The following is a 144,179-nucleotide window of genomic DNA, read 5'->3' on the forward strand; positions in this document are numbered from 1 at the left end:
TTCTTGGACCTTCTCTATTGGTTTAGTGTTTTAATTAGATAAAGTATATAACAAAGTTAACCTAAAATCTTTTTGATCCCTGTTATATTCTCAGCACCTAGAACAGTATTCAAAACATCCTTATTTTTAGTGATTGAAAGAATGCATGATGAGCCCACCTAAATGATTGTGCTTTGTATTAATTTTGAGGTCAACCAAGGGAAAGTGAGAAGGACATCAAGCAGACCACGAAAATTCTCTGATGCCCTTTGCGGCTGCTTGGATTCTCAAGACAAGGGTCCCTAGATGTCTCCATTTTTATGATCTGTAGCTTGATTCCTGTTTTGGAAGCTGGGATCCTAGATTCCCTTACCCCTATATAAGGTGTGTCAGGCAAAGGAGTATGATTTAAAGAAACAGATTCTATAAGTCATTGAAGAAATATTTCCTGAGAACTGTATGATCCCATGCTGATAATAAAGGGGACAAGGGAGAGGCAAAATCTAAATGGGCCTACTTCTTTTTCTTATTATTTGTCTTCCCAAGGTGCAGAAGTAGGGAAACTGAATTTTAGTTTACGGTGTCTTCATTACCTATGCTAGAAGGTCTCAATCTTTGGTGTTCATAAAAACCACCTTGGGGAATTGTTTAAAAATTCAACTAAGTCTTGTCCCCAGAGTCCCTGATATTATAGATGTGAGTGGACCCAGGAATCTGCACCCCAGGTGATTCTGATGCTGGTGGTCTAGCCACCATGCTGTAAGAAACACTGTCCTTACACAAACTTGAGTAGATCAAGAAATCTGAATTGCAATCAAGTCTTTTTTTCTGCCATCCTCACCATGGCTTAGGACAACTGCCCTATTCTTAAATTTGCCCTTCTCCCCCAAACACTGACAGCCCTTAAGCTGAACAGCACTCTGTTGGATCTTAGCTTAAATTGTCTACCCAAACCAATTTACACCAAAGTGTGAATAAGGTTTAAATTCTCTTTCAGGGAATTTTCATTAAAAAAAAAATGTATCTTAAGGTACTAGAATGCCTTCATTACACTCTAGTTATCATTCTTTTGCTGGGGGTGGAGGAGGGGCAGATTAACCTGGCAGTACCTTTTAGTCTAATTCAGTTGCTGGAAGAATTAAGTCCACTTCCCTCATCCTCCTATTGAGTCATTCATTCTAGACTAATCCTGTATCTCTGTGAAGCCTTCCTCCGTAAACTTACTCACAGGAGATCCTTTACTTCATCGTCACCACGTTTCAGTTATAGCACCCATCATCTTATACCTAATTTATTTTTGTACTTCAGCTCTCCGTACAGTGCCTGGCAAATAGCAGGCGTTCAATAACTGTGGAGCGAACGAATGTCAAAGACTAGGCCAAGAGTTTCTAAAATCAACGTTGACTAAGAAACAAAACACGGAAATGTCAAGGGCTGAATGCCAGACAGTGCGGGCCGAGAAGGAATAAAAATAACCCCTAACAGCACAGAATCCTCCTGAAGGGATCGCCTGTCTGATTTTCTCACTTTGCTTTTTGTCCTCTCCTGACACCCCAATTTCCCGCTCTCTAACTCATTTTCTTCGCTTCTGGGGACAGGTTAGGCAGGTATCCCAGCTCAGCTGCTCTGATTGGTCGGCGATGATTTCATTGTTAGGGAGCATCCGGGCCTTTCCCCTCCCCGCAACACCTCCCCCAGAGCCCTGCCTGCCGAGGTTCCCTCTCCCGCGTGCGCCCCACCCTCTGGCTAAAGCAAAACAACCGCCTCTCCCTAGATCGCTTCTTGTCCTCGCCTGCGCCTTCCCTTCCCGTCTCGACGTCTAAGAGAGGCGTTTATATCCTCCAATGAGGGCCTAGTAGGACTTTGTTTGCCAATCAGCAGCCAACCCCCTGCAATTCCGGGTGGGACTAGCCCTCCACACCTATAATTGGATAGCCCGCTGGCTCCTTTATGGCGTTTGCTTTACGCGAGGCTTAGAGGTCAAAAATAAAGGGACATGGTCCTCACAGAACGAGAAGGCTCCGCATAGACTCTGGGTTTGACCGTTTCCGAAGACTAGCCAATCGCTTTTCGAATACTTCCCCGCCTTTTGCGCGTTCATTTAAAAAAAAGCCGGTGTGACGGACTTGGAAATTGGTTCGGTGACGGACATGTAGAGAAAGCCAATGATTGAGAGTTCGGGCCACCCTTTATACCAATAAGAAAAGACTATCGCTAGGACTCGGGCTTTGAGAGGCGGAGCGCAGGTGGGCGTTATTTGATTGACGACGGTCTCTACGTATGGTTGTTAGGGTGGGTTGGTCCCTGACGTCCGGAGGTATAGCAGAGGCGGGGCTGAATGAAGTAAAGGGTAATGAAGGGTTGGGTCTCACTCAGTGGGCGGTGTTTGATGGATAGTTGACCTTGCCAATTGAAGGTGGTCACTGATGCCCAATGGGAAATTAGGAACCCAGAGGCGGGGCATTGTGGGCGGGGAAAACTAAGGACGGCGGCACAGGGGCTGCGGGACTGGGAGGGAGGGCGGTGATTGATGGGCCGTCCAGCAAACCGGGTACAGCGAGATACCGCGCGGCGTCCCAATGGGTGGGAGCTGGGGGCGGGGCTCGCCGAGGGGCGGGGAAGGACAGGGTGCGGGGAGGGGGGTTGCAGAAGGAGCAGAGCGGCTGCTGCTCAATGGCGGAAAAGCAGCCGGTGCTCTGACCGCTTCGTCCCCCTAGCAGTTGCGGGGGAGTTTCCTGCCGGCGCGGCTGGAGTCTCTGTTTCTCAGGGTTCGGTGGCTGGAAGATGCTCCAGAGAGACGAGGCTGCGGCGGAGGAGGTGGCGGCGGCCGAATCGGCAACGGCGCTAGGGTGGAGAGAAGGCGGCAGCGGCGGCGGCGGCGGCGTGCGGGGCCCAACGGTGTAAACAGCCCCGGAGGCGGCGGAGGCGGTGGCCAAGACCCCGAGGGGGAAGCGGCGGCTGAGCCAGGGTCGCGCCTCCGTTGGAAGCCTGGGCTGAGTGCAGCAGGGGGATTCTGCGGCGGGCGCGAGCGGACGCCCTAGACCTCGCCTCCCTCCCTCGCCCCAGGTAAGGCCGCTGGGCGCCCCGCCGCAGGGGAAACGGCTCGCGGGCACCGCCGAGGCCCCGGACCGTTTTCGGGGTGCCGCCGAGCTGCGGCCGGGACCTCTCCCCGCCTAATCCTCGCCTCTTTCCCTCGGCCGCGGAGCCCAGAGGAGCGGAACGCCGGGCCTGGCTCCTGGCTAGGCCCCTTCCCCAGCCGCCGCCTCCGCGCTCGGCCGAGGCTGGGAGAGGCTCGGGGCAGGGAATTTTAGTTTGCTCCAAAGCCTGGAAGTAAACTGCTTGTCCCTGTTCTCTGCGAGCATCTCTTTCACCTGAAAGCACTGGGGCTACTCCAGGCCGTAACTCGTCCCTTCCTGGTGCATGCCTGTTTGAAAACACTACCTTTTCCCATTTGTTTCCTCATTAGCTTCTGCCCTCCTCTGCGCTCCATTTCACTTCCTCGTTAAATCTTTCTCGCTCTTCTGTCTACGCGTCTCACCACCTCCTTCCTCCTTAGCGACTTTATTTAAATCGTTTCTCTTTCTCTTAGGAGACTCCGGTCTTCTCTTCCCTGCCTTCCCCAGCAGTCCTTTTCGGATGTCATTCTTTTTACTAGTGAAGTTCTTAAATGAAACTGCTATCGTCAGTATCCCAAATCTACCAGAGGCCCATTAAGAATAGACTCACCAGCTTTAAGTGGCAGATCAGTTTTTGATTTCAGCGAGCCTAACATCCTTTATAAGAAATTGTATTATTAAATGTAGAGTGTGGAAATAGCCCTGAAGTTATTTTTAAAATGAAGGGCTCAATGAGTGTTGGAAATAGTTATTTCATTTTTCAAGTTGCATGACCTCTAATGTCAGATTGAGCAGATCTAGAACATTTGCCCATCTTGTTTGGCAGAATGCTTCTTAAGCGTTTTGATAGCGGCTCACATTCATCACTATTCAAGTTGGCTTAAAAACAACTTGAAAACTTTAGAAAAAAGACATTATGAGAACAACTAGGAAGCTGTTTTGATGAAGTCACTGTTAAATACCTTTTAAAATAGCCTCCACGTTTAATGTATCAAAATAAAGTTGGCGGGAGTCTTGTAAAAAGGATTATTTAGGAATTTGAGTAGTCTTAAGAGTTATGTAGCTATTTTGGGAAAAACATTCTTTTTCTGTTAACAAACGTTTACAACTCCTGTGATGTGAGAATTACCGAGGTTTACTGTGGGATTAACACAGGAACTCATTTTATTTGAGCTACTGCATGGATGTAGAAGTGGTAAATTGTTCAGGTTAGCGTAAATCAGTATGTTCTAGGAGATGGAGAAACATGCTATCAACACTGAATGTTAATAGACATTATTTCATTTACTTTCTCTGTTGTGCAATAGCAAAGTTCCTATTGTTGGCCTACTTTTAAATAGAGCATTTCTAAATAAATGGTGAGGCAAGTTATTCTAATTATTATAGTAGTCTTTTCCAAGTGTATAGCCTTTTAAAAAGATATAGTTGCAGTTGTACTATTAAAATGGTAATTTCTTTTTTTTAAAATTTATTTCTTTAATTTATTTATTTTTGGCTGCGTTGGGTCTTTGTTGCTGCCCATGGGCTTTCTCTAGTTGCGGCGAGCGGGGGCTACACTTCGTTGCGGTGTGCAGGCTTCTCATTGCAGTGGCTTCTCTTGTTGCGGAGCAGGGGCTCTAGGCACGTGGGCTCAGTAGTTGTGGCTCGCGGGCTCTAGAGCTCAGGCTCAGTAGTTGTGGCACACGGGCTTAGTTGCTCCGCGGCATGTGGGATCCTCCCAGACCAGGGATCGAACCCGTGTCCCCTGCATTGGCAGGTGGATTCTTAACCACTGTGCCACCAGGGAAGCCCTGAAATGGTAATTTCTTAAAGGAATAATTTTGTAGGCTTCTTGAATGGACAATGGGTTGTTTCAATAGAACTTTTATTTAGTATTTAGAACATTTTGTTAGTCAACAGATTTTCTTTCAGGGATAATCCTGATTTTTACTGTGCTTCTTACCTTCTCTCAGTGTCTTCCTTATCTTTTTTTTTTTTTTAATGGTTGTTTGTGTTTCCTCCTTTTCATTTATTTTTGCTCTCATAAAAAGTCTTACTACAGTTTCTGCAGTGTTTATGTTGCACTGTCAGCATGGAATAGTATTTTTATTTGATCTTTCATACCCATTAGTTAAGATTTCCCCAGTTTCTTGGACATTACCCTTTGGATTTGTTCATGTTGTGATTATTCTCTGAGATGTGACCATCAGAGCTTTCAACACCTGTTTTCTTATACTGGGTGTGATTTCTATAGACTCCAGGAACAGGTGAAAGCCTTTTCAGTTTATCTGATAGGTCAGTAAATATTAGCTTATGTTAGTAATTCACATGTAATTACCAAATCCCTTAAGATTACATCATTTGAAGGAATGGTATAGTGTCTAAAATATCTGTGCTTCTAAGAACGCCTCATTCACAGGTTGACGAGGTCAGAAAAAGTGGCTGTCGTTGAAAGTTTATTTTCTTATAACGTACTTTTTTTATGGAGTTTTTTGATTTAAAATGTGACGCCGATACACTATCTCTTGATGTGACGCTGATACACTATCTCTTGGCATTCGTGGAAGAGTAGAGTTTGCCATAGTATTGTTTAGCGATTGTGGAGTTTCATTGAAAACTGGCTGAGCCAGTGGTGGAAAGATTGCAAACATGTCCTTGTAGATGGATTGGTAAACGTTTCTTTTATTGCACGTGCTACTGGGAGTGAATGTCCCCCCCCCATACTCAGTGGTGGGAGTTACACATATTATCTACATTTTATGAATATTTGTATATTATATGTAATTATTTAAAGGTATTTTTTGACATTATCTAGCATAGAAAGTAACTAAAATAGAACTCTACAGTAGTCCTTCATAAGATATTAATAAGGTGAATAAAATTAACTTATTAAAATATACATGGCATTTTACTTTTTTGTGAAATATGCCTTTCACAGTTCACTGATTTTAAGCAAAAATTAGTAGGGAAACAACTGAAGTATCAGAGTCCTAAGAGTTAAAATTTTTTTAAGTTCCAAAATTCTAATAGGAAAATTTATTTAAGTAATACTTAGGTTAAAATTACAATGAGTGGTAAGAGAATTTTGGGGAATATGGATTTTTGATGATTTTTTCACACTGTGTGAATTAGGAGGATTGATTAATTGGGGATATGAGTAAGATTCCTAGAAATTGAGAAAACTCCAAAAGTGTAATCTGGATTACTACCCATCTCACTATCCTGTACTCAAACTGAACAGTGAAGGTGAAATAGTGTTGATTTGGGGAATATTGATTTTTATAGTTTTTGCTTGACTGTCATAAAATTTATAAAATAACAGAGCTTGTCATCAGCTTCTAGCAGCTGATCTAACAAGTATAGGTGAAGAAAAAGATACATGGGGTTCATAATCTGTTTTTTATTCTTGTCTTTGTTGGTATACTTTACATCAAAACATTGATTTAAAATAAAATAACTTTTGATCTTTCAAACTAATTTAAGTATGCATATATCTCTGATTAGCCATTTTGGAATCTTTTTTTCAAATGAAACATTTGTAAGGTGATTTAACCTCCTTGTTTAGATTTGACTTGAGTTACACTTTTCAGCATTCTGTCTCTCTGGTTTGTCCCCAGACCAGACCACCACCATTTAGACTAACTTGAGTGATTTGATTAGGTAGTTGAATCAGTGTTATAAAAAATAAGTCTTCACTGAATTCTTGATAAAGGTATAAAGCTTTCCAAAAGTGTAGTCTATCTACTGTAGTTTCATTTCTCAGATGTTATGAAGATTTTGAGATTTAGTTTCTAGTATCATCTAGCAACCTAGGAAACAAATACCATGTTGTAGTTCATACCTTTTTTTTTATTTTTAAGTTTTCAAGTGTTTTATTTTTCCTCTTAAGTTTAATGTTAATGACAGGCGTAAACATTTTGCTCTGAATTATGGTAAGCCATGACACAGAATTTCTCAAGTAAATTTGTTTTTTCTCTTACTACAGCTAACTTCTGACCACATCTACAATGTCTTAACATATGATACCCTTTGTAATAACTTATTGAAGAACCCAGTAGTTTAACAATCAATTGTAGTAGTTTAACTTGTTCATATATTTAGACATTTAACATGATTTGTAACATTTAAAGCATAGTTTGCCAATTTAATGCTTTTATGACTTAATAAGTAGTTTAATAGTAACTTGCTAAAAATGGATTCATAGTTTTCTTTTGGAGTATGTTAAAATATCAAGATTATATTTATTGGCTTTAAATTGATTTATTTCTTGAAAATTAAAGATCTTAAAGTTTAGAAACATAATGCTAGTTGGAAAACTTGTTTTGCATCCTTTTGAATAAAAGAAGATCTAAAACATGGTCTGAAGTTTAGATGAGAGAGGAACATTGCAAGACTTGTATTTAATACTAAGGAACTTGTTTTACTTTTAGAGATGGGACCAATTACTGGTAGTGATATAGGGAGGGTAAGACCTGTGTCTGGTATTGCTGGTGCTTTTTGTCTATGTAGAATAATCTCCACTTCAAAATAGGCTGTGAATGAAAATGCATTTGTATGAAAGAAACATGAAAAACCTTTTCTTTCATGGAAAACTGTTGTCAAATGTGGTTATGTTATTAGGTATAATCAAGTTTGTTATATAAGAAAAAAGCTAAGTGTATAGAGTTTGTTTGATAGATAGTACATACCTGAGAAGAAGTAGGTTTGATAAATTTGTGAAGTTCTGAAAGATTTCAAAGAACTTTTAAAAGCTTGAGGGTAATGTCACTGATTCCTAAGTATAATTGCATTTTCTTGGTGTAGGTATGTATAAGTGCACTCCTAACTTTGAAAAGGGATGGTTAATAGATGTTCTTATGAATAGGAGAATCTAGGAGTGTCCATATTACTCATGGGTGCTTAAGCTATTTTGGCAAAGAGTTTTTCTTTTTCCCTCTTCTGATTAAAGCAATCAACTCTGAGTTAAGGAACTGGTGCTATCTATTGAACACAGGTGGCCCTTCCTAGTCTCTTACAAAGAGGAAATAATTAAACTCAAAGCAACTCTAAATGATAGAATGTGTGGGAGATCAAGTTTAGATATGAGAGGCTTCTTGTTACTTTTACTTTTCTAGGCTACCAACCCACTGAGAAGTAAAAAATTCAGTAGAGCTTAATAGTATTTAGTCTGTGGGCTACCCTGCTTTTACCCCCCAATTATTCTTGCGTTCACTGAGTGCCTTCTAATATGCAAGGTTCCATTCCAGGCAGGAGGCCCAACAAAATAGACAAAATCCCTGCCCTCGGAGATCTTCTGTTCCGATAACAAACTCTTCCTTAATTTACATTACAACTCTGCTCCCTTTGTGGATGACTTAATTATGAGTGGGATTTGGCATGTATGGTGTTTTCTACACTTTGCTGAGAAGCTATGATTAGAGCTTTACTATTTTTGACAGAGAGGGAAGAAGAGTTTTTCTGTAACTGGACAAAAACTGGAATATGAAAAGAGGAAGTAGGAAGGGGGAAATATTGTTGTACCTAAGATTAAAATGTGAGCCAAAGGTAAAAAAAGAAATCCCTACATTAGGCATGAGGGAAGCTGGGGGAAACACCATGTACTGTCCAACCTTGGATAGAGGAATCCTTGGCCAGGAGAATGGGAGAAAAGATGGGATAATGGGAGGAGGGTAAACAGGACTTTTAACAAGTCTGGTTTAAATAACTTGGGATGTACCTATAAAATATATGTTATTATTTGTGTTTGGAAAAGACCCTGTTGTTTCTCTTCTTTTGCGAATACAGCTGAAAGATTAATGGTTGGCCAGTAGTGTCTGAAATACTGTCACTGATTTGTGACTGCTATTCTGTCTCTAGTTATAAGACGATTCTCTTGAAGATAGCTGATGGAGTCAATCTGTCTCTTAGGTTTATTGTGCTCATAGTGATCTGTATATAGCCACTGCTTCCCTTAATTCCGTAGTTGCGGTATATTACTTGAAGTTGTGTCTTTGTCTTCCTGCATTGTAAGTTTCTGCATGAGGATGTCCTCTTGCACTTAGAGATGAAGTAGGTGCTTAGTTTTCTACTTTCTGTTCTTTAGCTGTACTAGTGATGATCCAGTTTGGTAAAGATGGCTCTTCTTGAGTTTACACAAACATTGCACACTTTTAAGATAAGCATGAGAGATCTTTGATGTTTGTTTTTGTTTTAATGCATAATGGTCTTTTGCTTTCATTAGTGAGTCATTGAGTCAGAGTTTCATGTGATCTTGCTGCAGTGAATTGAGATTGATTTTTTTATTTTAAAGCAAATCAACTTGTGTTTATTTCAGTGCCCCAATATAAAAATGAACACTAGTTCCATTCATGACCTAAGAGACCTCCTTTATAGCACTCAAATAAGCCTTCAAATTTCTAGTTTCACTTTTAATGTATTTATCACTTTTATCAAAACTCTGATGTGCAAAAGAACTTGAACTTTTGAATATATTAAATTTAGTACTGTAATTCAGACCAGGTTCATTAAGCTGTTCAACATTTGGGCATCTTTGAGTGCCTGTATTTTAGATGGAAAAACAAAACAAAAACAACCTTACTTGATTTCTTAAATTATCTCTTATAATTGGGTTTGTTTATATGATTCAGAATTTAATTAACGCTTTGGTGGTTCTAGGTCCTAAATGTAAGGAAACTGAGTTTAACTTCTTTATGTTCAGCTGTTCTGGAGTGTTTTGAATCAAAATGTGAAAGTGAAATGGTAACTTTTAGCTCAATACATAATAGAGTTCAGTTATACTTTCATTTTGTTTTTGTTTTAGAAAATCTAACTCTAGTTCATAAGGGAAGTAGAGGCTTATAAGGATTAAGTGATGATTTAGGATGTTATTGCTCTTATCTTACATCTTGAGTCTTTTTCTCAGAGATAGGTTTGTATTTTAGTTCAGGTTATTTGCTGTTGTACTTTTGATTTGTGTTGCTTTTTCTGCCTCTGTCTTTGCTTACTTGATTTTTATTTAAGTACAGGGTGGCTACCAGGTCTGGAAACACAGATGCATACACAATAAATGGTTTATTGGTGTTATAGAATATGTTAAAATAATATCTATGTTTTCAGACTTTATGACAATCCTACAAAGTGGAATTCATGCAGGTGGGTCTTTTGTTTTGGTTCGGATATATATTACATGGCCAAGTTATGGAGTCAGGGATAAGGTATATTTTGAATATAAAGGAGTAGAGATGCATAGTTAATTATAGAGAGCTGGCTGGAATAACCCTGACCCTGGATTTTAAGAGGACTGAAAACGATCTAACAAGGTAAAAATAAGTGTGATGGTTAACTGGTTGTGTGATATTTTGTCTAACAAAGTTTGGGAGATGCTAGATAGCAGTAGCTTCAGGATTATACTTGAACGATGGTCAGAGGTGCTGGCCAAACAGTGACGACATTAAAAGAGTATGTTTTTAGGCCTTAACTCTGTTATTTGTAATTCTTCTTAGTCACCTAAGAATGAAAACTGGTCTACATCCACAGACCTAGGTGAGAATTACTGTTTCACAAATGTGCATGAGGCGTCTTTTCCAAAGATTTAGATACATATTTCTGAATGTTTGCTAGCTTATGCTTTTAGGTAATGCTGTAGGATGCTTGGCACTGTTTTGTTGCGTATGTTTGTGTGTGTATATTAAGTGTAAGACAGCTTTGTACTAGGAGTGGGTTATGTTTCTGGAAAAAGTTCCAAAAGGAGGAAGGTGATTGGAAGCATAGACTCTAAAGTCAGACTACCTGGATTTGAATCCCTCTTCCACCACTCTGTAGATGGGTAATTTAAAGCAAGTTACGTAATGTTTCTCAGCCTCAGTGTTCTTGTTTGTTAAGTGAGGATATTTCATAAAATTGTTGGGTTGGGGTATTCCAGGTAAAGTCATTACTATAGAGCCTTGGAATGTTTGAGTGCTTTCTCTTATTGCTATACTAAATGATATATAGTAAACCAGGAGGCAGAAGACCCTGTTTGAGGTTCCCACTGAGCCTTTTAATGATCCTGTGACTTTGTGAGTCACTTATTCTTTCTCCAATTTAGTGGCTTTAATCTGTAATGTAATATTTTTGCATTAAGGCAGAGGGCTGGACCATCTGATGTCTTGAGGTCCTTTTGACTCTTAAATTAAGAGTTCTGTTTTAAGATTGTCATTTTCTACCAAAGTGTAAGCAACATAAGGACAACAACTGTGTTAGTTTTGTGTGCAGATTTATCCATGTATCTATATTATATTCTACAAATAGTTGCTGAATAAATTTTCCCATAAAGACAGTATCTTTTAGGGGGAGGAGAATGGAGAGTAAGAAGAGGGGAGGGAGGTTTGCATTCCTTCTCAAGGACTTGATGCTTAACGTGTTAAAGGTATGAACACAAATTTCCTGCTATTCAGTTTTTATTTAGTAAGTAAATATTGTCTGCTAGTGTTAGATACTGTGGGGAACAAAGATTATCTGAGTCTGCCATGTGTGGTATGAGGAAAGGAGTAAACGTGTATATGAATTATTATACAAGGTGAAAAGTAAAAATGCTAAAAGGAATTGTAAGTATGTTTTATATATTAAGAATCTTTATAAAATGTGTAAAAGTCAAATGGCAGTATAATTAGATTGTCTTACCTTGTAATTGCCTTGTTCTCACTTTTAGAAATCAGATGCTTAAAAGGAAAAACATCAGGGTTGTGAACTTTAGGAAAGTTTAGGACCTTGAGAGCTTTTAGGGAAACTTAAGACTAATATTTGTGGAGGAGATTGATGAAAAAAATTTAATAAGTATATAATCTCATTGCATTCTGTATATAATCTCAACGCATTCTGGCGATTTTATTATGAAAATTTTTAATCCTATGGAATATTGTAACAGTACATTGAGTTCATATATGCCACCACCTAAATTCCATGGTATTTTATATTTTTGCCCCATATGCTTCATCCATAATCTTGCCGAACCATTTAACAATAAATTATAGACATCATGTCACTTCACCCCTAAATACTTAAGTATCAATCTCCAGAAAATGACATTTTCCTCAATACTTAAAATATTACCGTACGTAGCACAGTTATCTAATCCCCAGAAGTCATGTAATCCCCAATCCAGATGTCCTATATAGTTTTTTCCCCTCCATACCAAGGTCCAGTGAGGATCTTGCATTACATTGCATTTGCTGTTGTGTCTCAATTCTCTTTTAAATTTAAACAGCAGTTTTAAAAAATGACTTTCTCAAGAGACCAATTATTTTGTAAAATGTCCTGTATTCAGAATTTGTCTGATTGTTTGTTGAAACTTGTTTAAAACTTAACTAAAGACTGCGTTGAATTCAGGTTAAACATTTGGCCAGGATACTTCATAGGTGATGCTGCTTCGTATTACATCACATCAGGAGGTACAAAATGATTGCGTCGCACTATTCGCGGTACTAAGTTTGATCGCTGGGTTAAGGTGGTGATTGCTAGATGTCTCCGTGGACAAGAAACGTTTCTCTTTTGTGATTACCGGGTAATTCATGGCATACTTTGTTACTATAGAAACCCATTTCTCCTTCAGACTTTGACTTAATGGATTTATTGATTTCTTTTTAAATTTTATTTATTTTATTTTTATTTTATGCTATTTTTTGGCTGTGTTGGGTCTTGTTGCTGCACACGGGCTTTCTCTAGTTGTGGTGAGTGGGGGCTACTCTTCGTTGCGGTGCGCGGGCTTCTCATTGCGGTGGCTTCCCTTGTTGCGGAGCACGGGCTCCAGGCGCGCGGGCTTCGGTAGTTGTGGCATGCGGGCTCAGTAGTTGTGGTGCACAGGCTTAGTTGCTCTGCGGCATGTGGGATCTTCCCGTACCAGGGCTTGAACCCGTGTCCCCTGCATTGGCAGACTGATTCTTAACCACTGCGCCACCAGGGAAGCCCTTGATTTCTTTTTTAAAGACGGATCTTGACAGGGGTTACCAAACCATAGCTCACTGGCCAAATTTGGTCTGCTGCCTGTTTTTGTAAATAAAGTTTTATTGGAACACAGCCATGCTCATTTGTTTGCATACTGTCTGGCTGCTTTCCCACTACTATGGCAGGGTTGAGTGGCTGTGACAGAAACCATATGGCCCTGCAAAGCCCCGAATATTTACTATTTGGTTCTTTAAAGAATAAGTTTGCTGACCCCTGATTTGTAGTCTTCCCTTTTTCTCATTTTGTTGATAGTAGTGGTATAAAATTGGTGTTTATATAATTGGTGTTTCAATGCTGCCTCTCCTGCATCCTGATGTTATTCAAGGTATAAAGGTTGCTCTTTACATGATTAAAATTGTGAAGTTTTTGCTTATGTCCCCCAAACCATAAAGTATACCCAGTTATAGTGCTATACATGGTATACTACATCATATGTTAAAAACAAATATTTCAGGCATAAAAAGAATAAGGAACATGAAGTACCCACTACCCAGCTTATTTTAGGGTATAGAACACTATCGGTATGGTAGAAGCCCTTCTGTAATCTTCCTGGATACCATCGTTTCTTTCCCACTGTCTTGAATTTTGTGCCTACCCTCACATATACAATCTCCATGTATGTATCTATGTGTAAATAGCGTGTAGGACTGTTTTAAGATAGTTTATAGTTTCTGAGCATGATTATATATGGAATTTTTTTTTTTACAATTAGCTTTTTTTACTTAACATTTCTGCAGAGTTTTTCCTTGTTGATCTATTCCTCTTTTTAAATAGTATTGCATAGTATCCCATTGTGTGATTATAACACATTTTGTCTAGTGTCTTTGGATGAACATTTGGATTATTTTTGTATTTATATACAATCGTGCTGAAACATTTACATCTTTTTGTATATATGTGTGAGAGTTTCTCTAGAGCACAAAGTTAGGAGTATAACTGCTAAATTGTAGGTTATTCTTATCCTACAACCTACCTAAATATTTTGAAATTCTCTCCGAAGTGGCTGTACCAATTTATACTCTGGCCAGTGGTATATAAAAGTGCCTGTTGCTCTATATCAATATCAGTGCTGTCCTATATAAATATAATGTTGGTCGTACATGTAACTTAAAATTTTCGTGTAGTTACATTAACAAAAAAGGTGAAGTTAATTTTAGTGATGTATTTAGTATATCAAAAATGTCATTTTGGTATGTAAACAGTAGCAGTGAGATTTTTGCATTCTCTTTTTTCTATTAAATCTTCAAAATATGGCATGTATTTTATATTTAACAGCAAGTCTCAATTTGCATTAGCCACATTTCAGATTCTTACTAGTCACAAGTGGCTAGTAGCTACTGTATCAGACAGCACAGCTCTATATCCTTGTCTCCATTTGGTACTGAGAATCTTTTCCCCCCCCCCCCTCAATGTAATGAGAGAGAATTGATGTTTCATTGTGACCTTAATTTTGCATTTTCCTATTACTAGTGAGGATGAACATTCTCATATGTTTATTGGCCATTTAAATTTCCCCTTTTGTGTATTTGCTATTATCATTTCCCCTATTTTCTATTTTCCTGTTTGTTTTTTTCTTTTTTTTTAAATTTTATTTATTTATTTTTGGCTGCTTCGGGGCACGTGGGTTCTTCGTTGAGGCAGGTGGGATCGTTCGTTTCGGGCGTGCGGGTTTTCTCTTCTCTAGTGGTGGTGCACAGGCTCCAGGGCATGTGGGCTCTGGAGTTGAGGCACCGCGTGGGCTTAGTTGCCTCGCGGCATGTGGGATCTTAGTTTGCTGACCAGCGATAGAACCGGTGTCCCCTGCATTGTAAGGCAGATTCTTTACCACTGGACCACCAGGGAAGTCCCTGTTTTTTTCTTCATGACAAAATCTTATAGGCATAGATATGGATTTACTTTGCCATTAGAATGCTGGTGTTTTTGTTAATCGTGTTTAAGAGTTTTTACGGATTAATTAGACAGTGTCTCTATAAAATGACACATTAAACATTTTAACCTAAAGCCAGTTTTAAAATGACTCCAAAAGTATTTGGATTGAAGTGAATGCTTGGAAGAATAATGCTTGAATGGTTATATGAGGGAGAGAAGGGGGACACAGTGATTGCTTTATACTTAAACAATCCTTTGTGTATATTTGTTTTCCTTCCCTTTGCTCAGGGCTTAGTCTTGCTTCTTCTTTCCTTAACTCTAATCTCAAGGACCTGTAGGAAGAGCTAGGCGGAGTGGATTCTGGCCTAGAGCCAAAGATGTTTTCAAAAAGGGCTGTAGGGCTCCACTGAGGTAGGCAGTTGGGGATGCTTTATGCTGCATCTGGAAACAAACCAGGTGACAAATTCATTAGTGTGTCCTCTGTCTGCAGTTAAGTAGGTATAATTGTCTGGGTGCTTTAAATGTGAAACGCAAAAAGTAAAATTCCTGGAAATCCAGAACTGCCTGTACTTAATAAATGTTACAGTGGACCAATATAATATTTTTGTGAATGTTGGAATGGCTGACAGGATATCTTTTCTTGAAGAAGTATTTTTTAACTTAATGTGTATTTTACTCAATACTTGCTAGGTGCCAAGGTCACAGGTTAGGATGTGAGGGGATAAGGAAGGTGAAAACGTTAAAAGGAATATGAATGATTGTATAAGAGTGGTGAGAGGGTGGGGTGAAAGGTTGGAGAAGGTATCAAGGAGGAGATGTTATTTCATAGGCATGTTGAATGATTTGGTTAGCTTAATTAAAGAGATAGGGCAAATTGTGAGGTGGGAGTGAGCATGATGTACTTGGCCTGTGTAAGTCCTCGGCTGGGCAGGTTAGAGAAGAAGGTTCCAGACTGGATATTTTGTACTCAATTTTAGTTGGGGAGTGGGAAGCAACTTTATCTTTTGGAGACAGGTAAGGTATGTTTTAGGGAAATCAAGTTGGTGGTAATCTGTAAGGTGGATTGAAGGAAGGGGAGATTGAAGTCAGGGAGTCCAATTAGGAGGCTGTTAGATAATCCAGAGAATAGATCATAAGGCTCAAGATTATGATGGAGGATAAGTGAGATACTTAAACGGAAGATGTGTTGGGACATGGTGTGTAGTGGTTGGATTTATATAAAAGATTTATGGTTTCTAGCCCAAGTTACTGAAAGAGAGATTACAAATAGGTTGATTAACAGGTAGTTAATACAAATAGTAGTTAGATTGGGATATGAAGGTGGTTGGGGGGCAGAGATGAAGATTTTGGTTATGTTATGTTTGAAGAGCTATGTACAGCAGCCAAGCTTAATGATTAAAATCTTAGACTAAAATTCATCTGAGAAGTCAATCTAGAAGTGGTGGTTGAAGCAATGAGATTGGATCAGAGGGCAGATACAATGTTTTGGGTTGAAGGCTAATTACTGTTTTGGGGGGCCCACTTCCCTCTTGAATTTAGGAGGCTGAAGGAAAAAGTATGAACATGAATGATTGTAAGTGTTTTGAATTCGAGTGTTTTGAAAGTCAGCAGAAGTGTCAAGAGTTTCAGGAAGGGAGGAATTATCAGTAGTGTGAAGTGCCACAAAGTATCTTGTCTTGAGAAGCCTCCTTTTTAGGACCAGACTGATATATGAGCTAATTTTTTTAAGCAGGAGCCGATTCTACCAAGCAAAACATCAGTGTTTGAGTTGTTTTGCCAGGAATATTGGGGATTTTTGTACTGATATGGTTATATATTATATCTTTTTCTTATAAATTTATTTATTATTTTTGACTGTTTTGGGTCTTCGTTGCTGTGCGTGGGCTTTCTCTAGTGGTGAGCGGAGGCTACTCTTCGTTGCGGTGCGCAGGCTTCTCATTGCAGTGGCTCCTCTTGTTGCGGAACACGGGCTCTAGGCACGCGGGCTCAGTAGTTGTGGCATGCGGGCTCTAGAGCTCAGGCTCAGTAGTTGTGGCACATGGGCTTAGTTGGTCTGCAGCATGTGGGATCTTCCTGGACCAGAGCTCGAACCTGTGTCCCCTGCATTGGCAGGCGGATTCTTAACCACTGCGTCACCAGGGAAGCCCTGATAATGGTTATATATTATATCTTGAGAAAATATTCTCTATATGAAACATTCTAGATAAGTTGTTCATACTATGACCATGTTCCAGGGTAAAGTAAATTCACTTTGGTGAATATTAGGATTATGACTGTACTTTAGAGTCATGTTCTGTTCCACTTCACTAACTTCTTATAAACATAGCACTAAAATGATTAGATAATCAAACCTGCAAATAAAATTTTCTCCAAAAGCTTCATGAAACCTTTGCTCTCTGATTTTTTTTTTTTTTTTTTTTACTTGCTTTTTGTAGTCAAATACAGGTAGGACATGAACTCCCTCTGATTTCAGCAGCTTGAGCTGAAAAATACAGTGTTAGGGTCAAGGGGGAAAATGCTTTTACCTTATAATATCAAGCTTTTAATGGACACATGCAGGTAGCTGGTGATGTGTTCTTTACACCAGCCTAAACTACTTTCTTTGGGCTTTGCCTCAGCCTTCTTCCAAATCTGTGAGGGCCCGAAATTTTCAAAAGCCATGGAAGCAATAAAAAGGAACAAGCTAGTGATAAACACAACATGGATGTATCTCTGAAACATTATGCTAAGTGAAAAAAGCCAGACACAAAGGAGTACATACTGTATGATTCTATGTACATGAAATTTTAGAAAAGGCAAAACTACTCTGACAGCAGATGAGTGTTTGCCTAAGTCTAGAGGTGATGGGGAGATTATCCTCAAAGGGGCACAGAGGAACTTTTTGGAGTGATAGAAATGTTCTGTATATTGTGGTGGTGGTGGTTACACAAGTGTATACGTTTGTTATATAGCTCATCAAACTGTATATGTAAAATGGGTACATTTTATCATACGTAAAACAACAGCAGCCGGGGTCTTCAGCAACAAGGACAAGTTGGGCAGCAGAATGGAACTTTATGGATTGGACTCTAATCCGAGATTTTCGTAGTGAAGTGACCTGTTTTTTGACAGTAAAGCTGTCTAACACTGGTGTTACCTCTTCATGTGTCCTAATAGGGAGTTATACATATGAGAAGGTAATTCAGACAGATGCAGTGGTTTTACTATATTGGGAATATAAGTAAACATGTATATATATAAAATCAACTAAAATGATCTGATAATATCTAGTTTATTAAAAACTTTTTTCTGGTTTGCTGGTTTCAGAAGTCATTGAAAGGATTTCAGAAATGAAAAAAGCTATTAAAGAGTATTTAAATAGTATAGTTTTGCCTAGTTGGAAAAACTTGAGAGTTCATTATCCATAGGACAATCATTCTCTTAAACATCAGATATTTTCTAATGTCAGTTTATATATGAATAGTTGATCTGGGACATAAAGTGTACTTTTTTTTTTTGCTATTTGAATATATCTGATTTTTATGTATTATTATGTTGCTTATGATAGACTAAGGTATGATTTGTGGATTATAATGATAATAATAGGTAATACTTTTAAAGCACTTACTTTATGCCGGACACTGACCTATGCAGTAAACCTGCACTGTCTTGTTCAGTTACTACAACTGCTCTGTGATATAGATGCTTTTATTACTCTTACCTCTTAGATGAATACATCATGGCTTTGAGGAAATTAAATAATTAGGTCAGGGTGACACAGTAAGTGGTTGAGCTGGCATTTGAATTCAAGTTTACTTCGTTTTAACGCCCATACCTTTTTATTTTTATTTTTTTTAATGTAAAAAAAGAAGTCTTGAGGGGGGAGTGGTAATTTAAAAGAGAGGGCATGACTTGGGGTTTCTGCAGATCCTGTGACTCATAAGTGTACCTTTGATACCAAAGAATCTGGCATTTCTAGCTTTTGATAGCTCATGATGGCAGGCAGTGCTTCATGGATCTGGTCATGATGGCCGTTGGGAATGAGGTTTCTGTCATTCCTAAGGTCTTTCATGCAACAGTCTGGTTCTGTGCCTTCAGGAGACCCTTTCTCCTCTTTCTCTTCCTCATCCTCACGTGCTTATGTCATTGTCTCAAATCAGGTTCCCCTGGAAGGCCTCACGGGAACAATATTTCCTGAGTTCTTGCATGTTCATAAGAGTTTGTTTATACTCTTGTACTTGAAAATCAGTTTTGCTGTATGTAAAATCTATGAGAACATTTCTTTCTTTGCATATCTTAAAGTATCATTGTTTTCTGGCATAGAGCATTGCTGTCACTTTGATGAAAATCTGACAAAGCCTGAATGCATATTCTTCACAGTTCAGATATGCATGTAGTCTAATTTTTAGAGTACACTATACATATCCAAACAGTGATAGGTTTTTGTTTTCTCATTAAATTGGCAGCTAAAACGAAATGCCACTGTTACCAAACCTGTTTCTATTTTATGACCTACTTTTTCCTTACTGAAGGACTATGGGAGGGATTAAGAACTGGTACTGTTGCCCCAAATTTGAAATTTCTAGCTATGCTTTTGAGAAATTTCTAGCTATGCTTTTGAGAAATTTCTAGCTATGCTTTTGAGTTAGAACAAGAAATCTAAGTTATTCTCATATATGGTGAACTTCACTTATTATAAATTAATTTCACAAAATTTGACTTACTGAATTGTTTTCATAATCTAATCTAGAGCTGTAGTTTCCAAATTTGGGGAGATTCTTAAAACTACGCAGCATATTCTCATCAGTAACATCTCTTTATTACTGGAGCTGGGTGTAGTCAATGCCTAGTTACCCAACTATAATGAAAACTGTTAAAACTATCAATTTAACAATTATTCAGACCCTTTTGAACTTTCCATATCTACTATTATTTCAAAAATCTTAAACAAATGCCACTCATATAACAATTCACCAGAGTTGATTTGGAGGCAGAGAGAACTTTTGATTTAATTCTGAAAGCATTAAGAATTGGAAGGAAGGATGAGAGCCAAATATTGCGTTTAGTGAGGGGGGAAAAGTATTCTTCCTTTGCTTCTTATTCAGAGACTAGCGTTTAGGATTTGATGCAGATATTTGTGGAAGAATATGTTTTTTAAGGCTCTGGATTGGTATTAATACTGTGTGACTCACAAGTCCCAGGCAATAAGCTTTGTGGGTTTTTTTATTTTTATTTTTTTAACATCTTTATTGGAGTATAATTGCTTTACAATGGTGTGTTAGTTTCTGCTTTATAACAAAGTGAATCAGCTATACATATACATATATCCCATTACCCCCTCCCTCTTCTGTCTCCCTCCCACCCTCCCTACCCCACCCCTCTAGGTGGTCACAAAGCACCGAGCTGATCTCCCTGTGCTATGCAGCTGCTTCCCACTAGCTATCTATTTTACATTTGGTAGTATATGTAAGTCCATGCCACTCTCTCACTACATCTCAGCTTACCCTTCCCCCTCCCTGTCTCCTCAAGTCCATTCTCTACATCTGCATCTTTATTCCTGTCCTGCCCCTAGGTTCTTCATAACCTTTTTTTTTTTTTTTTTTAGATTCGATATATGTGTGCTAGCATACGGTATTTGTTTTTCTCTTTCTGACTTACTTCACTCTGTATGACAGACTCTAGGTCCATCCACCTCTCTACAAATAACTCAATTTCGTTTATTTTCTTTTATGGCTGAGTAATATTCCATTGTATATATGTGCCACATCTTCTTTATCCATTCATCTGTTGATGGACGCTTAGGTTGCTTCCATGTCCTGGCTATTGTAAATAGAGCTGCAGTGAACGTTGCAGTACATGACTCTCTTTGAATTACAGTTTTCTCAGGGTATATGCCCAGTAGTGGGGTTGCTGGGTCGTATGGTAGTTCTATTTTTATTTTTTTAAGGCACCTCCATACTGTTCTCCATAGTGGCTGTATCAATGTACATTTCCACCAACAGTGCAAGAGGGTTCCCTTTTCCCCACACCCTCTCCAGCATTTATTGATCGTAGATTTTTTGATGATGTCTATTCTGACTGGTGTGAGGTGATACCTCATTGTAGTTTTGATTTGCATTTCTCTAATGATTAGTGATGTTGAGCATTCTTTCATGTGTTTGTTTACAATCTGTATATCTTCTTTGGAGAAATGTCTATTTAGGTCTTCTGACCGTTTTTGGATTGGGTTGTTTGTTTTTTTGATATTGAGCTGCATGAGCTCCTTGTAAAGTTTGGAAATTAGTCCTTTGTCAGTTGCTTCATTTGCAAATATTTTCTCCCTTTCTGAGGGCTGTCTTTTCATCTTGTTTATGGTTCCCTTTTCTGTGCAAAAGCTTTTAAGTTTCATTAGGTCCCGTTTGTTTATTTTTGTTTTTATTTCCATTTCTCTAGGAGGTGGGTCAAAAAGGATCTTGCTGTGATTTATGTCATAGAGTGTTCTGCCTATGTTTGCCTCTAAGAGTTTTATAGTGTCTGGCCTTACATTTAGGTCTTTAATCCATTTTGAGTTTATTTTTGTGTATGGTGTTAGGGAGTGTTCTAATTTCATTCTTTTACATGTAGCTGTCCAGTTTTCCCAGCACCACTTATTGAAGAGGCTGTCTTTTCTCCATTGTATATCCTTGCCTCCCTTGTCATAGATTAGTTGACCATATGTGCGTGGGTTTATCTCTGGGCTTTCTATCCTGTTCCATTGATCTATATTTCTGTTTTTGTGCCAGTACCATACTGTCTTGATTACAGTATCTTTGTAGTATAGTCTGAAGTCCAGGAGCCTGATTCCTCTGCTCCGTTTTTCTTTCTCCAGATTGCTTTGGCTATTCGGGGTCTTTTGTGTTTCCGTACAAATTGTGCCATTGTTTGTTCTAGTTCTGTGAATAATGCCATTGGTAGTTTGATAGGGATTGCATTGAATCTATAGATTGCTTTGGGTAGTATAGTCATTTTCACAATGTTGATTCTTCCAATCCAAGAACATGGTATATCTCTCCATCTGTTTGTATCATCTTTAATTTCTTTCATCATTGTCTTATAGTTTTCTGCATACACGTCTTTTGTCTCCTTAGGTAGGTTTATTCCTAGGTATTTTATTCTTTTTGTTGCAGTGGTAAATGGGACTGTTTCCTTAATTGCTCTTTCAGATTTTTCATCATCAGTATATAGGAATGCAAGAGATTTCTGTGCATTAATTTTGTATCCTGCTACTTTACCAAATTCGTTGATTAGCTCTAGTAGTTTTTGGGTAGCATCTTTAGGATTCTTTATGTATAGTATCGTGTCATCTGCAAACAGTGACAGCTTTACTTCTTCTTTTCCGATTTGGATTCCTTTTATTTCTTTTTCTTCTCTGATTGCTGTGGCTAAAACTTCCAAAACTATGTTGAATAATAGTGGTGAGAGTGGGCAACCGTGTCTTGTTCCTGATCTTAGTGGAAATAGTTTCAGTTTTTCACCATTGGGAAGGATGTTGGCTGTGGGTTTGTCATATATGGCCTTTATTATGTTGAGGTAAGTTCCCTCTATGCCTACTTTCTGGAGAGTTTTTATCATAAACGGGTGTTGAATTTTGTCAAAAGCTTTTTCTCCATCTATTGAGATGATCATATGGTTTTCCTTCTTCAATTTGTTTATGTGGTGTATCACATTGATTGATTTGCGTATATTGAAGAATCCTTACATCCCTGGGATAAATCCCATTTGATCATGGTGTATGATCCTTTTAATGTGTTGTTGGTTTCTGTTTGCTAGTATTTTGTTGAGGATTTTTGCATTTATGTTCATCAGTGATATTGGCCTGTAGTTTTCTTTTCTTTCTTTCTTTGTCTGGTTTTGGTGTCAGGGTGATGGTGGCATCGTAGAATGAGTTTGGGAGTGTTCCTCCCTCTGCTATATTTTGGAAGAGGTTGAGAAGGATAGGTGTTAGCTCTTCTCTAAATGTTTGATAGAATTCGCCTGTAAAGCCATCTGGTCCTGGGCTTTTGTTTGTTGAAAGATTTTTAATCACAGTTTCAATTTCAGTGCTTGTGATTGGTCTGTTTATACTTTCTGTTTCTTCCTGGTTCAGTCTCGGAAGGTTGTGCTTTTCTAAGAATTTGTCCATTTCTTCCAGGTTGTCCATTTTATTGGCATATAGTTGCTTGTAATCTCTCATGATCCTTTGTATTTCTGCAGTGTTAGTTGTTACTTCTCCTTTTTCATTTCTAATTACTGATTTGAGTCTTCTCCCTTTTTTCCTTGATGAGTTGGGCTAATGGTTTATCAATTTTGTTTATCTTAAAGAACCAGCTTTTACTTTTATTGATTTTTGCTACCGTTTCCTTCATTTCTTTTTCATTTATTTCTGATCTGATCTTTATGATTTCTTTCCTTCTGCTAACTTTGGGGTTTTTTTGTTCTTCTTTGTCTAATTGCTTTAGGTGTAAGTTTAGGTTGTTTTTTTGAGATGTTTCTTGTTTCTTGAGGTAGGATTGTATTGCTATAAACTTCCCTCTTGGAACTACTTTTGCTGCATCCCGTAGGTTTTGGGTTGTCGTGTTTTCATTGTCATTTGTTTCTAGGTATTTTTTGATTTCCTCTTTGATTTCTTCAGTGATTTCTTGGTTATTAAGTAGTGTGTTGTTTAGCCTCCATGTGTTTTTATTTTTTTACAGATTTTTTTCCTGTAATTGATATCTAGTTTCATAGCATTGTGGTCGGAAAAGATACTTGATACGATTTCAATTTTCTTAAATTTACCAAAGTTTGATTTGTGACCCAAGATATGGTCTATCCTGGAGAATGTTCCATGAGCACTTGAGAAGAAAGTGTATTCTGTTGTTTTTGGATGGAATGTCCTATAAATATCAGTTAAGTCCATCTTGTTTAATGTGTCATTTAAAGCTTGTGTTTCCTTATTTATTTTCATTTTGGATGATCTGTCCATTAGTGAAAGTGGGGTGTTAAAGTCCCTTACTATGATTGTGTTATTGTCGATTTCCCCTTTTATGGCTGTTAGCATTTGCCTTATGTATTGAGGTGTTCCTTTGTTGGGTGTATAAATATTTACAATTGTTATATCTTCTTCTTGGATTGATCCCTTGATCATGATGTAGTGTCCTTCTTTGTCTCTTGTAATAGTCTTTATTTTAAAGTCTATTTTGTCTGATCTGAGAATTGCTACTCCAGCTTTCTTTTGATTTCCATTTGCATGGAATATCTTTTTCCATCCCCTCACTTTCAGTCTGTATGTGTACCTAGGTCTGAAGTGGCTCTCTTGTAGACAACATATATACATGGGTCTTGTTTTTGTATCCATTCAGGCAGTCTTTGTCTTTCGGTGGGAGCATTTAATCCATTTATATTTAAGGTAATTATCGATATGTATGTTCCTATTATCATTTTCTTAATTGTTTTGGGTTTGTTATCGTAGTTCTTTTCCTTCTCTTGTGTTTCCTGCCTAGAGAAGTTCCTTTAGCATTTGTTCCAAAGCTGGTTTGGTGGTGCTGAATTCTCTTAGCTTTTGCTTGTCTGTGAAGGTTTTAATTTCTCTGTCGAATCTGAATGAGATCCTTGCCATGTAGAGTAATCTTGGTTGTAGGTTTTTCCCTTTCATCACTTTAAATATGTCCTGCCACTCCCTTCTGGCTTGCAGAGTTTCTGCTGAAAGATCAGCTGTTAACCTTGTGGGGATTCCCTTGTATGTTATTTGTTGTTTTTCCCTTGTTGCTTTTAGTATTTTTTCTTTGTATTTAATTTTTGATAGTTTGATTAATATTTGTCTTGGTGTGTTTCTTCTTGGGTTTATCCTGTATGGGACTCTCTGCGCTTCTTGGACTTGATTAACTATTTCTTTTCCTATATTAGGGAAGTTTACAACTATAATTTCTTCAAATATTTTCTCAGTCCCTTTCTTTTTCTCTTCTTCTTCTGGGATCTCTATAAGTCGAATGTTGGTGTCTTTAATGCTGTCCCAGAAGTCTCTGAGACTGTCCTCAATTCTTTTCATTCTTTTTTCTTTATTCTGCTCTGCAGTAGTTATTTCCACTATTTTATCTTTCAGGTCACTTTTCCATTCTTTTGCCTGTTATTCTGCTATTGATTCCTTCTAGAGAATTTTTAATTTCATTTATTGTGTTCGTCATTGTTTGTTTGCTCTTTAGTTCTTCTAGGTCCTTGTTAAACGTTTCTTGTATTTTCTCCCTTCTATTTCCAAGATTTTGGATCATCTTTACTATCATTACTCTGAATTCTTTTTAAGGTAGACTGCCTATTTCCTCTTCATTTGTTTGGTCTGGTGGGTTTTTACCTTGCTCCTTCATCTGCTGTGTGTTTCTCTGTCTTCTCATTTTGCTTAACTTACTGTGTTTGGGGTCTCCTTTTCGCAGGCTGCAGCTTCGTAGTTCCCGTTGTTTGTGGTGTCTGCCCCCAGTGGCTAAGGTTGTTTCAGTTGGTTGTGGAGGCTTCCTGGCCGAGGGGACTAGTGCCTGTGTTCTGGTGGATGAGGCTGGATCTTGTCTTTCTGGTGGGCAGGACTGTGTCCTGTGGTGTGTTTTGGGGTGTCTGTGACCTTATTATGATTTTAGACAGCCTCTCTGCTAATGGGTGGGGTTGTGTTCCTGTCTTGCTAGTTGTTTGGCATAGGGTGTCCAGCCTTGTAGCTTGCTGGTCGTTGAGTGGAGCTGTGTCTTAGCGTTGAGATGGAGATCTCTGGGAGAGCTTTTGCTGTTTGATATTACATGGAGCCGGGAGGTCTCTGGGGGACCAGTGTCCTGAACTCGGCTCTCCCACCTCAGAGGCACAGGCCTGACACCTGGCCGCAGCACCAAGACCCTGTCAGCCACACGGCTCTCTCTGAGCTTCTATTTCGACAGCAACAACGTGACTCTGGACAGTGTGGACCACTTTTTTCACCAGTTGGCCGAGGAGAAGTATGAGGGCGCCCAGCGTCTCTTGAAAATGCAAAACCAGTGCTGCGGCTGCGCCCTTTTCTAGGATGTGTGGAAGCCTTCTCAAGATGAGTCGGGTAAAACCCAGGACGCTATGGAAGCCACCATTCTTAGGGAGAAGAACCTGAACCAGGCACTATTGGATCTGTGTGCCCTGGGTTCTGCCAGCGCAGACTCCCACCTCTGTGACTTCTCTAAGCAATAAGCTTTGAGTATTTGTATCTTACCTCAGCTTTGAGAAATTGTTTTTCTTGTATTCCTTCTTTGTTAATTAATTCTCTTGTTCTGTTTGTGGAATACTTATTTCGTCTGTTGTTGTACTTCCTAGATTGAACCACTATGATGTTCACTTCTTTTTGTTTTTGTATTTGTTATACAATCTGGGAGGTTGCTTTGACTTATTTAAACTCCCAAACACTCTCCAGAGAAGGTTTTTTTGGTGTGGGGGTGGGAGTGGGGGAGTGGTAGAGGTAATCATATATTTAAATCTTAAGATCTATTTCTCATCCTGTGTTCCATTTTCATACCATCCTGTTCTTGTTTTATGGACGCAAGAACCAGTATCTTTTTCAGTTTCTAAGGATTCTGATTTCTGATTTTTTTAAAATCCCCTTTTGTTGTTGAAATTCCCTTTACAGTGGTGTCTTTGTCCCCTCCCCCACTGTTTATCATGGTCTTTGCATTTCATGCTGCTGGGTTTCCTTATATGTCTAATTATCCTTGGCTGTCTGTTCATTCTTACTCTTAAATATGAGTAGAAAATTCATCTTAAATTTCTGATTTTTGTTTGGGGGTAAAAGTCTGACAGAAGCTTTTCTGGATATGGACTAGGTGTGAACAGAGGGTGAGGTTAATGGTTCTCTATAACTTTCACTAGCTCCCCCTGTTTTCATTCATGTACAGTCTCCCATTTTACTGTGTCCACGCGCAGCCTGTGTCTGAGTTCTGTCCATGAGTCTCTCCGCACTTCTAATTTGTTACTTGCATATTCTAACTGCCAATCCTTCCATTCTGTTTTTTTAATCACCATGCTTCCATCTGCTTTATACCTTCCAAAGATTTTTAATATCTCTACCCATGGATGGTGCACCTCTTACTTCCCTCTTCTCCCTCCTAAGTTGTCATTGTTTATTTTCTACTTTAAAAAATTCTTTTACTATCATTTTGATGGCGTATTGGGAGCGATTAGAGAAAATGGCTGTGTTCCATGTCTTGAACTAGAAAATCGTTTATCACTTGGGTTAATATATCAGTATGAATCATTATTTTCGTTACAAAAATATTTCACTAAAGATTAAGCTACCATAGGGCATTTGTTTGTGCACAGATCATTATTGGATAATAATAGTATAGAGAAATTTAAAAATACTGGATTTTGAGAAAATATTGAAACTTTTAAGTCTCATGTCTTCTTTCCTATAGCATTTTTGAAGCTTTTCTCCCATTTACTTGTTCCCATTTTTTAAAAGATTTTTTCTTTTCTTTTGAAAATAATTTTAAAGAACTCTCAAAATTTAGTAGGCTGATGAAGTTAAATGAGTTAATCTCTTATTTATAAGTGTTAGACTAGGCGTCTGTTAAAACAGAAGTGACATTTATTTTGGCTAAACAGTTTCTGTTCTACATATGTGTTTACATAGCATTTTCACACTCCATAAATTGAACAGAGCAAGTGGGTTGACTAAATTTTACTGTAACATTTGTCAAGGAAATGGGTATTGATGACCATTTAATAATAAGAGAAATTATTGCACAATTATTCTGTTGAAATTTTACAGCGGCGTGCAGCTTTTTGAACAGCATGAAAATTTTCTTGCAGCATGAAAATTCAAATTGATTCTTGACATAAGGATTTATGTGCCCATCATCAAGATTTAATGCACATTAAATTTTGCTGTTTGCATCAAACTGCTCTCATAAAGAATGAAAATGTTACCAGCTTTATCTGAGTATTATCTCACCCCATCTCCTCTTTCCTGGAAGTTAACTATTATCAAGTTGGTCTTGATAGTAGTTTTAGTTTTTATACTGCTTAAGCATGTTTTTTAAATACCTTTGCTGTTTATTCACGCATCTAAACTAATCTATTTATTGGTTTGTAAGTTTTATAATTTTACATAAATAGCGTCACACTGTATGTATTTTTTTCCAGCTAGCTTTGTTTTTGAGATTTATTCATGGTGATACATGTGCATGTAACCCATACTTTTAATTTCTGTACATGTTACATTGCATCAGCATCACTGGCTGCTTCTCCTTGCGTAGAGATGAGAATTTCTCTAGGGTGAATAGTCTGTAAACCAACAATTCCATGGGAAGTTATGTGCATCTTAACTTTACCAGATATTACTCTGAGATTTCTGATGCTGTCTGGTTCCTGATTCTCTATGTGTGACCTGTTCTTTTCCCTCTGGGAATTTTCAGGGTTTTTATCTCACCAGTGTTTTGAAATTTCAGTTACCTTTTTTGTTGTTCTTGTGGTTGTACTTTCATCAGTTACTAGGCACGTTCAGTCTTGACATTTATACTTTTTAGTGCTGGGAAACTTTTCTGAATCATTTCTTTGATAAAGTTCTTCTCTTTGTTTTTCTTGTTCTTTCTATTAGTTGGACTGATCTGAAAATTTTCTTAGTTTTATTCTCTCCTATTTTAAGTCTCTCTGTTGTTGTTTTTGGCTGGGTGTGGGGGTAAGGTGCAGAGAATCTTTTTGGGGTTGTTTTTCCAACTTGATTTTGTGACCTTTTATTGAAAAACATCTGTCCTCATTTTAGTTCCTAAGAGTACTTTATTTTTCTCTGAAAAAAAATTTTTATAACATCTCATTCTTGTTTCATGAATACAATACTCTTATTTCTCTTGATGATTTTTTTTTCTACTCTCTTTTCTCTCTGATTCCTTTTTGTTTCTTTCTTTGATTCTGTTTTTCATGTTGTATGTTTTCCTTCTATGTCTGGTAATCTTTGGATGCCTATTCATATTTAAGTTTTGAAGCCTTGTGTGAATGGATGGGGACTGTCATTTGGTAGGCCTCCCTGTAGGGTGACCTGACGATTTTGTAGAGTGTTCCTATAAGTAATCTGTAAGGGATTACTGAATTTTCCTCAGAGAGCAGTAGAACTGTTGCCTGCCTGAGGTTTATAAGATTTCTGGAAGTCGAGTTGAGAAAGAAGGCTGAGGGTTTCACTAAGGCTTTTTTACTCTGACTGTCAACTCAATCTGTCTCTGAATCCAGAGCCTTTGTAGTTCAGCCTTTTCAAAGTAAACCTCCAGTCTTTTTCCGTGTGTAGTAGTTTTTTTAAAAAAAATATTTATTTATTTATTTATTTATTTATTTGGCCGTGCCAGCTCTTAGTTGCGGCATGTGCGATCTTTAGTTGCAGCATGCAGGGTCTAGTTCCCTGACCAGGGATCAAACCTGGTCCCCTGCATTGGGAGCATGGAGTCTTAGCCACTGGACCACCAGGGAAGTCCCCCATGTGTAGTAGTCTTAATACATGTCTGCAAATTGATTTTTAATCCTCCTATGTAAGAGGTGTGTCTGTGTCCCTCTGCACTGGCCTTAGTAACTTGCTTGTAACCTACAGCATGTAGCTCTCTTGACACTCAGAAGAGGCCATGCAGCTTCTGCTTGGTTCTCTTGGGACATTCCCTCTGGGGAAAGCCAGGTGCCATGTAAGAAGTCTGACTACCCTGAGCTAGTCAAACTGGAGAGACCACTTACAAGCACTCCCGGGGACAAGTCCCACCTGAATTCCTAGCCAACAGCTTCTAGCAGCTGCTAATCATTAAATGAGATTTCAGGTGACTACCGTCATCCCTTGGTATTGGGGGGGGGGGAGGTGTCGGAATTGTTTCCAGGACCGCTGACAGTTAACCAAAATCCACAGATGCTCAAGCCCCTTCTATAAAATGGTGAAGTATTGGCATATAACCTATGCATATCCTCCCGTATATTTTAAATCATTTCTAGATTACTTATAATACCCACTACAATGTAAATACTATGTAAATAGCTGCCAGAGCATGGCAAATTCAAGTTTTGCTTTTTGGAACCTTCTGGAATTTTTTTTCCCCAGTTATTTTCAATCTGCAGTTGGTTGAATCCACAGATCCAGAACCTGTGGACATGGGGGACTGCCTGTGTCTCCCCAGCCATTGTCTGTGTGCTATAATATGAGAAACCCCAAGTGAGAACTGCCCAGTTGAGCCCTTACAATTAATGAGCCAATATTGGTTATAAGAATAACTAAAACTCATACTTATTCAGGGTCCCATTTAAGATATACCACATTACATTTAATCATCATATCTCCTTAGGCCCCTCTTGGGTATGTGGGTTGCTCAGACTTTTCTTGTTTTTTATGACCTTGACAATTTTAAGGAGTACTGGTCAGGTATTTTGTAGAATGTCTCTATTGGGATTTGTCTAATGCTTTCTCATGATTAGACTGGAGTAATGGGGTTTGGGGAAGAAGACCATAGAGATTAAGTGCTATCTTCATCACACTGTATCAAGAGAACATACAGTGAACATGATTATGACTGTTGATGTTGACCTTGATCACCTGGCTGAAATAGTGTGTCAGATTTCTCCACTGTAATTACTCTTTTTGCCCCCTTTTCATTTCGTACTCTTTGAAAAGGAAGTCCCCAAGCCCAATCTACACTTAAAGGGCGGGACGTTAAATAGTCCATCTATTTGAGTGTGGAGTATCTACATAAATTACCTGGCATTTGTCTGCACTGGAGATTTGTCTGTTCTGTTATTTATTCATTTATTCAACCATTTATTTTTATCAGTATGGACTCATGAATATTTATACTTTGGGTTATAATCCAATACTACTTTATTTTGTTGCTCAGATTATTCTAGCTTTGTACAAAAAAAAATTTTTTTTTTTTTTTTTGTTTGATCTACCATAGGCCAGGAGTGGTGAATTAATTCTGTTCTGTTTTTTCTGGTTCTTTACCCTTGTGTTACTGGTAGTTTTTACTTACGTACTTTGGTGTAGTGTTATTCCACTTAATGGAAAACCAGAGGACTTTTAGGAAAGACAAATAGGTCTTTAGGAAAGTAGATGGGAGTTACGATAGTCTTTGACAGTGTTTGATTTCTCATCTCAGGTGATAGGAGTCAATGTCCTCTATTATTGGAAACCTCCCTTGAAAGTGGCATTTTTGTCTAGTTAAATTCTTTTGGAAGACTCTGCTTTTTAGGTAGATAAGGGGAGTGGGGTTTAGACAAAACCTCTTTCTGCATCTATTGATTTTCAGATGTCTTGAAATAATTTTTATGCCACTGGGAGATAATTTGCATCCCTTCACATGTTTGAAAGAACAACAGTTGAGTTAGAGTTAAAACACTCTGTCATGCTTTGCTTCCTTGAAGTCTGACACTGTGCCACTTTCCTGTGCATAGCACTTTGGAAGACTGAAACTAGCCTGATTTATCTATTCCTCTCCTGCTTTAAGTGGCTTTATTTAGAAGGGTGTGGGAGAGTGAGGAATTGAATTCTCATGGCATTCTTTAATTGCCTTTAAAATCAAATAGCTTAAATATAGCGGCTGTTTTTTCCTTAAATTGTAAATACGTTTCCCCCAAATCCTTTGTAGACATGGCTGTATGATATTTCATCCTGTAGATGAGGATTTATTAGCCTCAGCACTGTTGACATTTGAACTATTCTTTGCTGCAGGCCTGTCCTTTGCAGGGTAGGACGTTTTACAGCCTTCCTGGCCTCTTATTAACTAGGTGCTAGTGCTATTCCCTCCCTACATCAGTTGTGACAATCGAAAATGTCTCTAGACATTGCCAGATGTATTCTGGGGGCCAGAATCTCTCCTGGTTGAGAACCACTGCTATAGATTTATTCCATTCCTCTGTTGTTAGAAATGCAAGTTATTTTTTTTTAAAGAAATTCACGTTCATTCATTCATTCACTCATTCATTCATTTATTTATTTATGACTGTGTTGGGTCTTTGTTTCTGTGCGAGGGCTTTCTCTAGTTGTGGCAAGTGGGGGGCCACTCTTCATCGCTGTGCGCGGGCCTCTCACCATCGCGGCCTCTCTTGTTGCGGAGCACAGGCTCCAGACGCGCAGGTTCAGTAATTGTGGCTCACGGGTCCAGTCGCTCCGTGGCATGTGGGATCTTCCCAGATCAGGGCTCGAACCCGTGTCCCCTGCATTGGCAGGCAGACTCCCAACCACTGCGCCACCAAGGAAGCCCGCAAGTTATTTTTATATTCAGTATAAATAACACTGTACTGAACATCATTATACACAAAGATTTTTCCCTTTTGATCTGTTATTAATGGTGAATTACATTAATTTCCAAATATACAACTATTTTTCTATTCCTATTATAGAGGATTTTTTCACATGCTGATAGATTCTATTTGCTAGTATTTTTAATCTTTTAAAACAATAACACAATATTTATGTACAATTGGGGTTGTTTCTTTAGGTACCTTCTCAGAAACAGAACCACTGAGTCAGAGTTTCCAATTATATAATCTTGGTATTTTTAGGATGCATTTCTAAGCCACCCTAGCATGATTGGCAAAATCACAGGTAGAAAGATTTTTCCATAGCCAATTTATAATCCTTGTTTTATCCACACTTTAAATTTTGAAATAATTTTAGATTTACAGAAAAGTTACAAAGATAGTAGAGAGAGTTCCTGCATATCCCCTAACCACTTTCGTCTGTGTCAACTTCTTACATTACTGTGGTGTATTTGTCTAGACTAAAAAACCAACATTGGTACTATTCTATTAACTGGACTCCAGACTTTATCTGGATTTCACCAGTTTTTCTGGTAATTCCCTTTTTCTGGGCCAGGATCCAATCTGGGTACCACATTACATTTAGTACCTTTGCCTTTTGGGTCCCCATACATTTGTATAACTATCTTTGATTTTTAAAAAAGAAGGAAAAGTTTGTAATGCATCAACTACTTAAGCCTTGAGTTTAAGAAGATGAATTCTAGGCTAGGCTAGTCTGCTTTGGTTTGAATCCTGACTTGCCACCTAAGTTGTATTGTCTGGGTACACTAGGTATCTCACTTTTCTCAATTGTAAAATAATAATATGAATAGTGCTAACTGTACGAAGTTGTTACTCGATTTAAATGATATAATGCACATCAATCTCTTAATATAAAGCCTGGCATGAAGAGCTAACAAAAAAACAAAGCATTTTTATTATTGCTGTTTATATTAGTTTTTTAGTCAAAAGAACAACATACTAATCTTTAGAAACCCTTGGGGAAAATCTTCTCCATGGGCCTGAGGCATCCCTGACACTACCTCTTCTGTTTGATAGGAAGCAGATGGGATTGACAGATTGTGTTATTCTTGTGCAGGGCTTGCCAATGTCCATGTGCCCCCTCTAAGAAATAGTGTGCCAAATGCAGAAAGGAGAGGGGGAATTTTGCAGTATCTGAATGTCCTTTGTTGAAATTTTATGATTTGCTTTGTTTAAAGATTTTTGGTTAAAGGTCTCTTTGAGAATTGTTTGCTTTTTTGATATTTGTTTTTTTAAAGGGTAGAATTTAAATCAGTTAATGTTTGTGAAGCATTTAAAACAGTGCCTGCCACAGAATGAGTGCTGTGGAAGTATTTACTTATTCTTCAGTGCTTCAAATAAGATAAAAGCATATTATGATTACTCGTTATAATGAGCCTCTGGAGCAAAAATTAACTGAAATAAGAGGTGAGAGGACCATTAACCCTCTCAGGTTAGTCACCTGGTTGTCCTTGAAAGGGTTTGGTTTCTGACCAAAGCTCTCTGCAGTCCGCCCCCTCATGCTGTTGAGACTGCAAAAGATTCTTACCTTTGGCCAAGAGCCTGATAAAAGTGTGAGAAGTATCTGGCATTTGTAATTATGAGGGAATAAAGGCAGAATGAAGTGGTTCAGGCATTTTTTTTCTCTACATGTCCTGCAATTTAAATATCATTACAATTAAAAGTATCTAAGTGTGGTTGCTCAGGAATAAGTGGTCTTAATTTTGGTAGAACCTAGAGAGACAGCATTAAATTAGTTTTAAAACATTTTGGTTATGGAAAATTTCAGACGTACATAAAGGTTGAAATAACAATGTAAATTGAGCCCCCATCTACCTATCACCCTACTTCAACAGTTATTAACATAGAGCCAATTAAAGATAGTATTTTTAAATTGCTGTGAACTCTCATAACATCATCAGTCTAACAGCAATCATATTCATTTTTTGTATATTTTCCTTTATATGTACAAATTTTACATTATTACATGAGTACAATTTTTGTATTATTTATGTTTCTAAGTAGTATTAGCAATAATCATTTTAGTGGGGATCACAATTTTTATTTTATGCCCCTCAACTCCCCCGTCTTTATTAGCTCCTCTTTCCATATTCTATTTTGACTTTAGCTTAGAAAGGGCACTCATATTTTTATGTTGCAGTAGATGCCAAGATGATGCATCTTGGTTTCTATGTATTTATAAACAATAGACATCTTCTAATATAGAGGTGTCTTTTTCTCTTTAATCTTTGGTGGGGGTAGGTGAGGAGTGCATGTAAATTTTTAAAAGTTAAATGATTGAAGGACAACTGTACTCCAGTTTTTAACTTAATTGCATCCTTTCAGCATCCCTAATAAATAGCAGTCTTTTAAGAAATGTCTTAATGTTAACCAGACACCTGCTAGATCTGCCCTCTGGAATAAATGAATATGCCATTTCTTCTTTTACAAGGACACAGGGACTTATTACCTCCTCTCTAGTCTAAGCAGTCCCAGGTTCTTCAGATGTTTGTTATATGATGTGTTTTTTGAGCTGCCTGCTGTTCTCATTCTTCTGCTTGGGATATATTTTAGTTTTGTCAATGTTCCTCTTAAAATGTGGTACTTTAGAACAGAATGTGTTGTTTTATATGTTTGGTAAGTCAGAGTACTGAACCTTATAGCTTTAATGAGCTTGACTTGGGAACCATGGTTCAGCCTCCCATAATGTGAGCATTGTCAAATGCAGATTATTTCTAGTAAGCCAGCTACTTCATTTGGTGCTCACTTGCTCATTCAATCATTCCATAAGTATTTATGGAGTGCTTACCATGTGCCACGTGTAGTTTTAATCATTTTGTCAGTGAGCAAGACAGATGTTTCTCTTCTCTTGGAGCTCACATTCTGGTTGGTATCAGAAAAGTAAAGAATTTAATGAGAAACTTTCAGCAAGCTATGAGTAAAAGAAAACTGGAAAATGAGCTGTGAAGTTATTAGGAGACTGTTTTAGATTGGGTAGTCAGGAAAGGTCTCTTTGAGTTGACAGCTGGGCTGAGATCTAAATGTCAAGAAGGAGCCAGCCATGCAAGTACGGGGGTGGAGAGGTAAGGGTGATTCCAAGAAGAGAAAACAGTAAAAACAGAAGTCCAGAGGTAAGGGAACAAGCTTGACATGTTGAGTGAACAGAAAAGTCCACAGTGGCTAGAGAGTGTAAGTGATGATGGAAGAGTTATAGGAAGTAAGGTTGAAGAACTAAACAGGGGTCAGATCATAGAGGGCTGTAAGTAAGTTTGGGTTTTCTTTTAAATTCAATGGGAAGTCAAGAGTGACATGATTTCATTACATTGAAGAAAGGTCACTCTGGTGAATGAGTTACAGAGAGGCAGAAGTGGAAGCAGGACCACTAGTTACAGTAGTATTCTAGGCAAGAGACGATGGTCACTTTGACTGGGATGGTGCAGCTACAGATGAGAGATGTGGACTGATTCTGATTCGGGATATATTTGGAGATATAACTGATAGGATTTGCTAATGAAATAAATGGTGTGTTTGAGAGAATGCAGAGTCAATGTTCTGACATACAGATATTTTTGTTCATGTGAGGAAACAGATTTGTTTCAACTCTGGAGAAAAAACCTGGCATATTTTAAATATTTACTATGGTGTGTGTTGTTGATGGTTAAGAGAATGGACTCTGGAGGCAGACAGCTTGGTTACAATAGCTCTGCTGCCTACCTTGGACAAGTTACTCAGCCATTCTTTGGCTCAGCACCCTCATCTATAAAATGAGGACAATAATAATATCTACCTTGTAAGGTTGTTGCAAAGATTAAATGAGTTGATTGATATAGGTGTAGTAGGCTTCAGTGGCTGCTAATATTAAAGAGCCTATGTAAATGTTAACTTTTATTATTTTAAAGGTTTTTGCAAGGGTAATTTTGAGTCTACATAATGTTAGCCATATGCTGACTTTATACACCAATCCCTATGTAAGATACAGTTCTCTTTAATTGGAGCTTCGTATTTTTTGTTTTTCCTCAGGGACATCTGTAATTTTTTGTTTACTGCCATTGTGAAAGTATGAAAAAATTATTTTTTGTTTTCCTGTAGCTCTGTGTTGCTAGCTAAAATCTGCTTAATACTGCATTTGTATCAAGTCTCTTTCAGAGTGTGCTTATACTACAGTATCTTACACTGAAGAAATGTCTTGCAAGAGGTACCAGAAATATTGGGTTTTTGCTAACATGCCTCGTAATACAGATTTTATATTCCTGTTTAGAAAAGTATCTGTTAATCCTATTTCTATAAAATTATAAAATACACCATGAGAATTTTGTTTTCACCTTGTCTCTTACAGAAGTGCAGTTCATTTAAGTAGAATTTGATACTTTTATTTATATCATAGCAGTACTAAATATTTAGTCTTGTTCTAAATTCTTTTCAGAAAGGGGCTTTTCTGTCTGTTAGTGGTATATACATCTCTTTATGAATTTATGATATGCTTTGCCCTAGTTTGATGCTAACTTATAGAGACCATTAATTACGTCTCAGTTTTTATCTTGCATTGAGTGTAGAATTCATGCTTTTTATTTATTCTTTTTAATAGCAGGATTCACCAGTGGGTTTACTACTTCAAGGAAATGACAGTATATTAAAATGAGCAGGATGTATCTGCTAGGTGTTAATGGCTCACTCACCATGTCAGTATGAGTGATTGTTTCTTTGATTTGTTTGCAGGGGAAAAAGAAACCTTTGGGTATCAATATATTGATATTTATAATGGTTTACATTTTTATAGATTATAGCTTTTGATTGCTAAAGAAGGATTCACTATAAAGGAATTTTCCTAGTTGAAATAACATTCATTAAATGGCATTAAATTTGTTATTTAATTTTTATTACATTTACATGGTTTAAAATGGAAAAGGTACAACATGGTGTATAATGGAGAGTATATCTTTCATTCCTGTCTTCCAGCCTCTTGATTTTTCTTTCCCAAAGGTATCAGTTCTGTGTATGCTTCCAGAAAATGAATATATACATTTATGCATGAATATATACAGCTATGCATGTGCACACATGCACACACGTGTGTATATATTCTTTTTTAAAAAACTGTAGGGTATTATGATTTATGTTTTATCATTAAGTATGTATCATAATTCATCCCTATTAAATAAAATTATCAGTTCCCAAATGAGTGATACTAAGATTTTTTTGTGTGTTTTACTTCTGCCTACATATCATTTTGTACGTGTAGGAGTAAACCTGTAGGTAAATTTTTAGAATTTGGCTGAAGACTATGTGCAACTGTAATTTCTGGTACACTTTATTAAATTGACTTCCACTGAGATTGTACCAGTCTGTTGGTGCCAGCAGTGTATGTTTCTGCATCATCTCGTCAAGAGAATGATTACCAAACCTTTGATAATCTGACACATGAAAAATGTTACCTTAGTGTAGTCTTAATTTTCATTTCTTTTCTGAGTGTGAAGTTGGGTGTAGTTTAAGATCCATTTGTGGGTTTTTTTGGTCCATTTTTCTATCATGTTGGTCATTTTCTTACTGATTTATGGGACCTTTTTTATATTAGGGAAATGAGCTCATGATATGCAATACAGTTTTTTATTTCTTATCCATGTAGTGTGCTTTTGTTTTACTTTATGCTTCCTTAATTTAGTGTGTTTTCTTTTTTAATTAAAATAAACATTTACACAGTTTAAAGAACCAAATAGTCCTATAAACTCCTCTTCTTGGAGAAGATTCCCCAGAACCATTTTGAACTCTTGCAGCTGATTCCTTTGGAATTTATCTTCAAATTTCTAAACAACTGTGCTTATTGATTTTTTTTAGGTCTAGGAATTATCTATCCCATTATGGAAGGTGAGATTTAATCACTCCATTACCCCAAACACACACACATGCACATATACTCCACATACCCCTCTCGCCCCCGCCCCCAAACCCCCCCGTTCTTCCTCATGTTTTCCAGATAGGATTACTTTTTATTTCCTGCACAATTTCTTGTTTTCCTTGGAGTTAATAAGTTTTGTTTGGTGTACTAATCATTAATTTAACCCCCAGTTGAGATCAGTGTCATTCTGATTCTTGAGCTTTTGTATGAAACCTTTTTCTTTCTCTCTGAAAGCATATAGGCTCTACCTACCTCCAGTGTTCTGAAATTTTTGATAATGTGCCTTTGTAAGTATCTGTTTTCATCCATTGTGCTTGGCACAGAGTGGGCCCTCTCAGTCTTGAAATTGATGCCCTTCAGTTTGGAAATTTTTTTAGATTATTTAAAAAAATTATTTCTTCTCCAGTTTTCTGTGTTCTCTTACTCCTGTTATTTGGCTCTTGAACCTCCGGGACTGATCCTCTGCTGTTTTACCATGTCTGCCTTGTGCTCTAATTTCTGGGAGTTTCCTTCAATTTTTATCTTCCCAGCTTTCTCTTCTATGATTATGTTTTTACTTTACAGGAGCTCTTTTGTTCCTCTGAATGTTCTGTTTTTCCTTTTAATAACATCCTGTATTCAAAATCTTATCTTTCTGAAAGGAGTTTGCTCCCTTGCTTCTTTCCTCCCTTCTTTCCTTAAATTTTCTTTTCCTAACCTCATCCCTTTCTCTTCCAAATTGCCCTTTTCTGCTTGTTTTGGCCCCCCTCTCTTCTTCTAGGGAACTTCTTCTATGTTTGACCATGGACTGTCTGCTTATATTTTAAAGTGGGCATTGAATAGCTGATTGGAAGCTCTGTGCTTGTCCGTGGGATTTGTTGGCTGTGGGTTTCACTGTAGGGTGATTTGGCTGAACTATTTGAGTAACCTCCAATGTTAGCACCTTTTGATCTTCCTTTTGGGCTAGTGAGATTCTAAAGAGTAGAAAAACTCTTCTCATCTTTTTTAGAGGGTATACATTTGATTGCCATCATTTTGAAAATCAAGTGTCTGAAAAAGGTTAGTATGTCAAATAATAAGGATAAACTTTCACTTATGTTTTTTAAGTGTAGCTTCCAGCCCTCATCTCTGCCTGGTATTCTTCAGTTCCCAAAGTCCTGTTTTACCTTCTTCAGAAATAAGCCTTCTCTTTGGGGAGTGAGCGTTGTATTCATTCATTCTGCTACACTGAACGGGAGAGGAGAATTCTGGGGAGTCCAACTACTTCTTCAGTACACTTTCAGTCAGTGCTCCAGTTTGTAGCCCCAGCTTCACTTCCACTTCCAGAGGAGTTTAAGCTAGTTTGCTTTTTTCTTTCCTCGCAGCTGGCTTAGTTTGTAACTTAGCATTCCACTAAGGGTCTTGGTTCTTCTGCTTCCCAGGCTTCACGGTGTACTTGTTGCTGTCTCCACTCCCATTAACTTTATCTTTATGGATATAAAAGGTCCCTTATGAAGTGTAGCAGAATTTTAGAACAGAAGAGAAACAAATGTTTATGTTCAGTCCTTCATCTTTAACTGGAAGTCCTTTACGTGAGTCATTAAATATTTTAGCTCATTCAGAGATAAGCTTGGATCAGGTAAAACTAAATGTCTCAGCCTTTTTGTGGCTGTTGTTTTTCATCTGTTTGTGCTATTAGAAAGTTCTTTGAGAATCTGATGAATGTTTCGAACTTCCTCTGAGAAAAAATATTTAAAATAAATACACAGTATTTTGTATACATTTTATTTTTTAGAATTTACATTCTATCAGTTAGGGGTATTCTGTACTGAAATGGTAGTCCCTTCTTTTGTCAAACAGTGCCCAGCAACATGGAGAAGCGTTGACTTCCTTTATGTAGAATGTAAAACTAAAATTCCCCCAAAGATAGCTGTGCCAAATTAGTGACTCCTTTAAAAAAAAAAAAAGAAAATCCAAATTGGGTAAATAAGAAAAATATAATAACAAGCAAGCATAATTCTGTGAAAAGGTAAATTTCAGCAAGAAGACTGCTTTTGGTTTGAATAAAATGTTGATATTGAAACTTGGTTCCGCATGACCTGAGCACATTTAGAGTGGTGTAAATGTTAATATTTAATATAAGGCTTATCATAAAACAGTATATAGTTAATTGCCTTGTGTGTGAGAGACGCTACTTCCAAGAGTTCAGAAGGATGATAAATACTTTTGATTGGAGTGTTTTATAAAATTTCATATAAGAGGATGTGCTTGACTTGGAGGTTTTGTTTTGTTTTTTTTTTTAAGTTGGAGTAGAGGATATGGTTGCTATCATTTTGGAAGCTTTGGGGAACAAGCCCACATAACTTTTAACTTTCATTTAGAAATTGCGAAATCTGGTTCAAGTTCTTGTCCTTTTTTATTCTTTTTTTACATTAATCAGGTATTACATATGAGATATGAACTTGGCCAGTGGTACTGTTCTATCTATTATGAGTTGTATTTTGGTCTTACAGTGTCATATATAATCTTTTACCTGTTGGTAGCTGGTAATTCACTTACTAATCAGACTCCCAAAACATAGAATTTCAGAACAGTAGATGTTCAATATTGTTGTGTATAGCTTTTTTCCTAAGGAAACAGATACTTGGTAGAGCAAGGAATCAAACCCAATGTTTAGGCATTCTTTTTCTTGTTTCCTACAGTTCACTGTCTTAAGATTATATGTTTATTGTATGTGTATGTATTTTGGGTACAAGTTGGTACTCTTTTATTTATTATCAGAAAATGTTTAATTTTTTAGGTGCTATAGGTTTCTTGGTTCTTTTGAAGTCTAGATCGATGTGTGTACTCAAACGCATAGTTTTCTAGGGTTTCTATTGCATGAAGGTTTCCCAGATCATTTCAGTAAAATATGGCACTTGGTCCTAATAATCTCTTCTAATAGATACTTTTGTAATTCATATGAGAAAGTTTTCATGGCCAAACCTTATAGGTGATTCTATGAAGCGAAACTGTTAATAGTTAAAATGACTTTATGAGTATGTGAGAGTAAACTATTACTTCTTAAAAAAAAAAAAAAAATCCAGGTCCAAGCAGGTAGTGGTCAGTCCTCTCATTCCCAGCTCTTTTTCTTAAGCCAAAATTTTTCTCCCCTTCGGGAGACTCTGTCCCTTTTTACTATTGCCCCGCAGTATTGACTGAGGCAGAGAGCATTCAATTTACCTTCAGTGCCCTCTCTAGAACATGGACATGAGACTTTTCCTACTTAATTTGACATGAGATAATTGAGATAAGAACTTTTAAACTTTATTAAAGGTAGAGGAAATCCAAGGGGAAATAAACATAGAGCACAATAGCCAAATACATAATCTAGTCTATGCCTAGCCTGCGTACAGCGTCATTCGTATGCTATAATTCTTGGATTGCCTTCATGTGGTGGACACCATTTAAGCATCCGTTATTCCAGATTCCACTCCTGGATGCTGTCCTCCCTGGAAGTCTTCCTTTGAGAGAATGAGAGTCTTCTGTAACACAGGAGTGATGAGTTCAGGGATTTTTTTTTTTTTTTTTTTTTGGCTTGAGTCCTTTCTCTTTTCGGTAATGTAAGGAATGTCTGTTTTCTTTATGGAATCTACTCCAGTTCTAGGGGGTGTATGGACTTAGGGTAAAGGCCACATAAGAAATTTATCACATTTATTGGGGATGGAAATGTTGCTTTGTTAAACCACTTCTGTCAAACTAATTAAAAAAAAAAATCTTCCAACACTTATTTAGTATTTGTTTTGGCAGGAAAATAAAGAAACAAATTACTATTTTGGGAAATAGGTATACACAGAAGGACCATTAATTATGCAGAGTAGCATGTGCTAAGTGGATGGTAAAGAACTAAGTGTTAATGAAGTTTAGTAGAGCACCATGGAGGAAAGGATTTCTGGGAAAGATAGGACCCAAATCTGACATTTCAGGAAGGATGTAACTGTGCAAGGATGGGAGGAAGTTAAGGAAGGAGGGCACAATTTTAAAAATAATTCATTGTCTAAATTATGGTAGACAAAACAGCCCTGCTTTTGATTTTAGACTATATTAGAATCAGTTAGTACAAATGTTCAGTACAATAAGTGTTTTTTCCTTCACCTTTATATTTCTAAGTTACTTGTTATTTGAAAAAATGAAGCTATATTCTTTGAGGACCTATTATTGTTTCCTACTGTGCTGTCAGTTTTGTTTATAAATATGTAATATAGGTGGCTAGATTGTAAACTGAGGACAGCTTTGAAGTAAGTTGGTCCCTCTTACTTGATTGATGAGAACAAATCAGCCAATCTGCCAGCAAAGGCAAGGGAACTAGAACTTTAAATTCAAAAGAATTTTTAAAACGCAATGCTTCAGATAATTTTTCTTGTTCTTTGTCAGAGTTTATCATCAAAATAAATTATTAGCCAAGTGCACTATGTTTAATGTTTTTAGGCATAGTAGAGAGTTTTATCCAGGAAATCGGGTGTTTTGTAAGTTGAGATTAGCTTTTGTTCTTCTCCAGCAACTATGAATCCACTTCTTTAGATGAAGTTCTATTCCCTAGATATGTTTAGGGGGAAAGGGAGAAAAAAGCCTCTGTTATATGGATCATTTGATTCAAGGAGTAGAGATGACTTTGAGTGAGCTAAAGAGGGGTTTAGAAAACGGGAACCTAATACTCAGTTTTGAAAATGTTTTATTTGGTGATGAGTAGTGTTAGTATCTTAGTATGTGCTTTTGCATGTATTTGACCTTATTTTGAACATTATAGTAATATTTCAATTTGAGTATTTAAACAGCCCTTTAAGTTTCGTTTAACCAAATTTTGGCTTGTTATGTGTAAAGATTGCCCACCCTCTTCCCTCACCCCCTTTCAGAGTTGGTTTGTAAGCAAACTCAAAGGTATCAGAGTTTTTTGTTTTTTTTGGTTTTTTTTTTATATTTATTTTTGGCTGTGTTGGGTCTCCGTTTCTGTGCGAGGGCTTTCTCTAGTTGCGGCGAGCGGGGGCCACTCTTCATCGCGGTGCGCGGGCCTCTCACTATCGCGGCCTCTCGTTGCAGAGCACAGGCTCCAGACGCGCAGGCTCAGTAGTTGTGGCTCACGGGCCCAGCCGCTCCGTGGCATGTGGGATCTTCCCAGACCAGGGCTCGAACCCGTGTCCCCTGCATTGGCAGGCAGATTCTCAACCACTGCGCCACCAGGGAAGCCCGGTATCAGAGTTTTTTAATGTGGAGGCTTGTTCCAGAAAAAAATGTCAACTCTAAATCTACCCATCTAAATTTTAAGGCCTCTAGAACTTTTTTCCAGATTTGTTCTTCTCAATGAAAAGCAGTTATTATCAGTTTGGTTTGCTACTCGCTTAGGCCAGAAGGGCATGACACATCTTTGAGTTCCCAAGTCTGTGATTCTAAGATAAGTAGACAGTGGACATCTCAGTAGGAAATAATGTTATTAGAATTTCAGTGCTTCTGCTTTGCTCCTTGAAATGCTCATGTGTACACACACACACACACACACACACACACACACACACACACACACACACACACACACACACACACACACACACACACACACACACACAACCATACCAAATTAATTGTGCCTCTTACTCTTCTTCTGGTCTTTGTATATGCTGGCTATTTCCTTCTCCCACTTCCACCTTTTAGGTCCCAGCTTAGGCTTCTTCCTTTGGAAAAAGTTTAACTACCTAAGACTTTTTTGATACCTCTTCTTGGCATACCTGTATTTATCCCATTATAGCCCCTGTATCACAGTGTGCCTTCAAAACCTGTGCACTGGTCTTTATCTTCCACCAGGCTATACATTCCTTTAGGGATAGGGGCATCTTATTCCTAGTACTAAATACAGTGCCTGGCAGGTAGTAGGCAGTCAGAAAATTCTTGAGTGAGTTTCTAATGTACTGTGGTTAAAGTACGTTTAAGGTATTCCTGTGGCAAATACAAGTATGTATGATTTATTGTTGTATTTTATGCACTGATTATGAATGAAAAATTTTAGAATCAGCCCAGAATTGAATGCTGTATAATATATACACACATGTGAAACCTTTTAAGTGATTATTAAAAATGTGATTACTTAAAGTGATTATAGCAAATTACTTAAATAAAAAAGACAGCCAGTAGTCCCCAGTCTTCCGTGTATAACTCCTTTAAAAATACCATTTCTCAGGTGCTTACTTTATAGTACAATTACTGTGTTCCATTGATTAAGCAAATAAATAATAACATTATGCTGCTCTGAGTTCAGTAATGTATTTATCTCAAAGAAGGCAATGGAAAAAGACAGATGTGCAGAGAATATTGCTCATTCAGTCTTTAGACAATGCTTGCTATGCATATATTCTCTCTCAGTCTTGTAAAACCTCTTAGGCCCACAGAGTTGTATAGATCAAGTGGTCTCTACAGGGAGTATGCAGGACCATCCATCAGTATTATTTTTTTAAAGATTAGAACCTTTGTTTATTGTCTTTCATCTTGAAAAAGGCAAATTACATTTAATATAGTGATTGACACTGGCTTCCCCACACTGTTAGTATGTCAAATGGGCTGGTGAGAGATCCTAAGGAACGGTAGAAGTTTTACTTCCTCACTTGTATTCATTGCTGTATCACACTGAAGTTTACTTGTGATTACATTGATTTCCATGTGATCTAGTTTTTTGTTTTTGTTTTTTTAATTTGTCTTTTGGCTGCATTGGGTCTTTGTTGCTGCGCACGGGCTTTCTCTAGTTGCGGTGAGCTGGGGCTACTCTTTGTTGCGGTGCGCGGGCTTCTCATTGTGGTGGCTTCTCTTGCTGTGGAGCACAGGCTCCAGGGGCGCAGGCTTCAGTAGTTGCAGCACCCGGGCTCAGTAGTTGTGGCTCGCGGGCTCTAGAGCGCAGGCTCAGTAGTTGTGGCACACGGGCTTAGCAGCTCCACGGCATGTGGGATCTTCCCAGACCAGGGCTCGAACCTGTGTCCCCTGCGTTGGCAGGTGGACTCCCAACCACTGAGCCACCAGGAAAGTCCCTCCATGTGATCTAGTTTTAACTAAACAGTCTTCAAAAAATGAGCAAGTGACTGTAAAAGATGCCTATCAAAACATTAGATTGATTTTAATTATAATAGAGCACATACAAGCACACAGCGTAAAAAATGTTAGAACTCCTAATCCCAGTATGGGCTCTTATTATGGGGCAAAACCTATAATATAATCAGATCTCAAATATCAACCTCTCAAAATTTGAGATTGTGAAAGATTATTTGAAATGTGGATCTCTATTTACTGTTGTTGAAACCATAGCTTGGCTAAGTGTATAGTGTGCTTGACATATGGCTAAACCATAGCATAAAATCATAGCAAATTAGCAAGACATTTAAAAAATTGCATTCTGAGGGTAAAAACTAACCTTTATGAGTTTCCCCCCCCACCCCGAGGTGTTTGATAGAGCCATACAATATTCAATACAGTAACTACAAAATTTCACTAAATTTAATTATAAATGTTTACAAGGCCCTTTGAGGTTTCTTGTTGAGTAGTAAAAGACAAAGCATACCACTGGGGAAACACTAGTTTTTCCTGCCTTGGTCAAATGACTGAAATAATACGTAGAATATATGGCCAAAAATTAAAATACATTCCTTTGTCATCACATGCCTTTGAAACATGTAGTAATCATTGCCAAGTTGAAGAAACCAGTATGAGAACAATTACACATGGGAGATTTAAGATTGACTAAAATATAGGTGTTTGTAACATACTTTCCTCTTAGTATTTGCTAAGTTTTGTTTCAGTAGTAAAGTCTGTTTTTGGGGGGGAGTGAAGAGTAAAAGCAAAGAGATGCTAGACAAATGTATATTCTCAACAGTAAATGCTTCTTTAATAAAGATAACCTTTTTTGGAAGAAAAATCATAGTCACTTAAGGTGAAAATCGTTCACTGCAACATTCATAGGAAAATTACTGCAGCAAAGAAATTGAACCAGGAGTTCAGAGCTATTAGGGTGTCATCAGTGTAGTTAATTTTATAAAAACAAGACCTTTAACTTTAAAATTCAGTGAGCTCTTTACAGTGGTGATGCCAAAATATGCAGACGCTCAAGTCCCCTATATAAAATGGTGTAGTATTTGCATATAACCTATGCACAACCTCCCCATATACTTTAAATCATCTCTAGATTACCTAATACAATATAAATCCCATGTACAAGTTGCTGGTGCAAGGCAAATTCAAGTTTTGCTTTTTGGAACTTTCTGGAATTTTTTTCCCCTGGGTATTTTCGACTTGTGGTTGGTTGAATCTGAGGATGTGGAACCAGCTGATACTGAGGGCTTACTATGAGTGAAATGAGAAATGACCAAGAAGGTACAGTCTGCCACATAGAGTTTTGATGAATATCTCATAGCAAAGTTTTTTGCTTTTGAAGAGTTAGAGAACTTAAAATAGTAATTGCTAATTCCTATGCAGATATTTTTGGATAAAAGAAAATACACTCTTAATCATGCCATTCAAGATGAAGCTTACTTACTAAGAAAGTAATTGTTTTAAAGAAAGTAGTGTTAGCAAAAGAACAGTTGAGAAACAAATGTTTGGAGATGGTTTGTTTTGTGATTTTTGTTGGGGGAAAAAAGATCATCTATATAAACTTTAAGCACTTGGGAATTTAGGTATATGTTCTAGGAAAACTCACACATGTGCACCACGATTGTTCAAAACAGCACTGTTTTATACTTTAAAAAAATGAGAAATAACTCATTGATAGTGGAATGGATAAAAATTGTGGTACAAACATACAGTGGCATATAGTGAATGAACTACAGCTCTGTGCATCAATGTAAATGAAATACAGTGTTGAGCTGGAAAAAAAAAGTACTAGAGTAAAACATACTGTATTTTACATCAGTGTAAGGTGTCAAACATATAAAACTAAACAACCACACATGAATATGGTTAAACTAGAAGAAATACTAATTATAAAATTCAGTATAATAGGAGGCTTCAGTGGTCTTGATAATGTTCTATTTCTTAAACTGTATGGTAGTTTTAGTACTCTTTAGCTGTGTGTATACATTATATAAAATATGTATGATATTTCATGATGTTTAAAGAATTAAATCATTATGGGACAACCCTAACTTTAAAATGAGATCAATATTGAACGTAAAAAAAATTTTACTAATTTGTGAAAGAATGCATTCCTAGTTACAGCCAATAGGTGTGCTGGTGACCGAAGCTCAGTTAATTAGACACTTAGATACCTGTTTCGCAAACTTTGAATCTTGAGCAAGTGACTTTCAGAAGGGAATTAGACGGAAGGTAGAGATCACTGCAGCAGCAGGCAAGGCTGTTCTTCGTGTAACTTTCACAGTGTTTGGCTGCCCAGCCTCAGGGCTCCTCTGTTTCCTGATGGTTTTCCAAGCTGGCGTTCCAGGCTCCCTTTGATTCTTAGGGTCTCCTATAGCTTTCTATTGAAGACCCCTCCTTCCTTCTCTCTTTATCCCTAAATTAAAAACAAATTTGGAAATAGGAATTTCCAAACTATTTTTAAAACTCTTCTAAATGAGGAACTCTTGTGAATTTTGAGCCCATTTCTTGAAATGTGAAACAGCAGAACCTTAATTTGAAGAACATCAAGATAAGGGAAATGACAACAAATTTTTTTTATAATTGGTAGTTGGGATTGAAGAGTGGGTGATAAATACAGTCAACAATTCAGTTTCATTTGCGTTTAGGTATCTTTATAAGGGTTTTTTTTTTTTTTCAGGTGAAATAAGCATTAAAAACAATCTAAATTAAAATGTGCTTAGAACTAGGCTTTCAAATCATTGTATCAAAATATCAAACCAATGTGCTAACAAATAAGCATATTCTATTACATTGTTCTCAGTACAAAATATAATTTTTTATCGTACTTGAATGAAATTAATTTTTAGGTCTGAGTAAAATCTTGTCCTTCCAAAATTCCTTTTTATAAATATTTGTGTTTGTAATTTATTAGTACAGTATTATATATAACTCATGAAAATTTATAAAATTACTGTAATTTATAAGTATTATATATGGTGGTTCATTGGGTTTTTAGGAATAGGAATATTTAGTTTTATTGTAAAGTTAGGTAATGGTTACAGCTGAAAAAGATATCTCACAAAGATACCTAGATCCAAATGAAAGTCAGTTGATCTAGACTAGTGTGTCTCAAAATGTGATTCTTTAGTCACCAACATGCTTTTTTGAAGATCCCATCCAAGATCTACTGGAAAAAAAAAAAATTGGTGTGGGGATAGGGCCATGGAATTTGCATTTTGAGCAAATAATAACAGCAAACATTTTATGGTGTTTACTGTGTCTCAGAAACTATTCTAAGCACTATATGTTAACTCATTCTTCACTGCAACCCTGTCAGGTGTAGGTACTATTGTTATTATTCCCATTTGACAGAGAAGGAATTTGAGGTACCAGTGACTAGGAAACTCAAGGTCACACAGCTGGCAAGTGTTAGGGCCAGGATTGTATGTGGAAAACGTACCAGGCATTCTCATCCCCACTGTTCCAGTCCAAGTCATTTGAAATTGGAAAAGCTTTATTCTAAAGTAATAGTAAAGCTGAGAGGGAGGGTGATGCATAGTGGTACTTTACAGTTCTCTCTATGGGCTTTAAGTCTTTGTCAGCCAGCACTGAGTGAAAGCTGTCTTAATGCTACTTCATGGATTGTGAAACACGGCAATATTAAGTAGTATGTTCTTTAGCACATCATTAAAGTTATATTTGTTTTTATGGGTTAATGGGCTTCAGTCAATCGAAGTAAAGTTTTTTATTTGACGTGCAGTAAAACCTAAGTAAAATCACATGTTTATAAGACTGAGATTTTATGTTTTAATTAATTTGGGGGGTTGTCTTCAGGATTACTGGGGGGAAAATACTTGATTACAACACTTGCTTTTGGAAGTTTTTCTAAAATATGTTAGCATACTTTTCTACCTTAGTAGATTGAACAAGATGTTGCATCGTTCTGAATATTCTCACTCCTGCGTCTTATATATTGAACCCTAGAGTTATCTTATAAATGGAATTTAAAAAAAAAAACAAAACTTAACCAGGTTTTGTTTCTTGGTTTCCTTTCTCCTAGAATGGTGGTTCTCAACTTGCTGCACGGACAAATCACCAGAGAGGCATTTTTAAAAAGATATTGATATCTGGGTCCCATCCCCAGAGACTCTAATGTGCTAGGATTGAGAAACTACTATTCTAGAAGAAGGGTATACGGGGAAATTTTCTTGGTTTCTTTTTTGTTGTTGTTCCAGTAAATTTTGATAATACTGAAAAATACACTTGATCAGGAGTTACTAGAAAATAGATGAAATATTGTAGATAAATGCTCTATCAAATTTAAACATGTAACACCTACAATTTTTTTTCTTCCTTTCAGATTCATTACTAAACATGGGTGCATTTTTGGATAAACCCAAAACTGAGAAACATAATGCTCATGGTGCTGGGAATGGTTTACGTTACGGCCTGAGTAGCATGCAAGGATGGAGAGTGGAAATGGAAGATGCACACACAGCTGTTGTAGGTATTCCTCACGGCTTGGAAGACTGGTCGTTTTTTGCAGTTTATGATGGTCACGCTGGATCCCGAGTAGCAAATTACTGCTCAACACACTTATTAGAACACATCACTAATAATGAAGACTTTAGGGCAGCTGGAAAATCAGGATCTGCTCTTGAGCCTTCAGTGGAAAACGTCAAGAATGGTATCAGAACTGGCTTTTTGAAAATTGATGAATACATGCGTAACTTTTCAGATCTCAGAAATGGCATGGACAGGAGCGGTTCAACTGCAGTGGGAGTTATGATTTCACCTAAGCATATCTACTTCATCAACTGTGGTGATTCACGGGCTGTTCTGTATAGGAATGGACAAGTCTGCTTTTCTACCCAAGATCACAAACCTTGCAACCCAAGGGAGAAAGAGCGAATCCAAAATGCAGGAGGCAGCGTAATGATACAGCGTGTTAATGGTTCATTAGCAGTGTCTCGTGCTCTGGGGGACTATGATTACAAGTGTGTTGATGGCAAGGGCCCAACAGAACAACTTGTTTCTCCAGAGCCTGAGGTTTATGAAATTTTAAGAGCAGAAGAGGATGAATTTATCATCTTGGCTTGTGATGGGATCTGGGATGTTATGAGTAATGAGGAGCTCTGTGAATTTGTTAAATCTAGGCTTGAGGTGTCTGATGACCTGGAAAATGTGTGCAATTGGGTAGTGGACACTTGTTTGCATAAGGTATGTAAGTCTTTTTTGTTATAATTAAAATGCCCTATTAATTTTGAAAAGACACGGTAAGTAAAATTAAGCAAATTTAGTTTTAAAGCTTTTAGTATTTTCTTTAGGGAAGACCTATATATTTAAAAATTATTTTCTTCACCAGAAATGAAACCTTTTTTTTTTTTTGGTTGCCATCCTCATTTGTCTTAATCTTCTAATTTGCAAATTAAGTTTAATAAATTTGTGGCATGTTGTCATTTAAATAATTTATGACTTTTTGTTGTGGCAGAGGCATCTATACACAATTGTGACTTTTGATTAAAATTCTCAACATTAGCAGTAGCCATCTTTTTTTTTTTTTTTTTTTTTTTTTTTGGGTGGGGGGGCTGCGCCGTGCGGCTTGTGGGATCTCAGTTCCCCGACCAGGAATTGAACCCAGGCCCCGGTAGTGAAAGCCCAGAATCCTAACCACTAGGCCACCAGGGAACTCCTGGCAATAGCTGTCTAATGCCTGACTATGCAGCAGTTTCATAAAAAAACATGTAGAGAGGGTATGATTCTATATTAGATATACAAAAGATCAAGAGCCACATAGTATTGGAAGATACATCAGAAGCCTAGACTAAGTAAAGTTTTGTAATTTAGTTCTGAGCCCACTAGCAGCTAAGACAAAAACTGAAGTAAGAGTTGTATATTTCTTATTCTGTAGTAAAAGAAGCTTTTTCCTAGCATAAAATCTAAAAGGAATTTACATGTGACTCTATATAAATAATATATGACGTGGTAGATAATATTTTTAGAGGAGATAATCAAAATTCTTTTCATATAGATGTTTTTGTCATTACTGATTAAAAACCGAAGACTAATATAAAGTGCAGTCTTGTTAAGAATTGCTTTGGAACACAAAAGTTTAATTTACATTTGCAATATTTTATGAATCTTAACTTGATACAATAATAGGGAGGAAAATCCAGACTAACAGATAATTAGCAGTTTCCTTGGATGTCTTTAAAATGTTCAGTAGTTTCAAGTGGGTTTTTGACAGCGTCTACATAGCAGTCAATTAAAATTTGAGTTATCTGGCCAGTGCCTAAAATATGTAAGTATTCTATGACTCTGAAAAGCTATCAAGACAAAACCAACCTTTGGTTATGTGATACAGAGGTTTTGCCTTACTTACTCTGTCTAGATTAAAGCCACTCTGTTTCCTCACCATGTAAGATGCTGTGGAAGATACAGGCATAGCCAAAAAGTTTTTCAAAGGCTCTCTGAGTCTATGGAAATGCCCAGGTTTTGTTGAAGTATCTACTTCTTTTCCATAGAATGGGAAGAGACAACTTCAAAAAGAGAAAATATAAGGGCTGGTGTTTCCAGCTTTTTTCTGAAAGGATTTTAATGATGGTATCTCTAGCTCTTCTGTTTTTTGTTTGTTTGTTTTTGTATTGTATCCTTTTTGCTTCTCTAGATGAATTAAGTACAGAAATATTGATGGTTGTCAGTGCTGGAATAGTAAGTGGTTCTAAAGATGTCTATCTCCTCGGACTCTGTATGGAGAGAGTCTGACCTGCAGCTTTTTGAGACAAAAGCAAGCATATGTTTTTGCCTAACTAGGAAGTGAAAACAGCATTTTCCCGATTATTAAAAAAAAAAAAAAAGTTATTGAAAAGCAAGCCAGATAATACAGAATATATATATATATATTTTTTTTAAATTTATATAATACAGAATATGTAAAGAAACACTCAAAAATTTTGCCACCCACCTAAGTGGGCTATCTTCATAATTGCGGTATTTATTTTTTCAGTCTTTTTTGCCTGCCTCTGAATGTGTATATTTTTATAAAAATGAGATCATTATATTTGTTATTCTGTAGTCTACTTTTTCATTCAACAATATATTGTAGAAAGATCTCCATGTCTGTATGTATCTATCAAAATCATTTTTCATGGTTGCATAGCAGAGTGTCATGTAGTTTTGAGGGAATAGCCAGAAATCTATTAGATCTGTAACTTGGAGTAAAGAAAGAAGTTTATATTGTGGATAAACTGCACTCTCCCTTCCATTGAAAGGATGCTAGTTTTCAGGAATTTTGACCCAACCCTTCTGAATGGGGTTTGAGTGATTCTGGTGGTATATCTTCATTTGATAGGTTTCGTCAGTTTAAATTGATTAAATTTTTTGTTGATGGTGTTAAAAGATTCTAGGCAGAATCCCAGAATCTCAGAAATGGTAAATGGTAGTCATAGAGGGACAAGGGGTTGGAACACCAACCTCTTCATTTAATTTAGTTGAATGAAGTTGACCATCATAGTTCCTTTGAATGAAGTTGCATTTAAATTGAAATCAGTTTTGAGAAGCTTGGTTAGCTGTTTTGTGTTGAAACACACAGACATGAATTTTTTGAACTGCCACATGCTACTTATGGAATTAGATAAGCTTCTTATCCATTCCTGTTTTTCTGACTCCATAATTTTGTCATTCCACTTGTTTGTATTGTAAAACCAAGGGTTAGCAATATTATAAAACAATAGGATTAAAATAGAACATATGATTGCTTTGAATTTAGTCTGAAAGATTGAATTTAAATTTTGAAATCCATGGAAAGTAGGTAGACCAGTGCTAGCCCTTAGCAATTGCTCAGTAGGTGTTAGCTGCTTTTTTTTTTTTAATGGTGGAATAAATTTATTTTTTTAAAAAAATTTTTAATTTTTTTATTGGAGTATAGTTGATTTAACAGTGTTGTTAGTTTCTGCTGTACAGCAGAGTGAATCAGTTATATATATATATATATATATATATATATATATCCACTCTTTTTTAGATTCTTTTCCCATATAGATCATTATAGAGTATTAAGAAGAGTTCCCTGTGCTATACAGTAGGTCCTTATTAGTTATCTATTTTATATATAGTAGTGTGTATATGTCAGTCCCAATCTCCCAATTTATCCCTCCATTCCACCTTTCCCCCTTGGTAACCGTAAGTTTGTTTTCTACATCTGTGCCTCAATTTCTGTTTTGTAAATAGGTTCATTTGTACCATTTATTAAGATTCCACATATAAGTGCTATCATATGATATCTGTCTTTCTCTGTCTGACTCACTTCACTTAGTATGACAATCTCTAGGTCCAGGTGTTAGCTGCTTTAAGAGAAAAGATAGAGTAGATCCGGTTTTTAAGTAGATGTTTTAAGTAGGTGTTTTTAAGATATTTTCCTGATAATAGATTTAAATTAAGTGTTGGGAATTCCCTGGCGGTCCAGTGGTTATGACTTGGCACTTTAACTGCCAGGCCCCGGGTTCGATCCCTGGTTGGGGAACTAAGATCCCGCAAGCTGCATGGCGCAACCAAAAAATGAATAAATAAAATAAAATAAAAAATAAATAAATTAATTAAGTGTTAAAATTTTCTAGCACTTCTAACGTTTGTCATTCCCTAATAGTTTACAGAGACGTTTATATGTTAACTCATGAACTCTTGGGAAATTATGATAACCATCAAAATCACAATAGTATCAAAAAATTGCTTTTTATGAGCCAAATGCAGTATACTTTAAGCACTTTACACATATTTTAATTTATTTAATTTTCACAACAACCATAAAAGGTAGTTAGCATTATTATTGTTAAAGATAGTCATTTTTCAGAGTTGCTGTTTAACAGTATGAAGCTACAAGTGTTGCATGACTCTGGTCAGGTATTACCCTATTTAGATGATTAACTCTAGGGAAGAATGGTCCCTAAGAAAGCAGCTTTCCCATTTTACTGCCAGTGCTGCTAGCATTTGTGGTGTTTATGCTAACTAATTTCAGGTCACATAGAATATGTGACAGCTGTTTGCATAGCCTTTCATAACTTATAGATCACACTCATTTTATTTATCCTCATAGTAACCTCAGGTGAACAAAATAAAAATTTTAATTTCCAGTTTGCAAGTAAGGAAATGGAGGTTTGTCATTAAAAGACTTTAAGAAAAAAAAGAAAGGAAGAAAGAAAAGCTGTAAGTCAGATATTTGGTGAGTTTTGAAGCAGAGTCTAGAATCCAAGTTTTCTGACTTAAGTTTTGTATATATGTCGCCAAACTTTCCCAGGGGATTTGATGAAAAATTTTTTCCTAAGGGAAACATTAAGACTTTCCTTTTCTTTTTTCAATAATTATAAGATTAAAATTTTTTAAACAAATGCAATGATGTTTGAAGTAAAGTTATTAATCTTTATGTCCCTCCTTGTCAGTCTCATTCCCCTTAGGTAACCACTGTTTACAGATTGCTATATATCCTTCCAAATAATTCTCTGTGTTTATTCATACAAATAGAAGTATAAAAACATGGTTTTCTTTCCTTTTTTTTTTAAATCTTTCAATTTTATTTTATTTATTTTTTTATAAAGCAGGTCCTTATTAGTCATCAGTTTTATACACATCAGTGTATACCTGTCAATCCCAATCGCCCAGTTCATCACACCCCCACCCCACCCCCGCTGCTTCCCCCCTTGGTGTCCATACGTTTGTTCTCTACATCTGTGTCTCAATTTCTACCCTGCAAACTGGTTCATCTGTACCATTTTTCTAGGTTCCACATATATGCGTTAATATACGATATTTGTTTTTCTCTTTCTGGCGTATTTCACTCTGTATGACAGTCTCTAGATCCATCCACGTCTCAACAAATGACCCAATTTCGTTCCTTTTTATGGCTGAGTAATATTCCATTGTATATATGTACCACATCTGCTTTATCCATTCGTCTGTCGATGGGCATTTAGGTTGCTTCCATGAGCTGGCTATTGTACATAGAGCTGTAATGAACGCTGGGGTACATGTTGTCTTTTTGAATGATGGTTTTCTCTGGGTATATGCCCAGTAGTGGGATTGCTGGGTCATATGGTAATTCTATTTTTAGTTTTTTAAGGAACCTCCATACTGTTCTCCATAGTGGCTGTATCAATTTACATTCCCACCAACAGTGCTGGAGGGTTCCCTTTTCTCCACACCCTCTCCAGCATTTGTTGTTTGTAGATTTTCTGATGATGCCCATTCTAACTAGTGTGAGGTGATACCTCACTGTAGTTTTGATTTGCATTTCTCTAATAATTAGTGATGTTGAGCAGCTTTTCATGTGCTTCTTGGCCATCTGTATGTCTTCTTTGGAGAAATGTCTGTTTAGGTCTTCTGCCCATTTTTGGATTGGGTTGTTTGTTTTTTTAATATTGACTGCATGAGCTGTTTATATATTTTGGAGGTTAATCCTTTGTCCGTTGATTCGTTTGCAAATATTTTCTCCCATTCTGCGGTTATCTTTTCGTCTTGTTTATGGTTTCCTTTGCTGTGCAAAAGCTTTGAAGTTTCATTAGGTCCCATTTGTTTATTTTTGTTTTTATTTCCATTACTCTAGGAGGTGGATCAAAAAAGATCTTGCTGTGATTTATGTCAAAGAGTGTTCTTACTACGTTTTCCTCTAAGAGTTTTATAGTGTCTGGTCTTACATTTAGGTCTCAAATCCATTTTGAGTTTATTTTTGTGTATGGTGTTAGGGAGTGTTCTAATTTCATTCTTTTACATGTAGCTGTCCAGTTTACCCAGCACAACTTATTGAAGAGACTGTCTTTTCTCCATTGTATATCCTTGCCTCCTTTGTAATAGATTAGTTGACCATAGGTGCGTGGGTTTATCTCTGGGCTTTCTATCTTGTTCCATTGATATATGTTTCTGTTTTTGTGCCAGTACCATATTGTCTTGATTACTGTAGCTTTGTAGTATAGTCTGAAGTCAGGGAGTCTGATTCCTCCAGCTCCGTTTTTTTCCCTCAAGGCTGCTTTGGCTATTCGGGGTCTTTTGTGTCTCCATACAAATTTTAAGATTTTTTGTTCTAGTTCCGTAAAAAGTGCCATTGGTAATTTGATAGGGATTGCATTGAATCTGTAGATTGCTTTGGGTAGTATAGTCATTTTCACAATGTTGATTCTTCCAATCCAAGAACATGGTATATCTCTCCATCTGTTGTTATCATCTTTAATTTCTTTCATCATTGTCTTATAGTTTTCTGCATACAGGTCTTTTGTCTCCCTAGCTAGGTTTATTCCTAGGTATTTTATTCTTTTTGTTGCAATGGTAAATGAGAGTGTTTCCTTAATTTCTCTTTCAGGTTTTTCATCATTAGTGTATAGGAATGCAAGAGATTTCTGTGCATTAATTTTGTATCCTGCAACGTTACCAAATTCATTGATTAGCTCTAGTAGTTTTCTGGTGGCATCTTTAAGATTCTCTATGTATAGTATCATGTCATCTGCAAACAGTGACCGTTTTACTTCTTCTTTTCCAATTTGGATTCCTTTTATTTCTTTTTCTTCTCTGATTGCCATGGCCAGGACTTCCAAAACTATGTTGAATAATAGTGGTGAGAGTGGACATCCTTGTCTTGTTCCTGATCTTAGAGGAAGTGCTTTCAGTTTTTCACCATTGAGAATGATGTTTGCTGTGGGTTTGTCATATATGGCCTTTATTTTGTTGAGGTAGGTTCCCTCTATGCCCACTTTCTGTAGAGTTTTTATCATAAATGGGTGTTGAATTTTGTCAAAAGCTTTTCCTCCATCTATTGGATGATCATATGGTTTTTCTTCAGTTTGTTAATATGGTGTATCACATTGATTGATTTGCGTATATTGAAGAATCCTTGCATCCCTGGGATCAATCCCACTTGATCATGGTGTATGATTCTTTTAATGTGTTGTTGGATTCTGTTTGCTAGTATTTTGTTGAGGATTTTTGCATCTATGTTCATCAGTGATATTGGTCTGTAATTTTCTTTTTTTGTAGTATCTCTGTCTGGTTTTGGTGTCAGGGTGATGGTGTCCTCATAGAATGAGTTTGCGAGTGTTCCTTCCTCTGCAATTTTTTGGAAGAGTTTGAGTAGGATGGGTGTTAGCTCTTCTCTAAATGTTTGATAGAATTCACCTGTGAAGCCATCTGGTCCTGGATTTTTGTTTGTTGGAAGATTTTTAATCACAGTTTCAATTTCAGTGCTTGTGATTGGTCTGTTCATATTTTCTGTTTCTTCCTGGTTCAGTCTTGGAAGGTTATACCTTTCTAAGAATTTGTCCATTTCTTCCAGGTTGTCTTATTTTATTGACATACAGTTGCTTGTAGTAGTCTCTTAGGATGCTTTGTATTTCTGCGGTGTCTGTTGTAACTTCTCTTTTTTCATTTCTAATTTTATTGATTTGAGTCCTCTCCCTCTTTTTCTTGATGAGTCTGGCTAATGGCTTATCAATTTGGTTTATCTTCTCAAAGAACCAGCTTTTAGTTTTATTGATCTTTGCTATTGTTTTCTTTGTTTCTATTTCCTTTATTTCTGTTCTGATCTTTATGATTTCTTTCCTTCTGCTAACTTTGGGTTTTGTTTGTTCTTCTTTCTCTAGTTCCTTTAGGTGTAAAGTTAGATTGTTTATTTGTGATTATTCTTGTTTCTTTAGGTAGGCTTGTATAGCTATAAACTTCCCTCTTAGAACTGGTTTTGCTGCATCCCATAGGTTTTGGGTCGTCGTGTTTTCATTGTCATTTGTCTCTAGGTTTTTTTGATTTCCTCTTTGATTTCTTCAGTGCCCTCTTGGTTATTTAGTAAAGTATTGTTTAGCCTCCATGTGTTTGTGTTTTTTACGTTTTTTTCCCCTGTAATTCATTTCTAGTATCATAGCGTGTGGTCGGAAAAGATGCTTGATAATGATTTCAATTTTCTTAAATTTACTGAGGCTTTATTTGTGACCCAAGATGTGATCTATCCTGGAGAATGTTCCGTGCGCACTTGAGAAGAAAGTGTAATCTGCTGTTTCTGGATGGAATGTCCTATAAATATCAATTAAACCTATCTGGTCTGTTGTGTCATTTAAAGCTTCTGTTTCCTTATTTATTTTCATTTTGGATGATCTGTCCATTGGTGTAAGTGAGGTGCTAAAGTCCCCTGCTATTATTGTGTTACTGTCGATTTCCTCTTTCAGAGCTGTTAGCAGTTGCCTTATGTATTGAGTTGCTCCTATGTTGGGTGCATATACATTTATAATTGTTATATCTTCTTCTTGGATTGATCCCTTGATCATTATGTAGTGTCCTTCCTTGTGTCTTGTAACATTCTTTATTTTAAAGTCTATCTTATCTGATCTGAGTATTGCTACTCTAGCTTTCTTTTGATTTCCATTTGTATGGAATATCTTTTTCCATCCCCTCAGTCTGAAGTGGGTCTCTTGTAGACAGCGTATATATGGGTCTTGTTTTTGTATCCATTCAGGAAGCCTGTGTCTTTTGGTTGGAGCATTTAATCCATTCACGTTTAAGGTAATTATCGATATGTATGTTCCTATGACCATTTTCTGAATTGTTTTGGGTTTGTTTTTGTAGGTCCTTTTCTTCTCTTGTGTTTCCCACTTAGAGAAGTTCCTTTAGCATTTGTTGTAGAGCTGGTTTGGTGGTGCTGAATTCTCTTAGCTTTTGCTAGTCTGTAAAGCTTTTGATTTCTCCATCGAATCTGAATGAGATCCTTGCTGGGTAGAGTAATCTTGGTTGTAGGTTCTTTTCTTTCATCACTTTAAGTATACCATGCCACTCCCTTCTGGCTTGTAGAGTTTCTGCTGAGAAATCAGCTGTTAACCTTATGGGAGTTCCCTTGTATGTTATTTGTCGTTTTTCCCTTGCTGCTTTCCATAATTTTTCTTTGTCTTTAATTTTTTCCCGTTTGATTACTATGTGTCTCGGCGTGTTTCTCCTTGGATTTATCCTGTACGGGGCTCTGCACTTCGTAGACTTGGGTGGCTATTTCCTTTCCCAAGTTAGGGAAGTTTTCGATTATAATCTCTTCAAATATTTTCTCTGGTCCTTTCTCTCTCTCTTCTTCTGGGACCCCCATGATGCAAATGTTGTTGTGTTTAATGTTGACCCAGAGGTCTCTTAGGCTGTCTTCATTTCTTTTCATTCCTTTTTCTTTAGTCTGTTCCGCAGCAGTGAATTCCGCCATTCTGTCTTCCAGGTCACTGATCTGTTCTTCTGCCTCAGTTATTCTGCTATTGATTCCTTCTAGTGTAGTTTTCATTTCAGTTATTGTATTGTTCATCTCTGTTTGTTTGTTCTTTAAGTCTTTGTTAAACATTTCTTGCATCTTCTCGATCTTTGCCTCCATTCTTTTTCCGAGGTCCTGGATCATCTTCACTCTCATTATTCTGAATTCTTTTTCTAGAAGGATGCCTATCTCCACTTCATTTAGTTCTTTTTCTGGGGGTTTATCTTCATCTGGTACATAGCCCTCTGCGTTTTCATCTTGTCTATCTTTCTGTGAATGTGGTTTTTGTTCCACAGGCTGCAGGATTGTAGTTCTTCTTGGTTCTGCTGTCTGCCCTCTGGTGGATGAGGCTATCTAAGAGGCTTGTGCAAGTTTCCTGATGGGAGGGACTGGTGGTGGGTAGAGCTGACGGTTGTCTGGTGGGCAGAGCTCAGTAAAACTTTAATCTGTTTGACTGCTGATGGGTGGGGCTGGGTTGCCTCCCTGTTGGTTGTTTGGCTAGAGGCAACCAAACACTGGAGCCTACCTGGGCTGTTTGGTGGGGCTAATGGCAGACTCTGGGAGGGCTCACACCAAGGAGTACTTCCCAGAACTTCTGCTCCCAGTGTCCTTGTCCCCACGGTGAGCCACAGCCACCCCCGCCTTTGCAGGAGACCCGCCAACACTAGCAGGTAGGTCTGGTTCAGTCTCCCATGGGGTCACTGCTCCTTCGCCTGGGTCCCCATGCACAAACTACTTTGTGTGTGCCCTCCAAGAGTGGAGTCTCTGTTTCCTACAGTCCTGTGGAAGTCCTGCAATCAAATCCCTCTAGCCTTCAAAGTCTGATTCTCTAGGAATTCCTCCTTCCGTTGCCAGACCCCCAGGTTGGGAAGCCTGACATGGAGCTCAGAACCTTCACTCCAGTGAGTGGACTTCTGTGGTATAAGTGTTCTCCAGTCTGTGAGTCACCCACCCAGCGGTTACGGGATTTGATTTTGCTGTGATTGCGCCCCTCCTACCATCTCATTGTGGCTTCTCCTTTGTCTTTGGATGTGGGGTATCTTTTTTGGTGAATTCCAGTGTCTTCCTGTTGATGATTGTCCAGCAGCTAGTTGTGATTCTGGTGCTCTCGCAAGAGGGAGTGAGAGCACGTCCTTCTACTCCACCATCTTGTTTCAGGGCCTCTTCTTTCCTTTTTTTTGTTTTTTGCTTTTTACAGAAATGGATCATGCTATGCATGTTACTTTGCCACCTGCTTTGTTTTTCTTAAATCATAAAAGTCAATATTCCTTTAAGTTGTTTTTTTAAAATACAATTTGATTTCCCTTAATTCAATTTATATATCACCTATTAGAAGCTTATTTATTTTAAAACATGAGATATAATACCTGATAGTTGGATTAAGTTAGGGGAAATTAATAACATTTTCCAAAGGCAATATCAATCCAAATTATTGATAAAACATGGAAAATGTACTTAAATTGTGTACCCCCCAAAATAATTGTTTAGCCCTGAATTCAGGAGTTTTTCCACTATAGTTTTCAGAAAATATGATCATAAATAATGCTACTTTAAAAGTAGACATAGATAATATTAGAGTGGGGTGTGGCTGGGTTTTTTGAAGAGAAGGATGTAAAAATACAGTATATGTAGTGTAGAAGTCCCCCAACTTTTTTTTTTTTAAAAAAAGGAATTCCTTTATTTTTATTATTTATTTATTTATTTATTCACTTTTAGCTGTGTTGGGTCCTCGTTTCCGTGCAAGGGCTCTCTCCAGTTGCGGCAAGCGGGGGCCACTCACCATCACGGCCTCTCTTGCTGCGGAGCACAGGCTCCAGATGCACAGGCTCAGTAGTTGTGGCTCACGGGCCCAGTTGCTCCGCGGCATGTGGGATCCTCCCAGACCAGGGCTCGAACCCGCGTCCCCTGCACTGGCAGGCAGACTCTCAACCACTGCGCCACCAGGGAAGCTCCCCCCCCCAACTTTCTTTGTTGATGGTGTCTTGAGTATCTCAGTAAGTTTTTTTACAGTGCTACTTAGCCATATTAATACCTAATAGTTACGAGTATTAAGTAGTTAGAGCCAAACTTAATGAGTATACAAAATAATAAATAATACACATACATTGAAAAAACGTTTTATTTCATTCTTTTAAAAACTACAGTTACATACTGATGAGATGTGTGCACCTATTGGACACTGCACAACTTCTCAAACCTTGGAATCATTAGGCACTGTCACACTTGTTTCCTGTATCACATTGATTTTTATGAGGACTTGCTTTTTAATCACAGTAAGTCCCAGAACCCCAGCTTTGGAAAAATAGGATGTCATTGAGAGGAATATAGTGCTGTCTAATGTTAAAAGTGTGAACTACCTTGAGCTAGTTTGTGGGGTGTCCACAGATGTTGAGTATCACTGTGTCATCCCCCTCCCCCCTCCATTTAAAATATCTCTGTGAGTGCACTGTGGCATCCTGGGGCTTCTTGGCACACTGTTTAGAACCATGGGTTTGGTATTAGAACATAGGCTTTGGAACCAGACAACTGGGTTTTGAATTATGCTCTGCCACTTAGTGCAAAGCCTGGATTTGTTCATCTTATAAAATAGAGGTAATAATATCTTCTTCATGGAGTTGCTGAGAGTAAAGCTTTTGGCAAGTGCATGAACAGTATCTGGTTTACAGGCTTCAATAAATTTTAGTTCTATTGATGATGGTTATGAAACAGAGGTAGATTTGTATGAAGGGAAATATAGGTTCAAGCAATAAAGAAATGGTGGGAGAATTGAGTATTCTTGAAAGGAAGTAATGATAGGCTTCATGTTTCATGGATGGCTGAAAATTTGGGCTATTCCTTAAGTTTGGCTGGTTTTTGAGCTCTGTGTAAATGAGATAACTACAGTGAGCTACAGGTTAAAAAATGAGGAATATTTATGGTTCACTTATCAGATACTCATTTACTAACTTTGGTAGTGTTAGAGATTCTGTTCACAACCTATTTCATGTGCTGTGTTAAGACTTGATCCAGAACACTTCTTTGTAACCATGCAGCATTCAACTTTAAAGCTAACAGCATCAAATTATTTAATGATTAATTTTAGATACCCTTGCTTATAGCAGGGGCACTGGCTACTTTGATCTATAACTGTCTATTAAAGCTCTGATTCCTTAGAGTACTACTGCTGTGCTACTGTCAAAATTAAAAAATGAAAAGGGGCTGAAATAATCAGTTTTAAACATCTGGCTAATTGCCTTAGTTGTTCAACTTGATTCAGTTTTTTTTGAATCATATTTCATTTCTGGAATTTACAGAAAATTTATACTGAATATGCAAGGATGATTTATCTCTAGAAAACTGAAGAGGCATAAAGGGAAGGATCTTTTTCAATTGCTGTGTAAAAATTACTGAAACACACTCATACTTTGTGTTTAGGGGAAAATCATCTTTATGTAGAAATAGAAACACCATCATTGAAATCACACGTGCCAAGATGTTAATCTAAATTATTTCCTTTAAATATCTTTGGGTACTTAAACTTCTTGAAACTATCTTTTAGTTAATTTTCCAAATGATAAGATGTATGTTTTATAACTTATAAAAATCTAATGGAAATTATATAGATAGATAGATAGATTGATTAGGAATGGCTAAACAATGCTCATGCTGTTGTTATCAAAATAGAGAATGGTTAGAAGAAACTGGATTTCTAAAAATGTAAGGTGTGAATTCTGTTTATTCATAAAATTGCTTGAAAAAAAATCATTGGCATTCAAGTGATGCTTGATTCTTGAATATCTGTGGTATAAAGATTTTGCCTGACCTGAATTTATATGGTAAATCCTGATTCCTGTGGAATGTTTTGCTGTTTGGAACCATAGGGTGTATATGTGGGATATGTGTGTGTATATCTTCATATATATATATATTTTTTCACGTAGGCAATGTAGTATTTCTAATATTAAGTCATTATGCAAGTTTTGGTGGGTTTCATTAAGGAGTAAAATCCTTTGGGCCAATTTGGAAATCCTAATTCTTTTTCCAGATATTGAGAACTGGGTTATATACTCATCATGATTCTTTCTACTAAAGCATAAGAATTCTGTGCAGAGAGTTACTCTTTTTGAAGCCTTCTTAAGACCCAGCCTTTAGTGCCTTCAAACTTTGCTCCACTGAGTTTTAGGAGATTGTGGCAGAAGTTTTTCAAGACCTGCCTATCTTTGGCTATGTCACGTGGGTCCCAAAAAGGTGACGAGTCTTAACCAAACAATGCCTGCCTAGATTCTGGCCATGATGACTGAAAAGACTAGACTAGCATGGGTGTGGCCTTGGCTCTTTTCACTTGGGTTGGCAAATCCCACTGCCATTGACTTAGTTTTTTAGAGTGGTGAATAAAATTTTAAAAAGGGAGTTAAAAAAATCACTATTCCAAGAACAGTTTCATTCTTTTCTAAAAAAACTCAATAAAAGTAATATACCGATAAGAAAAGTAGTGAGAAAATGTTTTAAATTTATTGCTTGTAGTCTCATGGTAATAGAGTAGTATATATTCTGTTTCCTTTTCCTTTTGTGATGGTGTGATTAAAAAGGCAGCCGTAAAATTTGTTCTTAAATTAGCAGTTTTAGCTGCTCTCTACAAATCCTGACACTGTAATTCTGTGTAACAGTCTGATGTCATTTCTTCAAAAGTTATTACATCTGACTACAGTGTATCTCAGTTTGATTGTTTGATACTGTACCCTCAGAAGAGTTTCCAGTTTAACTTTTCTTCTCTGCTTGTTCATTTTAGTGTCTTGGGTATCCTAATGATCAACAATTTTCAGCCACGTCAGTTCAATAGAGTTTCAGTAGCACGGCTCTGATGCAGGTTAATTAGCTAGGAAAAAAATGTATATTTCTTTGGGAGGATGCATTTTGGGCTTAAGTCACTTTGGGAATATGCAATCTTGAGTGGGAAACAAAGTTTTTAGAAGATTTAATATATGTGAAGATATCTTCATTTCTCAGGTTGTGGAATGGTGGTGGATAAGAAAAGGTACACGGAATCAAAAGTCATAAAATAATTATGATCTGTGCATACCTGGAGTCCTTGTTTCTTCAGGGTGTGCTTCAAATAGTTCTTTGGAATGAAAATGAATGTGTTGAAGGTGTACATTCTAGATGATTAAATAAGTAATTGCTTAATGTAATTAAATCTGTTTTGAAGTAAATAATAGAAAGTTGGTAGACTATTGAAGTATAATTTTTCTTTTTCTTTTTTTAATATACAGGGAAGTCGAGATAACATGAGTATTGTACTAGTTTGCTTTTCAAATGCCCCCAAGGTCTCAGATGAAGCAATGAGAAAAGACTCAGAGTTGGATAAGTACTTGGAATCACGGGTGGAAGGTAAGAAAGATGCTTTTTTTTTTTTTTATTTAGAAGGAAAGGAAAATTATTATTCCTTGTTTATCAAATAGTTCTTTTAAAATTTCCTGCAGCTTTTGGACTAAAAATCCATTATTATTCAGGAATGAGGGAGAGGAAAACCTAGTCTCTTTGTCTTCAACATAATTTGCTAATTTGTTTGGGTTTAAATCTGTTATCTTACTTGTTTACATATGTTCCATCTGTTCTTTTCCCTTTTTTCTCCTTCCTTCCCTTTTGGGTTAATCGGTATTTTTTATTCCATTTCATCCCTGCATTTGCTTATCAGTTATGCATTCTTTTAAATATTCATTTAGTGGTTACCCTGATAGAGAATACATGTTAGAGTCTATGACAGGATCTCCAACTTAATACTTCATTTTGATTTTATATGTGCTGCTTTTTAGATATAAAATTACTTTTTATGAAGTTATATTATGTCAGTCTTATTTATTTATTTATTTTGCCTTGATGTCATTCTTAACAAAGTTCTTTCCTCAATTCACGGTTACATTTTTTTTTTTTTTGAACAAAATGTAAAATTTTGTTTCATATATTTTTAACTTTTTATTTTATATTGGAGTATAGTTGATTAACAATGTCGTGATAGTTTCAGGCGTACAGCAAAGTGATTCAGTTACACATGTGCATGTATCTATTCTTTTTCAAATTCTTTTCCCATTTAGGTTGTTACATAATATTGAGCAGAGTTCAGTGTTACATATTGACCTATATTTTTTCCTAACACCTTTATGGCTTGATTATTATTATTTTTTAATAGTACACTTGAATGATATAATTAATGATTATGTTGTGGTCGGCTTGTCAGATTTGGCCTATTACAAGTCATGTTTTAGATGAACAGTAGCTATAGTAATTGGTAATAGTTTTGAAATACAAAAATTTGCAATTTCAAATGTGTAATTACCAAAGGAAAACTACCTTCTCTTGCAGATTTGGAGAGCGGGGGGAGATTTATCTTTTCTAGCTTTACAGCTATCTAGCCACACACCATAAACAAAGGTGCATAAAGGTTTTGTTTTTGTTGGTCTGCAATTTCTTCAGCTCTGAATTGTCAGTGAGTTCTGTTTTCAGGGTAATGGAAAGATAAGAAACATGTGGGAACACTTTGAAGACAATGTCAGAGGCACTCTTATTCCTGTTGATAATATCATAATTATTAAGAGGAGCTGTTTATAGGAGTTTTTAATAATACATGTTTTCTAAAAGGTCTAGTGTATTTGGGTGGGGGATTGCTGGCTCAAATTTATCAAAGGCAAGAAGGATTTTCTTTTTTTTTTTTTTTTTAAACATCTTTATTGGAGTACAATTGCTTTACAGTGGTGTGTTAGTTTCTGCTTTATAACAAAGTGAATCAGTTATACATATAAATATGTTCCCATATCTCTTCCCTCTTGCAACTCCCTCCCTCCCAGCCTCTCTATCCCACCCCTCTAGGTGGTCACAAAGCACCGAGCTGATCTCCCTGTGCTATGTGGCTGCTTCCCACTAGCTATCTATTGAATTTTCTTATTGTCCTATTTCTTCATTCACAAAGAAGAAACTAGATAGTTTTCATTTTGGGAAGAACTCTAAAATTTGGTCAGTTACTTGTTATATGATCTCAACCAACTTGCCTGATCTCTTAAGGCTCCAATTTCTTTATTGTGAACTAAAGGTAAAAACACCAACCATACAGTTTGTTTTAATAATAAATGAGATGACTTAAAGTACCTGGTATGGTGCCTATGTCCTCAGCAAACTGTAGCTTTTATCAACTCTTCTGTAACAGCTAAATTTTAATTTCTTCTGTTTATTTATTTGTTTATTCATTCATTCATTCATTTATGGCTGTGTTGGGTCTTTGTTGCAGCACACAAGCTTCTCATTGCAGTGGCTTCTTTTGTTGCAGAGCATGGGCTCTAGGTGCTCAGGCTTCAATAGTTGTGGCATGCGGGCTCTAGAGCACAGCTCAGTAGTTGTGGCGCACGGGCTAACTTGCTCCGCAGCATGTGGGATCTTCCCGGACCAGGGCTCGAACCCATGTCCCCTGCATTGGCAGGCGGATTCTTAACCAATGTGCCACCAGGGAAGCCCCCTAAGTTTTAATTTCTTAAATGTGTGGTCAGTTCAGCTCAATGTGGGTTGTTAACATTTAAAATTAATTTTCTTTTGTATAGTTTTAAAGTTTCCAAAATATATGTTGTATGGCAGAGATGACAGATATGTAATAATATGATATGGTCTTGGGGGCTATGGTAGATACTTGATTATTAATCATTCAATCAAAAAACACTTAAAAATCCTTGAAAAAGCATCCACTACAAATCAATATGCCTTGGTACCTAACTTCTTTTTTATAAGGTAGCGTTGTTCAAGAGCATTATATTTCTATTAGGGTTTTAAATCATGTAATCTGACATTAAAATTTTGAGTTGAAAGCATTCTGGTGTATTGGCAAGTCTTTGTATGTGTTTTTATTGGGAATGCAGAGGGGAGGTATAATGTTAAACAGGGAATAGCCTTTAACCTAAATTGATTAGATATTTGGTGAATACCTTCTACATGTATTCATTTCTTCAGCTGTCCCTGAGCATGTCTGTTACTGGGAATGCAGCAGAAAACAAAACAAAAACATTCTTGATCTCATGGAGTTTATAATGTAGTGGAGACCTTTTTTTTTTTTTTTTTAATAGAAGAAAAACAACAGTAAGCAGACAGTAACAAGGAATATTGGTTAGGCAGGTCTCTGAGGAAAAACATTTGAGCAGATACCTATATGTGGAAGAGAGTGGCTATCTGGGGAAGAACATTCCAGCAAAGGGAGCAACAAGGACTGAGGAGGGAATATGCTTAGAGTGTGTGGCTAGATGAGAATGAGCTGGTGGAAAAGTGAAAGATGAAGAGAGATTGCTAAGAAGCAGATCATGTAGGGCTCTGCAGACTAAAATGAGGTCTTTGGACTTCATTCAAATGGTGCTGGGAAGTCATTGGAAGAGTGCAAGAGTGACTTGATCTGACTTTTTTTTTTAATAAATTTATTTTATTTATTTATTTTTGGCTGCGTTGGGTCTCCATTGCTGTACGCAGGCTTTCTCTAGTGGAACGCGGGGGCTGCTCTTCTTTGCAGCGCGTGTGCTTCTCATTGCGGTGGCTTCTCTTGTGGCGGAGCATGGGCTCTAGGTGCGCAGGCTTCAGTAGTTGTGGCACGCGGGCTCAGTAGTTGTGGCTCACGGGCTCTAGAGCGCAGGCTCAGTAGTTGTGGTGCATGGGCTTAGGTGCTTCCCGGCATGTGGGATCTTCCCAGACCAGGGGTCGAACCCGTGCCCCCTGCATTGGCAGGCTGATTCATAACCATGGTGCCACCAGGGAAGTCCCTTGATCTGACTTTTAGAAGGATCTCTCTCAGTTGCCATGTGAAGAAGAGATTGTAAAGAGCGGACAAGAGAGGAAGCCAAGAGAACAATTAGGAATCATGCATTAAAGCAGGTGGCAGATGATGGTGGAGGAGTGGACTGCAGTGGCACCAGTGGGTTGTGAAAATTGGCTGGTGAAGTGCTAGACTGCAGTGGTTCTCAGTGGCCGGTGTGGGGAGGAGGGTGGATTTTGTCCCTCATGAGACATGTGGCAATGTCTGGAGGCACTTTTGGTCTCATAACTGAGAGGGTGCCACTAGCGTACAGTGAGTGAGGCCAGGATATTGCTTAACATTCTGCAATGCATAGGACAGCCTTCACAACAAAAAATTGTAGAAAATATCAGTAGTGCTGAGGTTGAGAAACCCTGCACTGTAGAGATACAAGTGTAACGTAGAAAAATTACAGTCCTGCCTTCATGAAGCTTGTGGTCCGTGATCTAGTAAATATTGTGTACAGTTGGAGTATCTAGCAATACACCTACTCCAGGCGTGGGTCAGAGAAGAATTTGAGAAAGTGACACATAAAGTTGAAACCTGAAGTATAAATACACTTTAACCATACAAAGAGGTTGGTTGGATTGGTGTAAAAAGTGTTCCAAACCAAGGGAGGAAGTATATGTGAAAATCTAGAAGGTTTCTTTGAATAGCACCTTTGGAGATACAGGTAGGAGTCGGAGCAGAGTTGAACAGGAGCAGTGAAAATCAAGGTCACAGTGAAGTCCCTGTGAGGGACACATGGTAAACAGTTTGGAGTTTGCATCTTGAGGGCTGCTTAGGACTCAGCTTTTTTGTTGTCTTAAAAGTAAGTTTGCTGTTGTCTGATTTTTGAGGATTTTATGTCTTGATACTGGCCAAATGATCATGCTTTAAAAATCTGTTTTCCATAAATTGTAAATATAAATGAAACATGGAAATGTTTTATTTTGTTCTAAGTATTAGCAAGTTCTGAGATTTATTTTCCTTTTCTGTTTTAAATAAATTGTGGAACATAACTAGGTATCAAAAAACCTATAAAACAGTTTTTAACTTTCCCCTTCTTATAGTCCTTATCTTTCCATTGCTTTTGTTTTCCTGTAATTATAGCATTAATAACTTATATTTTTACATAAAATAATAGATCAAAAGTGTTTTTCCATGTGGCTGTGCTGTGCTCATAGGGATCATTTTTAGTGATTATAAACCATTTCACTCAGTGGCTATACCAAAATTTTCTTAACTGTCCTTTTATTGGACATTTAATTTGTTCCAGTTTCTGCTTTTATGAATAATGCTAAAATGAGTATATATATGCAAATAACTTTTTATCTTACTTTTTTTGTTCCTTGTGTGATAGTAAGGTAATATTTGCTTTTTATATTTTAAAATAGGTACTACCAAATAGTACCTCTTGTTTCACTGTGTGAATTCTGAGTTATCACATTAATTTAGGAACTCTTTTTAAAAACCTACAGAAATTATGGAGAAGTCTGGTGAGGAAGGAATGCCTGATCTTGCCCATGTCATGCGCATCTTGTCTGCAGAAAATATCCCGAATTTGCCTCCTGGGGGAGGTCTTGCCGGCAAGTAAGTAGAAGAAAAAGAACTAATTTTGACTTCATTTATAGTTAGTAATTAAATAATTTTTGGTAAGAAGTACATCAGTTATCTAAAGATGAAATGGGTTGATAGTTCTTATACTAGAGAAGAACTCTAAAATTTCATCGAGAAGAGCTTTTCTTTTCAAGGCATTATTTATTATACTCTTTGAGGATGAAGGTCCTTCTTTCCTTGGTAAATGAGAACAAATGGATTGTGCAGGATCAAATTCTGAGTGAAATGCAGATACTATGTTCTTGGCAGATATTTAATGAGGCAATTAATTATTGAGTGTAGTTAAGATATGAAGTATTATTTAAAATACTCAGAAGCTTAACAACTGTATGTAATTTAATAAAACTAAAGCATATTTCTTTTTAGGCGCAATGTTATTGAAGCTGTTTATAGTAGGCTGAATCCACATAGAGAAAGTGATGGGGTAAGCTTTATTTTATTTCTTAAGTATTTTAAATAATTTTATAATATAAATACTGGAAATTATGACTGCTTTTCGTTTTAAGGAGTCAGTTAAAATTAAAGGAAATATATTGAAGTGGAAGGTAGAGATAAAGTTCTGTTTTGTAGATAGGTTTGCTTTCATTTAATGGGCATCAAATACCTTTTTGTGTGGGCTGTACTTACTTCTTCCCTGTATGTCTGCCTTTCCTTCTCTTTCTCCCTTAAATCTTAATTTTGAGGCAAACAAAGAATGTGCTTTTAAATATGCCAATTTCTCCTCCAGCAGGCTGCTATCATCACTGGAAGTTAGCAATAGTGATGTTATTATTTTAAAGACTAGACCTTTCAGTGCCCCTTTGTGCCCAGTTGAACACCTGAGGATAATTTCTTTCTAACATTCTTGTTGTGCTGTGGGTATGTATGTTGAACTGGGATAACCATTTTGTTGTATCCTGCTGTGCTTCATCAGAGCAAAACTCTTTGTCCCTTTACCTTCCTTAGAAATACTGATCAGCTGCTCCTCTGTAGGCTTTTTGTTTTATTTTAATACTAGTACCAGCAGGCAAAACAGTGTCCTTTTTTAAAAAAAACTGCCCTAAATTTCAAAGTCAGTAATTCAAATAACTGTCTTCTCATAGACAAGTTATGAGTTTTCAATCAGAGACAGATTATGAGTTTTCAAGTTTTTGGACATCTAAAAATGAACAACTTAATTTTAACGTGTATGCTTCAAAGATTTAAGGGAGCCAAACTTAGTAATGAAACTTGTTGAGAAGAAATAGACTCACCCTCCAAGTCTCTAGCTCCTCTTGGCAGGTCTTGAGAGAGACATCAGCCACTGGTAGAAATTATCATCTCAATTGCGTTGTTTTCCAGGGTTCATTATTGCACAGCAATATCATATAATTTCTCTTTTCTTAACAATAAAAGTTACGCTGACAAACAGGGAAATTTTTATAATTAATGCATTTTAGTTAGTTGAATAAATGATACTATATATTGCTAACAACAGAATTTATACCTTGGCCTAGAGCAGTGATTCTGACACTTTCTTTTGTGGCACGTCCCTTAAAGTATTAAGAATTGTATACAAAGATGTGGAAATTAAAATTTAAAAATAAAGATATGTCATGTGATGCATTTAAAGAACCCTAAACCGAACAAGTGAGGGTAGGATGTTGATACAACTAAAAAGATGGTAGTAATTGGGAGGTAGAGTAAAGAGAGTCTTACCTCTTCAGCTAGATTATAGGTTCCACACAGCATCCACCACCAGGTTTGGAGGAAATAAGACCTCAAATAGTTATTGATTCATTATTAGCCATATAAGTACTCCTGTTCCCTCATGTGTTTGAAAATGCAACCCCAGTGTGTAATCTGAAAAAATTATTTCATAATATACTTGCTGGATTTCTTGGTCTCTCAAGAAAGTTGGCAACTTTTACTCCAAAAAAAAAGAGTTTATAACCCAGAATTTCTGTTTAACATATACCAAGGATGAATTTTAAACTTTTTTTAAAAATAGAAAATACTTATTATACATAGTAGCTATATAAACAGTGAATAAGTAGGCAACAGAACCATGAAACTCAGAAGAGATGCTCAGGATATAAAACTGGCCTTAAAGACCATTATTATATGAGTATAAATTAAGGAGATGTATAGTTAATCACCTTTATACATAAGCTTTCTAAGACTAAACAATCCACCGTGTAATGAATTGGTGTGGGAGGAGACTATGAAACGTAAGGCATGGTCCCCCATCCCTACTCTCAATGCACCTGGCAATGTAGATATAAACATACAAATTAATTAATAAAAAGGTTTCACGTCATTTACTAAAGGATAAAAAGAAATGACAAAATATAGAATGTGATTAATTGCCATGTGAATTGTACAGTGATTGCTTGGGAAGTCAGATTTTCAGAGAAAAGATTGGATTTGAAGAATGGTTTGAATGGCAGAAAGTAACGGAGGAGGATGATAGTTCACATGGATGGTCAAGGCGAGAACAAAGTTTAAGCTATCTTTGAAAGAGAGGACATCGTTTTGGCTAGAGCAGAGAATTGCTACGGTGAAAAATAAGAATTCAGGATGCCAGAAGTATTTGTGAGGAGACTGGACACACCTTTTGAACTTTGTATTTTAGAGTGTGGAGACACCATGTGTTTGCAGCATAAGAATGACAGACTCAAAGGAGTATCTGGTATTTTAATCTGTTAGAAACATATGCAATATTAGATTAAAGAGATGCTGGAAGTCAAGTAGTTGTGAAATGATCACAGAGATGATAAGTATAAACTCATCATTGGTAGGTAGATGTGTGGATTAGAGAAACTTCCTTGTTTACTGTAAAAACTCACTTTTGCAGCCCAGAATCCTATTTTGGGAAACATTACTTTACCCTTGCAGAATAATCACAACCTTAGAAAAATGTTGACCCATAATCACAAGTAGAAGAAATGTACTAAAAAATACAAAAGAAACAGAAAACTGAAGAACTTATAGAGGTTTGATTAAATTCTTAGCTCTTAACTTTACCCACTGTAGCAGTGAGTTAGACACAGAAGTGCTCCATAAATGCTTCTCAGCTTGGTTAGATCTGTGCCATGCGGAAGGTGCTGCCAGGAAGTTCACAGTGGCAGGGGCTGATATAGTTAACTTGCAGAATGGGAAAGACAGAGGTATGGTAGAAATACAGAGGAGGAGACAGTTGGGAGGTGGTTTTTTTTTAAATCTTTTTGAATAACAAAAATAATTTTTTATTCAGATATTTTAAAAAAATGAATGCTAGTCAGAGTAAATCAGAGATTATTTAGATTCCTAAAATGTCTGCTTTATGTCCAAGATAGAATTGTTCTGCTGTAAATGCCTATAAGTAGTACCATTAGAAATAGGGATTCGTTCATTTTTCTTATATTAAAAAAATCTTTTGATTAATGAAAGTATTTTTAAAAGCTCAGTTGGATATAAGTCAAAGTAAATCATTTAAAATATATTCAGAAAGTTCATTATTTAGGGGACTCTTCTTAAGTTGCTTTACTAAATTTTTGTTTTTTAGTTCAACTTTCTGGAACATGTTCAGTCTTCTTAATATAAGCAATATTGATATTTTCCCAGCTTTAAAATCAAAATCTGTGGAAAAGAGTCAAGCGTGAATTCTTAATAAAGGGGTTCGTGAATCCCCAAAAAGTTTTTGCAAATGTATTTATGTGTGTGCATACACATTATTTAATGATTTAGAGTAAGTCTGTGATTTTCATTAGTTCCTCAGAGGAGTCTGTGACCCCCAAAAGAATAATCACCAGAGGATCAGAAGAAGTAAAACTGCATTTTGCTTTAAGTTGTTGTTATGTAAGGTAGGGCTCTGGAATCACCCCCTCCCCCGACCGCCCTTCTTTTAAAATGCTAGTTTGCTTGTTTTTAATTGAAGAATAGTTGATTTACAGTGTTGTGTTAGTTTTAGGTGTACAGCAAAGTGATATACAGTTTTCTGTTTTGTTTATGTATTTACATATATATATATTCTTTTTCAGATTCTTTTCTGTTATAGGTTATTGTAAGATACTGAATATAGTTCCCTATGCTATACAGTAAGTCCTTGTTTATCTGAAAAAATGCTAGTCTGGTTTTATTACTAGAATTTAAATTCTTTGCGATCTGGGACTTCATCTGTTTTGTTTATGGCTATATCTCAGCACCTACAGCAGTGCTGAGCTCTCACCTGGCATACACTGAGAGCGCAATAAATACTAGTTAAGTTAGAAATATTTCTTTCTTGTAGTTTGCAAGACTATCTTTTTTTTTTTTTTTTTTTTTACATCTTTATTGGAATGTAATTGCTTTACAATGTTGTGTTAGCTTCTGCTGTATAACAAAGTGAATCACCTATATGTACCCATATATCCCCATATCCCCTCCCTCTTGAGCCTCCCTCCCACTCTCCCTATCCCACCCCTCTAGGTGGTCCCAAAGCACCTAGCTGATCTCCCTGTGCTATGCAGCTGCTTCCCACTAGCTATCTATTTTACATTTGGTAGTGTATATATGGCTAAGACTATCTTTAAGTCATGTATTTTAAAAAATAATTAGAGGTTGCTAATTAGAAGGAAAGTTTATTTTTGGAGCTTCATATTTTCCATGCCAAAAGGTTCAGTTCTTCCCCCAAAGGAGACTTAAGATGCTTTTGAATCAGTATACCACTGATCAGGTAGCTGTGTAAGTTGATGATTTTCCAGTGATAAAGGGGGAACTTGTATTTACCCAGCTCCTACTTGTGCTAAGCCATATCTATATATCTATATCTAAATATTAATTATAGGTAATCTCCTCAACACCCTTCTCTTACAGAGAAGACTAAGAATTGGTGCGGAGTAGCTTGCCCAGGTTGCAAAGCTAGATAAATCGAGTAGCCAGAATTTGAATCTAACTCAGAATGACTCCAAAAACGATTCCCTTTACACCTTTCTATGCAGCCTTTTGAAGATATTTAGAGATTACATATGTGTCTGTACCCCACCTCTGTCTGTCGTGCAAGAAAAATCATTTCCTGTTCTGTAGTGAATCTCATGTTTAATAGTCTTAAAATACTCTGTTTTTTGATGAGGAATGTTTTATAAACTTGTTGAGACTAAGTAGTCAAGCCCAGTGTCTTATTAGTTATTTTTCATTTAAATACACATTTTTATTCTAACTAAAAAAACTTTTTAAGGCATTTGGATTTTGAGAAGGGGAGGGAAGACAGGACAAAAGCCCCCCAAAATCTCCCTGTTCTGTGTTCACGTTATTAAGTTTTATATACAGTCTTCTTTTTAATTTTATTTCAAATAGATCAATTATATTTTTATATCGCAGTTTTAGGATTTTGTGAATACTAGGTTTTTTGTAAATTGTTTCTTGTTTACTTTTTCACTTGTCAAAGCATTTTTATGGAGAAGACCTACCTACACTGTTTGAAAATGCACTAATTTTAGTCACTATTTTTTAAGGTGTCATTTGACATACCACTTCTTGTAGCTGTGTGGTCTTGACCATTTAAGTGACTCTTTAAAATTATTTCACATTGATTGAAGTTTACATGATCCTTGACGATAACATAATTTATTAGATTCTTTATTAGTCACTGTTAATTGTATCTCATGACGTCATATTTGAGAATCTTCTAAAAATTATTTTTAACCTGATAAGCAAGGCATGGGACTCCAAAAAACATAGTAAATATACTAGCATTCTTCACTTTCTCTCCACTGTTTTAGCTAATCATTTGAAGAATTTCACTAATGGCAACTGTTTTTTAAAAATTGCTGCAAATAAATATTAGCTAGTTAAATTCCATTAAAAAAAATTTTCCCCCCTTCTCTTTGCTCTCTGCTTGATTTATCCGTATTCCTGTGTCTTATTTGGTGTAAGGCAGTGTTTTCATAATGAGAAATTTGATTGTCAAGCTGTGTTAGTCTAGATGACAGTAAAACCTTAAAAACAAAATCTGAGGGAAAAGTCCTAAATTCCCATTTCTGTAATTGCCTTAAATTTATTTTGCAGAATAATTTAAACCATCCCATCTAATATGATTTTTTTGTCCTGTAATTTTATTAATTTTTCTGTGACAGGAAATGCATTATAGACTTCAATATGAAATAATTTGTGGTCCAATTCTACAATAATTTTAACCAATATTTATTTAGTAAGTGTCTATTTACATGAGGCACTTAGTTTGCAAAAACTGTTACCATAGTGTATTCAGAAGAACATTCAGAGGGACATTGATGTTAATTACACCTGTACACAAATCTGAGTTCTGTCACTTACTAGCACTGTTACCCTGACAAATAACTTAAATCTTTCTGAGCCTTAGTTTCTTCACTTATAAAAACTAGAGTTGCAATATCTATTACGTAGGGTACCTGTAAGGATTAAATGAGATTATGTATGTAAAGTTCTTAGCCACAGGCATTAATTTTCCTTCTCTAGGTGGTAGGGAGGATACAGAAAGGAATCGAAATTATCTTTATCTCAAAGATTTTACAAAGATTTGGAGAGACTTGTGAACAGTTGCAAGGTGGAATTAATTGCTGTGATAAATCTATAAACGTGATGTGCTTTGTGTGTGAGTTCAGGTAAAGAAGGTGCAGCTAAACAATAGGTTCCTTTTCTGAAATTAATGAAAATCCATGAGAGAGTTGTATAACAGTATTTTGAAGAATCAAATGAAATGGCTGGGGAAGAGGTTTCACCCATCCATTGTCTATCCAGCACAATAGGACAATGTAATTTGCTATAATATAAAATGACTTAAATGTGGTCATTAACTCAAATTCTTTTCAATTGGCCATTGTAAATCCATCCCTACTTAATTTACAGTTTGGGTTTTAATGTGTTTTTTATAAAGCAACTACTTTTCTCTCCCCAACTACCACTATTACAGCAATTCACAGAAACATAGATGATTACTGTAATAATAAATGTGTCAGATGGAGAGTGAGATACATCCAAATACAACAACCTTTGATCCAACCTTATCAATAAGCTCAAAGAAGTAAGACAGTTTATCAGTGGTTCTCAACCTTTGCCGTATATCAGAATCACCTATCAGGCTTTAAGAAAATCACCCCAACCCACTGAATATGAATATCATGGGATGGAGCTTTGGCATCTGTATAATTTTTTAAATTCTACAGGGGATTCTGATGTGAAACCAAGGTTGAGCTCTCTATGTGTAACTGTCCACTTGAAGCAGATTTTGTTTGTGTCCTAGGGAGTTGTCAAAGGGAGTTGTTGGTTTGAGGGGTTTTTATTTGGAGGGCAGAGAGGAGTCTTATGCCCCTCATTAAAAGTTCTTTGTGATATACTCTCAAATAGAAAATTTCCTTTTGGCAGACCTGATTAAAGACTGATAAGGTTTACGACTAGCAAGCATTTATCTCATTGTTCCATCTTAACCTTTCCTGAGTGGATTCAAATGAGAAACTTTATTTAGGGAAATAACATTTATTTAGTACAGAAGGAAAGGTAAGGGGGGAAAAAAGAGGAAAATCTTAACAGAGAGCACACTTTATTATGTTCTCTCCACACAATAAATTGTGCAAATTAAAAAAAGTTATTTTGATAGTTAATATGCTTGATGTAGAAAATTGGAGAATTCAAAGAAAAATAAAGCTTCTGAAACTTCACTACCCATTATTATCATTTTTATATTGCTGTATTTCCTTTCTTCCCAGACATTTTACATAATAATATCCTAAAAAATATGGACAGAACACACATATACCTACACATAAAACATATGTTGTACACAGTGTCATCTCTTGCTTTTTGCCAGAGGGGCGATTTAAAAAAAAAAATTCAAGTGCTCTGATTTTTCTAATAAACATTGCCATTTATTATGTGGTTATAGTAGTATTATCTTTGTTGAAGAATTATAGAGTAACAGCCTCCAGAGATGGTTAAGAGTTTGTGTCAGATCATCTATATCAGTAACCTTTTTGTATTTTATTTTCCCAACATTTTATGATGAAAACTTCCAAACATAAAGAAAAATTGAAACAATAAAGTGAACACCTGTACACCTTCTACCTAGACTCAAGTTTTAACATTTTACCATATTTGCTTTCTCTCTCTCTATGTATACATACATTACTTTTTTAAAAATTAATTAATTAATTAACTAATTTAGGGCTGTGTTGGGTCTTCGTTTCTGTGCGAGGGCTTTCTCCAGCTGTGGCGAGCGGGGGCCGCTCTTCATCGCGGTGCGCGGGCTTCTCACTGTCGCGGCCTCTCTCGTTGCGGAGCGCAAGCTCCAGACGCGCAGGCTCAGTAGTTGTGGCTCACGGGCCCAGTCACTCCGCGGCATGTGGGATCCTCCCAGACCAGGGCTCGTACCCGTGTCCCCTGCATTGGCAGGCAGATTCTCAACCACTGCGCCACCAGGGAAGCCCCTACTGTTTATTTTTTTTTTTGACTGAACCTTTGACAGCAAATTGCAGATATAATATTTTAGCTGTAAATATTTTGGCATGCAGCTCTTGAGAATGAGGACATTTTTCTGTATACATAACCATAACATTATTATTATACCTAAGAAAATTGATAATAAATTTAATATTATCTAATATCGAGTCCAAATTTTCCCAGTTGCCCATAGAATGACTGTTATCATTGTTACATGGTCTATTCCAGTTGTTACCAATCAAGCACATTAAGCAAGCCTTTAATGAAGCTCCCAATTTTTTTTCCCATTAACACTGAATATGAAGAGTCTAAGCCAGCTTTTTATAGGATGTCCTACATTTTGGATCATATGATTGTTTCCTTGTGGTGCCCTTTCACGCGATTCTTTATTCCGTTTTCCTGTAAATTGGGAATTAGCTTTATTAGAGTCATGTTAAACATTTTTGGCAAGAACACAGGACGTAACTTTGTACTCCCTAACGCATCACATCAGGAGTCACATGCTACAAGGTTGACTTGCTTTTAGTCTGTCAGCATATCAGTATGATCAGCTTGGATATTAGAGCTTGTTCTGTAAACAAGATTAAGTAGCTACTATTGTAGAAACCTGTAGGTTTTACAAGATTCAATAAAATATAAAAGAATTGAGTAGTTTACTGTTCATATCTTATTTAATGAATAAAATGATTGTCTATTTTTAATCTAGAGATGTTTTTAGTAAAATATTTAAAGACAAAAAGTAAATAGAAATTTTATCCACAGAAGCTTTACAATTCCCGCAAAATCTAGTTTAAATTTATATAATTTTACATTTTGTATCTCCTCTCCTTCCTGTCATTTAGCAGAAATGAAGAATCTAATGGCTTGCTTTTCTGTCCTTTCCTATTGCTTTAAACACTAATTTCCTTTTGTACTAAATAATTACAGCCAATTATTGTTTTTTTAATTAAGTAAGTCAGTTTTAGGAGATGCTTGTGTTGCTGTTGAATTTTAGTAGCCAAGTAAATTTCAGATTAAGCTTCAAGTATCGATGTGAAATAAAACATAAGCTAGTTCATGATCATTTGCTAAAAATAACTTGAGATATTTCAATTGGAAATTTTGTTAATTGACACAAGTAACACTACTTATTTAACGAAATGTTCTCGTGCTTAGACTATATTACTCATGGTAAAGAAATGAGTGTTTTGCTGTGATATGTTATGAAATACATGTGATATCCTAGTTTGTCTACTGACACTGGGGTCTTGAATCTTAAAAAAAGGCCTCCGATGAAGCAGAGGAAAGTGGATCACAGGGGAAATTGGTGGAAGCTCTCAGGCAAATGAGAATTAATCATAGGGGAAACTACCGACAACTTCTGGAGGAGATGCTGACTAGTTACAGGCTAGCTAAAGTAGAGGGAGAAGAAAACCCTGCTGAACAAGCTGCTACAGCTACTTCTTCGAACAGTGATGCTGGAAGCCCAGTGACAATGCAGGAAAGCCATACTGAATCAGAAAGTGATCTTGCTGAATTAGACAGCTGTACTGAAGATGCAGGGACAAAGATGGGTGGTGAAAAACTATGACTTTACTTTGTGATAATATTTTTGTGATCTTTGATTTGATGGTTTTTACTTAGGAAGTATAATGTATGCATTTATAAAACCATTTTGTTATTTGAATCTTGGTAAACTAGTTCTATTATAGTCATATAGCCTTGTTTTTTAAGAAGGCCTTTGCATACATCTTTATCAGATAGTTTAAAATTGGCTATTTAGAGTACTTTGAATTTCATAAAATTATATGTCGTTTCATATTGTATGCCAGAAATGAGGCTACTAGTTATTAAAGTCAGTAGTTAAATTCATACTCGATAGGATTAGAGATTACCGATTAGCAAGATTACTTTATGTTGTGGAAGAACTTGTTAATGTAGAATTATACTGCTTCACGTATTAGTACACTCATAGTTAGCTTTGTAATAAATTTATGTTTTCTTTAGTAATTTTAGTTCTTCAAAGAATGGCAGATGCTGGCCTGTAATTTCTTTTTTCAAGGATGATAATTTGTGTGTTCTTTGACTTGTTTATATTTTACATCTCTGTAGTTTTATTTTTTAGTAGTTCTGAGGTACTGGATGTGTGGTTATTTTTCCTTTCTCTGTATTCTTTATGAAACATAATTTTTGAAAAACCTATGTATTATTCATACAGCTTTGGTTTGTATATTCTGTGTAGCCTAACTACATACATCAAAATGTATGTCAACCAAGTGTTTAGAATGAAATTATAAGTGTTTAAGTCCAAATAAAGCATGTGATGTGGAATAACCTATGCATGTTGTACTTATTTTTAAATTAATTTTTTGAAAACAACCAGGTTTGGTATATTGGAAAAATACTCATTCGAATTTCATTTGTATGTATATAAAATTTAGAAAACTTTGGCTTGGTGCGGTTTTCATTAATTAAAAGGAAAAAATTTTTGAGAAGTCTTGCTTACTCAAAGTAAATCTATTCTGGTTCTTATCCCCTTTTTGTGATACAAAATATTAATCTTTGGACAGTATGGACACATGTAGACATGTCAGAAAATTGCCGTGATGAGCTTTTTAAAGATTGTAAGACTGTGAGTTTTGCTATAAGTATTCATCAGATATAAATGCAAGAATTATAAGATATTTTAAATAGTGGCACATATGAGTTTGTCTTTTGTTAAAATGAATTTTTAAAATACAGATGACTCAGTCACATGGGAAAGTGTTTTTAAAAACAATTATTTTGTATATGTAGAACATTTTAACTTATCTTTTTCATGTTTTATATTTATCATGTGTCTAAAGTTGCTTAAGGTACCCATAAGTTGAAACTTTGGAATCTTCGGATGTAGCTGATGTTTTGATCTATTTTTCCAATGCCAGAATATTTTTAAGTGGTTTGAGAAAGAGGAAGGCATTTGGTGGAAAGGGGAGAAAAAACCCAACCAGTTATCTGTCTATGTTAGATAGATCCATGTGTGTATACACACAATGTACAGTACACACACCTCTATGTAAAAATTACCTTTTCAAACAAAGAAAGGAAGGTAACTTGTTCATCTAATTTTGTTTTTTTTTGAAATTCAATCCAACCTGGAAGTGGTGTAGGTAAATAATAATAATATTCTTCCTTTTCTCTTCCTGTAGGGTGCTGGAGATCTAGAAGACCCATGGTAGCCTTATAAGCCTTCTAACATGCTTTTGATTCTGAAAATTGGGGGAAAAAAACTTTTAATCACAATTTTCTTCAGTACAAGGGAAAAAATATTCTTGTGGATTCCCAGCGTTTTGTGATATGAGCAGAAAATCATTAGCATTTCCCATCATTTGTTCATATTTGTGTTTTCTGGTAATTGCCACTTGTAGCATTGCCTGTACTACAGTATTTTTTGCCAACCTCAGGCATACTGGTTACATCTATATTGAACTTTTGACCCTAGAAACCAATGGAGTTATTTCACCACAAATAACGAATATGCCTGAGGTGCATGGGAATATAGTTAGCTGTACTCTGAAGATACATTATGTGTTTTTTTTTTTTTTTAAACAAGACACACAACATATAAGCATGTAAGAGTAAAGAATTGTATGAGATGTTCCTTTTTTCAGTTCACCAAGTTGGAAGCCTTTTGCAGCTCTGTGACTTAAAATTTCATTTGAGCAATTTACTATAGGATTTATATTTATTATTAATTGTTATTTAATTTTTTTCCAATTTTACCTGTATTACCAAACTGGGTTCTCCAATAATGTCCAAATTGTAATGTTGCCTGCTTCAAGATAAAGTGTATTTGGCAATAATATTATAAACCTTTACAAATTTTATGCATGTACCTACTACATCCTTCAACTCTCACTAGAAAAATCTCTTGAAACCAAATGAATTAATTTATAGCTATTTATAATTTGCTTTGACATCTCACTGCTGCAAATTTTTTTAAATGAGATTTGCCTTTATAATGTAAATTGTGATTTTTGTTTTACATGTGGGTTTCTATAGTTTTAATTTTTCAGCTTTTAAGATACAGCAAGTTTTGTGTAATTTGGTATAATTTTTAATTGTTTACGTTATTTTAAAAGCTCAGAATATCACACTGAAATGACTATAAATACATTTAAAATTATCTATTTTAGATCTAAGGAAATATTACAGAGATATTTTCATGGGTTCAGTAACCTTTCATTTTATAACATTGGGCACGGTACGGAGTGGCTGTCACATAAGGTACTTGAAGATTATTAGTTTAATTCTATTTTTACAATAACCTTGAATCCTTGAATTCTTTTGAGTTTTGCATGTATCCAGTTAATGCTGAACATGAAGAGTGAAATATTTATCTAAAAGAAGCTATTGGGGTAGGAGAAGCAATGAATGTATCCATTTGTACATGGTTTACATGTTGTGGATGCTTTGTAAACATTTTCTATCTGTTTAAATTGTGTTTCAGCAGGATGTAATTGCCCTTGTGTGTAGTTAAAATGAGTCATCATCTGGTCCTGTGTGAAATGGAATTCATGGTATTTTCTGTAACATTTTCCTGAAGCTGTTTCTGGAGAGCCACACATTTGAATACAGCTTTCTTGATCATTTGATTTATTGTGCACCTGATTTTTGGTCTAAAAAGGAATTATTGCCACAACATATTTTATTTATTCTTTAGATTTTAGCCTTGTAAGTTGAAGTGCTTTACATGATAATGTTAAAAGCTGTTTGTCCCTTGACTGGGTTTGGGGGGTTGTTAAAAGCTAGGGAATGAAGAATGCAAAATGGTTTGTTGTTCAAACTGTCCACTCTGATCCAACCCTGTACTGATAGTACCTTTCCAGTATGATATTGTGATGTTTCATACAATGCAGTGAACATAACCAACTTGTTACCTAAATAAAGAATTGATAAAAACAGTGTGACATATTACTATTTCATATGATATTTAAAAATGAAAGTCCAGTTTTGAATGTTATTTTAAACATTTTATATAGTTAGAATATTTATTATGAAAAATTCCATACAAAACCATGTAGTTGAATTATAATTCCAAGGAAGAATTAACCAAACTCTAAAGGACAGTACTAAGTAACCCCTTATCTACTCCAAAAACATTTTTTATACTACTTAAAAAAATCTTTTTTAGGGGGTTTGGTGGTCCTGGAAATATAAATAATGTGTGAGTTAGCAAAAGAAAAACCCATATTCAATACTTATTAATCTGAATTCCCTAGTCTAGCTGTTCTCAACCATTTTGGTATCAGGACCCATTTATATTTCTAAAAATTGAAGATCCCAAAGAACTTTTGCTTTTGTGGGTTGTATCTGTTGATATTTATTGTATTAGAAGTTAAAACCGAGAAATTTTACATACTATTTTAATTCATTAAAAATAAAACCATTACCTGTTAACATAAATAGCATTGTTTTATGAAAATAATTATTTTGTAAACAATTTAGTGTGCAAAGTAGCACTGGTTTTCATTTTTGTAAATCCTTTAATGTTGTACTAGATTCTCCTATCTGCTTCTGCATTCAATTTCTTGCAATGTGGCACTGTGTTCGAAGTATATGAAGAAATCTGGCCTCACACAAATATGTATTGGAAGAGAGTATTTTAAAAGCTTCAGATAATTGTGGATATTCCTCTTTGATACATTATCAAAACTTCGGAATGGGTAGTTTCTTGAAGGTTAGTTGCAGTGTGAAATCTGAAACTTTATCAATCGGTTTTGTTCTCTGTTACATTAAAATCCATTTGATCTATCTCGCAGTGTGGATAGTAGATCTTTGACTTTGCATGATTTTATAATATCATGCATTGGTCATTTGGAAAATACTGGTTCATTGAATTATGCAGTTCTTTAGAACATTGACATCTTATTATGCTATGTTTATAATGTTAATATAACTGATCTCATCAGAAAAATCTTTTAAGTATTAGAAAGCTGTCAAGCTCACAGTGATGGATACAGATTTTTCAAAATTCTAACTTTCATTTGAAAGGGGAAATTTTATCATTGGCAACAAATATTGTCAGTTGTTTTCCTTAAGTGACAGGGCTTTCTTCATTCATTTCAGAGAAAATGTCTGCTGAACAACCATAGTCTGTGAGTCATTCTTTCAAGTAAAAACATTTTTCATGAAAAGTGGCTACTAGTTCAGCACACATCTCAAATAATCACATAAGAGACAGCCATCACACTATAGCATACTATATAGCCAGTACTTCTCATTTCATCATATAGGATATTAAAAAGATGTGTACTCAAGGGTAGAGGTGTAATGAAATTTTTACTGCTAAAGAACATTGTTAACTGAAATTGACTAGTTTGATGCTACTTTTTTGGTTCATGCTGGGGTGCCTATAGTTTTGTCCACCATTTCTTTTGCATAGTCAGTGCAAATGTCAGTACTTTGAAAAAGAATAAGTATTAGTATTATTAAGAAAATAGTTTTGATTTCTTGGACCTCCTTGAAAGGTTCTCTGGGACCCCCAGACTTTCAGAGTTGCTGCCTCATCCTTTTGGACAAATTGACAGTGTCGTTTATTCCAAATATTAGTGTCATAGTAAGTGAATCTTAAGACATACAGATCTGACATAAAATTTACTTGGGGGAGAGAGGTGGTGTTTATATGTTTACTGTTACACTGATACTTAGCAAGATAAACAAGGTGGAGGCTTTAATATTGTGTTGGTTTTTTTTTTTCTCCCAGAAAATTCCTGTGATGGGTTTCAACTTGGAAAACTCATGACTTAAGATTGTTTAACAGTAGAGTTTGATTTTTGTATGGCATATATTTGAATTATTTAAATCTTTTAAGAGGTCTTCAATTATTGTAGATTTATGTTATTTCTTTGAGACGGTCTCACTTCAATATGGAATTTTTAAATTCATATTTTAAATAAAATCATTTTACCATGACTGAGATGTCATTTCAGGTGGGCCAGATAAAGACAGGACTTTTCTTTTTTAATGGTGATTAAGTGGATCAGGGTTTTATGCTGAATTTTTTGTTGTTGTTAGATTTTAAAATTTTCTGAACGTTCAACAAGGTTGGGGAAAAGTTACCATGGAAGTGTTTTTTTTTAAAAGCACTCTTGGGAATTCCCTGGGGGTCCAGTGGTTAGGACTCTGCACTTCCACTTCAGGGGGCATGGGTTTGATCCCTGGTTAGGGCGGCCAAAAAAGAAAAAGCACTCAATTTCTGTTACAAATTTCTCACCCAGTTACGTAATTATAATATTTACTTAAGATACTTATTACTTGGCTTTTTGGTTTTAAGTGTGTTTGGATAGCCAAGAATGACTGCAACTCTCATTTCTCCCTAAGCCAGGTTTATTCTCAGATGTGTAGGATTCAGTCGGGTCTTGTCTTTTCATGGTCTGTCAAGCAATTTATGTTGCTTGAGTTAAACTGAGTTTTTATTCAGCTTCAGTCGTTGAAGTTAACCTGAAGATGTCCACTGATTTCCTTTTGCTAGCCAAATCTTATCCTTCTCCTGAATTTAGATTGCATTTTTAAATGACATCTCGTATTTATATTTCTTCTTCCAAATTGCCTTTATTTGTATTTTGAAATTAGTCTGGTTTGATAAGGGAAAGAATTTGATAAAGATTTTAGGACACATTCTGTTTTGGGTAGCTAAATAGTATTATTGAAAAAATACCATGTGATTTTCACATATTAAAACAATGCACAGTGTGCGTAAAATCTGTAAGATAGTCAAAAGCTAATGTAATCATTAAGACTAGAATTTAAGTTATTTCAAAGCAATCCTGAGAGTTACTTGCTTTTGCAAATAAATTATTAGGTGCACATTATAACAATTTGCATTGTCTTTTTGTTTTTGTTTTTTTTTGGCCACACCATGTGGTTTAGGAGATCTCAGTTCCCTGACCAGGGATTGAACCTGGGCCCACGGCAGTGAAAGCACCAAGTCCTAACCACTGGACTGCCAGGAAATTCCCATGCATTGTCATTTTTTAATGCTCAGTTGCTGTGTAAGAGTTTTTTTTTTTTTCTATTCAATTTTGGGGATTATTCTGTAAACCCTAATGAAAATGCTAAGCAAGTGTTTATTTTTGCCCATTGTTTTGGTGACTTATGTATGTTACATTGTAATTGGAAGTAAAACAGTGTAGCTACTAATACAGAGTAAGTTGCTTTTCAGGCAGCATAGCTACTGATTCTCGCTTCTTGCTGGCTTTCCTGGCAATGGTATCTTCTCCCTTATTTATTTATTTAAAAAAATTAGTCTTAGATAAGACTGGTTATAATTATTGTAGCACTTTGATGCTATTGAAGAATACTCCTGAATAGAAAGTCAGTGGTTTTAATTGTTATAGTTTCTTTTGGAATCTACAAAGCTTTTCATGAAGAGTTCACATTTTTAAATTATGTATAGTCAAAAATAAGCTAATAGTCTTGAGAATTTTCATGTAGTTTAAACTCTCCCTAAAATGTTATGATTACTAGAGGAAGTTCTAGGGTACCGGTTCTCCAGAGTGGTTCTGCTTTTTTTCTGTTATTTGTTGGGATTCCATCTAATATTTCATTTGAATAAAGGTTCTTTGAAAAGTGTGAAAATCAGTAGGCTCAGAGAGTGTATACGTGACTTAGGCAAAGGAAACTAGACATTACTCTTTTACAAGAAAGGAAACTCGATAAGAACAGTGTTTGAGCTGTGAACAATACTTACAGGCTTTGATTTGGTGATCTACCCAAGTATTGTTATTCAACTATATTTATAAAGGTGGGGAAGGGGGTGTTGGGTTGGAGCAAGAGTCAGCTACACAGCCACATGCCACGTTTGGTTAGCTTTGAGTTTTCAGGGAGTATTGGGGAGGAAAGAGTGTTATTCCCAGCGTCAGATTTGAATTTATCTGCTCACATTAGTACCTCTACATCCCCCTCTTCCATAAAACAAGCTAATGGTTCAAAAAATAAATAAACTGGTGTAGTATTCCGTTCTGTGACCGCACCACAATGTATTTATCCACTCCCGCATTGAGAGAGATTTAGATTATTTGCAACTTTTTAATATTTAAAAAACGAATGCAGTGGGCATCCTGGCATATGTCCCTTGAGCACGTGTACTAGTGTTTCTCTAGTATTTGCCTAGAAATCAAATTAATGGGATATAGAGTATGCATATCTTCAAGTTAATATTGCAAATGCATTATACCAAAGGTGTACTAACATACTTTCACTAGAAATGTATGAAAATTTCTGTTCCTCTGTCCCTCCCTATCCTCAGTAACACTCAGCAAATATTGTGAGGCTTTAAATTTGCCAGTCAGTTGAATGTGAAATAATATCTAATTTGCATTTACAATTACATGTGAGGGAGACATCTTTTCATGTATGTGTTGACCATTTGAGTTTCCTCTTTGAATTGAATGCACATGGCTTTTACCCATTTTTCTTTGGGGTTGTGTTTTTCTCATTTATTTGTAGTTTTTTTTAATGTAGTGAGGATACTAGTCCTTTGTTACATGTTTTGCAAAACCCAGTCTTCATTCTTTTACTTTGTGTATGGAGTTTTTTGTTATTTATCCATCTTTTTCTTTATGGTTTGTGTTACTGTCTTAAGAAGTCATTGTCATCTCAAGTTCTGTATTCTCTGTTTTCTTTCAGGAGTTTTAGAGTCTTCTTCCCACCTCCCAAGCACATATATTTAGATTTTTATTTCATCCTGAACTTACTGTTGTATATGGTATGAAATAATCCTTTCTTTTTTTTTTTTTTTTTTTTTTGCAAACAGGTTAATTGTGCCAACACCAAGCCAGCCCTGTCCAATACCAATTTCCCATACGTGTATGATCCATTTCTAGTTTCTAAGTTCAGTTCTGTTGTCTTTTTGTCTAATCCTATGCAAATATGATACCATTTTAATTACTGTAGCCTCATAAATGCTGATACCTGGCAGGCATGCATTGTCTTCATCTTATATAAACCTAGTTACTTTGAATAAAAATACAATCAATAATCTACATTCTCTAATTCTTAGTAGCCTGCATCCGTTTTGGAGATCTAATACTGAAAACTGTTCACGTTACCTATGAAGATTACTTTGTGTGTTCCTGTTGCATATTTACATTTTATTTATTTATTTATTTTTGGCTGCATTGAGTCTTCATTGCTGCGCGCGGGCTTTCTCTAGTTGTAGTGAGCGGGGGCTTACTCTTTGTTGCAGTGCGTGGGCTTCTCATTGTGGTGGCTTCTCTTGTGGAGCACGGGCTCTAGGCACACGGGCTTCGGTAGTTGTGGCCCTCGGGCTCAGTAGTTGTGGCACACGGGCTTAGTTGCTCCACGGCATGCGGGATCTTCCCAGACCAGGGATCGAACCCATGTACCCTGCATTGGCAGGTGGATTCTTAACCACTGCACCATCAGGGAAGTCCCGCATATTTACATTTTAAACTGTAGACTGGTAATCACATCCATCACTCTGACCTCCTTCCTTCCCCTATAAGATTGGACCAGTAAGAGTGCCCTGGCATGCTCTGTTGGAGCTTAAGGCAAAAGGAAAATTAAGTAATAATTGTCGCTTTAAATTTTTTGGTATTTCGTGCGTCATGGTTTTTGCATTCATTTTGATTCTTTTAACTGTTGGCATTAAAATATTTATCTTGATTACCAAATTTAGGCACCCCTTATATTTTGTCTCCAAGGCAAGTGCCTCACTTATATCACCTTAGCCCCAACTGATAAATATGTTAATCCCTGGGCCTTTGAAGTGACTGTCTCTAGACAGTTTTCCTGTTTAAAGGCAGACATTACTACGGAGGAATAACTCTCCCTACTAGTCCCCTGTAGCATAGATCAGTTTTTTTTTCTGCGGCACTTAGAGAAATGGGGGGAAGGCTGGTATAAGAAGAGAATCCTGTGCTCTAGAAGCGGCTAGTTGCTACTGACGTTGCTTCCTTAGGCGGTGAGCCATCTTTTTATAGTTTGAAAACATAATGCTGAGGGAAATAGCAAGTTCCAAAAGGATGTCATTTATGGAAAAGCTTAAATCTCCAAAACATATTTCTAAGTGAACTTTTTAAAAAAAATATTTTAGTATCTTTGAAATTGAGAAGTGTCTTAAATCAGTGACATCTTACAATTGCCATTGGCTAGGCAGCTGTCATGGCATAGTTGCACCAACTTGTCATAACTGTTCATATTTTAATTTCATAATTAGGTTTTGTCAAAGTCTAAGTCTTAAAAGCCTCTGTTACAATAAGTATAAAATAATCCTAAGTGTTATTAAAGGATTGTTTCATGGTTTAATTGGCAGCATTTTTTCTTAGTTATACATAAAGGAATGCTGCATAAATAATGAAATTTTAAAGTTGATGGAGTATGATACGTAATTTATAGACACATAATATGTATAAAACATGCATGGGAAAAGTACACATTAATTTAGGACAGTAGTTACTTCTTCAGAAGCGTTGGGAAGTGTGAGAGTTTTATTTTCTCCTCCCTCGAAAATAAAGTTATAAAAATGTTAACATCTGTTAAATCTGAGTAGTAAGTAAGGGTGTCTTACATTCTTTTATGTAATTTTCTGTATGTTTGAATTTTTAATAAAATTTTGAATTAAAAAATAAAATACAGAAACTAAATGAATTCAGTGGTTCTGGGTTGCCTTCCAGGAAGCAGGCACCAATTTATAATCCCAACAGTATACAACAATAATGCTCATGTTTTCTGCTTTCTTGCCAGTATTGCACATTGCCAATCTTGTGGGTAAAATATTGTTATTTGTGATTTTCTTGATTTAATTCTCAATTATTTGATTACTAGTGAGATTGAATTTTTTTCTCATTTTGGTAATTGTTATGTCTCTTATCAAAGCCTGTTCACATAAGTTGCTTATTTTCTGTTAACACATTGATCATTTTTTTAATTGATTTGTGAGAGCCCTTTATGTATTTAGGAAATTAGCCATTATTCTGTTACATATGTCACAAATTATTTTCCTGAGTTCACCAGTTACCTTTCAATACTGTTTGTCTGTGTGTGTGTTTGTTTAAATAAGGATGTCAAGGCATGGATGGGACCAAACAAAACACATCTAACTGATACTGAAACCTCCTAATTGCTGAAAAGCTACAAGCTCAATGACAGGATTTTTCCCCAGAAAATCTTATATCATGCTACTCTGTGTCTGTGCTTTTTCTTACACAATAACTTTTTGTTTCTATGCCAGCTTTTCCTATAAGCAGAATAAAGGCTTTCTAATCACTATGATTTGGAGAGTCACTAGAGAGAGCTAAGATGCTGTCATCTGAGGAGTACTGGATAGCTCTCCTTGGTCAAAAATAATTATCTTTTATTCTCCATATGCTGTGTTAAGAATAGAGTGGGGTGTATTTTTTGTTTTACTTTTTAAAAAAAAATTGAAGGAAAATTTACATGAAGTAAACTGCAAAGATCTTAGGTGTTCAATTTGATGAGTTTTGAGAAGTGTCTCTTGATTTTTACATTCAGTAGTTTTAGAATTTTATCATTTTCTTTAACAGTTTGAACCTTCAGTTGTATACTTAGACAGCCTTTTCACATTCTGAGTAAGTACATATATTTTCTTTTACGATTTTGACCTTTTCATTATAAATAAATATAAGTTTTATATATATATAAATATATAATACAAATAGAACTTACTTGGAGTATTACTATAGTGCAAAACTCTAATGTAATATTTTCCATTATTCCCTCAGTAGCTAATACATAAGCCAGTCTTGTTTGTTTGTTTTCCCATTGTCTCTCTTTTTTTTTTTTTTTTTTAGTTTTTACAGTTTTTTTTATTGAGGTATGATTGACATATAACATTATATTAGTTTCAGGTGTACAACATAACAATTCAATATTTGTATATATTGCAAAATGATCACCAAAATAACTCTAGTTAACATGTCTGCATATATAGTTACAATTTTTTCTAACGATAAGGACTTTTAAAATTTACTCTTTGCAACTTTCAAATAGGCAATACAGTATTATTAACTATAATCACCCTCCTGTACATTACATCCTCATGACTTTTTTTTTTTTTTTTAACATCTTTATTGGAGTATAATTCCTTTACAATGGTGTGTTAGTTTCTGCTGTATAACAAAGTGAATCAGCTATACATTTACATACATCCCCATATCTCCTCCCTCTTGCATCTCCCTCCCACCCTCCCTATCCCACCCCTCTAGGTGGTCACAAAGCACGGAGCTGATCTCCCTGTGCTGTGTGGCTGCTTCCCACTAGCTATTTTACATTTGGTAGTGTATATATGTCCACGCCACTCTCTCACTTCATCCCAGCTTCCCCTTCCCCCTCCCCATGTCCTCAAGTCCATTCTCTATGTCTGTGTCTTTATTCCTGTCCTTCCCCTAGGTTCTTCAGAACCTTTTTTTTTTTTTTAGATTCCACATATATGTGTTAGCATACGGTATTTGTTTTTCTGTTTCTGACTTCCTTCACTCTGTATGACAGTCTCTAGGTCCATCCACCTCACTACAAATAACTCAATTTCGTTTCTTTTCATGGCTGAGTAATATTCCATTGTATATATGTGCCACATCTTCTTTATCCATTCATCTGTCGATGGGCACTTATGTTGCTTCCATGTCCTGGCTATTGTAAATAGAGCTGCAGTGAACATTGTGGTACATGACTCTTTGAATTATGGTTTTCTCAGGGTATATGCCCAGTAGTGGGATTGCTGGGTCGTGTGGTAGTTCTATTTTTAGTTGTTTAAGGAACCTCCATACTGTTCTCCACAGTGGCTGTATCAATTTACATTCCCACCAACAGTGCAAGAGGGTTCCCTTTTCCCCACACCCTCTCCAGCATTTATTGTTTGAAGATTTTTTGATGATGGCCATAAGCCCATCTTTTTTGTTTTACTTATTTGAAAGTGCCCTTTTACTATATATTCTTGTATATACTTGGATTTTTATGGACATTCTGTGTCATTATTTTGTACTGTGTATCAGTATGTCATCTTAATTATCATAGTTTTATTTTACATTTTATCTGGTAGGGATAGTGCTCCCTTATTAATCTACTTAAACAAAAATTGAATGTTTATTCTTCCAGATGAACTTTTGAATAATTTGGCCAGGATTTCCCTGCCAAATAAAAATCCTGTTAATTTTGAGTTGTTATATGGATAGATTAATTTGGGGGTCTTTAGCAGAGATGAGTTCCATTCCAGGAAAATGCTACATCTTTCTATTTATACAAGTGTTTTTTAATGCCCCCAGTAAAGTTTTATCATTTTCTCCATATATTCTACACATTTCTTAAGTTAATTCCTTATCTTATATTTCTTATTGTGTTATGAATGAACTATTTTTATTCCCATATATATATATATTTTTTAACATCTTTATTGGAGTATAATTGCTTTACAATGATGTGTTAGTTTCTGCTGTATAACAAAGTGAATCAGCTATACATATACATACATCCCCATATCTCCTCCCTCTTGCATCTCCCTCCCACCCTCCCTGTCCCACCCCTCTAGGTGGACACACAGAACAAAGCTGATCTCCCTGTGCTATGCAGCTGCTTCCCACTAGCTAGCTATTTTACATTTGGTAGTGTATATATGTCCATGCCACTGTCATACAGAGTGAAGTAAGTCAGAAAGAGAGAAACAAATACCGTATGCTGACAGATATATATGGAATCTAAAAAAAAAAAAAAAAAGTTCTTACAATATATTTTTAATTCATACCTTCTTAGTAGACAACTGACTTAATCACTTACAAAAACCATTTCGATTTCTATCATTTCCACCAGATGGCAGTCTTGGGCACATCCACTTGTAAACCCGCTGAGAACTCTGGTGACAAGAAAGGCAGTGGCTGGCAGACCTTACAAGGCCTTAAAAGTACAGGAACAAAAAGGTTTTTTGTAAACATGAAAGACAAACGAACCCAACATTATGTAATTATAGTATTTATACTGCTATTAACCTTTAATCTTACAGCCCATTCATTAATGGAGGCAGAGAAGAAGGTCACTGCACTCTTCAAAATCGTATTTTTCTCTGTCCATGTGTTAAATACCTGTGGCTTCTTGGCAGTACTTTTGCTTTTATTCCAGGGACTTTCATGGTTAAAGGCAGGCTTTAATAAATGTCATTATTGTTTCCCTTCTAAAAGCACCATTTAAATCAGAAGTTACTGGATTTCTAAATGTTTATGTAAGAGCATCTTGTGACTCTGATTTTATGATGCCCAGATCTCATCTGAAATATGAGGTACCAGTGTTTATAGTTAATGTAAAGGGAAATAGGTTTGTAAGTGGCTTATTCTACATGAATACAAATCTTAATAACCCCCCTAAATTAGACACTTTTTAGCTTAATTTTGATGACTTCAAAGACCTGCCTTTAGGAATATAGAAGGTAGTGAATTTCTTGATCAGGCAAGGAATTGGCTCAAGTATTTTCTCATAGATGCTTTTTCCAGTGGCCAAAAGAGAGTCCTTTTGGACAACAATACATCATCTAGGTAAGCTCCCCTTTTGTACCTTTTATTACAATTCCATTTGCTGATTTACTTGTTTTATATTTCTTATTGTGTTATGAATGAGCTATTTTTCTTCCAATATATTTTTAATTCATACCTTCTTGGTATAATCAGGGAGTAGTAACTGACTGAACAGTAACTATGTACATTCCCTTTCTGAGAGATTTTATTTCCACTCTGAGATTGAAAGGTATGAAAAAGTATAAGAACAAAAAGAACAGGTTTGGTCCTTATGCAAAATGGTATGCCAAGGTTAATTCTTGCTTTTCCAAAGAAAATTGATGTAAATATTCTAGGAGGTAATATAGATAAAATGTTGACAAACAGTAAATAATTTCTTTTAAGGCAAATCATGAAAAAGTTTCCTTTTTAAATCTCTGATGATTCTAGGATATAGTTATGTGGAACAGCAAATTTCTTTCATGTATTACATGGATTTATTCATGTTTTATGTGATCTCTGAGAATGAATGTTGAAATGGTCTTAAGGGAATCTCAGCTATGCAGTAGTTATGCCTAGAGCTTTTGTGTAGTGTACCAAGACATACCTTTAACTAAGACAAGTTGAAATCAGTTAGAATTAGGTTCATGCCACATATTTTCAAATAGTTACGGGTAACCTAAATTATATAAATAAAGCCATAAGTTAAATACACCTGGAAGATTGGCTGTGTAAAATTATCTTTGAAAAGGAAGCAATTCCTTTCTAAGAACCCGTGTTTGTATATATTTATATAATATTTTTTAGGGCTGTTGGCTTTTTCAGGTAGGGACACACATGAATCTGGCAGTTAAGACAATGTTCCCTATTATAGTATAACAGCGTATACAGTATGCTAGTCAAATGTCTTTCACAATCAAAAGTTTACACGTCAATGCTGGCTGCTTTAACACTTGGGAAATTTTCACATCAGAAAGCAACACACTCACAAATGTTTGTCAATTTGAGAGAGAGATTGTGGCCCATAAAGTAAACTCTGAATGTTTTGTAGTTTTACATCCTCAAAAGTTTTAACATAGTAGTTCTGAAGAATTGTCATTTGTGTATTCTTCAAAGAGAGCAATTTTATAACTGGACAGATCTTTAAATACATATTTATGAAATCTCGAAGTTGGAAAACCCCTGAATACCAGATGGGCCTCTGATCCGATTCTCCGGGGACCAGAATCTACCTCCATTTTGGGGCAGCTCTGCCTGTCCTGGTTGGTTCTGTTTCTTCCTATCATTTGTCTTATGAACCCCTTGGAGCCAAGCGTTTAACCACGGCTGTTATGATGACTCCCAGTATCTTCTCTTTTCTGTCACCAGTTATTTCACTGATACATTGTGGCTTCAATTGTCTTTACCATTCAAACCCCAATTCTGCAAAGGCTCTAGTTTTCTGTATCTTTTTTTTTTTTATTTACTTTAAATTAATTAATTTATTTATTTTTGGCTGTGTTGGGTCTTCGTTTCTGTGTGAGGGCTTTCTCTAGTTGAGGCGAGTGGGGGCCACTCTTCATCGCGGTGCGCAGGCCTCTCACTGTCGCGGCCTCTCTTGTTGCGGAGCACAGGCTCCAGACGTGCGGGCTCAGTAGCTGTGGCTCACAGGCCTAGTTGCTCCACGGCATGTGGGATCTTCCCAGACCAGGGCTCGAACCCGTGTCCCCTGAATTAGCAGGCAGATTCTCAACCACTGCACCACCAGGGAAGCCCTAGTTTTCTGTATCTTAAAGTATACAACCCAGAACTGAACATTTATAGGTAGTAGAACTGTTGTCTTTTGTTCTAGTTAATGCTCTTCTGTTCTTCTATTTAACACTCAAATACTGAACTAGCTTTTCTGACACCCACATGAAACTGTTTCAGTCTCTGAGGTTAATTATTTTTACAGCTGTTAATAGTCTTTCCCCATCCTACACTTGTGCAGTTGGTGTTTTGTTTAACCTGCTTTGCAGGACCTACATTTATTCTAAGTTTTCTTGTGTTAGATTTATTAACCTTTTGAAATGTTTTTGGATTCATCTAAGATATATATGCTATCTTTTTCTTTTTGGTCACTCCAGAGTTTGATAGGTAAACAGTATTGAATGAAACAAGTCTGAGGACAGTGGCCTGAGAAACTGCTCTTTGATGTGATACAAATTGCCCAATCTATTAATCAGCACCCATTAGGTAAGAATTTCAGCAATTTACTGATTCATCTATCAGCCCATTTCTCTCCAAGTTTGTCTATAAGAATATCATGGGATCTTACATTCCTTGCTGAAGTCCTGCATTTCCCTAGTCAAGTAACTGCCCCCAAAAGTTCATGAAGTTAAGTCAAACCTGTTGATAGGTAGTGAACAATGTTCTCTTCCAAAAGGCTTAAAAAACATTATCATTATAAATAAGGATCTATTCTAGGGCCTTTCCTGGCCCTAGAAGTTGTCACCATTTTTTACCTCTTCCAAAACTTGGAATGACATTTACCCTTTCTGATATTGTGGCCAACACCCACTCCACTGTATAACTACAGTTGGCCACCCAGAAATATTCCCAGATTTTCAGTATCCTTTCCTTGTTTTCCATTAGCATAAAATAGGAAATCGAGTTCTTATTGGCCCTATCACTTGTGTATAATTCAACAAATTGGAATTTTCACTTTGACCCTATTCCTGTAGGCCCATGCAAATTTAGGTGTTTATTTTTGCTTATGGTGTTTCTTGTATCATTTATGTGTTTTTGAGATTCTGAACTTGTTACATTTCTTCCTGTGTAAACTCGTGGTTCTTGTTTTTGTTTTGTTGTTGTTTTACTTCTTTTAGGTACATCTCCCTTTTAATTCTGTATGTATATGATTCTTCAATTTAAGAAGTATTTAAAAAAATAACCCTGATGCATTTAAAAAAAAAAAGAAATCAAAGCTACAACTTGGCCTACAGCCTGAGGCCAAGTGCAGCATGTGGACTGGACAGAAAAGAACAGTGCCACGTCCAGAAGATGCTATTCACATCACAGACATTGGGGGCTCTTCTATACAACTTTCTAGCAAGTGGCAGGAAGGTGTTCTTATGAATAAAATTAATATAGTTATATTACAACAAATATCTGTCAGGTGGGAAGTAAGGTGACTTGAGAAAGGAGTCCTTTTTAGAGAGTTTTTTTTTAATTTATCAAAGATGCCACAAGGGCCAGCAGCAGCGCTGGAGCCTGGTATTTATTCTAGGAAAGGAGATGATGTAGCTTCTCTCTTTACATTCTTCCCTACCTATATTATATCCTCTTTCCATTAAAAAAAATGGGAAAAGGTAGCACTGTAGGAGTGTGGCAGAGGAACTGAGGAGCATATAGGTGATTGAAAAGGACCAGCTTTGGCTTTCTAGCCTTGAGTTCAGACTTCTTGGAAGAGCCTCTCTGTGATACACTCTGGCTGCCTTTTTTTTCACTTGTTTTTCTTGACTTTTTTGATTACTAGGGCTCCAAAGATAGCAAGTAAGAAAGAAGATATTGGAATGGAAGAAAATGCCCCAATTGTAGACAGCTTTATAAATTTCTGCAGATACATGAATTATATATAATGTATATATAGGTAGTATATTTCTTGGCACACAGTTCTGTGTACATGCTATACTTCAATAAAAATTTATTTTAAAAAAAGAAACTTGGCTGGTGCAGTAAACTTCCTGTATATTTATTTTTATTTATGTGAAGGTTTTACTTGTTAATGGAAGACATGAAAATATTGAGTAGATGTGATGGGTATGCTTTAGATAGTATGAACTGAAATATAGATTATGTGTTTTGTGAAAAACTCAGGGAAGTGGGAGGTAGAGGGGAGCCTTCAAAAAATAGGCAGCATTTTAATCAGGGTAAGCTAAACTGATATAACAGAACCAAACCTGTAATGGTTCAAAAAATAGGTTATTTCTTGCTCATGTATAGACCAAGTTGAGTGTTCCAGGTAAGTGGCTTCTTTCTTCCATGTAGTGATTCAAGTCTAAGACTTTTTCCATCTTGTGGCTATATCATCACCCAGGGCCTTGCTATCTGTATCCAACCAGCAGAAGAGGAAAGTGAGCAAGGAAGAGGTACACCTGCTTCTTACAAGTCTCACTAAACTTAAGGGGCATTGAAATCATACAAGACATATATTTTCTGACCACAATGGAATTAACCTAGACATCAATAAAAGAAAAATAAGAACAGCACACTTAAATAATCAATATGCCTAAGAATAAATTGTAAGGGAAATTAGAAAATATCTTGGCTAGAATAAAAATGAAAATCACAACATATCAAAATTTGTGGGCTACAGCTAAGACAGTATTTAGAGGGAAATTTATAGCTTGAAACACGTATTAGAAAGAATGTAGGGTCTCCAGCTAATTAACTTTTACTTTCCAAATTAAGTAACTACACGTGCAAGAAAAGAAGAAAGAAGAATAAGAACAGAAATCAGTGAAATAGGAAACAAAAAAGAAAAATCAGAAGCTGGCTCTTTGAAAATATCGATGAAATTGATAAACTTCTAACCAGACTGATCAGGAAAAAAACAAAAACAGAAATTATCAATATCAGAAATGAAAGGGGAAATCAACTATACTCCAATACAATTTTTTTAAAAAAGGAAACGAAAGGGGAGATACCAGCATGGGTCCTATAGACTTTTTTTAAAAAAAAGGGAATATTATGAAATATTTTATGCCCATGAAATTGATACCGTAGAGGAAACATCTGAAAGTTAATCAGTGTAATTCCACACTGGGAGTGAAAAAAGAAAAACCATATCTTATTACATTCAGAAAAAGCATTTGACAAAACTCAAGACCCATTCCTGGTAGAAATTCTCAGCAACCTACAAATAAAAGGGAACTTGCTCAGCCTGATAGAGGGTAACTATGTAATACCTAAACCTAATACCATAGTTAATGGTAAAAGACTGAATGAATACTTTCCCTCTAATACACCAAACAAGGCAAGAATGTCTGATCTCACCACTTGTATTCAATACTGACTGGAGGTTTTAGCCAGTGCAACAAGACTAAAAAAAAAACAAGACAGAAAAAACAAAAACAAAAAAAATCATACAAATTGGAAAGGAAGATACATAAAACCGTATTTGCAGGTGACATGATTGTGTAAGTAGAAAATGATAAGCTATAAGTAAGATACTACAACTCAAGCTTAGCAAGGTCACAGGATACAATGTCAATGTTCCAAAATATATTTCTCTATATACTAGGAACAAACAATTGAAAATTGAAATGAAAAAATAGTGCCATAGTATCAAAAACCATGAAATACTTGGAGATAAATTTCATGAAGTATGTGCAAGACCTGAACGCAGAGAACTACAAACCACTTTGAGAGAAGACCTAAATAAATGGAGAGATACCACATTCTTGGATGAAAGTTGTAATACGGTTAAGATGTCAATTAAAGCCAAATTGATTTATAGATTAAATGAAACCCTAATCAAAATGCTTAGCCATTTTTTTGGTAGAATTTAACAAGCTGATTCTAAAATTTATATATAAATGCAATTGGATCTCAAATAGTCAAAACAACTTTGATAAAGGATTAAATTGGAGGATTTATAATGCCTGATTGCAAGAATTACTATAAAGCTACAGTAATTAAGATAATGTGCTTTTGGAGTCAGTGTATATATATAAATATACATATATACATATATGTGTCTGTATGTATATATATAATCTGTGGAACACAATAGAGAGTCCAAAAATAGACACTGTATGTAACACCTATATGGTCACTTGATTTTTCACAAAGCTGACAGTAATTTGGAGAAAGGAAAGTCTCTTCCACAAATAGTTCTGGAATAAACACATAGCTATATATTTTTTTAAGTCAACTTTTATCCCCTTATGTCACACAAAAATTAACTTGCATCACAGACTTAACTGTAAGAACTGAAACTAAAATTTCTAGATGAAAACATTGGAGGAACTTGGGTTAGGCAAAGCTCAGTTAAGAATAACTTCCACTCTTCCAGAGAGAGACACTGTTAAGAAAATGGAAAGGCAAGCCTTAGGCAAAACATCTCTGATTAAGGAGTGGTGTTTATAATAGATACATTTTTTAAGTACGTAAATATTGAAAAACTGAGTATTTTACCAAGGAAAACATACAAATAGCACATAAGCACCAATGCTCCAAGTTACTAGTCATTAAGGAAGTGCAAATTGTAATACTGCTACAACTCACTAGAATGACTATAGTTACAAAGACTGGCATTGCCAAAAGTCAGCGAGAATGTGGAGTAAGTGGAACACTCACGTATTGCTCATGGGTAGGTAAAAGTCCAACCACTTCAGAAGACAGTTTGGCAATTTCTTATAAACTTAAATATTATACTAACCTTATGACCCAGCAATTCCACTCCTCAGTATATACCCAAGAGAAATGAAAACAGGTCCACACAAAAATCTACATGAATGTTCATAAAAGCTTTATTATAGTCCCAAACTGGAAACACCTCAAAAGTTCATCATTGGTGAAAGGGTAAACCGCATCCATACAATGAATGCTAATTAGCAATAAAAGGAACAAACTACTAATTCATGCAACAACATGGGTGAATCTCAGAAGCATTATGTTAAGTGAAAAAAGACACAAAAAAACATCATACTCTATGATTTCATTTATCTGCAATTTGAGAAAAGGCAAAATTTAGTGACAGCAGACAAGTTGTTGCCAGGGGCTGGTGGGAGGGACATGAGGGAACTTTTGGGGGCTATGGAACTGTTCTATACCACGATTGTGGTGGTGGTTACATAACTGTAGACATTTGTCAAAACTCATCCAATCATACACCTAGAAGTGGTTAAGTATGTATTTTATATGTCATGAATCTGACTAAAAGAAAAAAATAATAAAAAGAATAAAAATGTGTTAATGTAAATTTGGGTTTATGGGTATTTGCTATAATATTCTTTCAGATCTGTTTTATATTTAATAATTTTCATTTTAACATATTTCCAAAGATATGAACTTGAGATAAAATTCACAAGAGAAGAATAGTCCAAATTTTATACCGAGTTACTTTTCACATGCGCTCCTCTATGTAACCTGCTTAGGGTAAGTAACACCAGGGATTTACTATTTATGTATTTATTTAGTAGTTATCTGTATATATGAATGTATTTTTTATTTGAGTAATTACTTAATGGTTTTCTTGAGCAGCTGCTGGGCTGATGGGGTTGGATGATCAGGAAGCTTTGCTAAGTAATCTATTTAAATGGACTGAATTATATGATGTTGATGGATATAAATTGATCAAGTCCACTTTATTATATAATCCCATCTGCTACCCTCTCCCAACAATCAGGAAGACTTACTAATAAAACATAACGTTAAAATTTTGTAAGTAATTAAAATTTTTATTGAAATCCAGCTATAGAAGATGCCCATAGTTGATTTCCTCAAGAGCCACAGTTTTGTAACCTTTTAGAACTCTCGTTTGCACGGCATCCTCACTAATGCAACATTCCCCAAACCAAAAACAATTTCATTTACTACGTATAAGGAGTAGAGTGCCTCCATTTTAGTTATGACTTTCATTTTGGTGTTTCCTCAAGCTTAGGAAAGTAGAATTCTACTTTTTAAAGCAAGACTATTGCCTTTCTGGTACAAAGGTATATAGGCTTAGGGTTGCATCCTAAGAGGCTTTTGGAGTGATAACTTTTTCTTTTTTAATTTATTTTATTTTTTTATTTTTGGCTGCGTTGGGTCTTTGTTGCTGCGCGCAGGCTTTCTCGAGTTGTGGCAAGCGGGGGCTACTCCTTGTTGCAGTGCGCGGGCTTCTCATTGCGGTGGCTTCTCTTGTTGCAGAGCACGGGCTCTAGGAGTGCGGGCTTCAGTAGTTGTGGCACACATGCTCAGTAGTTGTGGCGCAGTCTCTAGAGCTCAGTAGTTGTGGCTCACAGGCTTAGTTGCTCCGTGGCATGTGGGATCTTCCCAGATCAGGGCTCGAACCTGTGTCCCCTGCATTGGCAGGCGGATACTTAACCACTGTGCCACCAGGGAAGCCCAGAGTGATAACTTTTTAAAAATAATGATCCCTTAACATATTTAGTTATTGCTCTTTATTCTGTAGGTCCAGGTTGACAAACTTTGTCTGTAAAGGGCCAGAGAGTAAATATTTTAGGCTTTGAGGACCAAATGGTCTCTGTCTCTCAACTCTTCTATTGTGGCAAGCAGCCACAGATATAAACAAGCACAAGTGGATGTATTCAAATAAAACTTCATTTACAGAAACATGTATTGGACTGGATTTGACCTGGGACAAAGTTTGCTGACCCTGGTTGGAAATTATAAACACCCCCCCAAAGCAAATCCAGTACTTGCTGTGACAAAGGGTTCGTAGACTCAAATAACATAGGTACTTCTATGAAGAGAACTAATAATGGTAACGATGGGGTTCAGGACATGTTACCCCAAAATATGGCACCTTGGCATATTGAACATTTTAAGCTGAAGGAATTTGAGAAATGGCACATGCAGGAAGGATGTTCTAACCTTCCCTGAAGCAGGTCATAAAACCCTCTCGTGAGAGATTTATGCCCTCCCCATAACAGGAGGAAAGGAGCATCTTTATCTCTGAAGACAAAGGGACACAGAGAGGACTCTGAATAAATATTAGCTTTGCTAAGTTTCTCCAGTTTCCTACACTTACCTCATACCCTTTGTCCTATTATGTCTTTCCATTCTTCAGCAAACTTAGCATAAAAACCCGTTTCTTTGGGTTCTCATTCCCTTATGAAGGCTCTCGTGATAAAACTTACATTATATGAATTTGTATGCTTTTTTCTTGTTAATATGTCTTTTGTTATAAGGGTCTCAGTCGAGAACTTAAAAGGGTAGAGGAGAAAGATGTTTTTCCTCCCCTACAATACTAAAGTGTTCATTAGGAAGACTCCATATCAGAAGATCAGGGTATGCATATTCTGTGACTCTGTGTGATTAACTGTGTACAAAAGTCTCTCATTCCTAGAAAATATGAAGATATTTGTCCAAGATAGCTTACAGAATATTTCATGTATTCGATTATGACTTTGCTCGGTAAAGTTTGCCTTAGTTACAAGTGTAAATTTCAGAGAGTAGGTTTTACTTCTATTTTGTTTCCCCTTCGATAAGATTATACTTTTTTATATTTAGCAAGTAACCACAGATGACTACTACTCTTGTTAAAATAGTCCAACAAATCAAATGCACTTCTGTTGAAGATTTAGTTCCACAATTTTTCATTCTTGGTTATAAGGAGTAGATAAGGACATGACTAACATCAGTGACTAGAACCTATACAACTTGTGGTGCTCCCTATACTGAGATCATTTCCCCTGATTTAAAGCTGAGTTACTAATTAAGGATTAACAAATGATCAATTATGATTCAAGTAAAAGTACTATCATTAAGTAGAACTTGGAAGAACTGAGTCCTTGTCCTCATGGCCTTATTCAAATTAAACAAATATATTTTTAAAGTGGAAATAGAGGAAATAGAAGCAAGAAGTATATGATGGTAGATATTATGATCTGCCGCTTCTTGTCAGTTTTTACTATGAAAGAGAACTAATATTTATTAGTTTTAGTACTAATGTTTTAGAACTAATATTTATTAAAACTAATATTTGTTTCTTATTTAGTGAGAGAACTTTCCAGTTGCCTCTTGGGATAACTGAGGATGGAGGAATTACCTTTAAGCAGATCATTCTTGTTTTGTGAAGAATAATTTAAGAGGTTCCCTTTAGTTCTGTAAATGTAGTGAGTAGACCCCATTGTCCTGATACTTAATACTTGATAGTAATTTTTATTATTATAATTATAATGTTAACAGTAGCAACTTTTATCAACGACATAGGCCTTGCTCTGCAAAGCTCTTTGCTGGGGAGGAACCTAACCAACCTTTACAGGAGGAGCCTATTGCCACTGGTAGGTAATTTGTATATGCTATTTAATTAAATTTAAATTGTTTAAATTTAATTAAAATTTAAAATTTATGTGTATTTTATTTAATCTTCATAACAACACTATGAAGTAAGTGTAGCCGATGAAAAAGCTGAGATCCATCTAAAGAGGCTGAATGAATTACCCAAGACCACAAAGCTTAGAACCGGCTGATCTGGGATTCAAACCCATGTCTATTTGGCCCCAGACTTTCCCATTTCACCATGCTAGTGAAGGTAAGTTACCATGAAATTGTAACTCCACCCACAAGAAGAGAGGAGAGCGCTTTACTGAATTTATTGATGAGTTCTAGTAGTTTTTTTGTGGCATCTTTAGGATTTTCTGTGTCATGTGCAATGACCATTTTACTTCTCCCCTTCCAATTTGGATTCCTTTTATTTCTTTTTCTTATCTGATTGCTATGGCTAGGACTTCCAATACTTTGTTGAATAAAAAGTGGCAAGAGTGGGCATCCTTGTCTTGTTCCTGATCTTAGAGCAAATGCTTTCAGTTTTTCACTGTTGAGTATGATGTTCACTATGAGCTTGTCATATATGGTCTTTCTTATTATTATTTTTTAATTTATTTTATTTTACTTTTTATTTTATTTTATTTTTGGCTGTGTTGGGTCTTCATTGCTGCGCGCGGGCCTTCTCTAGTTGCGGCGAGCGGGGGCTACTCTTCGTTGCGGTGCGCAGGCTTCTCGTTGCAGTGGCTTCTCCTATTGTGGAGCACGGGCTCTAGGGTGCGCGGGCTTCAGTAGTTGTGGCACGTGGGCTCAGTAGTTGTGGCTCGTGGGCTCTAGAGCGCAGGCTCAGTAGTTGTGGCGCACGGGCTTAGCAGCTCCGCGGCATGTGGGATCTTCCTGGACCAGGGCTCGAACCCATGTCCCCTGCGTTGGCAGGCGGATTCGTAACCACTGCGACACCGGGGAAGGCCATATATGGTCTTCATTATGTTGAGGTACATTGCCTCTATACCCACTTTGTTGAGAGTTTTTATCATAAATGGATCTTGAGTTTTTTCAAAAACTTTTTCTGTACCTATTGAGATGATCATATGATTTTTATTCTTCATTTTGTTAATGTGATGTATCGTTTGATTTGTGAATACTGAACCATTTTTGCATCCTTGGAATAAATCCCACTTGATCATGTTGTATGATCTTTTTAATATACTATTGAATTCATTTTGATGAGGATTTTTACATCTACATTCACCAGTGATATTAGCCTGTAATTTGTGTTTGTGTGTGATATCTTTACCTTGTTTTGGTATCAGGATGATGCTGGCCTCATAGAATGATTTCAGAAGCATTACTTCCTCTGCTTTGGAATAGTTTGAGAAAAATAGGTGTTAACTCTTTTCTAAATGTTTGGTAGTATATTCCTCTGTTGCCTCATTTTGCCTAATTCACTGTTTTTATTTCTATGTATTTGGTAGGTTGGTTACATTTTCCAGTCTAGGAGAAGTGGCCTTATGTAGGAAACATCCTGTGGGGCTCAGCGCACTCCCTTGTGGTCACCAGAGCTATATGCTCTAGGAGTTCCCTCTATGTGAGCTGCTTGAGTCCTTCTGTTGTGTCAGAGGGTACTGTGGGTGTGCTGGTAGGTGTGGTTGGCCTCTGGTCTGGTTGGTTGTCAGGCCCTGCCTAGTGCAGAGGCTGCCAGGCTCTGGTGGGCAGGATTGGGTCCTGGCATGACTGGCTGCATGGCCAAGGGAGTCCTGGTCTTGGTGCCATCCCACTGGTGGAGCAGGGCCATGTCACAAGGCAGCTGGCTACAGAGCTCATGGGAGGGACGGGGGTGCTGGGGCTAGTGCTGGCTCACTGGTTGGCAAGCTGGGTCCCAGGTTGGCTGGCTGCAGGGTCGGGGGTCCTAGAGCTAGTGTCAGCCTGCTGGTGGGTGAGGCTGGTTCCTGACAATGCTGGCTGTGGGATCCATGGTGTCCTGGAGCTGGTATTGGCCTGCTGGGTAGGTGGGCCAGGTCTTGACATGGCTGGCTATGGGGCCACTGTGGCCCCAGGGCTCATGTCACCCCGCTGGTGGGTGAGGCTGGTCCCAGAGCTAGTGCTGGCCCACTGGTGAGTGGGGACAGGTCCTGGGCCCTCTGGAGGGCAAGGCCAGGTCTCAGGGAGACTGCAGATTCAGGGGGCTCTCAGCAGCCACCTTGCTGGTGGGTATGGCCGTGTTGCCACCCAGCTAGATGCCTGGCCTGGGGTGTCCCAGTACTAGTGCCAAATGGCTGGTGGGCGAGACCAGGTCCCAGCGCTAATCAGCTAGAGGGAAGATTCCAAAATGGCACTTGCCAGTACAGTGTCCTCATGTTGGGATGAGATCCCAGAAATGGCTGCTGCCAGCATCTATGTCCCCAGGATGAGTCCCAGTTGTCTCCTGCCTCTCCAGGAGGCTCTCCAAGATCCACAAGGGGTCCAACCCAGGCTCCTTTCAAATTACTACTTCTGCCCTGAGTCCTTGAGCATGTGAGATTTCGTGTGTGCCCTTTAAGAGTGGAGACTCTATTTCCCACAGCCCTCTGGCTCTCCCAAAAGTAATCCCTGCTGGCCATCAAAGCCAAACATTCTGGGGGCTTGTCTTCCTGGTGCAGGACCCCCAGGCTGGGGAGCCGAATGTGGGACTCAGACCCCTTGCTCCTTGGAGAGAACCTGTACAATTGTAATTATCCTCCCGTTTATGGGTTCCCTACCCTGGGGTATGGGTCTTGACTACATCGTGACTCTGCCTCTCCTACCTGTCTCACTGTGGTTCTTTCTTTATATCTTTAGTTGTAGATCTTTTCTGCTATTCTTCGTGTTGTTCTCAGCCATAGTTGCTCTGCAAATAGTTGTGACTTTGGTGTGCCAAATTTACGTGGGAGGAGATGAGCTCAGGGTCTTTCTACTCCACCATCTTGGCCTGAATCCTAGATTATTTGTTAATATCTTTATTCAGCAAAATAAAATGCTGGTACCATATTTTGATTTCCAATTTTTTTTTTTTTTTTTTTGGAATTTTCCTTGCCTATAAAATCCCAAAGTTTGGGCATCATTGTTCTAATTACACACAGACTAGCCGATGGAATATTTATTGTTTAGGACACAGATTATTTTTTTCAGGACTTCCCTGGTGGCACAGGGGTTAAGAATCCGCCTGCCAAGGCAGGGGACACGGGTTCAAGCCATGGTCTGGGAAGATCCCACATGCCGCAGAGCAACTAAGCCCGTGCGCCACAACTACTGAGCCTGAGCTCTAGAGCCCATGAGCCACAACTACTGAGCCCACGTGCCGCAACCACTGAAGCCCGCGTGCTTAGAGCCCAAGCTCTGAAACAAGAGAAGCCACTCCAATAAGAAGCCTGCACACCAAAACGAAAAGAAACCCCTGCTTGCCACAACTAGAGAAAACCCACACATGGCTATGAAGACCCAACAACAAAGACCCAATGCAGCCAAAAATAAATAAGTTTATTAAAAAAAAAAATTTTTTTTTTTTTTTTCAGTTTAAATTACTCTGGTCTATAGATAAAGCCTGGTGTAGAGAGAAAGCTGAAACTTCAGAAAGAGCAAAGACAAAGTATTATTTAGTCACACAGGGGGTACTTTAAAGAGATTAAGGGTGTGTGGTATAGATCTTCTCAGACATGGATTTGAAGAAATTGCCCACATATGAAATTTGGGAAATTTTACATATTAATACAGATTTCCAGCTTCTCTATGAAAAGTAGATCTGTCAATCTTAGTTCTTCATTGTTGTTGGAGCTAAGTGGCTGCTGTCCCTCAGGCGGGGCATTAGTCTCCTGATTTGCCACCATCCCCCATCCCTACCACTTTATTTTAGTTATTTATTTTTTTAATTGAAGTATAGTTGATTTACAATGTTGTGTTAATTACTGCTGTGCAGCAAAGTGATTCAGTTCCACACATATATACACATTCTTTTTTAAATATTCTTTTCCATTATGGTTAATCATAGGCTATTGAATGTAGTTCTCTGTGCTAGACAGTAGCATCCCCACCACTTTCCATTGCGTCCCACCCTGCCTGCTTCACTCATTTATATGCACCATTGCAACCTCATGCAAGTGTGATCCAGGCACCCCACCACTGGCATCACCTGGGAGGTGGTTAGAAATGCAGACTCTCAGGCTTCACCCAAAATCTATTGAATCAGAATCTGCATTTTCACAAGATCTCTAGGTGATTTGTATGCAGATTAAAGTTTGAGAAGCTTTGCTGGAGTTGATCTCCAAAGTCCTTCCCTCAACAAAATTCTGAATGTTGACCATGGGCCAAACCTTGGACTATTCACTTTGGTAAGAAGTAAAACTCTCAGTCGTTTAGGGTGGGAAAATGCAAAAAAGTCATATATTAAAGTAACTGTCATTATAAGGATGGATATACAAGTGAATAACACAGACAGGAATTCTGGGAAGGCTAGATCAGTGTCCACTGGAGTGATATTGGTGGTAGGGGAAAGGCGGATGGAGCAGGGCCTATCAGAGAGACAGGAACAAATGTCCTGAACTAGGTCTTCCTAGCCTCCAGTGAGGGGACAGTGAGCAAAGGGCCTGATTTGGAGAAATTAAGAGAGAAATAAGACTAGAAATGTAGTATGTGTATAGATTGTAGCTTAGACTTCTCGGCTAAGATATTTGGAGTTTGTTCTCTTTATAATGAGAAACCACTGACAGCTTTCAAGCTGCAGTATGAGTGTTGAGAGAAGATTAATGGTCTGACAGATTGTGCAGTGTAAGTGGGCTTCATTTTAAAGAGATGCATTCGTGGACTTCCCTGGTGACGCAGTGGTTAAGAATCCGCCTGCCACTGCAGGGGACACAGGTTCGAGCCCTGGTCCGGGAAGATCCCACATGCCATGGAGCAACTAAGCTCGTGCGCCACAACTACTGAGGCTGCTCTCTAGAGCCCGCGAGCCACAACTACTGAGCCTGTGCTCTAGAGCCCGCGAGCCACAACTACTGAGTCCGCGCACCTAGAGCCCGTGCTCTGCAACGAAGAGAAGCCACCGCAATGAGAAGCCCGCACACTGCAATGAAGAGTAGCCCCCGCTTGCCGCAACTAGAGAAAGCCCGCGTGCAGCAACGAACACCCAACACAGCCAAAAATAACTAACTAAATAAATAAATCTATGAAAAATTAAAAAAAATGGAGATGCATTCACAATGGTTTTATGTGCATGGCTCAATGTGGGTAAAGCAATTTCCCAAAAGTATGACATGTTTAGTGTTTTTTCTACGTATATTGACACTTGTTCCTCTGATGTATGTTCTCATAGACCCTGACCCAGCACCCAAACCATTTTGAACATTTCCGGGCTTTGAGTCAGGCCTTGCTGAGAGACCGTCCATTAAAGGCCAGGGGATCATAAAGCCTCCCCCAGGAGTACTGGGTCGGCCTGGGAATTGAGGACTTCACTCAACAGCCAAGAACCACATTTCTGCAGCTGTAGATGGCAGAGAATAATGTTTGTGTCCCAATGAAGTTCTAGCATGCAGTGTTCTCAGATGACTGTAGCATTTTAAAAATAACATGTGATTCATGCTCTTTGAATTTTCAGTGAGACTATTCGTGACAGTACAATGTCTGTCAATGCTAATAATTACAAGTTTTCCAGAACAACTCAGTGTATCTGAATTTGACATATTTGTCACGGGATAGGTAACTTAGCATTTAGCTGTTGGGTGATCTTTTTCAATAGAACTTTGTTGAAGACCAGATATTATGTGTTACTGTTTCTTTTGTGATTCTGGACTGTTTTGGAGAACAAAGTCTCTAAGCAGTAAAGAATTGAGACACCCCAAGGTTAAAACCCTCTATAAATCAGCCTATTACACTGTGGATTCAATTACATTGTTGTCCAATGATGTCACAGAAGGACCTAATTATGCTTTTTTGTTTGTGTGTGTTGGTTTTTTTTGTAATGTGTAGAGGACAGGCCACCAGGAAGGCACAGTGTTTAGGTGTTACTATTAATAACAGTGGCTCTGGGTTGACAATAGCCACAGAAATCCCCATGCTGTGATTATCACAAACTTGGGTCTGAGATACACAGAAACACTTGCCTCTCATCAGGCTGAAGCATCCAGCTCAGGGCTGCACATGGTGCTGTAAGTACCTGTTGGAAATACAAATCAAAACACTGTTACAGGGACTTCCCTGGTGGCGCAGTGGTTAAGAATCCGCCTGCCAATGCAGGGAACACGGGTTCAGTCCCTGGTCTGGGAAGATCCCACACGCCACGGAGCAACTAAGCCCGTGTGCCACAACTACTGAGCCTGCTCTCTAGAGCCCACGAGCCACAACTACTGAGCCTGCTCTCTAGAGCCCACGAGCCACAACTACTGAGCCCATGTGCCGCAACTACTGAAGCCCGTGTGCCTAGAGCCCATGCCCTGCAACAAGAGAAGCCACTGCAATGAGAAGCCTGTGCACCACAATGAAGAATAGCCCCTGCTCGCCGCAACTAGAGGAAGCCTGCGCGCAGCAACGAAGACACAACGCAGCCATAAATAAATAAATAAATAAACAAAACGAAACACTGTTACAACTTAACAGCAAATAATCAAATAACCTGATTTTTAAAATGAGCAAAGGACTTGAATAGACATTTCTCCAAAGATGATATACAAATGGCTAACAAGCACATAAAAGATGCTCAGTGTCACTCATCATCAGGGAAATGCAAATCAAAACCAGTAATGTACAGCTTCACCCTCATGAGGATGGCCACTTGCAAAAACCAAACCAAACCAAACCAAAACAATGAGTGGGGACTTCCCTGGTGGTGCAGTGGTTAAGAATCTGCCTGCCAATGCAGGGGACATGGGTTCGAGCCCTCGTCCGGGAAGATCCCACATGCTGTGGAGCAAATAAGCCCATGTGCCACAACTGCTGAGCCTGCGCTCTAGAGCCCACAAGCCACAACTACTGAAGCCTGCGTGCCTACAGCCCGTGCTCCACAACAAGAGAAGCCACCACAATAAGAAGCCTTTGCACCGCAACAAAGAGTAGCCCCGCTCACCGCAACTAGAGAAAGCCCGCATGCAGCAACGAAGACCCAATGCAGCCAAAAATAAAAAAATAAAATAAATAAATTTATTTAAAAAAAAAGTATTGTGAAGGTACATGATAGATTAATTGCATTAAAAGCCCAATTAATGGCTTCCCTGTATGTCCTTTGCCCTGTAACTTCTCACATGGACTCTGGCCTTGGTACATCAAGTACAGTCAAAAAGATGCTATGTGACTTCTGAGGCTAGGTCACAAAAAGGATACAGTTTCCGCCTTGCTTTCTCTCTTCATCTGGGACACTCACATTTGGGACCATGCCAGAATGCTATGAGGAAGCCCAAAGTAGCCAATGTGGAGAGACAGCACGGAGAGACCCATGGGGAGAGAACTGAGACCCCCTAGCTGACCCCCTAGCCAGCATCAACTTCACCAGAAAGATAATGGATGGCAAAAAAACACAGAAAAGATACTCAACATCATTATTCAAAAGGGATGTGCAAATTAAAACTGCAATGAAATACCACTACTTACATACTAGAATCACGAAAATTAAACAGACTGAACATAGCAAGTGCTGGCAAGGATGTGAAAGAACTAGAACCTCAGACGCTGCTGAATGTAACGTAAGATGGTGCAAGCACTTTCTGAAATAGTTTGGCAGTTTCTTACAAGGTTAAACATACACAATGTACACCTTCCATATGATCCAGCCATCTGCTCCTAGGTGTTTACCCAAGAGAAAAGAAAACTATATCATTACAAAAATTTGCACATGATTGTTCACAGCAGTTTTATTTATAACAGTACAAAACTGGAAACAAAAATACATGTTCAGTTATCAACAATGGTGTATATTCATAGGGTGGAATACTACTCCATGATAGAAAGGGATTAACTAAACCCTGGGATACCACTATATCCATATTAGAATGGCTTATATCCAAAACACCGACAACTCTAAACATTAGCAAGGATGTGGAGCAACAAGGAACTCTCATTCATTGCTGGTGGGAATGCAAAATGGTACAGCCTTCCAAAATAGAAGACAGTCTGGCAGTGTCTTGCAAAGCAAAATGGAGTCTTACCACAAAATCCAGCCATCACACTCCTTGGTATTTACCAAAAGGAGTTGAATACTTACGTCCACACAAAAACCTGCACATGATGATTTACAGTAGCCTTATAATTGCCAAAACTTGGAAGCAACTAAGATGCCTTTTTTTTTTTTTTAATAAATTTATTTATTTATTTATGGCTGCGTTGGGTCTTCGTTGCTGTGCGCGGGCTTTCTCTAGTTGAGGCGAGTGGGGGCTATTCTTCATTGTGGTGCACGGGCTTCTCATTGCGGTGGCTTCTCTTGTTGCCGAGAACGGGCTCTAGGCGCACAGGCTTCAGTAGTTGTGGCACATGGGCTCAGTAGTTGTGGCTTGTGGGCTGTAGAGCACAGGCTCAGTAGTTGTGGCGCATGGGCTTAATTACTCCGTGGCACGTGGGAACTTCCTGGACCAGGGATCGAACCTGTGTCCCCTGCATTGGCAGGTGGATTCTTAACCACTGTGCCATCAGGGAAGTCCTCGGCATTGACTTTTAAAGGGAGAGCTGATGAGATCTGCTGGAGGGCTTGGGAGGATGACATAGACGGCTTGACAAAGGTCTGGGACCCCTCATGCTCCTCTGTAGGCAAAGGTTTTCCGCAGTAGGGGCAGAATTTGAAAGTTGCTTCAACACCTTTGCCACAGTCTGGACAGGAGATCACGCGTTATGGGGTCACGGTCTGGCCCTCAGACTCACTGGGCTGGAAACTCCATCTTAACTGTGTCCTCTAGATTTGGTGAGCGGAGTGGGGAGGCACATATTTGCAGCCAGACTCTCGGACCCTCCAGGGGAACTGGGACTCACCTTCTCAGTTGCCCTGCGAAAACTTCCGCTTGGGCAGAAGGCGCTGCGTGCGCATCCCTAAGATGTCTTTTAGTAGGTAAATGGATAAACTCTGGTACATCCAGACAATGGAATATTATTTGGCACTGAAAAGACCTATTAAGCCGCAAAAAGACATAAGGGAAACTTAAATGCATATTACTAAATGAAAGAAGCCAGTCTGAAAAGGCTTATACTGTATTATTCCAACTATATGACATTCTGGAAAAGGCAAAGCTATAGAGACAGTAAAAAGATCAGTGGTTGCCAGGGGTTCAGGGGGATGGAGGGATGAATATGTGAAGCACAGGGTATTTTCAAGAAAGTGAAACAATTCCATTATGAAACTCTAAAGGTGGATACATGACTGTGCATTTGTCAAAACCCTTAGAACTGTACAAGGCAAAGAGTGAACCTTAATGTAAACCAGGGACTATAGTTAATAATGTATCAATATCGGTTCATCAGTTGTACATCAAATGTACCACGCTAATGCAAGATGCTAATAATAAGGGAAACTGCAGACGTAGAAGAGAAGAGGGGGGTATATGGAAACTCTCTGTAGTTTCTGTTCAATTTTTCTGTAAAACTACAGCTTCCTCTAAAAAAAAGTGTTAGTTAATAAAAATGAATGAAATATTGATACACACAAGATGGATAAATGTCCAAATAATTACGCTGAGTAAAAGAAACCAGACAAAAATTACATACTGTATGGATGATTCCGTTTATATAAAAATCCAGAAAATGCAAACTAATCTATAGTGATAGAAAGCAGATCAGTGGTTGCCTAGGGACAGGCATAGGCTGTGGCGGGTGAGGGTGAGGTGCAGGGAGGGGTAGGAGGGAGGGACTACGAAGGGGCAAGAGGACACTTTTGCAGGTGATGGACATGTTCACTATTTTGATTGTGGTGATGGTTTCATGGGTATATACACGTGTTAGAACATCAAATCGTATACTTTAGAGTGCAGTTTATTGTATGTCAATTATCCCTCAATCAGTCTGTTTTTTAAAGGTCAAAGCCAAAAAGTAACCCAGCCATTTACTAATTTTCATGACTCTATAGTTGTTCATAGGCCAGTTTGAACACTGATCCCGGCTGGGCTCACTCAAGCATCTGTGGTCAAATGGCTGGCTGCCTGGGGACTGGCTAATCTAGAGGACCCTCGATGGGAAGGTTCCAGAGTCCTTCCCATATCTCCCACATCCTGCAGCTGACCAGCCTGGGCCTAATCTCCCGGTGATGGCAGTGGTCTAGAAGAGGAGCACTTTTTAAAGCCTCTTTTTGTGTCAAGTTTCTTTTTGTGCCATTGGCCAAAGCAAGCCATACGTCTAAGTCCAGACTCTGTGTGTCAAGGGGCTAAGGAATGATGGGGCAAAAGGCCATTAAGGGATACAGGGATGCCATTAATTAGCTACTAGTACAATTAATCTATCATGTACCTTAATGTTTTAATTTGTATTTCTTTAATTCCATCAGAAAGGTACTTTTAGTCAGTAACTTTTATGTGATGTTAATTTCTTATATATAATTTGCAATCCTTTTTAATCTCTTATTGAATGTAATTTAGCTATTGATTTTAAATATTTGCATTCATTCTTTGTATGTAGAAATAGTAAGGTTTTGTCCTGACATCTGTCACATTTTCAAGTTCTGTTAACATTTCTTTTGTTATTTGTTTTGTTATACTTTGTTATAAAAATGTTTTAAAATAGTTTAACTTCCAGCAAAAACATGTTTAGATATTTTCCTTTGATTTCAATGGTTATATAAATTGAACTTCCTTCTCTAGCTGGGACAAATCTATTTTAGTGTTTCCTTCTACTTAAAACTGTTTTACAGCTGAGGTAACAGAGGCTCAGAGAAAATTTTGTCCAAGATCAAACAGAGAGCAAGTAGTGGAGGCAAGCTTGAATCTCACTTCCTCTGACTTAAAATTTCACTCATGAAACTGTATCAAGGTAAGAACATTTGGCTAAGTGATAAAAATCTACATTTTTGTGCAGAATGTACTTTCCACTTTTCTCTTTTACCCCCTCCCCCCTCCACCTCTTCCTTCTCCTCCCCCTCCTCCCCCCTTTTTTCATCCCCCCCTTTTTCTTCAGCATAGGGTTAGATCTATCTATCTTTAAGTAACTACTTTTATTCATTTAATAATCTACCAGGCACTGAACTGGATGCTGGGAACTTAAAGATGACTATGCAGCAGATCCTACCCTTAGATCACAGAGGCTATAAACAGGTAAATGCAATATGGAAAATCTTTCTATTTTAAATGTTTACTAGTCTGACAGGTTATATACTGCAAGTTATTTTGGTGGGTTTGCTGCTGAGTGGAAGTCTTCATGAATGAATGGCTTTAAAATTCATTTAATGAATCTTAGTACATATATATTTTAAAATACATATATATAATATAAAAATACATTTTTTTCATTGATTACTGCTTTCTATATGTTTGTTTCTGTTTAATTGCAGGATGTTTCTGGGTCCTGTGATATCCTCCATTGTTCTGTTATCTGTTTTCTAGATAGTTCATTCTTCTTTGCTTTATTATTGTGATTGTGTAACTCACCTGGGATTTGAATTTACTGAGAGAGATTATCTTCATCATCTCTGATTCTTTGTTTTGATTATCAGAGTTAGCTCTTAAAGCTTCCTTAGTGTTCTTGTTCCTTATTCATGTTTAGAAGTTTTAACAGTCAGTGTTTTTGGCTTTCTACAATCAATATTTCCTTCTAAGTCACCTTGAAAGTAATATTGATACTTTGTATTTGCTGGGAATTCTTAACTTTGTGGCTATCTTTTCCAAATTGCCGCCAACTTCCTCTTCTCTCCAGTGTTTCCATACTTGTTCATTGAATCCACGTTTTCTTTCTGCTTTTTGAAGTTTGCTTTTTTTTTTCTCTCTCTTTAGTTTAAATCTTGAGTATGGGATGTTTATGAATTTTGGATGGCTGATGTTAGGAGGAGTCACCTTAACCTGAACTCTAGCACCTGACTGGAAGTTCTAGGTAGACTCCAAACTCAGGGTTTCCTAACTTACTTTTTTTTTAATGGAAGAGTAATACATATTCATTACAGAAAAATTAGAAAAATCGGAAAAAGTTTAAAGAACAAAATGGGTATCACCCATGATCTTAGAACCCAGAGATAAACACTGTAAACACTTTTTCTAATAGGACTTTACAAATCTACATGAAAAAATTTTTTTTACATAATTAGGACAACTACTTTATATCCTGCATTTTCCCCACTCAATGCAATAATGTGGGATTTCTTCCATGTCATTAAAAATCTTTGAAAATATGCTCAATGACTAATATTCTATAACATGGATGTACAATAATTTATTTAGCTAGTCTTGTGTCATTGAACATTTTGGTTGTTTCCAATATTTGTTGTAATAAATAACACTGTAATTAATAAGCCTTTTATTCATAAACTTTTGTCCCTGTCCTGAATTATTTCCTTAAGATAGAGTTTTAGAAGTGGAATTGCTGAGTTAAAGGATATGAACATTTTCTCCCCTCTTTTTATTATGAAAGTCATATATGCTAAGGACAAATAACTCAGGGTAAAGTATAAATCCAAGTATAAGTACAAGAAAAGCGTTAAGTCCAAGGATTCTCATCCTCATTCTCTTATTCTCAGCCTCCAGGCAACCACTAGCTGAAATTCAACATGCATGCACAAATGTGTGTGCTATTTTTTACCACATGATTCTGATCATATTATACTTCCTCTCCTTATCCAGTTGTCCAACATCACTTACTAAATAATCTTTCTTTTCCTCACTGACTTCCTCACTTTTCATATTCTAAATTCACTTCTGTATAGGGAGTAGGGGTCCATTTTTGATGACGCCAATCTGTTCAATTGATCTTTTGACTTATCCTTCTTCAGTAACAACTCTTCATTTTTCTGGAGTTTTTATTTTAAAATCCAGTAGAGCTAGCCCCATTTATTTATTTTTAGCCTCTGAAAATGTTAAAACTCATGATACACATTGCCAGATTACTTTCCAGAATTATTATGTCAATTTACACTGGATCCTTGTCAGTACTATTATTATCTTTTAGAAATTCTTTGCCAATGTGATTGAAAATGCTTATTTATTTCTGTAACGTTAGTGAGTTGATTTGTGTTAAATATGTTTACATTCTTTTTTTCAAGTTTCCTACTGACATTTTTTTTTTTTTTTAATTTTATTTTTTTTTATTTTTGGCTGTGTTGGGTCTTTGTTTCTGTGCGAGGGCTTTCTCTAGTTGCGGCAAGCGGGGGCCACTCTTCATCGCGGTGCGCGGGCCTCTCACTATCGCGGCCTCTCTTGTTGCGGAGCACAGGCTCCAGACGTGCAGGCTCAGTAATTGTGGCTCATGGGCCCAGTTGCTCCGCGGCATGTGGGATCTTCCCAGACCAGGGCTCGAACCCGTGTCCCCCGCATTGGCAGGCAGATTCGCAACCACTGCGCCACCAGGGAAGCCCCCTACTGACATTTTAAAATTGATATTATGAAATTTCATACATGTAAAAATATGTCTAACAATATATACATATCTTTAATGTTAAAAACATAAGTTCTTTGGCATATTTATTACCAATGCATTTCCCAGTTTGTCATAAGCTCTTCAATTAGTATGCTTTGTGATATAAAAAATTCAAAAATTTTATTCAGTCAATTCAATCTCCTTTTGTAATTGCTTTTATTGTTTAAATAATCCTCCCACCAGAGACCGGATAATTATTCCAGATTGTTTTTTAAAAGATTCTAGTTTGCATATTCTAGAAGTTCGAAGTATTATTGTTGTTATTGTTATTTTATTTTATTTATAAATTTATTTATTTATTTATTTTTGGTTACGTTGGGTCTTCATTGCTATGCACGGGCTTTCTCTAGTTGTGGTGAGCAGGGGGTGCTTCTCTTGTTGCAGAGCACGGGCTCTAGGGGAGCGGGCTTCCGTAGTTGTGGCACATGGGCTTAGTAGTTGTGGCTCGTGGGCTCTAGAGCGCAGGCTCAGTAGTTGTGGCTCATGGGCTTAGTTGCTCCACGGCATGTGGGATCTTCCCGGACCAGGGCTCGAACACATGTCCCCTGCATTGGCAGGTGGATTCTTAACCACTGCGCCATCAGGGAAGCCCCTGTTATTGTTATTTTAAATAAAATGTGGAGAGGTCAAAATGGGACGTTTCTGTCATGAAATTGTATTGTTATGATGTAGAGTTTTCTTTGCATTTGTATGATTGAATACTTAGAACTTAAGTACTTATAATTAAGTTATTTTTATACTTTAAAATTATTGTAAAACTAGGGGTATTTTTGCATATTGTTTTTTATCCCCAAATAGTAACTGCATTTCAATTAGCGCCTGTTGTGAAAATTACCATTATGTGTTTGAGTGATGAAGCAATTTGAAGACATAAAAGTTAAATTCCTTTAATTTAAACAAAATATACAACATGCCTAATTAATAATGATGAGAGATGCCAGTTATTGGATGCATTCAACGAGCTAGATATTGGGATTTACTCATTTTTAAAAAGAACTTAGTGAAAATCAAATAGCTCATTCCTCTGTACCAATTGCTGCTTCAAAGTAACTCTACAAAATAACAATAATATTAGGAATTCATATAACTTTCCTCATTTAAAAGAAAAAAAATTCTTATTCGATCAAATGGGTCATAGAGCTGTTTATTATATGTGCCACTGATTAAATGGAAGCCATGAATCATTGCATTCTTTTAAGGTTTTATAATCTTCTAGGAAAGCACACCTAACTTCAATGCAGTTTCCTCAGGGTTGCAAATTTGTATTTTATACTTGTCAATGATTCAACAACTCTTAATGCTTGCATTAAGAACTGTTTACCTATAATAAGGCACTTGAACTTGCTAGACATGGAATTCCCCATTCTGCCACTCTCACTTTGAAAAGTGCTTCCAAGAATGGACAGCCATTTCCTCTTCTGAAAATAGGAAAAACGACTGAAGGCACCTGGGGTCAAACTGAGCATACAAATAGGTATTTATCAGGTTGGCTTGAATTGAGATAAAATAAAATAGCTTTAGTAGCAAAGGTTTTGTTGTTCCCTGCCTCCAAATCCTCTTCCTCTTGCATTTATAGGAGGAGAAGAGACCTTCAAAACAAAAAATAAAGAAAAGCCTGTTTCCCCTTGCAAAATTTGGTGTTTGTTTCTTTTTCTCAGAACTAGCTAAAAAGAAAAAAGAAATGTAAGCTATTTTTTTTATTGTGGTAAAATATACATAATATAAAATTTACCACTTTAAGGATCTGTAAGTGTACAATTCAGTGGCATTAAGTACATTTACATTGGTGTGCAGCCACCTCCAGAACTTTTCATCAGCCGAAATGGAAACTTTATATTCATTAAACAAGAACTCCCCATGACCCCCCTCCTTCCAACTCCTGGTAACCACAGTTCTGCTCTCTGTCTCTATGAATTTGTCTAAGTGCTTCATATAAGTGGACTCAGACAATATCTATCCTTTTGTGTCTGGCTTCCTTCACTTAGCATAATGTCTTCAAGGTTCATCCATGGTGTAGCATGTGGTCAGAATTTCATTCCTTTTTAAGGCATATGGCACATTTTGTTTGTCCATTCATCCATGGATAGACACTTGGCTTGTTTCCACCTTTTGACTGTTGTGAATAATGCTGCTTTGAACATCTGTGTACTCAATCAAGTAACACCTTAAATTGCAATGGAACCCTGTGTCCTCTTCCCATTTCCCCTCCTCTATGCCCACGTCCCAGTCCAGATCTGAACCCCTCAGTGTAGTGACTATAGCTACGTCAGCCTCACAGGTGTAAAGAGAATTTTTTAAAACTCCCTTTACCTTTACCCTTTCTTCCTTGGCTGGACAAAGTCCAGCCAAGTTCATTTATAAACCACTCAAAGCTCATTAACACGACCAAGCATTTCAGCGAGTTCCCTTCCCACTTTTGCTACTGCAGGAAGGCACTCCGCACGGATAAGATTGTGAAACATGGCTGAGGATAAAGGCAAGAGAGATTCCATTGGAATGAGTATGAAGGGAGGCCAGACAAACAACGGGTTTGTACAAAATGAAGACATCCTGGAGACGGACCCGGAGCCAGGCAGCCCAGAGGACGGCCCACAGCACAACGCCGTGGACATCTTTGGCCCTGCGGGGCCCGAGTGGAAGGATGTCCGGCCCTACGCGGGGATGCCCAAGGAGGTGCTGTTCCGCTTCTCGCGCCAGGCCCGCTACCGGGTGCCCCGGGAGGTCCTCTTCTGGCTCACCGTGGCTTCTGTGCTCGTGCTCATTGCGGCCACCATAGCCATCATTGCCGTCTCTCCGAAGTGCCTGGACTGGTGGCAGGCGGGGCCCATGTACCGGATCTACCCGAGGTCTTTCAAAGACAGCGACAAGGATGGGAACGGAGATCTAAAAGGTGCGTGCCTTGAGAGTCGGGGGCGTGTCCGAGATGAGGTTGTAGGGGCCTCTTTCAGTTCTTGAAGCGCATTATGCCTGGGTTGTGCGGTAAGCACATTCCATCCAGTATGACTGGTCACGCCACGTTTCTCCTTGTTTATGATGTTTAAAAAGCCCCACAGCAGAACCCAACGGTTCTTCCCATATGATGAAAGGTTACTTGCTGGAGCCCTTTGAGCTCCCAAAGAGCTGTTTATTTTATTGCCTGCTAGGAACCTTTGCGTAGTTGGTCATCCATTCTAACTTCTTACGAAGGCAAGTTTCCTCCTGAAATGTGTCCTGCTTCTGTGCACTTTACAGTTGGTTATCTCAGAGTGCCTGTTTAGAATTCCTTTTCCAGTGTGCACAGTGGCTGGTTTGGCAATCTGGTGGAGAGTTTCTGATTAGTGAACAAAGCATAAATAATATTTTAGAAAAAGATTAAGTGATGTCTTTAAAATGTGTAGGCTGAGTCTCTAAAGCTTGAATTCCGAGAAATGAAGGAAAGAAGAAAAGGCATAGAGTGGGTTGGTCATTACTTGAATTAAGGATTATTTAAAAACAATATCCATATTAATAAAAAAAGTAAAAAAAATTTAAAGTTATGCTAATAATTTCCTAGTGTGTTATGTGTGGAATGTCCTTATTATTTATTGCGTAAACAAGGACACAAGCCATACACAGGAACTGTCCCAGGCAGATTGGCTGATATGGTCACCCTAGTTAAGGGCAACAATAAGGAACAAATAAACGAATAAGGTAATTTTTGATAATGATATTTGGCTTGAAGAAGACAAAACAGAATGATTTAATAGAGTATGGGAAGTGGAAATGAGCTTAATCAAACTTTAAAATGTTATAAATGCACTCTTGAAATCTCCAACTTTCCTGATAACTAATAAAAGGCTTTTCTTTTTCACACTCATATAATTTTTCTCTTTTTAAAATCATCCTGCCTCTTAGCTAATTGAAATATTTTCTGTCCTTCAAGATGCAGTTCAAACCCACTTCCTTCATTAATCTGTATTTAACCTCCCGATCAGCGGGTGTGCTCCTCTCCCCAGAGCTCTTGTGGTGCTTTGGACGGAGCACCACCTCTGATACTGCCTTGTAACACATCTGGGTGAGCTTCCTTCCAACCCCCAGCCCCCGGCATGGTCCTAGCACCTGCTTCTTACAAAGGAAATGCTTTGCAAAGTGATGTTTTGATGGAATAGAGCCCCAACCCTAAACCCAAAAATACACTCCCCACTTCCTGGCCCTCCCTCTGTAATCTCCTTCTAAATTCTCCTGCAAAGGGCAACTTCTAATCACCTCTCACATTTGCCATTTCCGGTAACTTTTCCTTGAAGGACTGGCTGCTTCCTATAATTAATAGGTATTTTTCCTTGAGGTTGAGGGGGTTTTGTTGTTATTACTTGAAGAAAACGTTCCAGGTTTCAGTTCAGTTTACTGCCTTCTGTCCCCTGGAATGTGGGCCTGGGAGATCCCTTGTTTACTTTGTCTCTGTTCAGCCTCTTTGTTTTTTATCATCCTGTTCCTTTGTGCTGGTTTTTGATATAAATCAAAATTCTGACTTAAATCTGCCTTAAAATTCTTTTGTTGCCTTTTGACACTCTGTGTGGTCTCACAGCCACGCACGTAGGGGGACTGAGGTACAATGAGGACAAAGATAAGCAGCCTGTTACAGGGCAAGAGCCCCAAGGCCAGGAGTCAGGGGACTTTGTGCTTTGGTCTCCGTGACCTCGGACAGGCTGATTGTAGGAAGCCACATAGGGTCCCACAGAAAGTTACTGGAGACTGAATACTAATCTCAACTCTGGCTCTGCACTTAGGACTCTGAACTAGAAGCACCCCCCCCACCCCACTATCTGCTAATTATCCTACGAGGTCCCAAGTACAGTTTCATTCCCATATCTCTTCTCAGCCAAGTCTAGAATTCTCTTCTGTATAAATTCTTGGCTTCAGCGATATCCGAAGGAAATGGAATGTGGATCACATAGGTAATTGTCAGTTTTCTAGAAGCTACATTAAAAAAGTAAAAGAGAAATGAGTGAAATTAATTTTAATAATATACTTTGTATACTCCAACATATCCACTGTATCATTTCAACATATAATCAATATAAAAATATAAATGAGCTATTTTACATTCTTTCTCTTCATACTGGGTCTTCCAAGTCCAGCGCGTGTTTTACATTTACAGCACATCTCAGTTCAGACTAGTCACACTGCAAGTGCCTGATAGCCACATGGCAAGTGGCTACACACTGGACAGTGCAGCACAGACCACTTGACCATCAGGGGCCATGTATTATTCTTCTTTGTACCTTGGCACTTAGCCCAGCATCTGGCCTGGGTTAGGTGTTCAAAAACCATGTGTAGAATAAATTAACAATAGTGTAGTCTTGGTTTTAAGTATAAAATATGAACAAGCCACAGACAGATTTTTTTATATGTTATGCATCGATGTTAAAGGTCAAAGGTCATTGCTAGAAGACTAATTTGCTGTTGTTTGTAGAACTAGACCTTGCTATTTGAATTTCACTCATATTCAGCAAAACTCCAAATATTTCTGTCTCAATATAAATATTTCCATCTTAGACCTATTCCTTTTATTTTTAATCCTTCAACTAAAAAAAACCCAAACTTTATTTATTTATTTTTCATGGCTTTGACTTTTTCCTTCAGGTATTCAAGATAAGCTAGATTACATCACAACTTTAAATATAAAAACTGTTTGGATCACTTCATTTTATAAATCATCCCTTAAAGATTTCCGACATGGTATTGAAGATTTCCGAGAAATCGATCCCATTTTCGGAACAATGAAAAATTTTGAGAATCTGGTTGCAGCCATACATGATAAAGGTAAATTGAATGGAAGAGGGGTGGGATGGGTTAAGAAAAGCATTTCTCCAAATGCTTAACTTAAAGCATTTTTTCCTTCACTGTTATATTATTCTAATATAATCTTGTCCTAACATTTGAAATGTTTTCATTCATTAGGTTTAAAATTAATCATCGATTTCATACCAAACCACACCAGTGATAAACATGCTTGGTTTCAATGGAGTCGGAACCGGACAGGGAAATATACTGATTATTATATCTGGCGTGACTGTACCCGTGAAAATGGCAAAACCATACCGCCCAACAACTGGGTAAGTACCAACGTGCTTGATTTACAGAGGGAAAATGGGCAGCTCTTTAGTGATTAAACTGGTTATTTACAAAGCCCTGTTAAAAGAAAAAAAAAAAAAATGATGGGTATAGTTTATGGGAAGGGGAACAAGTTTCCCAAAGAAATAGAAATAAAGTCCCAAGCCTCCTAATCATTTGGTTTTGGATTTGGATTTTTCATTTTATTGTAGAGCTGATGTATTTCAGCAAATTAAAACCTATGCTCTCTATTAACGTCTCCTTCCTTTACTTCCCACTCTGTCCAGCTTAGACTCCATGTCCTATTTGTTCAGTAACTGTCTTGCTACTCTTCAGACCCCTTTGCCTTTCTGGCTTTTTGACTCCGCTGTCGAACAAAACACTAGCCATAAATAAACCCAACCATCCATTTTCTCTTTACCTGAACCTCGGTATCTAAGCCTCTGGACACATTCACTGTCCCCACCTGAACTGATCCATCCACTCTTTTGGGGGAATTTTACTAAATCCAACTGATCAACATACCCTCCCGCCTCTTGCCTTCTCCCCATCTTATCACTCTCGGCAGCAAACTCTACTTCAAAGAAAGAACAGAAGCCATCACACCTGCCCCCATTCCCACCCTCTTCCTAGTCACCTCTTTTGCAGCAGAGACCGTGTCTCTCCTGTCTGGGGTTACCAGACTTACAAATGAAAATCCAGGAAGCCCAATGAAATCTGAGCTTTAGATAAACAGTGCATAATTTTTTAGTGTAAAATATTGCATGGGACATACTTACACTAAAAAAGTATTTGTTGTTTATCTGAAATTCAGATTTAATTGGATGTCTTATGTTTTATCTGGCAACTCTACTCTTGTCCCAGGACAGTCCCTCTGCCCACTCTAGTTCACCTTCTCTCCTGCTTTCTGCGGAGCCTTTTCCTCTGGATCATCTGTCCCCACTCCAGGGCCTCCTTCTTGACCTCCATAAACATTTAAAGAGGCTGACTCCTGGGCATCAACTTTTAGATGACCCAAGGGCACTCAAAGGACACGTGTCAAAGCCGACTGTGTGATCTTCTCCTCCAACCTCCCGTATCCCAGGTTCCATGAATGGCACTAATGTGCAGCCTGGTGAACAGGCCTTTAGCAAGTCCTGGCACTTTCACCTCCCTAATTTTTCTTTTCCCTGATCCACCACCTTTTAAAGTGGTGATGACATTAGCAAACATTTGCTAGATGCTTACTGTGTGCCAGGCTCTGTGCTAAGTGTTTTATATTCATTAATTTATTTAATTCACCCTATAATCTTATGAGTTAGGCTTTAATTCCTGTTTTGCAGATGAATAGACCAAGGCAGAGAAATGTTAAGCACATTGCCCTGGTTCACAACTAATAAATGAAAGGGCTAAGGACTGGATCTAGTCTAATTTTTACCGAGTGAACATAAATTGGTCTTAATTTTACATTTCTCTAATTGCTAATGATTATTATCTAATTACATTGAGTTCTTAATTTTACATTTCTCTAATTGCTAATGATTATTTATCTAATTACTAGTTATTAATGTAGTAGTTGCCTAATTACTAATGATGTTGAACACCTTTTCATCCATTTATTCACTTGAGCTTCCACTTCTGTGGAACACCTGTTTAATGGTTTCTTTCCCCAGTTTTTTGTTGGATTGTTTGTCCCTTTGAAATAGATTTGTGGAGGGTTTTTGTTTTTGTATTTTGTATACTGATCTTTCTGTATACTGATATATACTGTAAAAATCTTATCCTGGTTTGTATCCAGGTGGGCCATGAGGTGAGCTGGCGAGAGTATGTTTCCTCAAAAGGCATCAGCTACTACTTAGCTTGGGCCAGTTGTTGCCATGGAAATGTGGACCCAGTGTGACTAGGTCTTCCAACTAAAAAGAAAATATTATGCAAAATCCCTCAGTTTGTAAATGCTGTCCAGATGTTCTCTTTAGTGTGAAATGAACAAATGGCTCAAGACAGAGCCCTGAGGAACCCTCACACAGGTTCCTCCTTCTGGAAGTGCCACGGACATGAGCATTTCTAGAAGGAGGAAAGCAGCACCCACGTCAAACGCGGCTGGGAACCAACACTTGAAGTTGCTAGATTTCTTTTATTCCCGAGGACTAGTAGAGTTTTAATTTGAATGATTCTAATACTTTTCTGAGGATACGGTTTAAACACTTGCTCTATCTGGATTCAAGCTCCAAGACCAATACAATATGTCTTTCTCCCAAATTGGCCACCATTTGCTTTTCTTCACAAACAGGATTCCAGAGCCTGGATAGAAGATTCAAGAAAATATATTAGAAATGTCTGCTCCTTAAGTTGGCCTTTGTCCTGCCTTTGAGAGCACTGGTTTCATGTTGTGGTTGTTGGGAACAGCTTCTACTGTACACACACATCACAACCACACTTGTGGGGCATTAGGCCAGGGGATGGCATTTTTGGGAATTAATTTACCTAGTGCTCTCGCTAGATAAAAAATTCTGGGGATTTGTGCACTCAGTCCTCAAAGGGCCGGGATGGCAATGATCATTCCTTTGTGGGCAATACCATCATAGGAACCGTGCTAAGCAACTGATTTGCTATTTTCTGTTTGCTAGTTAAGTGTATATGGAAACTCCAGTTGGCACTTTGATGAAGTACGAAACCAATGCTATTTCCATCAGTTTATGAAAGAGCAACCTGATTTAAATTTCCGTAATCCTGATGTTCAAGAAGAAATAAAAGTGAGTATAGACACCCACACAAACTTCTCTGTTACATGGGTGCTTAAATGGTTATTCGATATACTTCGTGTTAAAAAACAGTAATTATGCGGGCAAAATCAAGCAGTGCAATTCAGTTCTGGGATTAAAGTGTCTGAAGCAAATATAGACTCTTAGATATGTCAGTGGCTCCTTCCTTCCTCTAACCCAAATAATCGAAGTGGGAGGGAGGCAGAAACACCTGTTGCCTTAGCTCTGAGACGCTCCTCTGCCTGTGACAATGAGCTGGTGCGGTGAGGTGAGGCCAGAATGGGGGATCGGAGGTCCAGCTCCTGTGTCCGGACCCGGCCCACCACTGGCTGCAGGGGGCTTCTGGGCGAGTTATTTGACTTTTGTGTGTCTTGGATCCCTCATCCATGAAACACGATTGATTGCAGTCTTTGTCTCAGAGAACTTTTAGGAACATTAGATGAGCTAACCCATGCAAAACACTTCTGTATTCACTCAATAAATATCAACTTATTGTCTGCTCCGTGCCAGGTCCTGTTCTAAGCAATGGGAATGCAGCAGGGCATCAAAGCCCTGCCCTCAAGGAATTCCCAGTATCCTGAGGGGAAGGCAGACAATTAACAACTAAATATATAACATGTCAGGTGGTGATGAAGGCTTAGGGTAAAGAGCCTCGGAGTGCCAGGGAGAAGTTGGCTCAGAGACACCACTATGTTGAGGTCCCATTTGCACAAAAACCTGACATTTGAAAGGGAGTCATGTGAACATCTGGGGGAAGAGAATTTCAGGCAGAGAGAAGAGCAAATGCAAAATTCTCTGGGGGAGACTGAGCTCCACATGTTTTAGAAACGACCTGGGGGCCGGTGTGCAGGGCTGCCAGATACAGCAAGTAAAATTACAGGACACTCAGTTAAATTTTAATTTCAGTTAAACAGAGAAGTGCAATATTTGAGACATTCTTCTACTAAAAAATTATTCACTGTTTATCTGAAATGAAAACTTAACTGGTTGTCCTGTACTTTATCTGGCAACCCCACCAATGCACTGCAGGGAAATGAGGGAGAGAGTAAGGGACCTGGGGTGCAAAAACGAGGGTGGGAGCTGATGCCGCGGGGCAGTGGATGCTGCTGTAAGGGACGCGTGCTGAGTTAGAGACGGTCCTCTGTCGTCCGTGCACGGGAGAGCTCCCTCAGCACCCCAGGTGAGAGCTGATGGGGCTCATCCCTGTGTGGTGGCAGTTCCAGCAGCACGTGGTACATAATTCACAATAAACTTTAGCCATATTGTTGTTTCCATTATTGCTGCCGCTTCGGCTCTGATGGGCAAGAATTTAGGTTAGTGGGGTAGTGCTCTGAGGTAGGTGAGGAGGAGACCCAAACAGAAGAGGACAGGGGGCTGTGGGTCCCTTTCTACAGGTCACCACGTCAGCCAAATAAAGAGGATGCAGGCTGCCAAGTTGGAGTCACTAACAACACCTGCACCCCTTAGTCTGTTCTTGTTTTGTTTTTAAATAACAGCTTTATTGAGGTATAATTCACATACCATAAAATTCACACCTTTCAAGTATATAAGTCAGTGGTTTTAGTATATTCACAGAGTAATGCAAGTATCACTACTGATTTCAGAACATTTTCATCAACTCCAAAAGAAACCCCATACCCACTCAAAGTCACTCCCATGGTCCCCTCATTTTCTCCCCCTGGGCCCTGGCAACCACTAAGCTACTTTCTGCCTCTATGGATATGCCGGTTCTGGACATTTCATATAAATGGAATCATACGGTATCTATCTAAATGTCTATGATCTGTATCTATATTTATAATTTGTATTTAACTATTTGAGAAACTGTTTTCCAAAGCAGCTGGACCATTTTACATTTTTACTAGCAATACATGAAGTTTCCAATTTCTCTGCATCCTCACCAACGCTTGTTATTGTCTGTATCTTTGATTATAGTCATCCTAGGAGGTGCGAAGTGGTATTTCACTGTGGTTTGGATTTGCATTTCCCTGATGGCTAATGATGTTGAGCATCTTTTCATGTGATTATAGTTTGTTTGTATATTTTCTTTGGAGAAATGTCTATTCACATCCTTTGTCCATTTAAAATTGTGTTATTTGTCTTTTTTGTCGAGTTGTAAGAGTTCTTTATGTATTCTGGATATGTGATTTGCAGTTAATTTTCTTCCTTTCTGTAGGTTGTCTTTTTACTTTCTCTATGGTGCCCTTTGAAGCACAAGGGTTTTTAACTGTTATGATGTCCAACTTATCTGTTTTTTTCTTTTCTTGCTTATGCTTTTAGTGTCACATTTAAGAACCATTGCCTAACCCAAGCTCATGAAGATTTAACTCATGTTTTCTTTTTTTTTTTTTTAATTTATTTATTTATGGCTGCATTGGGTCTTCATTGCTGTGCACGGGCTCTCTCTAGTTGCAGTGAGCAGGGGCTATTCTCCGTTGTGGTGTGCGGGCTTCTCATTGTGGTGGCTTCTCTTGTTGCGGAGCAGGGGCTCTAGGTGCGAGAGCTTCAGTAGTTGTGGCATGCAGGCTCAGTAGTTGTGGCGCACGGGCTTAGTTGCTCCGCGGCATGTGGGATCTTCCCGGATCAGGGCTCAAACCTGTGTCCCCTGCATTTGCAGGCGGATTCTTAACCACTGCGCCACCAGGGAAGTCCCTCATGTTTTCTTTATAAGAGTTTTGTAGTTTTAGCTTTTACACTTAGGTCTGGTCCATTTTTCGTTCATTTTTGTATATGGTGAGAGGGAGTCTAACTTCATTCTTTTGCATGTAGCTATCCAGTTATCCCGGCAGCATGTGTTTACAAAAGATTATTCTTTCATCATTGAACTATCTTAGAACCCTTTTGAAAATCAATTGATCATAAATGTCGGGGTTTATTTCTAGACTGTCAGTTCTGTTGCATCGATCTATATGTCTGTCCTTATGCCAGTACTGTCTGGATTAATATAGCTGTATAGTAAGTTTTGAAATTGGGAAGTGTGAACCCTACAACTTTGTTCTTCTTTTTTAAGACTGTTTGGCTATTCTGGGTTCTTTGCATTTCCCTATGAATTTTATTATTTGTTTGTCAATGTCTGCAAAGAAGCCTGCTGGGATTGTATTGAATCTATGGATCAGTTTGGGGGAGTATTGCCGTCTTAACAGTATTAAGTCTTCTGATCCACGGACACAGGATGTCTTTCCACTTACTTAAGGTCTCCTTTAATTTCTTTCAACAACGTTTTCAGTGTACGAGTCCTGCACTTCTTTTGTTAAATATATTCCTATAGACTCCTTAGTTCTAAGACTATTTTTACTATATATGTTTTCCAGAATTTAGATGAATTGCTTTGAGATCTCGAGAAGTAGGCACCTTGTCAAGGCAGCCTGTCTCAGTTGGGAGAGGGGAGGTAGACATGGTCAGCCAGCTAACTAGGGGTTAGTTTTAAACTTCTCTGATGGAGTGTGGACTCTCCTGTTCTCCATCACTGAAGATCATTTGCACACTCACACCCCCTCTTTGGGCCCCCCCTCTTATTAGGCACTTACTTTGTGCCAAGTGCTTTACCTGGATCATCTCATTTAATCCTCAGAAGAAGCCTAACTTAAGAGATTTTATGACCATTTTACCGAGAAGGAAACTGAGGCTTAGAGAGGTGACATCACCCACCTTGGGAGTGAGGGGACAGGATTCAAACCCAAGCACTGAGATTCTGGAGTCCACATTCTTAGCCACAACTCCACACCTGATTTGAGGCAAACTACTTCTCGCTGTGTGTTTCACTTTTCCTCCATAGTTTTTTTTTTTTTTTTTAAATTAATTAATTAATTAATTTTTGGCCCTGTTGGGTCTTCACTCCTGCGCGCAGGCTTTCTCTAGTTGTGGCGAGCAGGGGCTACTCTTTGTTGCAGTGTGCGGGCTTCTCATTGCAGTGGCTTCTTGTTGCGGAGCACGGGCTCTAGGCGCGAGGGCTTCAGTAGTTGTGGCTCGCGGGCTCTAGAGCGCAGGCTCAGTAGTTGTGGCGCACGGGCTTAGTTGCTCCACGGCATGTGGAATCTTCCCGGACCAGGGCTCGAACCCGTGTCCCCTGCATTGGCAGGCGGATTCTTAACCAGTGCGCCACCAGGGAACTCCTCTGCATAGTTTTTGCAAGGAGGTTTCCAATTGGAAGTTCATAAATGGGAATATAAACCAGTTGGTTTATCTGGCAGTGGATTTCTCCAGGCTCCTTGTGACAATATTGATGGATTGTCTGGAGATGTGTAGACAAGTGTGATAAATTTTGCCAAAATGTGCCAGCAACACATAAATCCTTTTTTGGCTAACCCAGCTGTCCTCTTGCAGGCATCCAGGTAGTGGAGTACGTGAATAGGAGTCTTATTTACTGGACCTGCAGGATGAAATCCCTCTTGAGATGAATCATTACTGCCTCTGGTTGAGAGGTTAGACATTTTTGTAAGGCTGGTTTAGAAGATTTCTTATTAGAAGTAAATAAGAAAGGCTGAAAGCTGTAAGGGAAAGCTCTTTGCTCATGGAAAGGGACCTTTCACATGAAGGGGCTTCCGACACCCTCCTTCCCCCCAGCAGCACTTATCTCTGCAGCAGAGTTAAGCAGGTTAATAATTTGCAACCCTGAGAGTCAGTGGTGGGGAGGCATTTGGAATGAGCCCTGCTTGCAGACCAGCTTGTACTCACAGAGTCTGAACCTTCTTCCGCTGGGCTGCCATCCGATTCCAGCTTATCTGCACAGTGGGAGGCTGGCAGGCAGCACGGACCACCCTTCTCTCTCCTCTTAGTCCTCCCCCTTGCACTGGCCGTTCGGGACTTGGCTCTGCCCTGAACCTCTCAGGGCTAGAGCATTTTCAGCTGGAGAAGTCAGGAGGTTTTTCTCAGAGGAGGTGGGAGGTTATATTTGTCTAGCATTTTATACTTTTCCGATCACTTTGGTTTTTACTTGCCCTTCAAATCCTTTATTTGACAAATGAGGAAACTGAGGCCCAGAGAAGTGAAGTGACCAGTGGATGAGCTGTAGAGCAGGGAGGAGACTCCAATGGCCTGGCCCCATGTCGGGGGCTCAGTGTGACCCTGAAACCACCACATGGGAAGGCTGAGCCCTGGAGTAGGGGAGTAGTATGTTCATGGCAGCTGGGGACTGGGAACCAAGATGCCCTCCTGGCTTAAGATGGAATCAGAGCACAAATGTTGGCTCTGCTCTGCCCCTATCAAGCATGGTATTGCTGGAGAGAAGCAGCTCAATTCAAAATAAAATTTACTCATTACCTGCTTTATAAACCAGCTCCGTGCTTGATGCTAGTCACTGCATCATCACTGCATGTTCTGTATGCCATGCACTTCATTGTAAATCATTCCCTCATTTAACAGTATGTGTTGTGTATTGGCCATTTGCCAGGGTATGATGGTTGATAATATGGGCCCATGTTGTGGCCATCACAGGCTATAATATTATATTATATTCTGGAGGGGGAGGTAGACAAACAGGAAATTACAATAAAGTGTGCTGAGTGGTCATGACAGTTGGAAGTAGGAGAATGCAGGGCAGGCATCTAACCTGGACACGGAGTGGGAGAGACTAGGGTACGCTTTACAGAGGAAGCAGTGATACCTAGAGCATGAGTAAGGATGAGCCAAGCGAAGAGACACAGGTGGGAGTGTTCCCAGCGGAGAGGAAGCAGGGTCACGGCACAGTGAAGCTGCTGGGAGTTGTCCAATATGGAGACATGTTGTCGGGGCGGGGGGGGGGGCGGGCAGTGACAGGACGAGATGAGAGAGGTGGGTAGGAACCAGGTCATAAGAGGCATTGGAGGCCACGGTAGGATTTGGGTTTAAAAGGTCTTGGGCAGGGAAATAATTTTTGATTTGCATTTGGAAAAATCAATCTGGTTGTGGAGAAGGGGCTTGAGTAAGGCAGGTTCGAAGGTGGAGGGACCAGGGAGGTGGATGGTACAGTGACCAGGAAAGAATGGTGGGGGCTTTGGGCCAGTGAGGGTGGTGGGGTTGCAGAGGCGTCATCAGGCCTTAGAGAAGAGTCCAGTGTGACTCCCAGGTTTCAGGTTTGAATGCTGGCTGGGTGATGGGACCGCTTTCTGGGATGGGAGACATGGGAAGAGCAGGGGTGGAGGGGGGTGGTCTCAGTCATGTAGAGTTTGAGCTCTCCGTGAGACATCCAAGTGCTCAGTGGATAGCTGGATATAATGACATGGAACTCAGGGGAAGGTCTGTTCTGGAGATAAGACTTTGGGATTTGTTGACACGTGGACAATGCCCACAGAGGTCAGGTAGTAGTATCAGTGAGAGAACTGAGCCAGCTGAGGTGAACAAGGGGGCCAGTTGTCACTTAGCTCGTAGGGGTTGTTGTCATGTGGGAATGAGGGCCAGGTGTAGCAGGTCCTCCAACTAAAAAAATAAAAGTAAAGGAAGGCCACATAACAAATGGATAAGGTGCCACACAGGGTTCCAATTCTGACACACCACTTATTGCTGTATGACCTCGATCAAGGTACATCATCTCCCTGTGCCTCAATTCCCCCGATGGTAAAATAGGAATAATAATGGTACATACCTTGTGGGGTTGTTTGGGGATTAAATGGTTTAACCTTTGTAAGGCACTTAGGACAGTGTGTTGCTTTTGTATAAGCATTAATACTTGTTAAATAATCAATAAATGATAGATAAATGAGTCAATACTGTTGTGAAGTGAAATGAACAGAGGGTATAAGATGGAGCCCCAAGGAGTATTAATATTTAAAGGAGTGTTGAGCAGACAGAGGAGTAGCAAACCAGAAGCGGGGTATCCTAGAGCCAAGGCGTATGAGTATTTCTAGACAACAAGGTTAGTCTGTGTTGTCAAACATGGCAGAGAGATCAGGTAATGTAAAGACCAAAGCGTCAGTTGACTCTGGCAGCAGTACCCCTAATCCTCACAGAATTCCTGCAAGGCAGGTATTATTTTATTGATGAGGAAACCAAGGTTTATGGAGGTTATGCAGATAAGCTAACTCATGCAGCTGGACAGCGGGGGAGATGGGATGGTACCCAGATGGGTCAGATTCTGGAGCCCATGATCTATGTCCTGCTTCTGGAAGAGTTAACAAAGAATTTTACCCAGGTTTCTGAAGAGCAGTGCGGTTGGTTTACTTTCCTTGCTTATAAGCAGAGGATATGGTTTTCTCTCTGTCCTTCTGAACTAGCCCGTGCTTTCTCATTCCTTCTTGAAATGGATGACCTGGGATTTATGTCATTATTAAGAGGATGTCTTATATATCATCACATGTAAGAGCAGAGCTTTTCTCTGTTCCAAACCTGGCTTTTTAGGTAAATGGGCCCAGTAACTTCAGTCATCTCAAAAGGAAAGGTTTGCCTCGAGGTTTCGAGAATTTGGATATCAGTACAGTAAGTCCCCTACATACGAACGAGTTCCGTTCCGAGAGTGCGTTCGTAAGTCCAATTTGTTTGTTAAGTCCAACAAAATTAGCTTAGGTACCCAACTAATACAATCAGCTATATAATACTGTATTGGAATAGATTTATAATACTTTTCACATAAATAATACATAAAAAACAAACACAGAAAATAAAGAAAACATTTTTAATCTTACAGTGCAATACCTTGAAAAGTACAGCAGTACAGAACAACAGCTGGCATACAGAGGCTGGCGTGGAGTGAACAGGCAAGAAGAGTTAATGACTGGAGGAGGGAGAGGGGGTGGGAGATGGTAGAGCTGAAGCTGCAATTTCACTCACGCCTGATGTTGATGGCATAGGTTCTGGTTCCTTGCTGGATTCAGTTCTATCTACCCTCTTGAAAAAACGATCCAGTGATGTCTGGGTAATAGCTCTCATCCTCTTCCCGTATCTCCAGTAAAGATACTGTTCTACTGTACTCTATACAGTACTGTACAGTAAAGTACACAAAAGCACAACCACATGTAGAGGAGGCATGCACGTGACAATGTACGCCAGACACATGAACTAACTTACATGACATGTGGACATGTGAACGCACGTTCGCATCTTTGAAAGTTCGCAACTTGAAGGTTCATATGTAGGGGACTTGGTGTAATGCTGAACTGATTCCTTTTTCACTCAGAGCAGCAAGTTGTTTAAGGAGAAAAGAATGAAAACGTGTCTGGTGGAAAAACCAGGACTGTGTGATGTCATGGGAGTTAGTCAGAAATCGGGAACACAGTGTACCGTCCCCAGAGTCCTGTTGTCCCTACATGGGTCACCCAGACCTGGCGGAACCAGGCTCCTTGCCCATTTCCGCATCCAGCCCCTGGGGGAGCTTAATTGGCATAAAGAGAGGGTTAACCATTAAAATCTGGAGCTGTCTTTTTTCACCTGGTTGAGAATAAATAGCACGAAGCAAATCTTTTTCAAGAGCAAATTTTGGATTATCTGGGTGAAAACCCCAGCGTTTAAAATGACTCTCAAAAACAAGCATCCAACTTTTGCTGTTTTGTTTCATCAAACAATGATAACATCTCTTCCTGGACTACAGTGAACATCCCTGCCGGGGCCGTATGCCTACGCTGGGGTACACATTCCTCATTCTTTAATGTTGGGTTAATAGTTAGCAATGCTGAGATCCCCAAAGTGAATGAGGACCCAATGAAGAAAATGAATAGCTTTATTTTAGGAAATCACTGATCAAAAGCTTAATGTTTACAGCAGCATGGTGTTTAATGTTTTCCCACATTTTTTCAGAGGCTGCTTGGATGGATTACAGTTATTTGTGCCCCACCCCCACCTAGAGCCCCTTCCAGTGTTCCCGCTTGTAGAGAACAGCGCCACCTGGGGGTGGACCCGGTTTGCGTGGGATCTGAAGCTTGTAAGAATTGGGGGACTTTTTGAAATGAAAAAAAAAAAAAAGTATAAAATTAGGTACAGAAAAATGAGTGCTCATTTAGAATGAAAAAGGAATGTGGGTAGGAGCCCATGCAGTGAAGGGTCCTGAAACTTCAGCTTCGTTAGCTTCATGCTAAGTGGGCCCTTAGAGCCCACTACAAATGAGGCAATTCTGCAGATCCTGTTCTACAAACGAGGCGCCTTCATATCTAGCGACTTCTCCAGCTGAATCTCTAACCAACTGCCTTCCCTTCCTGCCATCCTGCTGCGCTGACCTGCCTGGCAAATCCTGCTCTTTCACCCCCTTGTGTAAGCTTTGTGTAACCAAAGCTCCTTTCCTTCACAGTTTCATGGTGTCTGTGATTTAAATATTTTTGCATTAATATTTGTCCAGCTAAGGATTCTAAAAAAATCCATGAGACCTAGGACTGTGTCTAGATTGTGTTGTATTTTGCTCATGGTTCTAGTTCCAAGGCTTATTAGCTAAGTGCCTGGTCCCTAGTTGGAACCCAAATACTTATTGAATGAATGAATGAATGTGTGAAGAAGGATGCTAGTTAAGAATAAATTTGTGGGGTTTGTGCCCCAAAGAAAAATTCCACTGCGTGAGGCCAGCTTAAGGGTATGTGGGTCAACTGTGTTCAAGATGAGGACTGTCAGCAGCAGAGCCTGCTCTTAGATTTGAAAGATTTGTTCGAGCTTTGCCATTCAAAGTCTCACCTTGAAGAGGCTGACATCAGCCTTGCGTTCAACCTGTAGAAACCTTTGGGAGCCTTGGGACTTCCCTGGGGGTGCACTGGATAAGACTCTGCGCTCCCAATGCAGGGGGCTGGGTTCGATCCCTGGTCAGGGAACTAGATCCCACATGCATGCCACAACTAAGAGTTCACATGCCACAACTAAGGAGCCTGTGAGCCACAACTAAGGAGCCCACCTGCTGCAACTAAGACCCAGTGCAACCAAATAAGTAAATAAATATTTAAAAAAAGAGACACTTTTGGGAGCCTTGAACGGTAGCACTCCAGACTCCATGTGCACATGTAGATACAAGAAGCACACTTTGAATCAAGCAAGTGATTCTGGGAACAGTTCTTATTTGGGATCTATAGCTCTGTTCCCCATACTAGGTGAAAATTGGCTTCTTCACTCCACTACTTTAAATTACAGGTGGTTCTGCTCTAATGTGATATACACATTCCTATAAAACCTTCCTTTCAGCAAGGATTGAGCTGAAAGGAGAGCAGGGAGAGCCACTGTCCCTTTGCAGGAGGGTGGCTTTTGGTGGGTGCAGGAGTAGGCCCAGCTGGGAGGGGTTGGCATGGGAGGGGAGCTGAGACTAGGCCCTCTGCTTTTCAAGGTCACCTGGTCCTCCTAACCACCCCAATACAGGCCAAGTCATCCTGTGCCTCCATGCTTGACTCATGCTGTACCCAAAACAGTCCAGAATGTTCTTCTAGAGTCACTTCCTGATCATGTCCCACCAGCCAAGTTCAAGCTCTAGCTTTTCCTTGCTTGGCTGTGCCCACCCATATTAAATTTGATCTTCTTGGAGGTCCAACAGTCATGCAGAGGAATCTCCTCTCATGATTTTGAACCGTGTCCTGCCTTGCGTTAGGTAACCCTCTCGTGTCTCATGTGTCCCCAACTACTCTGTAGATGCCTCGAAGCCAGGGAACATGCTGTACTTCTTCGGTGTCCCAACAGTATCACACCATGTTTGACTCATTCAGGCTTGATACCTCATTCTTTCATTCCACGACTGGTTCACTAAGTAACAGTTGCTGGGTCAGTGGCAAGGGAAGCAGAAATGAAAGCTGCAGTCTTTCCCTCCAGAATCTCCCAGTCTGGTGGAAGAACCCTTCATGCCTGGGCGCTTAATTGGTGATTTTCTCCGTTCGGAGTGACCTTGAAGGAACTGGGCATGGGGCAGATGAGCTACGTTCCCAGTTTCTCTTGAGTCCTATCTTTCATTTTGAGTGGATTCTTTAAACTTTGGGAACATGCTCATAGCATCATTTACAAATGTAACATTCTGAATTCAAATGTGAGAGAAGAATGGGAGCCCATAAATGCAGTTATTCAAAGTTCATTATGCTCAGACACTGTGGTGCTAAATAGGTAAGAATACGAGTGCTGTGCTTGTTTTATATGTGGAGGTGACTGTTTATGATGGAAGCCATTAACAGACGAGGCCTTTATTAAACCTTATGACAACAATGTGTGGTTAACGTAACCAAGTGTTTCGCTTCTTCATGTTTAGGAAATTATACAGTTTTGGCTCTCAAAGGGTGTCGATGGCTTTAGCTTCGATGCTGTTCAATTTCTTCTAGAAGCAAAGCATCTGAGAGACGAGGCCCAAGTGAATAAGACCCAAATCCCGGTAAAGTTTTAAACATATACATATATATGTTTTAAAAATATATTTTTAAATAAATATATATTTATATATTTTAAAATGTTATGTATGTATATATTTTCTTTTCTGAAAATATCAGAGTGTTGTCTTTTTCAGCCTGAGACACCACTTACCAGAGGGAAGTGTTTTGAATCATTTTCTTTAGAAAATACAGGAGTTTCAAATGGACATGACCAGATATTTCCTTCCACTGCTTCCTCCTGAGTGATCCCTAGAGGAGTCCTTCGAAGACGAGGTTTCTGGAGGGCATGGACAGTGTGGACTCCACCGAAGGCCATGACTTACTCACTGTGATTTTGTCAGTCACTCAAGCTCAGGGGAGGCGGCCTAAATTCCCCAAGTGCTTTTGTAGTCATTAAAGGACACGTAGGTAGAAGGGAAGGGAACTAACACTTGCTGAGTTGTCAATTGTATGCTATTTGTTGTTTCCATTTAACTCTCTCAACATCTTGGGAGGTTTCATGATCCCCATTTAGCAAATCTTAGAGAAATTTATCAGAGTGACAGAGGTGATAAACAGGATTACCACCCAAGCCTATCTGCTACAGAATTTGGGCTCTTTGTGCTTCCACACCAGTGGTTCTCAACCTTCCTCCCATGTCACACGTGAGAGAGTAATAATCCCATGGCCCTCTCACTCCTCTAGTTGACCACCATTCTACAGTCACTCTGTTTTCAATGGCCAAGGAGACAGTAGTCCTAAAATGCATTCCAAAATAACGGATTTGTACATTTACACAATGAAATGTCAAAATAAATGAATTGTAGTGACACAGCAATATGGATCAATCTTAGTGATATAACATGTAGTAAAAAAATCTAAAATTATTATATGTAGCATGATGCCCTTTTTAGAAAGTAAAATTAAATTCATACGGTCACCAGCTTGATAGTCCTGTCTGAGTAACAAGGGGAAGCTGGCCATGCATGGGCTAATTATGAGACCATGTCATGAACCAAAGTTTATGATTAAGCTTTTTTTTTTTTTTGCACGATTTCCAGCAGAAGGGAAAAATGAAGGGGAAAAAAAGGTTGTGTATTAGCCGGTTGTCCCAAAGAGAAGCTCTTATCCTTGGAGAAGAAATCTCAAAATAACCTTGCTAATTATAATGAGATGTCCTAAGACAGGCATATGTTTCCAGTCAAGACAAATGATCAGAACAATGGGTTTTGTGTGCTACCCAAGAAAAACTTAAAGAACATGTAATTTCCGGAAGACATCTAAGATTTCAAAAAACTTCCCTTGATCTAGCAAGGGAAAATCACTTATAAAAAAAGCGTCCACTGAGTGGATAGCAACTCTCTAGCCTGTCCACGTCCTAACCCAGGACTTACAAACTGAGCCTGTATTAGACATAATTTTTTACTTTGATTCCAGAAGATTACTGTAACCCTAGGAAGGCAGAGAATGAGTATCACAAAAAATTACTAAAACCCTGGAAAAGTGTAACGGTAAGAATAAAGGACAGAAATGGTAAAGAAACAAATTTAAATGCATGATATTAATAGTTTTGTAAGCAGATAATGTAATAATACACTCTATAATCATTAAGATAATTTGTTTTGTTTGCCTCTAAAAATGTCTGGAGCATTTGGGACAATAAAATGTTTAGAAGGATTTTATTAAATACATTTGTAATTAGTGTTTAGGTGTTCGGTAAAATTTAACTTGTTTACTAGATTTATAGTTAATAATTTAAACACAAAATGAAACACTAATAGTTTCTAATGTTCTTTTCCATCCACAAATTCCCTTGAGCAGCAAAAGTCCTAGGACCGTCTTTGAGCATGTGTGTCTCGGCTTGAGCCCTTTGAAGAGACAGACAGTTCATATTCACATGAGGCCAGCTATGGGCATTTGACATTTGACATGATGGTAACCATGCTGTCCTGTTTTCAAAGGACACAGTCACTCACTACTCGGAGCTGTACCATGACTTCACCACCACACAGGTGGGAATGCACGACATTGTCCGCAGCTTCCGGCAGACAATGGACCAATACAGCAGGGAGCCTGGGAGATACAGGTAACCACGGGCGCAGTGTGTGATCTGCACTTTATCCCTCACAACCAAGCATTCTTAAGAGATTCAGTTATAATTTAATAAACCGCATAATTACAATGTATCATAACTCAGTTATGCTAGGGCCTGGTATAGTCTCTCATGTTCCTTAAATTTGCTGATTTTGTTTCCTCTTCTGTAAAATGATGCTAATCCCACAGTACTTATTCACAGGAATTTTGTGAAAATTAAAAGATAATATATTATCCAAAGGTTAGTCATTAACCATTACTATTTTTTATCATTATTTGACCTGTTAGCATGCAAATGTTCCAACTAAACTGTTAACTGTTAGGTTAGTTAACCTAAGTCTCAGTTTTCTCAACAATTAAAAAGTGATAATGACACCCCCATAAGGTTGTTGTGAGATGACATGAGATAATGTCTGTGAAGGACTTAAAACAATGCCTGGCACATAATAAACACTCAATGAACTTAACTCTTATTGTGTTTATATAGATTACCCAATAGAATCAGTGGAAAAGGAGTTCAAGAAATTTCTTCTCCTTAAAGTAGGCCCTCTGATCACTATTCCCATTTTACAGATGAGGAGACTGAGACTCTGAGCATGCAGGTAATGGTCACATAGGTAGTGGCCGCAGAGATGGGACTGGAACTGAAACACGTGAGCTCCAGATACTATGTAACTTATCCACTAATGTAATGTCTCAAATAGCTAAAACAAGCATTGATGTGGGTCATTTCAGGCGAATATGTCTTCCCTGAAGAGTGTTTGGTTTTCAACAACTGAGAGTGCACCCCAATAATAAAGTGAGACTTTATAGGGATTCCAATACAAGGGGAATTTTGGGGGAACCCCTCTTACCTTATATGCAGACATATACTGTACATTCTAAGTGGAGTGATGAGAATTGCTAACTAAAGTCTTCCTGGAAGTTACTGAGTTTCATTCAGAGTTAGAAAGAAAAGAACAGTATTGACTGAGATCCAAACGTGTTTCTTTTAGACATGGCTTAGTATTAGTCTAGTCTTTGGGTTTAACATGATGAGAAATTGCCAGGTGACCCAGTTTGCCATTTCTTGGTATCTGGCTTGATTCTGCTTCCTAGTGAGCCCTAGCCAATACGGTTAATAGTACGCATTCACCTCCCAACATCCTGTTCATGAGACACAGCAGCTGCAAAGCGCTTTCCCAGTCTCCTGACAGGCCCTGATGTCACTGCACTGCCAACTCTTACAGGTTCATGGGGACTGAAGCCCATGGAGAGAACATTGCCAAGACCATGATGTACTACGGTCTGCCTTTTATCCAAGAAGCAGATTTTCCCTTCAACAGTTACCTCGGTAAACTAGACATGCCTTCTGGGAACAGTGTGTTTGAGGTTATCACATCGTGGATGGAAAACATGCCAGAAGGAAAATGGCCTAATTGGATGGTAAGTCCTTATGCCCAGCTCAGCATACGGTGCTGGTGTGCTTGCTGAATAGTCCTCTGAAACAAGGGGCACATTTGTCTCTAAGTGACCTTCACCTTTCCTTCATTTTGTGATTGTTTAGTGAGCCAGACGCATCCCAGCTCCTGACCAGGTTCTTGTCATTCTTCATTCTTTTCCTTCTGGTTCTGAGACTAGATAATTTCAACTGATCTGTCTCATTTGCTGATTCCTTGGTCAATTCAAATCTGTCCAGCCTGTCTAGGGAATTTTTCACTTCCTTTATTGTACTTTTCAACTGTAATTTTTGCTTTTTCCATAATTTCTCTTTATTGACAGTACCTATTTGATAAGGCATTGTTCTCATACTTGTAAGAATCCTGTAGACATTGTCCAGGTTTTGAACACACGTGTAATAGTTGATGTAAAGTCACTGTCCACTAAGTCCAGTGTTTGGGTTTCCTCAGCCAAGTTTTCTGTTGATGCTTTTCCCCCCTCTGTATGGGCCATACTTTCCTGGTTCTTTGCGTGTCTTGTATTTTTTGTTGTTGTTGAAACTGGATATTTTAAATAGTAACTGTAGAAATTTTGGAAATCACATTCTCCCCTCTCCAGCGTTTGTTTCTTCAGTGACTTTCTTGGATTAATTCTGTAAACTCTGTTACTTGTTGTGTGCGACCATTGAAGTCTCTGCTTGGTCAGCTAATGGTTGTTAAGATTCCTTAGATGCCTTGAACGTGTTAAGTCTCCCAGCCTTTGCTGAGGGGCTGTGTGCGGGGTGGGCATGCTTTCAACACTTTGGCAGGCAGCTCACAGCTCCGCCTTAGTCTTTCCTTTCTGCTTGAGTTTCAGGGTTAGCCGGAGGAGAGAGATTAGATTCTCGGGGCTTCCCTGGCTACCTGTGCAGCCCTGTGCATGTGTGTAGGCGTCTAGAGTCCAGGAAAATGCCAGAGCCTTTCAAAGCCCTTTATGGTCATCTTATTCCTAACTTTAAAGTTTTTTGGTCAGTCTCTGTTTAGCCCAGGTTGGTAACACCACCTCAGGCAAGTATAATGATAATCAATTGCTGCTGATTGTTTTTGGCAAATGCCTTGGGGATAAGACAATCTGCACATTTAGCTTTGAGTCAGATCAGATAAAGAAAAAACCCAACCAAAAGTGAGCTGCTAGAAAGGTCAAACAAACAGTGCCAGTTCTCTAGAGATGGAGCTTTTGATGAACTCAAAACCTATTTTGGTCCTCCAGTGGCTACTAGGCTGCTGGTTTTTACATTTTCTGTTGGTTTTCAAGGCTATCTTGAATCTGAGGGGAGGGGCATAAGATCATGGCCAGTTAAAATGATACAAAGCTTGCTGTTCTGAGATCCAGCTGTTTTTCTTGAACACTCCTTGTATTGTTGTAAGCCTTTCATTTCCAAGTTCTGAAAAAGTGGATTTTTACAGTTTTTGCCAGCATTCTCCTTGCTTTCATGGTAGAGATTTTTTGAGGTCCTTACTCCACCATTCCAGAAGTACCCCCTCTCTATACAAATTTTATAATGTAGTTGTAGCACATTTTTTCATATACTCATAGTCTCATATCATAGGCAACTGGACCTCAGCTTGTGAGAGGCCCTGATCTCTGTCCAATGCTAATCTTGATTTCAGTTCTGAGAAAGAAAAGTGATCTAGGTTCAGAAGACTTGAGAAATCACAGGGTTTCTTGTCAGATGCTTTGGAGATAATGAAAAGGAATAAATGGTGGAAAAGTTTGACCTTATTTTCTGGCCATAAAGATAGAAAAATACAATGGTCTATAAAAAGATAATTGTAAAGATAGTTTCAGTAAATCTAAAGAATAAAAAAAGCAAGCTCCCTTTTTCCTGAATTCTAACAACCAAGTTTATATTCTCAGACTCAAGTTCAAAGTTTGGTTCTGCCTCATGACCTTGACCTGAATAAATGATGCAGTTTCTCAGAGCTTGTTTCATCATTTGTAAAGTGGAAAGGTTAGGTGATTTAAGTAAACTCTTAAATAAGGCCTAGATGTTAAAATATGTAATCAGAACATTTAACAAAGAAATATATATTTAAAAATAGGAAGTCCTATAGAAAATTTCTTCTTAGACTGTTAAATATTTTTGTAAAAGCTGATTTACCTTTTAACTTAAAAATTTTTTTGAATAGTTCAAAAATCACACACACACAAAGGGACAGATCAGAAGTCTTTCTCTCACCCTGCTCCCCTCCACCTGTTCCCTCCTTGGAGGAAACACTTGTTTCCTTTCCTGTCAATATTCTCTTATCCAAATGTGCAAAAATATTAATATGTACCCTCATAAGTTTCGTCTTATTTGCAATATGAATGTGAAGTAAGCTGTTATCACCATTTTGTTGATCATAATGGCCAAGTCAGTCAGATGGTCAATTGTACAGCAAGGAGCTGGGTTAGGACTCAAATGCAGGCTTGCTGATACGAAGGTACCCATGGTTAACCACGTTTTTCTGCCTGAAGGACGTTTTGTGAAATAGGGTAAATCTTTCAGAAAACTCTGTATAGAGCTGTGCTCTTAAAAAAAAGTATCTGCCTTTCAGACTGGTGGACCAGACAATGACCGGCTGACTTCTCGTCTGGGGAAACAATATGTCAACATCATGAACATGCTTGTGTTCACACTGCCTGGAACTCCCATAACTTACTACGGGGAAGAAATAGGAATGAGAAATATTTTAGCCACAAATCTCAATGAAACCTATGATGTTGTAAGTTAATATAACTTAACCATGCACCACACCAAATCCTCATTTTTTGCCAAATCAGAAAATTTACTATTTCTATTCTGCTGCTGAAAATCATGATTACTTAGCTTTTGTTTCTCACTGTTAGGCAGTGAGAATTTTTCAGCTTTCTTGATTGGGGAAATGCTGCTTCCTGAGCCACACAACTGAATTTCTTGTGTAGAGCCCAGGATCTGCATTTCAAAGATGTTTTCCAGCTGATTCTCAGGTGCACTAAAATTTAAGAAGCCATGTTTTGAGTTTCGAATGCCCTCTACCTGAAATGGAGTTAAGAACATTTATTATAGTGCTTGTCTGTATTGCTAGATCTTGCTTGGCCATAACATAAAAGGAAGAATCTTTGTGCTAACAAATGTAATGGACAGCCTTAGGCCTGAGAAGTTTAAATTTTGTTTTTGTTTGAGGCCATGGATCTCACAATTGTGTTGCTGGGCAGATGAAAGACCTTGAAGCTATAATTTGTATGGTTAGCTTTCAATTGTGAGATCCAATTTCCCTAATATTTAGTCACAATGAAACCTTTTCTATTTAAGCTCCTAAATTTGTGTGTGCACTCATGCGATAACCAGGCTAAAAAGGGTAACAATCTAGGCTCACCTGTACATGGCTGCATGCCTGAATTCACCGATCACTGTATCACATTATAATGAGTTTGTAAATGGCACATTTTGGAATCCTACATTACTCATTTTTAGGGAAAAGCAGCAAAGATTCCAGGCATTTATCAATGTTCAGTTAGTAGTTTATTCACACTCAAGATGTCATTAACTATTTTCCAATTTAAAGTGTAAAACTGGTTTATGTACTGAAT

The 144,179-nt window shown here is 37.8% G+C and overlaps 2 protein-coding genes across 5 annotated transcripts in view; both read left to right on the forward strand.

Annotated features, from left to right (window-relative positions):
• Positions 1-2,618: 2,618 nt before the first annotated feature.
• Positions 2,619-83,017, forward strand: PPM1B (protein phosphatase, Mg2+/Mn2+ dependent 1B). 3 transcript variants are annotated; one of them, XM_068564487.1, is made up of 6 exons: positions 2,619-3,045; positions 49,427-50,286; positions 64,561-64,678; positions 69,566-69,677; positions 70,071-70,128; positions 81,263-83,017. In XM_068564487.1, exons 2-6 carry the CDS (start codon positions 49,441-49,443, stop codon positions 81,290-81,292), a joined length of 1,164 nt encoding a protein of 387 aa, XP_068420588.1. In that variant the 5' UTR covers positions 2,619-3,045; positions 49,427-49,440; the 3' UTR covers positions 81,293-83,017. The 3 variants fall into 3 exon arrangements, with proteins under 3 accessions (XP_068420588.1, XP_068420587.1, XP_068420589.1); XM_068564486.1 differs by lacking the exon at positions 81,263-83,017 and adding an exon at positions 79,360-80,398; XM_068564488.1 differs by lacking the exon at positions 81,263-83,017 and adding an exon at positions 79,360-80,398 and having other exon boundaries at positions 49,427-49,569.
• Positions 83,018-114,737: 31,720 nt separating this feature from the next.
• SLC3A1 (solute carrier family 3 member 1) overlaps positions 114,738-144,179 on the forward strand; it is a 36,359-nt gene continuing 6,917 nt past the window's right edge. The window contains exons 1-9 of one of the 2 annotated variants that reach the window (XM_068563886.1): positions 114,738-114,753; positions 119,490-119,951; positions 122,663-122,842; positions 122,981-123,135; positions 125,740-125,865; positions 136,979-137,098; positions 139,037-139,161; positions 140,399-140,594; positions 143,165-143,332. In XM_068563886.1, the coding sequence (XP_068419987.1) occupies positions 119,522-119,951; positions 122,663-122,842; positions 122,981-123,135; positions 125,740-125,865; positions 136,979-137,098; positions 139,037-139,161; positions 140,399-140,594; positions 143,165-143,332 (1,500 nt within the window). In that variant the 5' untranslated portion in view covers positions 114,738-114,753; positions 119,490-119,521. Of the gene's footprint in view, positions 114,754-119,462; positions 119,952-122,662; positions 122,843-122,980; positions 123,136-125,739; positions 125,866-136,978; positions 137,099-139,036; positions 139,162-140,398; positions 140,595-143,164; positions 143,333-144,179 lie in introns of those variants that run through there. The other variant, XM_068563885.1, reaches the window with a different exon arrangement.

This window comes from Eschrichtius robustus, chromosome 15, assembly GCF_028021215.1.
Source record: "Eschrichtius robustus isolate mEscRob2 chromosome 15, mEscRob2.pri, whole genome shotgun sequence".
NCBI lineage: Eukaryota > Metazoa > Chordata > Mammalia > Artiodactyla > Eschrichtiidae > Eschrichtius > Eschrichtius robustus.

What these genes read in the sequence shown, in the direction of transcription:
- PPM1B (XM_068564486.1), top strand. Translation starts at nt 49,441, where the DNA reads ATGGGTGCATTTTTGGATAAACCCAAAACTGAGAAACATAATGCTCAT. An exon ending in TGGACACTTGTTTGCATAAG is followed by an intron (nt 50,287 to 64,560) that starts GTATGTAAGTCT and finishes TTTAATATACAG; the next exon opens with GGAAGTCGAGATAACATGAG. An exon ending in GGGGGAGGTCTTGCCGGCAA is followed by an intron (nt 69,678 to 70,070) that starts GTAAGTAGAAGA and finishes ATTTCTTTTTAG; the next exon opens with GCGCAATGTTATTGAAGCTG.